The sequence below is a fragment of the Eupeodes corollae genome, chromosome 1 (assembly GCF_945859685.1).
Source record: "Eupeodes corollae chromosome 1, idEupCoro1.1, whole genome shotgun sequence".
Lineage (NCBI taxonomy): Eukaryota > Metazoa > Arthropoda > Insecta > Diptera > Syrphidae > Eupeodes > Eupeodes corollae.
The window spans coordinates 56,503,090-56,647,268 of NC_079147.1; the positions used below are offsets into that span (position 1 = coordinate 56,503,090).

Genomic DNA, 144,179 nt, shown 5'->3' on the forward strand with positions numbered 1-144,179 from the left:
ATATGATATTTTGCCATGCCGAAATATTGGAAAAAATAACCCAATTCCTTAAAAAACTTAATTTGGTAAACCTGTTTCTAACTATGCATGTCAGGAAAGGTTTAATTATTTTGATAATATTTAAGTAAGTTACTCAGTTATTTTTGTTTTTTTTTTTTTGCTATTTTTGAAATAATGTTGTTCTGAGAAATCAGTTGAGCATAGAGTTGACATTTTTTGTGACTGGCGTGAAAATGTATATAAAAACTTTGAAGTTTCTGACTGTGTTGGTTCCAAAAGAGAGATAAATGTTTATTTTTTTTAAATTTATTTTATAAAAATTGAAGAATTTAATTCAAGATTTTCAGCTAATGGAGTACACTTTATTAAGTTTTAAGGAATTTTACAAAATATTAAGAACGCCATCCCTCCTAATACAACATTTTTTTAAAATTAATTTCATTATTTATTTGTAAAATTTATAAAATATAAAATTTATAAAATATAAAATATCTATTTGTTGATTTTATTAAAATTCGTATTAATTCCGAAACAGTAGAGTGTTAGAACAAAATTTAATTTGAGTCAATAGCTTGTATTCACTAGGTATTTGATACCAACCAAGGTGTTTTCATGACTGCTTTTGAAAGTAGTTTCTGATTTTAATATTATTATCTGTAAGACAAAATTTATTTGAAGTCGATGTCTCTAGCGGTTTTTGAAAACTTTCTACGAAGCTTAAAGTTGGTGGAGGGATACATTTAAAAATCTTTAAAGTTGGAAAGTGTCCAACAACTTAAAGTGAAACAAGATTCAAATAACTGGAAAAGTATTGTGTTTTTGAAAAAAAAAAAAAAAATAGTTTAAATACAAAATCATACTACTGAAAATTTGGAAAAAATATCTGATGTTATTAAATAGTAAAAATATATAAATTTGTTGGCGAAACAGTCCGTTGAGAACTAGGTCCTAAGTGACTTAGAACTCTCAACCATTTCTGTGTGCGAGTACTGTTGTCAGGGGTAGAGGGAACCTGTAGTTTTAAGGATTTGTCAGTTCCGTGACAAAACTTTAGATTGCGTAGAAAAGGATTGAACCCAAGATTTCTGGCATGACAATCCAACGCATTTTTTTTTCAATTTCATTTTTATTACTAAACCTATCTTAAAGCAAGACAAAAGTTCATAAAACTAGCCTAATTAGCATAACTTACAACTAACTAACTAACAACTAATACTAATGCCTTTCGGCCTTAAGATCTATTTACCTTCAATTCATTTTTATATATTTTTGTGTATTAGGAAATTTAAAACAAAAGAATTTCAATATCTTTTTTTATTTTTACTTAAAAACCAATTAAAAATAGGTACTTAAATAAATCTTAAAACTAGCCTAAACTATCTACTCAACCTATAAACTACTTAAAACTTGAACAACCACAGAAGCAAAACTAACTATTTAAAATTTGTTGTTTTTCTTTTTTTTCTTATTCCAAGTTTTTTTTAATTTTATTTTTCTTTTAATTTTTTTTGTAATTCTTTTTTTTCTGCCACCCTGCCTATTCTACTTAAAAATAAACCTTAAAACTATAAAACAAGTATGTAAGCTGGCCAAGGCTTAAAACCCCATCCCGACTACCCACTATCAAGTGCTGACTGAAGCCACCAAAACTGGTTCTCCACCTTCACCCTATCAGTTCGGACACCGCCCCTTCTAAACCGAAGGAGCTCTGCTCCGCCTTGTGCATTGACGTCCCGATTGTACAGGAGTCGCCTATCCACGGTTCGTCGTCTGACGTGGTAGATTAGCGGAACTGCCAATCTATCCTGTATCAGACCGCATTTATCTAAAAAGAGGAATGCCTCTGCTGGAATTAAGCCGCTCAAACGTGCACTTTCAAAATACTCGTCGTTCGGATAGAACGCCCCGGAAATTAAATTGTTGGTCGAAGACATAGCCCTTGCAATGTGACCTCGACCGAGTAAAAAAAACGTTTCGTCAGAGCGAAGGCTCCTCCTCTGCATTTATATGTCTGTCGAAATATAAATACTGATGTAACCAGATACCGAGGTACTTCACTATACTTTTGCTCGTTAATGGCTGCCCGTAAAGATCAACGATGACCATCTTGCGCCAATTCTTGCACGTATCCCTCATAGCCCTAGCCAACGAAGTCCGGAACAGAATTATCTCCGACTTCTGAACATTTATTTTCAGTTTCCAGTCGTCGCAATATCGCTGAATCTTGTCGAAATCACGCTGCAAAAGAATTCTAATAACCTCAATCTTTCGGGCCGTTCTGTACGCAATTAGATCGTCGGCGCAATTGCCTTTGTAAAACTACCTATTAGATCGCTGGTGTAAATGCTGAAGGGAATTGGCGAATTCACTCCCTGTTGGAAACCATTTTTAATTAAGAATGTTGTGGTAGAAGTTACATTGGCACTTTTGACAACAAACTTTCTACCGTTAAGCATATCATAAAGTATATACAACAAAAGCTTGCTTATGCCAAGCCTGCTCAGTTTTAGTTAAAGACCATCTAACCATCTGGAATAGGTGTTAAAGGCCTACTCTAGATCAATCTGAACAGCACCTGTGCATTGTTGTTTTGATTTATTATTAAGATCTAAAAATATGTTACGAGAACTTCAAAAAACACTATCTTAAATAATTAAAGAAAGCAATTCTTCAAGTACTTATTTTGACGAAAAAATTAACTTGATGCTGCTTCAACTTTACTGCGAATCAAAGAATGGGATACGTATGAGTATGTAAATATTTAATGTTGTTGATAGTAAAAATTAAATAAACAATTTTTAATTCTCATTATAAGAGTGAAGACTGGGTAAAAATTTACTAAACTGATATTTATTTGCTTCCCATAGGAAGTTATTGTAATTGGTCCGATTTGTGGAAATACAAATTTTGACATTTCTCAACAATTTAAGGTCCATGGAATCTATATACAACATTTTTAGAAAGATGTCTATGTTTACGAGTGTGAGTGTGTACGTTCGTTCGTTCGTTCGGTAAGCTTTTTTCCGCGCCCATATTTCAAAATATAATCTGTGTTTTTTTTGCATAAGAAATGAAAAGTTTCAAGAAATGCTACTAAAATTGGTTTTCGACTAAAAGTCTAAGTAACAAAAAAAGATATTGAACCCAAACTTCTTAATGCAATGCAAAATATTGTTGGTATTTTTTGTTTGTTAATTTTGTAAAAAAATTAACTTTTTTAACGAAACACGAAAACCTAAAAAAAAACTGATAATAAATGGTTTTCGACTTAAGTATTAGGAGAACAAAGAAAGATATTGACTTCAAACTATGTATAATTTTACAAAAAGTATTGAGATGTACATATATTCTTTTTAATTTTCAAGCGAGAAAAATCGAAGAACAGGATAGGAAGTTATTAGTGTGGGATTTCATCCAAGCTGATCAAAAGCGGTATTATTCGTTGCATACAATTATTTTGGAGGCAATGCAATTTCCAGTTCTTAAAATCAATTTACCTTTTCATGTTTGTTTGATAACTTAAACTTTATAATTCGGTAGATGTACTTTCAACCACAACAAAAGATCTATTGTAAAGCATTGTTTTTAATTATCAAAACTGCTATTGATCTTTTTGTTAATACTTTATATTAAAATAAATGCCTTACACTACAAAGGTAACAAAAATACAAAATTTCAGAAGCCCAAAGTCTTGCATTTTGACTACCATATGGGATTAACGAATCTTCATAAAACTTGCACAAAACTATTTTATAAACTTGTGAAATAGATATTTGAACTATGAAGTCGTGATTCAGTAAAGGTTCCAGTACTCATAATTAATTATACTGGTTTTTGGTTCAAAAGAAATTTCATTATTTTCAAATTAAACACCTTTTTAATTTGCCCAAAAGCATGTACCTTCGTTTGAGGTGTAAATATTTGTGTACTGAAATCTAACTTGCTATAGTATATTAATTTTAAGATGACAGATAAGAAGAATGCAGCATACAGGCATTCCAAATTTAGCCACCAACTAAAGTTTTGTAGACAAATTTACACATTAACCTCAATAATTGACATAAGGTAACAAAATAATATTTACTTGCCTTGCTCATAACACTCTTTTGATGTAAAAGGCCTTGGAAATAATGGAATTTGTGGAATAGCCTATGTATGTTTAGATATTGTGCGTGTACTTTGGTTATTAAGGCAAAATTCAATACGTAATCACTACACTCTAGATCATTTGATTGGCATAGATTTCTATCCAATCTGAACTGAAAACGTTTTACAAGTCTATTTAAAAATACTGATAATCTTTCAAATTTGGAACCTCGATAGTTCCCAAATTTGTGCTATTATAACGGGTTATCCATTTTGCGGCTTCAAACGTTTAGGGCTGGAATTCGACAACTGTTAAATAAACCAATTTTTGTCTTACGTCACATTATGGATCTACACCTAAATCCATATAAAGTCGAACTCACACAACAACTGAAGCCACCTGACCATTCAGAACGCCTTAGATACGTCGAATAGGGGCTTGAACAACAGGCGGAGGACGACGATTATTCGAACAAAATTTTCTTCTGCGACGAAGCACATTTCTCACTCGTAGGGTATATTAATAAACAAAATTGGGTTCTGAGAATCCTAAGTAATTGAAGAGAGACCATTACATCTACAAAAAGTCACTGTTTTGTAGGCTATTTGGTCCGGAGGTGTGATTGGACCATGATTATCGAAAAAAACGTTGGAAAGACTGTCACCATAATTCGGAGCGTTATGGTCATTTGATAACCGATTTTTTTTTCTGCTATTAAAGAATACGACTTATTCTCAAAGTTGGTTTCAACAAGTCGTCCGGCGGCACCACATTCCACACAACGCCAGCGAATATGGATTTATTGCAAGAGAAATTTCTTGGCCACATTATTTCTCGTCGTAGGTATACTAACTAGCCACCAATATTATGCGATTGGACACCGCTGTTCTTTTTTGTGTGGCTACGGGAAAGGCCGTTTTTATGCAGATAAACCTTTAATTCTTGAGCACTTAAAAAACAACATTCCTCAAATTATAGCTGAGATAAATCCCGATTTGTGCCAAAAAGTGGTAGAAAATTAAATCAAAAGAATCGAAATGATGTAGTGTTTCAGACATGATGTCAAAGTTCTAACTTAATAATAAGAAATAAATATCACGTTTACTTTTGAAACTGCAAAATGGATAACCCTGTACATTTACTTATAGCGTATTTATGTGAAAGGAATTTCTTTAAAATTACCTGTAAGGTTTCTGTGGTGTTTGTGGAACATATTAACATGTTTAATATTTTTGTTTAAGAAATAGATGATAAGAAGAAACAAAGTTGGGCAAAACATTCCACATTCTCGATGTGCGGTTAAAAAACGAATCTCTATACTTGACAGTACGAAAGTGAGCTCAAGGTTAAATTGATACTATTTTGAATTGATAATATTTGATAATATTTTAAAAATATTGAAACAATATGTACAACCAAATGATGTGGAGTGTTTAATTGTTTATGATGAGCACGGAAATGGGAAAACAATAATAAAATTGCGAGTTTTCTTTTAATCATATATGTGATGTTTTCTCTGATTTACAATACAAAAACAGTAATGAATGAAACATCATAATGTACCTACGTAATATTCGTATTTTCTTTTGGTAAAGGAAGAATTAGTTTTTATGCTTGTCCAGTGTTTTATTATAGTAAACATTTTACGAGGTATCGTTTTTGTTTTCTGTAAACTCTTCCATAGTTCAGGGGTTATAAAAGAATACAACACAACATTATGATTTCTGGAGAAAGTAAGCCATCAATTATAAATTAGTATATTTTTCATATAACATTTGTCTAATTACAAGTCATTGTTAGCAATACACGTTAAATACTTCTGATCCAAACTAGTTCAAAAAGTATCAGAATCAAAAATCATATTCCAAGAAGAGGCTGCGACTTATACTGATAATATTCGTAAGAATATTTTGTGTGAGATAAATGATTTGAAGTCAATATCTTTCTTTGTTCATATGATACTTGAATCGAAAACTATTTCTAATCAGTTTTTTGTTACTTCTGTTGCTTCTGTAGGTTTATGTGTTTTTGTTAAAAAAGTTGTCATTTCTAAAAAATGATTTAAGAGTTAGCAATAATATTTTGCATGTGATAAAATAAGTTCGATTTTAGTATTTATTTGTGTTCACGACATTTTTAGTCGATGTATTATGCTAAAATTGATAAATAATATCAATAAAAACATTAAAAATGTAAAAGGACTTGTATTTAATAAAATACCTTGAAATAAATAACAGGATGCCGTGTCACCTAGGGTAGGAAATGTCAAAATATGGGAAAGGTTCTAGGGCTGGACAAATATAGATTAGATTTGTGTAAGAAAATTTACGAAAATCATTAATTTTTGAGGTATCGAGAGTCGAGCATACATTTTTACCAATTTTGTGTAAATTTAAATAAATAATGGAAAAACTGCCTGCTGTATTTTTATAAAAATTTCACTAAATGTCAAAAACAACATTTTCTGTTATCCTTCCTTGCATTGAATCATTTTGGAGATCAATTCAATTTTTGTTCGTAAGGTATACGTGGTAACAATTATTTTTTTTCAGTTGTTTGATTATAAAAAAAATTAGGATGGGATGCGACCAAACCTGATAATTTCCCGTCTTTCGATTTGTCTTTGTTTTTTTTTTTTTAAATTACCAAGAATATTTTGTATATTATGAAATAGTTTGATTTCAAAATCTATATTTGATTCTAAAAAGTTTTTATTTCCTATATAAACAAATAAAAATTGGATGAATGAAATTATTTTGAAGTCAATATCTTCTATTTTTCATGAGGTATCGGGAACCGAACATCAATTTTCACCAAAATTGCGTACTTGTTTTGTTCTAAATTTAATTGTTTTTAATGAAAAAACGGACTGTTGGATTTTTATACAACTTAATGTCGAAAACAACATTTTTTTTATATTAAGCACACACTCAAGGGGATATTACTACCCTTATTATGCAGACACAGTGTGAGCACTAGAAAAAGGAGCAATGATTGAGAAAGACAGAGTGTGGTAAGGCATTCCTCATTCGCGTAGTACGGTTAAAGAACAAGTATCTGTATTTGACAGTACGGCCGAAGTTGGGCTCGAGGGTGTAATGATGGGGATTCCTAGAAGCGTGAGTATTACGGTTAAACTTTTTAAGGGGAGGAATGTAGCTGGCTTTTTTACTAAAGCATAAACCGTTAAAATAACGGCGGTAAAAAGGGTCAGACAAGAAACCTTACGACGATGTTCAAGCGAAGTAAATGAACTTATAATGATATTATCATCTAACAATTTAAAAGCTCTACGTTCAATACTATCCAGGAGGCTCAAGTAAGTTGCAACGCCTAAGGAAACCCAAACATCTTGCTGCAATTTTGGCAATATCAGTCGCGTCGTTCCCCAAGATGTGGTTGGTGACAAACATACCGGGAATATCGAGATATTCAGTCTCCTCGATGCAGAACAGCGTTGGGTTTTCGAAGCCTTAAATTCCACGTGGTTTCTTATTCCCCATTGTACAACGCTGTTTAGGTCAGAATTTAATGAGCTTATTATATTTTGTCGTTGCAGTTCCACATCCGAAGTAGAGGGATGTGAGCCTGAAAACGAATATGGAAAACTAAGAGTACTATCGTTCATTCGATCATTAATAAAATAAGAAAGAGTGTTGGAGATAGAACAGAGCCCTGGGGCACACCAGTATTTACTTTATGGACTTCAGACTTAAATCCCTCCAATTTTACTTGTATTGAATGATCCGAAAGGTAATTACTAATCCGATGAAGGAGTGATTCATGAAAACCGAAAACACCCATTTTCGATACGAGAGCCTGATGCCAAACCCTATCAAATGCTTTTGAAATATCAAGTGCAATAATCTTACTGTCTCCAAAACTATGTAAAGATTTGTTCCACTGTTCGGTGAGATGAACCATGAGATCACCAGTGGACCTATTACTACGAAAGCCGTTTTGTCGGTCAGTAAGAAGCTTTTGATCTTCGAGATATTTCTTGAGCTGATAATTAATCAGCGTTTCCATGACCTTGGAAAGGAGGGACGTAAGTGCAATCGGTCGGTAATTAGAGGGTGAGGAAGATTCGCCTTTCTTGGGAATAGGCTGGGCAAATGCAGTTTTCCATCCGCTCGGAACGAGACCTAGGAGTAGGACAGATGAAAAAGCTTACGCAGTGTTTTTGCCAGCGTTAAGGAACACCTCTTCAGACCAGCGCATTTATTCGTATGTGTGTTTAGATCACTTAGGTCTCTTTCCATAATACGAGTGCGAAAAAAGATTTTTCCTATGGAATCTCTAACTCGCTCAAGTACAGGCGGAGTCATAACACTCACTGGCAATGTAGAATTGGCGGTAAACTGCCTAGCAAAGAGATTAGATCTGTGAGATAAAATTAGTTTGAAGACAATATTTTTAATTTTTGAAAAGGTATTTGCTTCGAAAATCAAGTTTTAATACCTTTTAGTAATATTTTGTTTAGGTTTTTATTTTTTGAAAAGAAAAAACTGTCAAATCGATTTTTCTCAAAATTTTACCAAATTTAAAAAAACCTTTTTCTTTGTTGCAATTATTTTGGAAATAAAATCATTTTTTGTTCGTAAAATATTCTAGGTGCCAAGTATTATACATGTAATTGTTTGGTGTTGCGTTACAATATACTCGTATGATATAAAATTTAATTATCGGTAGCGTTATTGCCACATGATATATTTGGGATGAACCAAAATTTTCAATTTTTTGTTAAATTTCTATGGTAAAAAACTCAATTTTTAGAGTCCTTTCTGCATTATTATCTGTATAGCAACATTTTTTTGAAGTCCATATCTCCACTATTTCTTTTCTTGTGATATCGGCTACGAATGTACGTACACAAACAGACATCTCTATAAAAACCTTTGATTCTAAGGCCTTGAAATTTCGAGAACTGTCCACATTTTTAATTCGACAGATCAGGCCGATTACAGTAACTTCACAAGTCAAAAATACATATGTACATAATAACCTCCTAAAGAGACTACTTAAAATTTAGTAATATGTTGAGAGGTAAAGACAATGACTTGATATTTTTTTTAATATTATACAAAATATTTTTTTTTTTTAACTTTTAGTGCAATGAAGGAAATAATTTTTAACATTTATTTTTACAAAAAATCTTACCAAAAATTTGAAACAAAATTGTTTTTGAGCATCGGGTGTGTCGGCAAAAACAGCTTAAACTTAAATTATTGATTTCAATATTTAAGTCATCCTTTATGTGTCAATCATTTATCATTTTGAAGGCCATTAATGGAAAGTCATTAAATCCTCTTTTTTTTTATATTTAAGGAAGGAGAAAGTTGAACTTAATTGTTTCTATTTCATTTAAAAGCCTGTTTTCAGAAGTCATATTTAGTTAGAACTCTTATGTGTACATAATTTTTTAATTCTTAATAATCTCGGAAATAAATCAATTCTTCAATGAAAATAACAAAATTCATCTGACCTTATCCAATTTTTACGTAGAATGGTATTTCAAAACCTTCATTTCCTTCATACAAAAAAATAATTTATTCTTTGGATCAGATTTCATGATTCAGATTTACTCAAAACGGTTTGCCTTTATTATTAACTTCCCATAGGAAGTTATTGTAATGGGTCCGATTTGTCAAATTGAAAATTTTGACATTTCTCGACGTTTCAAGGTCCCTAGAGTCGAAATAATAAATTTTTAGAAAGATGTCTGTGTGTGCGTGTGTACGTACGTTTGTACGTCCGTACGTCCGTACGTTCGCGACGTTTTTTTCGTCGTCCATAGCTCAAGAACCAGAAGAGATATCGACTTCAAATAAATTTTGTTATACAGATAATAAGGCATCTTTCTGCCTTATTATCTGCAGAAAGGGCTCTCAAGTAAATTGCGTGGGTGGTTTTTTTACCATAGCAAATTGAAAAAAAGGTGAAAATTTTGGTTAACCCTAAATATCTTACGAACCAAAAACGCTAGAGACTTGAATTAAATTTTATATAATGTATTGTAAAGTGATACCAAACATTTAAATTTTTTGAAAAAAATCAATATGTATAATGGTTTTTTTTTTAAATCAATAAAACTGAAAAAAAAAAATTGTCACCTCCAAAATTTTACGACTGAAATATGATTTCATCTCTAAAACAATTTTGTGCAACGAAAAACAATGTTTTCGACATCTGATAAAATTTTGAAAAAAATCGAATTGACAGTTTTTTTACAAATAATAAAAACCTAAAAAAAAAATGTATAAAAGTTGGTAAAAATTGATTTTCGACTCAAATATCTTTTCAAAACTTTGAGATATTGGCTTTAATTTACTTTTATCTTTCAAAAAATCTTGTTGCCAACATGCGGTTAAAGTTTGAAAAAAATCGAATTGACAGTTTTTTTTACAAAAAATAAAAACCTAAAAAAAAAAATTATAAAATTTGGTAAAAATTGATTTTTGACTCAAATATCTTTTCAAAACTTTGAGATATTGGCTTTAATTTACTTTTATCTTTCAAAAAATCTTGTTGTCAACATTCAGTTAAAGTTTGAAAAAATTCGAATTGACAGTTTTTTTACAAAAAATAAAAACCTAAAAATATGTATAAAAGTTGGTAAAATTTAATTTTCGACTCAAATAACTTTTCAAAACTTTGAGATATTGGCTTTACTTTACTTTCATCTTTCAAAACACTTTGTTGTCAACATTTAGTAAAATTTAAAAAAAATTCGAATTGATAGTTTTTGTAAAAAAAAAATAAAAATACTGGCTAAAAAATATAAAATATAAAAATAAAATATATATAAATAATAAAATATTGTTTTCGATATTCAGTGATTTTTATATAAAAATCCAACAGTCCGTTTTTTCATAAAAAACAAAATCTACAAAAAATAGTACCTACGCAAATTTGGTAAAATTGATACGAGTACATATAAACAAACTTTGAAGCAAGACAAATCGACATACGGGATGGGAAGTTATCAGTGTGGGTCGCATCCCAGCCTCTTTTTTTTGTTTTGTTTTGAAAACTTCTTTCTATTCGAATGTGCTCACAAACGCAAAATCGAATTGATCACTTAACGTTTTGAATCCACGAACTTAAACTCGAACTACTGATGTTTTCTGTAAATATCGATTTTTTCACATGCATGTTAAGGGCTCACATTGTTCACATGCATGTTAAGGGCTCTAATTAAAAGTGATCTGGGGTAGGTCGCATCTCAGGCTTTTTAATTTAATCAGAATTGTCATCAATCATCACCTGATTCTTTTATAAGAAAGTGCTGATTAGATTAACGTGGAAATCTGTTTATTCAATTTTTCCATATCCAAACACTGAGACTACGAAAAAATCGTGCAGCTGGAATTAACCCTTGGTCAATAACAATGCAAAAATAATGGAAATACAATGTAAAACTTTTCTATTTATTTGTTGTATCTTTTATCTAAGCCGACTGAACAAAACAACAAAACTCTTACAACGATCAAAAGTTTCAATACGACACAATTTACGTCTGTCTGAACAACACATTGAATCGCTTACGTTTTCCTATTGTCGTATTTTTCGCTTATTGTAATTTTCGTATTATGTTAAAATTAGCAATTGAAGTTTGTTTACGAAAACGAAAAGTGATGAGCACTTTGGTTTTTCCGCTTATCCGGTGTTAATATTTGCTACTTACTTATAGCATAGATAATAGAGAAAAACTAAAAAGAAAACAATTAAACATTATGACAAGTATTTGTATAATCCTAACTGACGACTGACGACTTGGAATTGAGGAAATTTGTAAAGCTTTCTGAAAATCTTCTTAAGTAGGTACAAAGGTAATATTGACAAACATCAATTTAAAAGTAAAAGATGACCTAATGAGGTAATCCTTTTTTAGTAAGTGTAAGCAAGTTCTATAACATTAACATTTACGCAGTTTTTGTCAATGAATTAAATAATATTCTGAACTGTATTTTAAAAAAAGAAAATATCTTAAATGAAGTAATCAACAGTTTTCGGCAACCATATCTACTTTAGAAGAACATTTTCAGAGATACTTTTTAAACAGTGTCATGTATCAACAGTCTTTGAAAGAACATTTCGTGCTTGAACTTTTTGTGTTAAGTTAAAAAAGGTGGTTTATTTTTAAATGTTAAATGCTTTTTAACTTCACGAAAGAAGAGATAAATAAGAAAGCTTATTTAAAAACCATTTGCATCTCTTATTCCGTCAATTAGATCGATGAAGCTCTCATAAATCTTAGACAATTAACTGACCAAGTTACATGCATGTAAGAACCATATGAACTTTATCGAGTTCTTTTTTTTTAAGTTAAAGAACACGCCTATGAAGTATGGCCGTATTTTGAAATAAAGATCTTTAACATCCCTACGTACGCAGTATTATGAGAAAAAATGTTTTGGTTATGCAGAATTTTCATTGATAGCATTCTTAATTTACAGAATTTTAAAATACAGTAATTTTAAAAGTATAGTAAAACACAGAATTATAAAATAACAGTATTTCGAAAAAGTGATGGTTGTTTCAAACTCCTAGGAATAAGAACTTTTATCCACGAGAGGGTTAAATACATAAGACCTAAAAATAACACATAATTCGATACGAGCTGTAAAGAAATTATAAGGGCCATGAAGTAAGTTTCCGCTGATATAAAACCAACCCTACTAAGGAAAGCCGGACAGAATTCAAGATATAATATTGGATTCGCAATAATGATAATTAACGATACAACACAGCATTAAATTCCAAATAGTTTTGTATTCCCCATGAAAAATGCTCTTAAAGTCGGAATTTAATGAGCTTATCATATTTTGTGGTAGCAGTTCTACATCCGAAGAAGAAGGATGGGAGTCTGAAAACAAATATAAAATGCTAAGAGTACTATCTTCAGCGAAATAATGTATTGGTTTAGAAATTGCAGACAGGAAATCATCAATAAAAATGAGAAAGAGTGTTGGAGATAGAACAGGGCCCTGGGGCACAAGAGCATTTATTTTTTGATTTTCAGACGAGAAACCTTCCAGTACTATTTGAATTCAACGATGCGAAAGGTAATTACAAAACCAATGATGGGAGGTTTAATGAAAATCAAAAGCACGCATTTTCGATAAGAAAGCCTGATACCAAACCTTATCAAATTCTTTTGAAATATCAAGTGCAATAATTTCACTTTCTTTAAAACGATGTAAAGATTGATCCACTGTTCGGTGAGATGAACCATGAGATCAACAGTGAACCTTATACTGTAAAAGGCGTCATTAAAAAACTTTCAAACTTCGAGAAATTACTTGAACTAAAAATTTATCAGCGAACGAGTGTCTGAAAAGATTGGTGACACACAATTATTAGCGCGGTCAATTACAGGCAAAGTCATAACACTCACTAGCAGCAATTTCCACATTTTGTTTACAATTGACCAAATATTTGCATTGCTTTAGAACATTGTAGTATTTTTTGCAGTCATTTTTGGTCATGTATACATTTGGTAAGTCGAATATGACCCCACTTGCCATTATCCACGGATGGCACTTGCATCTATGAGACTGAACATATCAAAATTCTCAGTATGTGCATCACCAACGCCCTCTGTGAAACAATCACATGTGGTGTTTAGGTTTCCTCAGGTGATGTAAGAAGAATTTCTACGTTCTGATCTGGTTGTAATCTACAAGATCATTTCTTAAGCCTCTTGGGCAGTATTGAACCCTGAGCTTTTATTACACTAAATGTTTCGATTATATTATCAAAATCCTTATGTTTTGTGTGCTCCTTTTAGATTGAAAGTAAAGGCAGATTAGTCAACCTATTTTGTCCCATTGTTGATCTTTGATAACTCTTAATCAACTTTAATTTTGAAAAGTTTTATTCGCACGATGCCACTGAGGCACAAATGGTTAAATTAATTCTCATCGCCAATGATAGGCTCTGGAATGAGTCTAAAAAGCAACACTCAACAATGAAGCATAAAAATTTGAAGGCTGTCCGTCCAAAATTCTGTTTTTTTTTAAATCTATTTTTTGCAGCTCCCATGTGACGCCGTATTCGCCAAATTTCCAATATGACACTGTTATCTGTTTGTTCTATAATTATTGAGGTAAGCATTTGGACAACACCACGCAGTTCTTGTTCCGTTCCATATAACAATATTTTCGATTGAAGAGAAGGGAAAACTGATGCAATGTCTTTCATGGCATAAGACCGACGAATAAGTTCAGTGTACAATTTATCCAGACATTCTAGGATGGATCTTTGTGTTTCAACTTCCAACGTCAAACCACCATCTTGAGACCTTTCGTCAGGCATAATTTTATTCTGTTTTTTTTTTCTTCCCCGCCTTTCAATTGAAATTTCCAACTCAGTGCATTGTTATTTTGTGTAAATTATGGCCTTCTTCACGGTTTCATCACTATTTTCTTAAAGGAAATTTGCAAGTGCGCAAGTTTTCTAGAGTGAGCCCAGATTTTTGCAAACATTTCTGTGCTGTATCAAATTCTTCCAAAATATCGCACCAGAAGGAAAGATAATATAAATACATAAAGTCGCATACAGCACATAAGAGTATGATTACCACACCCCTGATATCCAAACTTTCCTTTGAGGAGCACAAAGGAGTTCAAGATTTGAAACTATTTTCACGTAATTTTCCTTCAATGGCTTAACGGCCTCGCGATGGGAGTGCTCATCTAGAGTGTCTAGTGTCTATAAGTCTCTGACACGCCAACATTTTTAATGAGAATATTCCAACGATTCGGAGACGCTGAGAAAATTGTGTAAACTCTTTCCACTGTCCCAAAAAACGCTGTCAAGTACAAGGAGTGCTTTCAAAAGAGTGTACACCACAAAGGTTTAAAGAATGGTTTCCACATGGCGTAAGCAAAGCCTTTGGATTCATTTGTAGAATTAGTTTTTGAACATCTCCATTAATGTCGGCCATAGTCGCAGCATTATTATATCCCTGAGTCCTGCAAAGGACAATGTCAAGACCAGCTTTATTGAGCTGCTTCAAGATATCTTGAGTAAGTTCTACGACAGTCTTTTCAGATGTAGAAAAAAACCTTAGAAAGGATCCCCTTAACTCAACATAACTGTCCTGGATGTGAACGTATCTATAATGGCCTCTCTCATTTGGTCAATGTGTGATCCATCAGGTGTGCCAAAATACTTCCACTAATGGATGTCTTCCACAATTTTTGTCTTCACTTCTTTTCCCAAAATGCTTATGAATTAATTTTAATATTATTTGACAAATGTGAGCTGACTCGTGCCTTATCAAGTTATCACCTATTGATAGTTACCTTCTCAACAAATGTTCCTTCTATTTTTTATTTCTGTGGGATTGTGTCTAATGTGCAAAATAGTTATTTTGCTTTTACTGATGTCTGCCACCCGGTGGTATATTAAGTATAGTAATATCCACTTAAGTATGCGCTTATTGTAACAACACAAAATAATTAACGCCTTCAGAGCTTCTTTGAATATACTCAGATCTACCTAACCGTCTCCGGCCTATCAAAAATGTCTGCTAATGCTATCTTAATTATCTATTATTCTTCTTTTAAAAATCGTATAGTGCTAACTTAAGGTGGCTCTACAGTCCTCTCTGAACTAGACCCTAAAGTACTGGGTAGGTATAAATTATGTTATTAAATTATTATTATTTAATTTAATGTTTATTAAATAGCAATTATTTATAATCATGTGCAATTAACAAAAATTATATGAATACAAAATTAAAAGTATGTTAATTGCAAAGTAATTACCATCATCACTTATGTCTCTTCTTCAAATCAACAAATTGTATATTGTAGCTTCGTTAAAGGATTGTCAATTACACTTTTAAACATATATTTTTTTTTAAACAAACAAACAATTCGAAGTTGACTCAATTACTTCACATCAGAAATTAGAATTAAAAGACGAATTAGTTTAGCGTTGATATTTAAACTTATCATACGCTTTTTACACCTTATTTTGTACACGATTAAAAATAAGAACGTCATTATTAGAAAATGAAACAACTAACATTTTGTTTTTAAGTTTATGTAATGAAATTTATAAAGTAGGGATTTTTCAATCATAGTTTCCAATCTGTAAATATTATGAGTTAAAAAATGCCATTTACCTCTGTGCAAGTTTAGAGAATTATGATTTTCATTAATTCTGATTGCCTTGAAACGTCATTTTCCACAGTATAAAATTATTTTCAAGTCAATACCATTTTAATTTTGTAGTTTTTAAAATAAGATTGGTTTTGCGAGTATGTTAACTTTCTGAAAACTCTGTTGAATCAAGAAGTCGTTATCATATATAACACAAACAAGAGGTAGATATGTGTTGAAGGACCTCGTCTTCATGTGTGTTGATTTTTCGGATTTAAGATTTCAATTCTTCTCAAAAAATACCGTCACATAATACCATTTCATATATCTTACAAAAAAAGTTTATATTTTGTTATTTAAATAGAATTAAATAATTTTGTAAATCCCATATTTTCCCAACACCTTCTAATTTGTTCGCATACACATATTTTGAATGATTTGAATGAGTTCAGCGGACAAAATGAAAAGATCCCGGCCGACACGACGATAAAAGATGTGAGACGTTGCTCTAAACCTTGAAGTTTTAATAAGTCTGCAAACAATGAGTTAAAAGCAAATGTAAGTAACAACGGATATGATAAATGTATGTACATATTTTTTACCACTTCAGGTATAATTGTCTACGGTTTGTTACCACAAATAGGCTTCGAGTGAGTGAGGTGAGGGGAGTAAAATGCAGACAAAATATATTTGTTGTTTTAAGGTTGGGGTGCTTATTTGTTAAACTGACAAAACAAAAATCTTTAAAAATAAATGAAAATTGTTTATGCGTACGCCGTACATAATATATTTATGTACATACTCGAATATTTTGTGCATATATAGGTACCTATATATATTTTTTGTCAAGAGTGATAAAAATAAAGTCTCAGCCTTGATTAATAAGTTTTGACCAAGTCCAACCGATGTACATATGTATGTGTGTTTAGGTATATGAGCGTATTTATTTAAGCAACAATTCATAACTGAGTCATTAAGTCGAAATGAATTATATTTTTATAATATCTTTGTAGGGTCATTTTCCGCAGCCCAAGTACGACTACGAACGACCGACAATTCAGCAAATTTAACTTATTTTTTAGTAAATGTTTGTAATTTTATATTCCATCATCATTCAATCTAAAGTGCAACGTTGGTTAAAATGACACATACGTATGTCTAGTTTGTCCTTAACTTTTGTAAATTTTGTTGTTAATTAAAAAGAGCAGCGCTTTTGTTTCCAAACGAATAAATGAGTTAATTGTTAAATTATTAAATATTTACTTCATATTTTTGTTGCATGAAAAAACAAAACAAAATAATTCTTTTTCAAGTTTACTTTTGAGGGTTTCTTAAAAGGTTAAGTCCATATCAAAAATATGTGAATTCCTGTTTTTAATGACACTATCACGTTAGGAGCACCAATTTCGCTTCCTGTTTAAGCTTATTTTTTTCAATTGGAAGCAGCTAAAAATCATATTTGCTTTTCTGGCCTCAATTAAGTGGTTTTCGAAATGATGTAGGTTAGTCACTAATTTACTGTAAAAAAGTATTAGAAAAGTCCAAAAATAGGGATAACTTCAAAGAAGGTTTTTTTCAACCTCATTATCTGGACAACTGGGTAAACAATGAAATGAATATTTGAACAATGTAATACAAGTCACGTAAACTTTATTTGAATAATATCTAAAACTAAAATTTCGATAAAAATATGATTGTTAGCCTCCTTTTTGTCTTTTGAATTTTGGGGTCGTATCTGGCAATACTGATCATCATTTGAGATGTCTTGACATAACCTACAACGACGCTATGCATAGTAAGTTTGGCTATTGCGTTCAACAGTAAGTGCGTTTTTTTAGTATTCCATACATAGTACAGTGAGAAATTGCCAACAAAACGATCCGAAGTACCCAGTTTTTTGTATCTAAAAATCGGTACAACTGAAAGGAGATCTGTCAGAATGATAATCAAATAGAAGAAAATTTTGTGAAAATCAAATGTTAAAATTAACTTAGCAAAAAAACTTACTAAAACTAATAAAATGGAAAATTTTCAAGAAGAAATGGTATGAAAACATCTGGAAATTGAGATTCTATAAAAAAAGTTCATTTAACAATTGCAGCTTTGACATAAAATAAAAAACTTCAAGAAGGGGGTTTGTTCGTAGACTACTACATTAACATGTGGTATAGAAGCGAGCTTAAAGTTCGTCTCAATTCTTTGTATACCTGAATCAAATTGAAATGAGCTTGATTTACTCGGAAATTTGTAAAGAAAAACCTGTGTGGAGGAGTTGGTTTTACAGATAATGCATAATGGTCTGTTTATTTGCAAAAAATATAGTTTTGTTTTAATCAAATTAAAAAAAATTCACATGGAGTAGCTAGCGTATTCTAATATGTTGCTGAACTATTCAGTTCTTCATTGTTTAGCATGAATCAAAATATCTCACCTGGACTTCATAAGAATCATTTAAACACCATTTGCATTTTAGAAAGTGCTGTCAAATTTTTTTAAACACCATGAAGTTTTATTTAATCGTAACCGAGATAAATCTTTAGTGGAAACATAACAAAACTTAATTTTCTTTTCTATTTTTGCAAAATAAGCCCAGTTAGTCCATTTTCATTACCAAAACTTAATAATATCAACAGTAACCGATTTTTTTCGCTAATGGAAAACAGATGGTTCCAAATGCACAACTTCTCAACGAACAAAGCTATCGAGATAAAAATGCAATATCAATCGTACCAACAAAAGAGGATGAAATCACATAAGATCCATTCGAGACTCGTATAAATGTCAAAAACCCATTCCTAGTAAAATTCTACGCTAACTTTTATCGCTAGTATTCATACTATGGATATTGTTTTTATTATTCGTGTAAAATGGATCGCATACGACAATATTAAGCGAAAACGGTTTAAGTCAAAGGCCGGCGAATCGTCCCAAACATTGACGGCTAGGAAGGTTTTGTTGTGTTCTTAGTGGGATTGGAAGGGAATCATCTAATATGAACTGCTACATATGGCCAGACGCTTATTTCTACAATCTACTGCGAACAACTGGACCGCTTGAAGTAGGCTTCTACAAGACGAGTATTATGAACTTGCAGTCTAGATGGAAACAGATTATCGAACAAAACGGCGCATAATTGAACTAAATCCGATCACTGTAACAGCTTTTATAAAAAATTGAATAAAGAGTAAAAAAACGGAAGGCAGATATTTTCTAACCATTATATGGATTTTTGTGAAACAAATCTAAAAAGTCACTTTTGAGTTTAGAACAAAGCATAACAAATGATATTTCACCTTGACTTCTGAGTCTATCGTCGATAATATAGAAGTTTTTAAATTGTCTTTCAATTCTGAACAAAATGAGACTAAAATCAACTCGAACCAGAGTTAACTTGTCTTTATTTTAATACTATTCTTAGGCCAAATTTTTAAAGCTGTGTTAATTCCGAGTTAATCCCAGAGCTAGTTAATGCTAAATTTAGAGTTAATTCACGAACATGATTTTCAATGGGCGTTTAATTTTAACCTCATGAATGGTATTAGACAATGTAAAGTTATTGATCCAGTTTTCAAAAAACTATTGAAGTCGATAGATTTGGACTATTTGGTTGGCAGCCACCAGCCTTTGATTTTATCAACTTTTTGTTTTGTTTTGTTAACTATACAAAATGAATGAACAAAATTCAAACCTTTTCCCCAAATAAATAAAAATAATTTGGTCGCTATCTGATAAGTCTTTTTATTCCAATATGATCTTGCTATGAAAAACTCAGCCTTGGTCTATTCATGAAGTCTTGAAAATAGAATATATTTGAATGCCTTTTTTCCCGGAACTTTTCTTTAAGGTATCTCTTCTCTATACTTAATAGAAAAATTCCTTGCAACACTCTTTTATAAGATTTTTTCATGTTAAAATAATGAAGTTGTTATAGGTTCAAATGAGTATAACTTTTTATTTCGTTTTTTTTTCATACAGTAGGCAAACAATTTTATTTATATAAGTCCAAACAATTAATCTTACTACTTTTGTTTCGTTTACCCTAAAGATTGAAGTGCATAATTGGGTTTGATTTAAATCTCAACGTATTTATAAATTTTTAGCAAAATGCTAAAAATGATCATAAGCTAAACAAAGTTTGGTTTTGTGACTATTTAGATTTCACAAAATCAATTTGTTTTAAGATTTGTTGAACTGCAGACTCAGTTCAACCCCTGGAATTGCTATATTTTTCGGTGGACGAAGGGGTCAATGATATCATCTGCAAAATTTTCTGTAAATCAACGATATTTATCAAAAAAGCGGTTTTACAGTAAAAACAACTTAAAATTTACAACCATCGTAAAGGTATTAAAAAAATTTAATTAAAAAAAAAAATTAAGGAATACTTTAAATTATTTTAATAAGTTAAGAAAGAGCAAATATACAGATTAAAGATTCTTAGGAAAAAACCTTAAATATGAGAACATTAATTTAATTGTATGTTCTGAGAAATAAGGATTTTTTTTTGTTACAACAAATTAACGCTTAAAATAGTTCGTATTCAATGTATTATATATTAACTACATTAACTTTTATGATCTTAATAAATTTAAATCTACTTTTTGAGGTGAATTTGCTTTCGAATCTTTAGAGCTGAAATTAAAATATGAATTTCAATAATATAAATATTTTAAAACAGAAAAAAAGACGTTTTCGTTAAACTAATGGCTTTAAATGAGAAAAATCTATTAATTTAACATAAAAGCTTTGAATTTCTCAAGAATTCGTGTGAAAAAAGATTCTGCAACTTTAGTTTTCTCATAAAGTCTTACCTTAGTTTATTGTTTTCAATTTTTAGAGAAATTATTTACCCACATTCACCTATTTCGTTAAATTTTAGAAACAAATATTTTTTTCTTTTCAATTTGTAAATTTTGTTAACTTCTTTTTCTTCAAAATATTTTCAAAATGTTCAACCAAAACAGTAATTTTTAAGAGTTTGTCTTCTAGCATCGGCTCCAATCTACGAGTAAGCCGACTCAAAATGATAGTAAAAAGAGGCTGGGAACATAACATCACATCCCGTCTGCCGATTTGTCTTACTTGAAAGGTTTGTAGGTTTTCGTATTTTGTTAAAAAAAAGTTATCAGTTCAATTATTCTATAAAGTTTAAAGTAACCAACAATATTTTGTATAATGAAGAAATAGTTTGATTTCAAAACCTTTTTTTGTTAACGAGAATTTTAGTGGTTAAACAATTTTTACCCATTTTAGTAGCATTTCTTAAAGGTTTTTATTTCTGGTGTAGACAAATAAATAAATTGGATGTATGAAGTTCACAAGATATCGAAAACCGAACATCAATTTTTACCAATTTTGCGTACTATTTTTTGTAGATTTCATTTTTTTATGAAAAAACTGACGGTTGGATTTTTATAAAAAAGTTAATTAATGTTGAAAAAAATATTTTTTTATGCAATAAAATTAATTTGAAGCCCATACCTCAAATGTTTGTTTTGATATTTGAGTCGAAAATCAATTTTTACGAACTTCTACTAATGCTTTTTTTAAGTATTTATTTTTTGTTAATATAACTGTCAATTCGATGTTTCTAAAAATTTTACTAAATGTTTTGTTTTCAACATTCGGTAAGGTATTTTTCATAAGATAAAATAAGCTGGAAGCTATAATTCCAAAATTTTTAAAAGATATTTAAGTCGAAAATAAATGTTTACCAACTGTGAGTAATGTTGTTTTAGGTTTTTATTTGTTTATAAAAAAAAAACATCAATTCGATTTTTCTTAAAATTTTACCTGATTTCAAAACCGTTATTCTTTGTTGCACTAAATTATTTTGGAGGGAAAACCATTTTTTATTCGTAAAAATTTCGAGGTGTCAAATATTTTTTTTTTAATTTAAAAAAAAAAAACGTTAATTGGATTTTTTTCCAAAAATATATTTGTTTGGTATCACGTTACAATACATAATATAAAATTTAATTGAAGTCTCTAGCGGTATTCGTTCGTGCGATAATAAGTGTTAACTAAAATGTGCACCTTTTTGTAAACTGCTATGGTACAAAAATCAACCACGCAATTTTCTTGAGAGCCCTCTCTGCATTATTATATTGTGTAACAAAATTTATTTGAAGTCGATATCAATTCTGGTTCTTAAGCTATGGACGACGTACGCACACACACACGCAATTACATATTTCTAAAAATCTTATATTTCGAATCTAGGGACCTTGAAACTTCGAGAAATGTAAAAATGTTCAATTTGGCAATTCGAACCCATTATACAATAACTTCCTATGGGAAGTTAAAAATATGTCTGAGAGTTGTTAGGATGTTGTACAGACGCGGTATTTAATTCTGTTTGGTCAATGGTCATGGCCTGGCTTTTCAAGATATTTCATTTGGCCCATACATTATGGAAAGCCCTGTACAATCTTGTTAATAAAATATTTTAGTTTTGCTTTTCTCAATAGTTTTGACATTCCATTCCATAAAAGTGATTTAAACATTATTATTTAAAAGTCTGAAAAATGTTAATATCTTGAAAAAAAAGGTTGTGATGCTATCCACTCTGATATTTTCCTATCCGTATCATTTTCTCTTAAACATTAACAAAATATTAATACCAATATTTGGTGTGAGATACAAAATTAAAAGCCAATATATTTAGTTTGTTCTTATAATACTGATTGGAAAACCTTTCTTATCAGTTTTTTGTTGTTTTTGTAGATTTTTGTGTTAAAAAAAGCTGTCAGTTGATTTTTTCTAAAAGATTACTTTAAAATTATAACCAATATTTGGCATTTAATGAACTAGTTTGATTACAAAATCGGACCGATTACAATAACTTCCAATGGAAAGTTAAGAAGTTATCATACACATCCGTTAATTTGCATCAAACCTGCCATAACTCAAAAAGACGCTGATTTATTCGTTCAATAAACGTTAACTTATACAAATTAATATCACATAGGCCTTTCTTGCTTAAAAGGCCTTATTTCAATAATAGAACTTGGCGATTTGCTTATATGTAGATGGATATAAGTTTATAACAAAATATATACTAGTTCATTATTCAATTAGTTTATAGGAGTTCTTTTATTTTTCTGAGTGAAACCTTTCTCAATGAAAATTTGAGATCATCATTCTATTGAGTACATTAAGATTAAAACGGGTACCAAATGATTGTAAAAATGCACCAGATAATATTCTGGAAACTAAATATTTTCAAATTGAAATAGAATAATGCCCTAAAACGATTTTTTTCAGCTCACAGCAACTGATCGATCAGAATCTCTTTTTACGATAAAAAAATCTCGCTGTTTTGTAGTGCCTACTTCAATCTTTAAGATCGGTGGATAAGTAAATATTTCGAACTTTAACTTCAGGGTACTAGAGCCCTATTTTACGTGTTTAGATGTGGGTTACTAAATAATAGGACTTTTAGTAATTCTGCAGTACATGCATCCAATTCTTCGAAAATACTTCACTGAATTAAAATTAGAGACTTACAATTCTCAATCATTTCTGTCTGCAAGTAATGTAATGAATGGAGGAGACCTACATTTGTATGTCAAATCCGAGAAAGCTTATTACGGAAAGCACTATTCTTGACAAAAATTACTCTTGGAGGATTTGTCAATTTATTGCAAAAGGCAGTATCAGTGAACTTTAAGTGATATAGGCAGGGATTGAACAAAAGGCCCCTCAATTGAAACTACGAGTAGTGCTTAGCTGGTACTTTGAATATTTTCCAGACCATTGATTAATATGTATAATATACGTTCTTCTAAGGTACTTGGAACTATAAGTCTAAAGTCCTTATTTACTTTTATGTTAAAGTGCCCTCGATTGGTTCTTACTATCAAGTAGTTGAAACATAATGTTGATTGGAATTTTAAAGAACTGATTTTAGATTCTTGGAGTAGAAAATAATTCGCGGTACTTAAATTTTAAATTTATCAGTTTTCAACTATTGCATTACTACTACATTTCAAGATGGATCCAGATCTTATACTTTTCACTATTTCGAAAAGAGTTTAGGTTTTTAAATGTAAACATTTTATATTTACGAGGTGTAAATAAAACTTATTTTGTTTTAAAGAAGAACTTGTTTATCTCCTCTCGCAATGCTTTTCAAATTATTTTTTGCAATTTGTCATTTTTATTTACCTTTTTTTCACTACCAAAACACTTTTTTTTGTTCTCACTATTTTCCTTAATAATAGTCCATAAAAATAGTCTTTATTATTCAAGACTCGTTGAAAAAACAAAAACTAACACTTTGCACAAAAATAACCGTGTTGTCGATTTGCTATCCGGTTTAAGAAGCGCCTTTTAAGTTGCACCTATCCGTGGTGGGCTTAATATAAAAACAAAATAGCGTATTGACACGTTGGACCTTAGGGTCTTGAGTCTTGACTAAAAAGAAATACAACACAACAAATGACAATAACCATCACGAAAACTTAATAATGGATTTTCCACAATTCAGCAAATTGTTTTTTCTTTTCCCTTTTTGATTTGTATGTATCTGACTTTTTCTTTTTATTTTATTAATATGAAAAATTTTGTTGGATTTGTGAATGTCATTAGAAGAAGCAGCAGAAAAGGTAAATAAATCAGACATAAATTTGAAGACTCATCAAATTTCTTGAACTCGAAAGTGTTGCATTTTTTTTAAAGAAAAAACCATGACAGTTTCAATAAGTACAACTTTCGTTACATAATGTTCGTCTAGGTGTTATGTACCTGGTATCGAAGGTAAATATTGTGAGCCTACTTACTGACTTTTGGGGGCTTAATTGCGCTTTGGACAAACTAGATGATGATGTTAGATCATCTCATCTAGAGTTTGTTTACATTTTTTGAGTACCTGTTTTTCGTTTATACATAAGAGTGTCATCATCATCATGAGGGCGGTACAACGTTCTATTCAGTGACCTGGAAGTCATACACTCTTCCTAATGAGCTATCCATATTATGAATCATAACAAAACAGTACGTGTTCCAATTTATTACTTTGCAAAATTCTTTACAATTACTCGTAACTTACCTAACATAACATAGTTAGGGAATTGAATTGAGAAATAGAAATGGGTTCAAGGTATTGTTTTTGTTCCCTAATTTGGTAAATTTTTGAAGATATTATTATTTGTCCAATTATTAGGTATATGTCTCTCATTTCACATAAAAAAAAAACATTTGAAAACAAAAGTACGCCAGTATATTTTATACTCAAGTTCTAGTTTACAAAATAAATCACAAGTCTTATTTATGAAGAGCTTACAATCTGTGGCTGGATGGTATCTTTCCTTGGTGACACAAAAGAGCTCAGATCTGTTTAACCTACACCTATTGATATATATGCAATAAGTGCTTTAGATGCGGATATGTCCGTAGGTTGTGGCTGAAATTCAGAGTAGTTTTCATACCTAAAGCTGGTAAACTATAGAGAGACTTCTATAGATGTTGCTATCCGCTGTAACCTCGGGCCTGAAGTTTTATCTAGAACTATAATAATCTGTTATAAACTGGATCATGTGAATGCTTAAGCACGGACATGGACCTAGAGAACTAGGTGGTACAGAGATCAAAGTATCAACATCCGGAGGAAAACCTCAGGGAGGTGTTCTCTTCCCTCTTTTCTGGATTCGGGTCATGAACGAAATCCTTGCCAAACAGTGGCAGTGGAAAAAAACTGTGGCTTGATGATTAACCCCATCAAAATAGATTAAGTACTCTTTGCAAATAGGTGGAAAAAACCAGATTATAAAACTCCTAGTATAGGAATCTCAGAACGCATTTAACTCAAGCAATAGGATGTTCAGTAGAAACTGGGGACCAAATTCTAAAATCATACTATGGATGTTCACAGCATTCTTCAGACCAGTACTCACTTCTTGTTATGGAGCGTTAGAGAAAGCAATCTCTCCAACACTTTCACATTCCCTGATCAAAGCTGAACCTTCCAAGCTGAGGTATTGACATTGAAAAACGCTGCAAAAGAGGGAAGATACAACCTACTTTTTATACATTAGAAATAATGTTAAAGAACTGGCGTAAAAAAACTTAAAAATGCCTAGAACAAAAGAATTCGTAGACATCATAGGTTTTTATATTGTATTTATAGGGAAGTTTAATACTTCGGGATATCACAACGGATCTAAGTGTATCGATAACGTCATCCATCGCCAGCCCATTTACCTAACCTAACTTAAGGGTGGACATACACTGCGTTTCACATGAATAGGGAAAAGCTTTTTTCATTTATTATATGACGTTATTTTGCAAGCCCTTAGGTTTTTTTTTTGGAAAAATCCAGAGACGGAATGAATGGGGTTAGTATTAAGTTTATATTGCAAACAAAATTATCTGGATTAAGAAGATAAATACAATTTTATGGCGTTTTTTCCGAAGAAGGCCATAAAAAGTACCTGTTTTTTTGTGTCACATGCATAGGGACAAGGACTAAATTTACCTATTAGGGTGTTTAAATCAGATATAAGGATACTCTGATTGTTTGGAGTTTAGTATGGATATTGATTTGATAGAATTAAGAAGTTAGGTAGAGGTAATGATCTAACCAAGACCAAAAAGTCCAAATTCAATCTTAACCAGATCTCGGCAAAACCATCCGTTTTATAGCAGGCAAAATTAAAAGAAGTTCAAATGTTGTGTACAGCGAACTTAAGGAAGAAGAGATGAAAAAACCCACAAAAGAAGCGTCAAGAAAGCCACATCATTTCAGGATATTGAGAGCTGCTTCAAAGCTTTCCATTCGTGAAATCAAGGCAGAAGCTGGGTTAAATGCTAAATGCTAGTATATGGACGGTTGTGATAGAGAAGCCAGATCATATACAACATCAAAAAATGAAGAAAAAACCACCATTAAATGCTGCACGCAAGAGCCAAAGCACTTTATTTTGCAACAAATCACATCAGGTGGAATCGCGCTTAGCATACCATAGTCTCTTTCGATGAAAAAACAAATTAATTTGGACGTACTTGATAGATAAGGCTACTATTTTCATATGCGGAGCAATCGCATATTACAGGACCGTAGAGCTGCAATTTCAAAGCTTTAAAATGACATCAATCACTTAAAAATCGTTTCTGGAACGAGTCTTTTCGCAGTTTTCGGAACTATTTAGTGGACAACGATAGGCTTCCGAACAAGATAATGCACCGATACATAACGCACGGGTATCTGAAGCATGGATTCAAGGAAAAAATGTAAACCTATTACCACGGCCCCCATATTTGCCTGGCTTTTTTTAGTAAAGTCTATGAAATAGGACGGTAATATCAAAAAACCAAAGAGATTACTGACGCCACAACGCAGTCCTGGGCTCAAATTTTGTTCAATTATCTGACAGCACTCTATGAATCCAAGAATTAAAGAAATCAGGACCCAGCCCACATTGCTTAAAAACAATATTTTAATCTATTCAATAAAACCAGTATTGGACTATTAGATTTGTTGATATTTTCTTTACTTTAAAGAGTTTCGGAGTTACATTTTTCTAAAGTAAGCCACTCCGTACATTTAAATCGGTCTGATTACCGATGTGTAAACCAATGCGTAATATAGTCGTGGCTAAACATTCTCCTGAACAGAACCTTCAACCTGGTGATAGGGCGTTGTGAATAAAAAATAATTAAATGAAACATATATAACGAATAAAAAGTAAGTAATCGCTTTCTTGTTTAACAAGAGAATCATATTTATTAACACAAATCAGTTTTATTATCATTATAGTGCTTTGTGATATACGATGTTTTTTGTTTGATTACTTGGCGCATAAACAAACAAATCTGATGGTTTTCCAACAGGGGAACAGGCAACATACAATTGACCATGTGTGACACATGGGTTTTCAAGATTAATACTATATTGAGATTATACAGTTTTTCTCGATGCAACTCTTGGTTAAAATTGGACGATTGGGCGCGGTCAGGCCTAATTGAATTAATAGTTTGTTTAACATCATCCATTGTCCTCAATTGAAATCAATGGTTTATTGTGCATTTCTTCACTGATTTATATAATTGGATTTCCCATTCTATTCATTCCGAATTTAATGCAAAATATCATCACACCTATAATCTTTGTGCTTGATCCACAAATCAATTGGATTTAATGGGAAGCATACAGATATAATTATAGAAAACAATGTTCGTATTTGATGAGCATGTGATGATATTACAGCATCATTGAGAGTTTTATCACAATTAGCGTCATTTTCTAGCAATTGCAAACGTTGACAGGCTGCTCTGTAGGATCATAATAATTCAACATCAACAGTTCGTAAATGTTGGAATAGAATTGGAAAAGAAAATATTCGCCAAACTGCTTCATTACTACTAATATGGCGGCCCATTTGATATTGGATATCTTCATCATTCGGATTCTCTGCACCAATTCCAATCACAGCAATATCACTCCCTTTTGTTACATATTTGCAAATTTATTTATTAGATTTCACTGAATGGCAAGATTCAACGTTGATGTTTGCTTTGAATGTCTTTGATAATATGGAATATGGATTAATCCAATGATTATCTATTTCAATATCTTGTTGATTTAATTTGACAATTGTTGATTTTCCATTATCTGATGTCGATCGGCGACGATACAATGGATAACCGCCAATACCAGTAATTGTTTTCGATATTATTGTCCGTGGATATCGGTTTAAACATTTACCATCCATCAAACATGATGATCCTAAAAATTATATATTTAGTTATAACTAATATCTATCATGAACATCTTAACTTAGGTGATAGAAAACTTTGTTCGCTAAAATAATTATGAATAACTGCTATAATACGTATATTGAAAGTTGGCATGAAATTTTCCCGAACTATATTTGTTGCCTCAAATGAAATCATTTGAAAGCAATTGTTTGTGTAGTGAATGGAATGTGTTCCTATTCCTTAAACCAATAAGTACAATGGCTCTGGTCATGGATCAAATGGTATCAATTTTACTTTACCATTTGCGCAACACAGTCCATTAGCTTCGTGTTAGTATTTAATGCCTTACAGTGTGAGCAAACTGAGAATTCTGTCAGTTTCAATTTGGTCTTCACGTTCTTGTGCTGTACGATTAGTTCGGTAATTAGATTGTTTTGTAGCAGTTCGGGTTCTTCTATCTAAATTGCTTCGTCTCATAGGAAGCATATCAAATTTAAATTATTTTGTCACTAAACATTAACACTAACACTCTGCACAAAACACGATATACGGATTTGTTTCAACCGTTTGTCAGTTGACAAAAGCAAACTAGATAAGGTATCAGAAACTCCAAGAAAAACAACAGCAAATCGACATCAACACTTTTTCTTATTTTTTTAATTTGATATGACTTGAAGTCAAATTCTTTTAGCCGACTACGTTTTTGTAAGAAAACATTTGTATTGGAAAAAGAAAAGAGCTGTTTTTATGGTTTTTCCGGCAATTATTGGAATTTTTCTAGCCGTAAAAACCATCCTTGAACTTTAACGAATATTTTAAAAGAATTTGCCAAATTGGTCCAGGCGTTGTTGAGTTATGCGGTAACCAACACATTTTGCAATTCATTTTTATATATAAGAAGAGATAAGAAAGGAAAACTACAGTAGCTTTTTTGATTCTTTTTTGCATTGTTATACAGGGTGCGCCAGAGAAACTTACTTAATTGAAAAAATTCCCGCGCGGTGAGTTGGGCGGTTAGAGTGGCAAGATTGGGCGCATCTGGAGCGGGAAGTTCCCAAGTTTGTTTCTCCCTCCAGTCAGTTGCCATCATGCTCTGGTCTAGAGAGCAGTTGAGAGCTTCTTTTCTAACGGTCGCTCACTTGTTGCTATGCTCGTGCCTTCCGCGCTCGCTTTGAAATTTCTCCTCATAGACTTGTTCCTGGCCGTAATTCGATTCTGTAGTGGGTTAACTCATTTCAGGAGTGTGGAAGTGTCGACCATCAGAACTCCGGAAAATATCGAAAGAGTGAGGCAGTCAGTTGTGCGTTCTCCCTGGCGTTCGGTTCGCAAACACGCACCTGCTATGGGAATTTCTGACACCACTGTTCGACGAATTCTCCATGAAGACCTTTAATTTCATCCCTATAAATTAGCTGAGCTTCACCAGAAGCCACTTAATTGTGAGCGAGTTACCGTCTGGGGTGCGATGTCGGAAATGGGAAAAATTGGTCCTTATATTTTTAAATAAAACGAACGCGCAGCTACCGTGAATGGAGCTCGTTACAGGAACATGATCGAAGAATTTTTTCTTCCAACACTCGAAGAAATGAACGTTAGGAACGTGTGGTTTCAGCAAGATGGAGCCACAGCACGCACAGCATGAGACTCAATGAATTTGTTGCGATAAGACCCAAATACTAAGCCTCGTCTGAGAACCATATGGAGTTTATTATTTCCTCGAAAATAGGACTAAATTGGTTTTGTGTGCGATGTGTCCCTCTACTAACGAATCTTCTAGCAGAAGAGTTGCCTAGTTTTAAGTTGATTATTCTGCTTATCAGCATGATTAGCACGATTTGCCTTTATGGTAGGCATATTAAGAAGTAGACTTTAAAAAACTCCACATCCTGAAAACATCATTTTATTTTGAAAAAAGATTCTGGGATGCGAACCACGCTGATAACTTCTCATTCCATCTGCCGATTTGACTTGCTTAAAAGGTTTGTAGGTTTAAGTGTTTTGTTAAAAAAGTTGTCAGTTGAATTATTCCAAAAAATTTTAAAATTACCAACAATTGTTGGCATATGCAGATGAAATAGAAATAGATTAAAAAATCAATTTTTGTTAACCAGATTTTTTTTGCCGAAAACCAATTTAGTATAGCATTTCTTAAAAGTTTTCATTCCTTATATAAACAAATACAAATTGGATAAAACAACTGACGGTTGCATTTATATACAAAATTTACTGAATGTCGAAAACAATATTTTCTGTGAGATAAAATAAGATTAATGCCAATATTTTCAATTTTTGAACAGATATTTGAGTCGAAAGTAAATATGTATTTACAAAGTTTTAGTAGTTTTTTTTTTTTAAGTTTTTATTTTTTTTTGTAAACAAAATGTCAATTCGATTTTTTTTTTTTCAAAATTTTACCAGATGTCAAAAAGGTTAATCTTCGTTGCATTTAATTATTTTGGAGATAAAATCAATATTGTTCTGAAAATATTCGATGTGACAATAATTTTTTGTCAGTTTTTTTGATTTATGAAAAAAACGTTAATTGTATTCTTTTTTTCAAAAATATACTTCTTCCACGTTATAATATATAATTTAAAATATAATTCAAGTCACTAGCGATTCATGAGACAATTTTGGTTAGCCAAAATTATTACCTTTTTTTAAATCATCAATTTCTCAACTTTTTTGGGAGTCCTTTTTGCATCTTTCTGCATTATTATCTGTATGACAAAATTTATTTAAAGTCAATGTCTTTACTGGTTCTTGAGGTATTGGCGACGAAAAAAACTTAACCAACTTACGGACATAGGAACGTACTTACACACTCAGGCACAAATATCTCTCTAAAAATCTCTCATTTCGACTCTAGGTTCGGGCCTTGAAACGTCGAGAAACGTTAAAATTCAATAACTTCCTATGGGAAGTTAAAAAAATGTTTTACAGTTTAAAAATTTTACTTACTTTTCTCGAAGTTATAAGGGTCGAAAAAGGGTGTTCTGTTCATAAAAAAGTGCAAACGGAACCGTTAACATTAAAGTATTTCAAGATTTCCAATAAGACAAAATCGAACGAACCAAAATCATCAATATGGAAAATTATGGAAAATAAAATTAATGATTGTTCCTCTGACAATAAATTAGAATAATATTGTTTTTCATCGATGCTGAAAGGTTAATAGAAAAATCTAAAATTGTGTTTCGACTAACATATACGCTTACTCACTCCCCAAATCAGTAAAGTTTAGAATCTCGAATTGAAACAAACATTAAATTTGAAACAGCAAAAAGCCAAAATATTCAAGCATTAATAAAATCGTATAAATCAATGGTACACAAAGATTTTGTTGTTAATTTATTTTATGTTCCATAATTTTGAAAATATAGCCTCAGTCTCTCTCTCAAGATCTCTAGTCATATTTCCTTCTCTCAAATTTCCCATCGAAAGAACTTCCAGCTGCTTGCTTTAAATATTCCCTATAAATTTAGGTACATGAAAAATTTTGTTTGTAAATTTATGTAAAAATAAAAACTAAATTTTAAAATTTATTATTTTAAATTTGTTTGCCAATTGGATTAAGTTATGTGTATACGAATAAATGATTATTGTTTCATTACAAAAATTTGCTCTTATCCAGATAATGGTCCTCTGGGAGTTTTGCTTGCTCAACCACAGCTGCTTCCTTAATGCAGTCTACAATTGATTTACCACTTTCGACCGCTGTCGTCAGTCCCTTCCTCACAGCTTCGGTGGTAATGGTCTGCAGTTGAGTTGCCATTCCTAAGGCAGCAAATACTCGAACGAAAGCTGTGGTACAGCCTTCAGCTGAAATAAGAAAGAAAAGAATCTATAGTCTTGAGTTAGACTATTAAATATATCTTCTTCTTACCATAGTCTCCGAATTCCCCAGTTTGATAATCACAGGGCAGAAGGTAGTGATAGTGTGGCCAATAGCTCTTGGTGATGATAAATATCATATTCGAATCTGAAGGCTTGAAGTTCTTATTCAATCCCCACACGAAGTGTGCTGAATTTATCAGCCAACAAACATTCAAAACAATCAAGTAGCGCAGAGAGAATGTGACGAATATGGCAGCTGGAATGGTGTCACCCCAGTATTCCAAGGGGGCATTGATTGGCAACAAGACGTGCAAGAAGAAGTACAAAACCCAATAGAACCTTCAGAAAAGATTCAAAGAATTTCAAAAGGAACAAATGAATGAAGGAACTTACTTCTTTTGGAACATCACTACTTTATCAGCCTCCAAGTCTGACATATCAACTGTGGCTAAAAGCTTCTCTTGCTCAGGGGTCAAGCTCTCAATTTGGGCTCGTACCTGAGCCGAGAAGAAATCCGTCGAACTGTAGTAAGGGTCATCGGCTGTACGGAACTTTTGATGATGTAGACGATGAGCACGCACCCAGTTGTAGATTGGACCCTTGGAGAAGAGAAAGTTATTTTTTTATTACAAATATTTAAGGAAAGTCAAGTGAAACTTCTTTGTTAAATTACTATTTTGTTCATAAAATTCGAATCTTAGAAATAATTTGTGTTCATACTGTAGTTTGTAATTTACAACCGATTTAAAGCAGTTTTGAAAAAATATTTTGTACAGTTGATATACTTTAAAGTATTTTGTAGCTTATGGTTTATGCCTAGGATAAACTTAACGATGAATATTTGAGCTGCGTTTACACAGTTCTGTTTGCATTTTTGGTTTGTGTCTAAGATAATCCGTGTGACGGTTATTTTTTAAATTATTTTAACTAATAAATATTTGAAATGAATTGAATTTTAGTTCCAAGTAAATGTAGGAAATTTTAACTCGATCCGACAGAACATGACCAACAAAAATACACACCACTCGAATTCTTTATATTAAAACAAAGTCAAAATTATATTAAATCATTTGGAATATTGTTGGGGAAAAACTTAACGAATTTTTGAATTAATGTAAATCTAGTGAGATTTAAATGGTTTGCGTATTGAATTCAACGTACAGTAGAACTGTTGGCGGTTATATCTGATTTTAATAATTTGTATTATATTTTAAACATTATTTGTTTTATAAAGAGAGAACTTGTTTTTGTTTTTACTGTTAGCCAATATATTTAAATAGAATAGAATATTCGAAAACTAATTTTTACCAACTTTACAAAAACAAAAAAAATACAAATTGGATGAAAAAAATTAATTTGAAGCCAATGTTTTTTATAATTCACGAGATATCGACAACCGAATATCAATTGTTACCAATTTTGCGTACTATTTTTTGAAGATATTAATTTTTTATGAAAAAACTGACAGTTAGATTTTTATAAAAAATTACTGAATATTGGATGGAAAGATATTTGAGTCAAAAATACATTTTTATGAACTTTTATTATTTTTTTTAGGTATTTTTTTGTTCAAAACTGACAATTCGATTTTTCTCAAAATTTAATCGAATGTTTCAACAATATTTCTTATAAGATAAAATTAGTATAAAGCTAATTTTTATAATTTTGGAAAAGATAATTGAGTCGAAAATCTTTTTTTACCAACTCTTATAATTTTTTTTAGGTTTTCATATTTTGTAAAAAAAACTGTCAATTCAGACACCTTTCCAAAAATCTTTTATTTCAACTCTAAGGACCTTAAAATGTCGAAAAATTTCAACATTTTTAATTCGACATATCGTACCCATTGCAATAACTTCCTGTAAATAAATCAAGAGAAATTTTAATTGCAGCCATATTTCAATTTTTTAGTCTTCGATAAATATCATTATTTTTTGAGTATAGGGTTGTTCAATAAGAGGTTTTATTTTGATATTATTTTATTATTATTACTTTGATTATTTCATCATTGTAAAGTGGAATTCTAAGTAAAATGAGGCTGGGATGCGAGTGGCACAGAGCTCTTGGCATCCTTGCACTTCTGTCTATTTATTTATGTTCACGAGATTTTTAGTCGCAAACCAATGTTTGGAAATTTGAGTAGCATTTCTTAAAAGTTTTTACTTTAAATATTTATAAATACATATGGTTTTTTCTAAGAAAATTTAGCACAGAATGAAATCATTTTGAAGTCAATACTTTTTTTTAGCACGAGATATTCGTTCATTCATAAATTTAGTGACCACGTAGTAAAAATTTAACTAGCTTTATGGATTAAAAATTGCACTTAAAAGCTAACTGACAAATGCAAATATATAAAATAAGAAACTTTTTAAATAATCCTTGTGTTTTTTAATTCAATAAAATCAAATTTAATACATAACTTCAGTGATTTATATTTGTATTTGAATACTGAACGATTTATTGCATTTTGAATTCTTGTGTTTTTATGGAACAGGTGATTCTGAAATGTGAATATCGTTCTCCTTTTAATTTGTAGCCGAAATTCTTACACTACTTCGGAGGGGAATATTAACTCATTTTGTAGTTGCAAGTAGCCAATCAGAATGACTTCACTACGTAATGATTACATTATTGAATGCGCCAATTGAGAATCAAATGTTAATTTTAACATATTGGGTACTATTTTTTAAATGTAATGCAAATTTAACTGAATATCGAAAACAATATTTTCTATACGTCGAAATTAGTTTAAAGCCAATGTTTTTTATTTTAAAAAGAAGTAATTTAAGTCGAAAAACAATTTTTTACCAACTTTTAGTTATGTTTTTATTTTTTGGGTTAGGTTAGGTTATAGTGGCTGTCCAAGATGGAAACGGACGCACTTGGGCCAGTTTAATGGCCTATTGTGATACCACATGAATCTTGAGGCTTCCTCCTAAGCTCAATGGAACCAGCTTGAGTCCCATACGAAACGTGAGAGGCTGATTATACCGATATGATTTAGATCGTTTAGATCGTTAAAGAGGAATTCTCCTATTTAATTCTTGCGTTTCGAGCTAGAGCAGGGCATGTGCAGAGAAGATGAAGAACCGTTTCTTCCTCTTTCTCGTCCATACAGCTTCTGCAAAAGTCATTTGAGAATACGCCTAGTCTCGTGGCGTGCTTTACTAAAAGAAAGTGTCGGGTTATGACACCTATTATGGAGCTGATATGCGATCTGCTTAGAGATAGCAAGCACCTTGAACGGTTTAAATCCAGAGTTGGCCAGATGTTTTTTATGACTTGACACGTGGTGATGCTGTTCCACCTGGTGCCTGCACTCCTCACAGCGTCTTGCATTAGCAGCAGTTTACAAGTAGCGATTGGTATGCCAGTACTTGCCAAACGTGGTAGGATGGGCTGTACTGTACCGTTCCTGGCGAGTTCATCTGCCTTACAGTTCCCTGGAATGTCGGCACCCAGCAAAGGTGAATATTAAACTGTTAAACTGCCATCTCCATTAGAGATGCAGATGATCGACAGTTATGGACTGTTATAGAGTCAGAGAGACAGAGTCCAGAAATTTGAAAGCGGCCGGGCTATCAGAGAAAATTCGGATATTATCGTCAAAAGTTCCGACTGGAACATGCTACAATGATTGGGAAGGCGGAATGAGAGACATAATTTCAGTCGTTCAGAGTACACCCCTCCACCAACCCCTTCTTTTGTTTTTGATCCATCGAATTTGTTGATCTGCATCTTTCTATGTTATTATCTTTGAAACAACATATATTTGAAGTCGATATCTGAAATACTGGTTTTTGAAACATAGAAGACGAAAAATGGTATCCCGATCGTACATACACACGAACACACAGACAAATTATTGATTTAGATTGTATGGCTCTTGAAACGTCTAGAAATGTTAACATTTTTAATTTGGCTAATCGGACCGATTACAATAATTTTCTGTGGGTGATTATTAAGTGAATTTTAACAAGTTTTATTAAAATAAATGGAAAGTTTACGAATTCTTTGAACTAATTATTTAACATTCGACTTTTGAAATTCTTAACTCGGTTACTTCATTAAATAAATCTTTTACATTTTGAACCAATGATGTATCATCGGCTCGAAGCCATGAAGACCAGGCCAGACCAAACCCGATTGTGTGCTAAGATTTTCGCTAAAATAAACCACCTAATTCAGCTGGTGAACGAGTCTACTCGAATATCGGACGAAAAAACACTCTTGACTTGTTTCTTACCTCAGAACCTGATAAGTACACTATTAGTGTTCTATCTCTTCTAGGCACATCTGATCATTGTTTGTTGTGTCAAAACTCTCCAGTGAAAAAAAGAGCTCGTAAGAGAACCGCTTGGCAATACGAGAAAGCCAACAGGATCTTTATAATTACAAAGTTTTATACTTCTGAGAATGAGAACTTTAATCCCGAACTGTGTTAATATTATCAGACTTGGGGAAAACGCATGTTACTGGAGATGTTAAGACGTAATTAAAGCTAAAAAAGTAAGTTTCCGTTGCTAAAAGCCGGAAAAAGTGCAAGTAAGCCAAAAAAGGGGCGACAGTTCCCATATTCGACGGACCAAATTAATGCATGAACAAAAATTACGACGAAAAAATACTGCAATGTCCCAAAGAAAGTCAAAATGTTTCGTCATTTGTAAAAAAATGAAGAGTTCTTCCTCTTCCTCGATTGTTCAATCTGGAACACAAAAAAAACGCGTTGAATTTAATGCTTCGAAGATCCAATGCTGTCTTGTATCTTCTATCTTTAAAGCCATTGTCCATAAATGGCACTTGCATCAATTAGACTGAACATATCGATATTCTCGGTCACCAATCACCTTTTGTCCATAACGCGATGTCGCTAAAGATTTCGCATAGTGTTTTCGTTTCTTAAGGCGATGCAAGTAATTTGTCTCTTCTTCGGAACTGGCTGTTAGCTAATAGACTTATATACGTCAAAAGCTTGAGTATTTACTTTTGTTCCTGCAATTTACTTAAGCCTCTTGGACAGTATTGAACAATAAACATCGTCGTAAAGTTTATTTTTTCATTGTTTTTACCGATTCTTTAACGGTTTATGCTCTTGAGAAATAGCCAGCTTCGTCCTTCCCTTAAACAATTCAACCATACAACTCGATCTCATAGTAATGCTCTGCTCCAACTTTGGCCGTACTGTTTAATACAGAGATTCGTTCTTCAGCCGTACTACGAGAATGTGGAATGCCTTACCACAATCTTTTAAAACCGTCTCTCCCTTTCCTGCTCTCCTGCATAATAAGGGTAGTATTCCCTTGACTGTACGGTTATTATAAAAAAACGTGGACCCAAAAAGAAAAACATCTAATGGTGTTAAATCTAAAGGCCTTGGTTCCAATTGACAATTAGAAAACTTTTGTAACAAAAATTCGATAATGCGATCGTATAATCGTTAATAAATGTATTTATTAAATGATCAATGTGCTATTTTATGTAAAAAAATATTGTATCTAACAAATAAATAGCTTTTGTAAATCTCACTGAATTTGATATTAAAGGAACCAATAACTTTCTAAATAGGTAACTTTAACATAAATATTTATTTTTATTTTTTCGATTGGTTGAAGAGTGTATCCCTATTTTTGTAAATAAAGCGGCCAAAAGAACTACAAATTAAATTCTTGGAAGGAATAAAAGGAGCTGCTTACAAGAAAGCCAGATCCTTTTGAAAAAAATTAACTGCTTTCTACATGAATTAATTTAAAGCACATTTAACTTTTAAAACATGAACATGGGTTCTCAAGAAAGTAGAACCTTTACTTCATGCTTCAGCAACTTAAGGAAATGCTAATTTAACATTAAGATTCTAAATATTTGAAATTTTTCTTAAAAATTTATTCAAAGAAAAATAAAGGTATTACTCTAAAAACTGAGATTTGAGTGCAGGTACTATTTTTCTTCATACTTAAATAATAAATAAAGAAATTTGATTAGTACAAATTCTTAAAACTCACCTGTCCAGCTAACGTTTGGCAGATCATAAGAAAAACTTTCAATGAAAATGTCGCTTCATATGTCTTATGGGCCCATAATCTATGTGCTCCAGCTGTTACACCCAAAATTCCCATCAAACTTAATACCAAAGCTGTTTAAAAATTATAAGTAATAATTAAATTTTGTACAATTTTTGTTTTATTACTTATTTATGTATACTTACTAAACAAAATTGTCAAAATCGATGTATTTGTTAAAAGGACGAAAATACCATAAAGGCCAAGAATATTTAAATGAATATAAAATAAAACTGAAGGCCAGCTTGCTTCTCTTTTGACCTTTCCAGAATCTGAATTTGAGGTATTTTGTTCATTTTCCTTTGGCGAAGATGATGATGTTGATGTTTCAACATTTAAGGATTTTTTACCCAAATCTGTGGTTTCCATTTTTGTCTTCGTTGAGTATATTTTCAACTTTTCGAAAACTCTTCACACAAACCTCTCCCTGTATAAAATAAAATCAGGGAAAATAAATTTAATTTTGAAGGTAAGAAAACATTTAAATGAATAATTTATAAAACCTTCACAAAAGACAATGTTCACGTTCAACTAAAAAAATTTAACAGGTCATCGGAAGAGGTTAAGTTTTACATACAAAACAATTGAATCCATTAGAATATTGTACTGGAAAGCATAGGTAATAAATTCAAGAACTTAAAACTGCTTAATTGTACCTAACACGTGTGGCTGGGCTGGCTGGATTGGGCTTCCTATTGGCAATGTAAAATCAAGTATTTTATACTTTTAAAAAATAAATATCTAAGAATGATGCGCATTAAATAAAATGAGCATATTCAAAAATTTATTTCAAGAAATAATGGAATATGATCAATCCAAAATAATTCAAAATGCAATATTATACAATTGCTTTTAAAATCCGTGTTATTAAATTGCTGATTTCACATAGTTCTAAGCCTTTTCTGTTAACACATGCGAGTACATCCTTTGATTGGTTTTACCAATCAATTATGACCCATTAGAGAAGATGGGATCTTGAACAGCTGCGTTGGATTGTCCAATTGTGTGTTAAATTAATGAAGCCCACGTTCGCTTAGCACGAGGCAGCAAACCGAAATAGATGCAGAGATCTTTTGATCCTATAGGAGTAGTCGAAGTGTCAATGCATAAACCTCCTTCCAACAATAAAAAACCTCTTAATGTTACACTTCTTCTCTTCCAATTTTGGGTATTAATAGTCACTCTCTTAAGTTAACTGTTATTTGTTTTGATATTTCATTATGCATTTTTGTCTTTTAAACTATAAAATTGGAAGGAGATCCTATTACAACACCTCAAATCTAGGCGTCTACAAATAGTCTATTGGAAAAAACGTGTTTGTTGTCCAATGACGTTTCCTTTCAAAAGCTTCCGTCAGAAAATTAAAGTTTAACTCTGACTCTCGAAATACGCAAACAAAAATATTTGTTTGGCAATAAAACTATACTTAAGGCACTAATTTAGATTAGTTAAATGATTGCAATTTGATTCACCAGTATGGAATGACGTTAAATCTGTGATATAGTACGTCATTCATTGTTTTTTCAAAAATTTTAAAGGTAATAATAGCAATTTTATGAAAGCTTCATCTGTCAAATAATGAAATGCCATCTATTGTTTCATTATGATATGGATAAAAAGATATCATTGCGACCGTTGGTACACATCGTAGACAAATATATCAACAATGTGAATAAGTTTGAGTATAGGTGCCGTGAAAAAAATCAAGTGAAATAAGGACAACTGTCAAGAATTACTGGCATTATAGGTTTTGGTGGCCTTAATTTAAATCCGACTACAATATGAATGTATCACGTCAGGGTTTTGAGATATCACTTAAAATTTGAAAAAAAAACGTTTATAAGGCTTTTTGAGACTATCTATTTTGACACTAAGCAATCCGATTATATCAAGTTTTTGAGATATAAAATAGACAATAAAAAGTTCAAATTAGTGTTTGGATTCGAAATAAGCACCAAAAATAAAGTGCAAAACGTATTTTCCAAATGTATTAAAGTGTCGAAGTCAAGTTTTTCTTCAAGCTTCATACAAATGCAAATGAAGATTCATAACTAATGAGAATTTCCAGAAACTAAGTAAGTCACTAAAGTTCTTTAAATTGTATCTAAAAGAAAAAGATTTATGCTTCCAAGTCATCGTACAACTTATTCTTAAGACATATTTTGAGTTTAAACTTAGACTTGATACCCCCGTTTTTGGTTGTTTTTAGCACTTTAAAAGGGACATATTTCAAAAACCTCATGTGATAGAAAAATTTAAGGGCAAGATTCGAATTTAAGACGTCTTAATCCTTTAAGAAAGTATTCTTTTGTTTGTAACACCAACAAAAAAAAACATTAATTCCGTGTGACCAATTATGCAATGTGAATTTCATTGGAAAATGACAACAAGTTGTTTCCACAGGGTCGCGCTATGTGCCCTCAATTAATTTATAAAATAGTTCATCTTTCTAAGATGTTTAGCTTACTTGGGGACGATGCAAATAGGCAGCGCCGGATTTAAAGGAGGGCAAACGGGGGGCCCCAAAATAGAGAGTTTGGAAAATGTTTGTTTCAAATTGCAACTAATAAACACTAGTAAACATCTTTTCCTTTGATATGTAATTTTTTTGCTCTTTTACCTTTACCTACAGCCTACAGTACTTGGTACATGCATGATTATTTAATTATATTAATCCCTTCAATCAGGCAATTAGTGAAATATCAAAATGGCACTGATAAGAAGCAGTTCTGATTCACTACCCATATTTAGGGAGTACCCATATCGGTTAATGGCTCAGTTGGGTGGTACTTGCCCGCAGCCTTAGAGGTTGGGTATTCGATTCCGTGTCTGGAATTTTTTTTTCGTATATACATATAAATTAATAGCTGTATATGAAGAATCGGTGTTCTTCAATTCGTGGAAAAATCAATTATTATTGAATAATTGGTAATTTGTCCATCGGCTGTTCAATTGTTTGATTTCGTGCAGAATTTATACACGTTTTTCACAGCCAGTATAGAGCAGCACAGAGATATGATTGAGAAAGGAGAAGAAAAGCGGTCAGTTTTTAGTTGTGAAAAAGCTCATCAACACTCTTTTTGAGCTGAAGCTACGAAATCCATAGTCAACGGGTATTAGGAAATCGAAGAAGCTCTAACCAGCATTTCTTTCAATAAAGAGCAAAAAGACATCGTGACGAATGACGCAACGCACCTTCTACAGAAGATGAGTGGTCTTGAAACCGCTTTGTTTGCATTATTTTGGAACGATATCTTGGAGTGATTCAACGTTATAAACAAGATGTTGCAAGACCCGAAAATGATTGCTGAATCGGTAATGCGTGCACTAGAATCATTGAAATCATTCGTGGAACCCAAACGAAATGATTTTGATAAATACGAGCAATCAGCCAAAAAAAATACTCATTAATGAATATGTATAATCAAGCACCCGCACCAGAACGAGAAATGTCAGGTGAAATTCGCTTGATTACGGGAAGACAGAAGACGCAAATCTGTCACCCAAGGAAATATACAAAGTATATGCCTTCATCCTAGTGATTGACCAGCTATCCCTTTCTCTTACTGAAAGATTGCATGACAATGAAGCTGTGCGTTCGAGATTTGGATTCCTGAATCACATCGAAAAGATGGATGCTGCAACAGAGGTATTGGTGAAAGTTTATCCGGATAATTTAGAGCCTAGTCGTGGTAATAAGTTGGTTCAATTCGTGTCTTTGATTGACTCATACAAAAAGGAAAAGGACTATGGAACAGATCAATCGCCGGAACTATTTTATTACCAAATTCTCGAAAATCAAAATTTCAGAGCTGCATTCCCAAACCTCGAAATTGCATTGAGAATGTATTTGGTTTAGATGGTAACAAATTGCACTGCAAAGTGCTCATTTTCAAAAATTAAAATTATAAAAAATAGACTTCGAACCACGATAGGACAAAACCGTCTATCGATGCTTTCTCTCTTGAGCATTGAAAACAATGTATTTCGATAACTGGATTTAAACGAAATCATCAACGATTTTTCGGCGAAAAAAGTTCGCAAAATTTAATTTTAGGACAATTCTTTTTTCTTCAATACTAAAGGAATCAACTTGGTTTTACAATAAATTATTTATTGAAAAATTCGAGTGAAAAAAATGGTTTACTTTATTTTGAAAATAATTTGGGGTGCAGCGGCCTCCGCTTCTTTTTTGCCCCGAGGCCTCAGAACCTCTAAATGCGGCCCTGCAAATAGTCCTTCCAAAACCATATGATTTGACCCCGTAAGCATTGTTTCATAATAGTCACTTATTCAGAATCATATTTACTCATCATTAGACCACAATTACTAACCTTGATAGCCGACAAAATCAATATCATTGATAAAATTCAGGGTGAATTTAATAATTATGGAAAAAAGAATTATGAAACTTGTGGGTACCCAACCGATTAGGTGCCCAATTGAAGCTTGTAGACCCATTTTTTTTTTTAAATTTCAATGTAATAATGAAAAAGTAGGAAATTGTTTCAGTGATTTCGGAGTGCCATATATCCATTATTTCAAACATTTCTCAGGGATAAACCCTATTTTTAGTCAATAGACACAACAAATTAAATTGATACCAATACGATCGTTTTTATTTGAATGCACATTGTTTTTCTATTAAATAAAGCATTTGATAGCTTATATACGAAGCAATTACGTAGATTTAAGTCGATTGAACTTTAAACTTAGTTAACACTTTGTGCAAAAACTCAAAGTGCAGTTAAGTAAATAAATAACCATGAGTTGAGCTTTTCCAATATTTGTGAACTCTCTAAAAATGTTAATATTATGCAAATAGATACAAAATTGTAAGGTACTGTAATTGTTTTCATTTACACTTTTCAAAACACCAATGTTATAGCTTCTTGAACAAAGACTCAATAATTGATTTATGGAAAAACTGAGTGTCTGAAGAATACTCGTAATTCAAATGTACGTGATTTTTCGTTGCGTCATTTATATGTATAAACAGTGAACTGCAAATAAACATATTTCCACGACAAGGCATAAAATCAACACTGATTTCGAAAATATAAAAAAATGCCATAAACATATCTCAAATTACTAACTCAAATATTCGTAACTACAGACAACATAATATCCAAAGTCTAGTTTTAAGTTTAAAGCTTCCATCATAATCCATTAAAATTAAATTAGCTGTAACAACATTACAATTTCTAAATCACCACACATTTTGTTTAGTTTTAATTTTTACCTTTTTTGGTTTGCACAATAATCAAGAAGAAAAAGTAAATCAATTTTATGAAAAAAAAAAAACAAAAATGTATATCACAGCACTTTTTGTTGTTGTAGGTTTTCCTTAATGTTGATGTCTTGACTAAATTTTTGAATGGAATCCCTTTCGAGTGCGATCGCGTTGACTTACCGGACGAAAGTGAATTACAAGCTACGATCAGCAAACGACGGAGCTGAGTTTCCATATTTTTTATTTTATTTCTTACCTGGTGTAATTAAAGTCGTAAGGTAGCTCAAAGGTGCACCATAAAATTTTCAAGCAAAGAAAAATAACAAATAAATACAAAATAAAAATACTTTTCCATGTTAATAATGTGGTGAATGGTCACTGGTCAGTTTGATTAAAGTGCGAAACGGGAGGGAATCCTACTTAAAATAGACGCACAACTTTTTAATTATTTTTTTTTCTTTTAATTAAAGGTTTCATTATTTAGTTGTTTTAAAATTTAAAAAATGTAAAACAAAATAATTATACTCGTCTAGGGAAATGTGTTTGATTTGATCCTTCTTGAACTTGAACTTTGGGTATTTAAATATATCTACTTTGAAGTTCTTAATCATATGTGAAAAAGGTACATTGCCATATTCATGAATGAAATATTCATTCTCTCCGTTCTTTGTGAAAATAGTTCCTACGAAACTAACATTTTTGAAGCCTGGTAGATTAACATTTAAGCACATTTTTTTTAAATAATAAATAAACATGTTTAATATTTCCAACTTACAAAACAGATTTGGATTGCAACAACTTCTAAAAATGATAAGTTTTGTACCTATTTTAATGCTACAGAGCTTTGATTATTGTTATTATTGCTATTGCAATCATATTTTAATAAGAGGCATCACAATTAACTATCTTAAGGTAAGAACAACATCAAGAAAGATTGATTAATAAAAGGTCAAGTAATATTAAACAACTAAAAATGTAAATAATAATCAATGACATGACGTTTAATTGAAAAGATTGAAAGATATTTGCAATATTATGCACAAAAAAATGATTTCAGTTTCTTTTAGATACACAAAAATCACCGCACATTTCGAAGAAGCTTCGAAATCTGGAACGCGTAGGTATGGAGTAATTCGAGAGAAATTAACTGCAATTAAAGTTATGCTTTGCGTAAACTTGCTTTTCTAGTACCCACTTATCCATTACCACACCAACTATCAAAGATTAATTGTTTAAGTTGTTGTCAACAATAATAAACAGAAATTTAATACAAAAAATATTTTTCTTATTCATAACTATTGTTTGTTACTTTTGTTTGCCGCCACCGCCGCCGCGCCGTAAGTTGTACGTTGTAAATTATAAAATTATAATTATAAAATTAGTATACTTTTAATTAAGCGTTTGTGGAGTTAAACATTAAACACAATAACATGTAAAAGATTTCATTATGCCAAAAAGAGATAATTCTTTAATCGCAATCATAGGCTTTCTTTTATATTGTGCGCGCACTAAAGGGGTTATGAATACCCTTATAATTATTAAACACAGTGCGAGTAACTGCAAATGATGATAGGATTCGAAAGGAGAAAACGATGCACAGTGGTTTTGAATGTCTACACAATGTAATGAGTGGGAAATATTGAGTCAGGTAAAGCATTCCCCATTCGGGTACTGCGGCTAAAAAAAGAATCTCTGTTCTTAACAGTACATCCGAATTAGGTCTCAAGGGTAAACTATTGGACTTTCCTAGAATTACGGGTATTACGGTTGAATTGTTAAAGGGAAGGAATGCAACTGGCTATTTCCCTAGAACATCATACTAATATTATAAATGCGAATGTAAGTTTGTTTGTTACGCTTTCACGCAAAAACTACTTAACCGATCATCATGAAACTTTGCACATACACTCTTGAAGGTATTAGAAGTAACATAGGATACTTTTTATTAAAAAAAAATTATGAAAAATAAGAAAATTGTTTGTCAAAATACAGTCAAATTTAGCTACTTCAACGCCATCTAGCATCATAGTAATGAAGTTTTAACCCTGAATACTGTAATACCAACCCACTGTATTACCGACGGTGACGACAATATCTAATTCAATTGAATATAGTTTCAACTGTTTCTAATTTGTCTATATTTACCGTACATGTTGTTGCATCATGTTAGAGGTCCAATTAGCTTTACACAACTTAAAATTGTCAATGGTCAGGAATGTCAAACCTACCGAGAAGTATGTGAAGCTCGGCAACTGTTAGAAAATGTCAATCATTGGGATGAAACTATGGAGGAAGCTGTACAATGCCGATCGCCAGATAAAATCAGGGAACTTTACGCTACGTCTTTATCTACTTGCGGTCTTTCTAACCCTCAAACTCTTTGGAATAAGTACAAAGAATACATGGCTGAAAATATTTCACATCAACTGCAGCAAATACAGACGGACATTACTTTCAATGAACATGTCTACAATAAAACGCTAATTATAATCGAGAACAATCAATTACTTCCAGAGCAAAATCATGTTTTCCATCAAGTTTAACGTAAAATAGACTCCGGCAGTGGTGGACTCTTCTTTCTTTAGAATTCAGAATTATTTATTTTTGTTACGGTGAAATATATTTTAACATTTGTTGTTGCATTTCAATAAGCATATATTAAGGTGTTGAAACTTCATTGTCTGTAGTAATTTTTGAAAATTGTTGAAAAGCAATAAAATTTAGTTATTATATTGACTCATTTCTATTATTATACACTCACCCTTTATCTCTCATACTTATTTAATTTCTCCACTGCGGGCGAAGTCACGGGTAAAAAGCTACTATTAAATAAAAATAAAATAAAATTATAAGCAACATAGATTTGTTTTCAGGAGAAAACGAATAATACAGACAAAAAGTAAGAATGCTTCAACTGCGCAAAGAATATTCAAGACAACTTTAATTTCTTGGAACTCCCTTCCCAAATAATCTGTAAGTAGAACTTCCAGTAGTACCATGGAAGTTTTTTACCTCAAATATATTTCTTAAGTTTTAGATCATATTTTCGACTGAATAAGGAAGCGTTTGTCTTCGTATTAAACAAGTTGGAAGGCCAACTTAAAAATGTAAGCACCTCCTTAATCCCTGCTATACTAAAATTAACTTCTGCCCTTAGATTTTTTACTAGTGGGAGTTAGAAGAGCAGCGTAGAAAAATATTTTGACTTAGGTCTGTCACAATCCTCGGTTTATTAAAAGAAGTTGTGTGTGCAATTGAAGACAAATTATGTCCAACCTGGATCAGTCTCAACATGTTATCCGATGAGAATCAAAAAGCACGAAACTACTTTTTTTTAAGGGCCAATAATCTTAAGTCAGTTTTCAAACGTAGTACCAAAGAGGGGAACGTTGAATGTTTCTTGGTAGTATTTATATTTTTTTTTCGTAGTTCGATAATTTTTCTTTACCTGTAGCTTGGGAAAGTTAATACTTTCTTTCAATACTCGATCACCTTTGCCCTCTATTAATCATTTGTTTCTCTAAAAGAGATATCACGATAGATCAGATGGCTCTTATAAGAACTTTCGTAGACCAAACTTATCACCAATTCAAATGAACTCTTAAGACAAATCAATTTGACATTATATCGATGAATTATAACATTGATGTAGCCTTAAAAAGATTTCACTCTCTACTTTCTTAAAGCATTTCTATGTCATCATTTATTATCGCTTCTCTGGATTAAATATACTACTTTATAACTATTACGTCAGTAAAGTTGAAAACAATATCTTGTACGATCCAAAATATTTTTTAAATAATTGGATGTCAATCTTACAATATGATTCTTTTATTCAAAACCCACATTTTCTGACAACACGAAAATATCCAACTTATTTGCTTTCTTCAAACTTCGTTCGGTTTCAGTAAAAAACCAAGGATTTAATTATTGAAAAATAAATAAACTCAAAGATAATTTTAGTCCCGGCCCTGATGGTGTCTTATCTATTCATCTAAAGAAATGTGTACATGTCTTATCCAAACCTCTCCCTGCTCTTTTCCTTTTATTCCTTTCGCGGTACCTACGTGTTTCAGGATAACTGGAAAGATTCCTTTATTTTCCCAATTCATTAAAAAATATTTTAAAAATGTATTCCAAGACTCTGTTCTTATGAATGCCTCAATCTACTTCGACAATCAATCAATCAATATTTCCACCTGTTTAACATGAGTTTTTTAAAGGTTAGTTAATGACTACAAAGCTCATAAAATTTGTTGCCCAAACTTTTATGACTCTTGAGAATGGACATGAAATTGAGAGGAGGTCTATTTCGTTTCTCCGTTTCAAAACTCGTCTTTGCCACAACTGGGGAACCCCAAGGAAGTCATCTGAGGCATCTAATCTTTGTCCTGGCAGTAAATAAAGTAGGTTAGGTTAGGTTAGGTTAACGTGGCTTCGGATTTAGAATCCACACACTTAGGCCAAGAGAAAGGCCCATTGTGATACCACATGAATCTAGTAAATAAAGTTAGTCCTTAAACATTTTTAAAAAAAGAGAAAGAACGTTTGAACAGATCTGAATGTCAATTACATTGGTCTTTATATTTTTTTAAAAGTTGCAAATTCATATAATACACTTTATTTTAAATTAAATGTTCTTTACTTTTTTAGTTTATTTTTTGTATATAAAAGCACCAAAAGCACACTTAAAACATTAAAGAAATACTTTTTTATTTATAACATAATACGTAAAAGCCTCATTTTTAGTTATAGTTAATATATATATAGTTTTGTGTATGTGTTTGTTAGTAGCTGATTATTCTACTACCAAAAAAGTCTTCTTTTAGTCAATCATAGTTGCCAATTCTGCAGCATCCTCTTTCAAGACATCTTTATCCCCATAACCCCAAACTTGGTCCTTATGAGCAAAAGCATCGTTTAAAAAATGTGAGCCATCACCACATTTGGCAGCCCGTCGAGCAATCATATCCGGAGATACTGATTTGCCTAATAAATTAAAGTGTGTTTAAGTTAAAGTTCATATATAAAAGTAAAAGAAGACATACGTCCAGTTACCCAGCCTAACTTGGCGCAGAAATCGAGGAAACCAGTAGTAACATTGAGAGTGTAACTGCCTAATTCACTGGTCTTATAATCCCAGGGGAAAACATGATGGTAGTTATGCCAACCCTCACCCATGGCAATAAAAGACACGAATGGACTTTCCACTGGGCTTATGTTCCTGACAAATAAAACGAAATAAAAGGTTATCAATCTTTTGAAACAGTAGTCATTACTATACGACTAACTTATCATAAGGCTTCCGGCCCCACATATGTGCCACACTATTCACAAAGAAGGCAATGTTCAGTGTTGCACAGAATCTCATATTGAAATTAATCCAGAAGGACATCCAAAGATCTTCATTCCAGAAATAGCATGGCACCAGAACTGGAATTCCAATGGAAATCAAGGCAAACAGTGGAATGTACCACTTTCGCTGGAACATCACCACGCCATCGTTCTCCAAGTCTGACATATCGATCACTTTGCGTTTCTCCTCAACCTTCGGATGAGGTGTCAAGAATAACCATCCGACATGAGCGAAGAAGAATCCACGCCTGGCATCATGAGGATCGGCGTCCGTTTCTGAGAATTTATGATGTATCCTATGATCTAGCGCCCAAGTGTATGCATCACGCTACAGAGAAAATAATATGTCAAAAATTAAGCTTATTATAACATCGCAGTCTTACCTGTCCAGAGACGGTAAAGAGAAATATAAGAAGCAATCGCAAAGGCAGTGCTGCCGTATAGGACTTGTGCGACCACAGACGATGTACTCCAGCGGTGATTCCCACTCCAGAACACCAAATTGTCAAAAGTGCTAGAATGAAAAGTAAAAGCTATTTATGAGAAAGTAATATACAAGTCGTCATAGTCATAGAAAACAAATCATTTTAGAAATTATTCTCAATGAAACAGTTGATTAAGATCAATAGAAAAGTTCAAAGATCGAAATGCAAAATGAATCAAAAACAACAAAAATATTGTTTCGATGTTGTTTGTGGTGGCTTTGATGAGTCAAGGCCGCCATAATGACTTAGCGTAGTTTTCAAGTTAACGAAAACGAACTTGATAAGTGACACAATTTGTTACAATGAATGCGCCGCACCATGAATTGTGATTTTTCTATTTTTTATTTAGCTTTTGATTGAGACTTTATAAATAGAAAAAAAGAAAAGTTATTCATTTTATAAACAATTTTAATAGAATATCAATTAGGGCTCGTAGTAATGAATAACTAAAGCAAATAAAGGAGTAAGCATTACTCTAGCTAAAAGCTCTTAAATTCAAAGCACTTTTTAAATATTTCTAGAAAAATGGATTTTTGTCACATAATTCTTGGAGTAGTTTCAAATTGGGTCATGAGCTGTCTCAAAATTTCAAAAAATCTGTTTTAAACAATGTGAACCACATGATGATTAATTTTTGGAATCATAGGATATTTTGACAAATAAAGCTGTTTCTGATATGCAAATCGCCATCGATCTCAACAGGTCAACCTTTTACGCCTAGGATACATTTTTGCATGTTAACCATCTTGTTTGTACTAAAGGGTTTTTCAATTGGCGCGGGAACATTTTGGCACCCCGTGGCGGCCATTTCGTTTTGGTGACATCTGTCAAATCATTTGTTTATTATTCAATTGTCTAAGCCAAATCATCGTGGCACGTTACACGATTAAACAGCACCTTCAAATGATACAACTTTATTATAAAAATGAGTGTTGAGGGTGAGCGACTCTTCAACGTTTGGTGGCCAAATTTGTTCAGCAAACAAAGATCAGCCGAGAACATCGTCGCGGTCCGTCAAAGTGAAAGTGTGCAGCAGAACCTGAGGCAATCTATTCCTCGCCGTGGAAAAAGATTGTTTTTTCCAGTCTTCAATGCAAATTTTGAATCGGGACTTGGGCCTACACCCGTACAAGATTCAACTAACCCAGAAGCTCAAAATTCGAGGTGTTTCCACTAAGGCTAAAAGACTGCGATATATACTACGGCGACTGCTACCGAGAACAAAGACAGCGTCTATTTGGTTGTGGATTTGTTGTTGGAACTAGACTCAAGCAAAAAGTCTTGAGTTTCAACAGTGTGAGCGAGCGCATCACGACAATCCGCATCAAGGCTAAATTCGCCAACATAAGCCTCATATGCGCGTATATCCCAACAGAGGAGAAAGATTAAGACACCAAAGACATATTCTTCGAGTTATTGGACAAGACATATGAGCAGTGCAATGGCAATGACATTGAAATTGTCTTAGGAGATTTTAATGCCAAGCTAGGAAGAGAAGACATCTTTGGCGACAAAATCGGAAGATACAGTTTGCACGACACCACCTCCGTCAACGGATTCAGGCTGATCGATTTCACTGCGGGGCGAGACGTTGTGGTAGCTAGTACGAAGGTGACACATCTCAATATCCACAAGAAGACATGGAAATCTCCTGATCTCGAATGCCGGCATGCACACGCAACGAAGCAATAGGCATACAAAAGGGCACTGCACACAAGAACCAGAACTGCTCGAGCTATACGAGCAGAAGAGGAGAGAGGAACACCGGCATCTTAGATGGAAAAAAGAGAGCATGAGAAACGCGCGATCGAAGAGAAAGAGGGATGTCACAACAGGAATGAATGTCGTAAATTTTACCAAAAGGTAAAAAAAAACTCCCAAGCGTACCAGCTACGAACCTTAGTATAACCGCAGTCGATGTTGAAAGACCACTTCTTCAAATTATATAACGGAGATGACGAACCGAATTCCACTGTAAGAGAGATAGAACCACTCAACCTCGGCGATGCAGATCAACAATTTCGCCTACCCGACCTTGACGAAGTGAAGATAGCTATATCTGAATTTAAGTCAAACAAAGCTACTGGAGCTGACGGCATTGCTGCCGAACTATTCAAAGCAGCAGGTGATGACTTGGTACGGAGCATGCACCAACTCATCTGCAAAATATGGTCGGAAGAAAGCATGTCCGATGAGTGGAATCTCAGCATAGTTTGCCCGATACATAAAAAGGAGACCCTCTTAATTGCGCTTACTACAGATTCATCAGTCTCCTTAACGTAACGGCATATAAGATCCTCTCTGCCGTATTATGTGAACGTCTGAAGCCGTTCCTCAACAACCTGATAGGTCCTTGCAGTGTGGCTTCAGAGCAGGAAAGTCGACTATTGACTAAATTTTCACACTACAGCAAATGTTGGAAAAAACCCAGGAGCTTCAAATCGATACTCACCAACTATTTATCGATTTTAAAGCCGCGTATAACAGCATCAATGGGGAAAAGCTCCACAGAGCAATTTCTAGTTTTGGCATCCCTGTCAAACTTATTAGTTAGTGCAGAATGACGATGGAGAAGGAACGCTGCTCTATCAAGGTCGGAAAAGATCTCACCGATGCATTTGATGTCAAAAAAAGTTTTAGACAAGTCGATGTACTGCCATGTGACTTCTTCAACATCTTTCTGGAAAGAATTGTTCAAAATTCATTTGTCAACACTAGAAGCACAATCTTCCAAAGGTTCATCCAATTACTCGGATACACAGATGATATTGACATAATTGGAAGATCAAAGCGTGATGTCAGTGGAGCGTTTTTGAGCATTGCGACGGAAGCGAAGAAGATGGGTTTAGTGGTCAATGAGGGCAAGACCAAGTGTATGCTGTCATCAAAAAAGGACACTGAACGACGTCGTATTGGACAAAACGTCATCATGGACAGTTATAACTTTGAGATAGTTAAGGACTTTGTCTACCTAGGCACCGCTATTAACACAGACAACGACACCAGCGCTGAAATCAAACGAAGAATAACTCTTGTAAATCGCTGCTTCTTTGGACTTAGAAGGCAATTGAGAAGTAAAGCCCTCTCACGAGTATCTAAAATCACCATCTATAAGACACTCATCATCCCGGTTCTCATTTATGGTGCTGAGGCACCATAAAGAAAGAGAAAGACTGCGACTCAGGTGGGAGAGGACCTCAACCAACTTGGCGTGCGAATCTGGAGACAGATAACTATGGACCGAGCTGGCTGGAGACGCATGTTGGTTGAGACCCAGGTCCACTCCGGACTGTAGCACCCCTTAAGTAAGTAAGTAAAGCTATGTTGACAAGCAAAGAACGGTTGCGAGATTCCAGATTTTTAGCCTGGAACTAACTGAATTTCAAAACTATGTTATTAACTACTAGACCATCTCGGGACTGCGATTTGACCCATTTGGACTCATACAGGGTTTCCCGTAAAGAATGGTCCAAACTTAATATGTTCTTTCAGAATTTCGTAACACGTTAGTCTTGAATTATAATGGTTTTCGACCAATGGCAGTTTTAGTTAAATTTGTTTAAGTGTCTTTCACTCCCCACTCCCGAAGAGTGGAAATAGGGATTGATTGACTAGCTCGCAAAAAAGGAAGAAAACTGGAGAGGTATTTGTATTTTTCCAGTAGTTTCCAAAATATATATAATCCGTCGAATAAGTATTTTTTTTCGATTGCAGCCCCTGTAAAATGACAGCAACGATTACTAGCAAACTACAGAACTTCCTTAATAAACGTTTACTAAGAACATCTTACGTGTTTATTGGCCAATTATAATTCCAATGAGGAACTATATAGTAAAGGGTGTCCCGAAATTAACCCAAGATTTGAATTTGCCGCCATTTGTGCAGTGAAGTGTTGGCGACCCTGAAAAAAAGCAATTTGACAGCTAACAGTATAGGGCTATTAAAAATGGAGCGTTACACGATAGAACAACGTGTCTTCATTATTAAAGAATATTTCAAAAAAAGTAAAAGCTTGGCGGCTGCAGTTCGAAAATTTCATACAAAATATGGTCGGAATAGTGTTTTAACTTCGTCAACTGTGAAGAGATTAATAGAAAAATTCATGGAGTCTGGATCCGTTGGAGACGCCAAACACACTGGTCATCCAAAAACAAGCCGTTCAAATGTGAATGTCGAAGCAGTGCGTGAGAGTGTTGCTGACAATCCAGGAACCTCAATTCGACGTCTTGGACAAGAATTGCAATTTTCAAGACCTCTCTACAGCGTATACTCACCAAAGATCTGTGTCTTCATGCTTACAAAATTCAATTAACACAACAATTGAAGCCTAATGACCATGGACAGAGAAGAGAGTTCGTTGAATGGATTATTGAACATCAACAAATGGACCCTGATTTTTCGAGCAAAATCATTCTAAGCGATGAAGCACATTTTCATCTTGATGGCCTTGTCAATCACCAAAATTGCCGCATGTGATTGTCGAAAAACAAATGCATCCACAACGCGTGACTGTATGGTGTGCATTTTGGGCTGGAGGCATAATTGGGCCATATTTTTTAAAAATGATGCTGGTCAAGCAGTGACTGTTACTTGTGCTCGATATCGCGACATGATTACACAGTTCTTTCCGCCAAAATTGGATGATATTGATGTGTCCAATATGTGGTTTCAACAAGACGGTGCCACATGTCATACAACCCGTGAAACAATTCAATTACTGCATGAGACATTTCCAGGTCGTGTACTCTCTCGTTTCGGTGATCAAAATTGGCCTCCTAGATCATGTGATTTAACACCATTAAACTCCTTTTTATGGGGTTATTTGAAATCACAAGTGTATGTCAACAAGCCCACAACCACCCGTGCATTAAAGGAGGAGATTCAACGCTGCATCATCGAAATTCAGCCACATTTATGCAGAATGGTCATGGAAAAGTTCAACAAAAGAGTGTTATTCCATACATAACCGTATCCTATGTACTTTACGAGTCAATAAAAATATAACTATCAAAAGACTAAAAACGGCGTTTTCTATTTAATTCAAATCTTGTGTTAATTTTGGGACACCCTTTATAAGGTATCAGGAACCCATTGGAACACATAGGGGAATCGTTTATATTGGGGAAGAACTACAGAGAGCTCATACACATCGCCGAAACTTACACGATGGCACGTAAGAGTAATTGAAAGTAGGGAACAGCCACCGCTTTCATAGGTCTGCGACCCTATGTAAGTAAGTACAATATTTGTTTTGCAAAATTGCGATGTATTTATTAATTTATTAAACGAGACGACAGGAAAATATTGTTGCTTTTTAATTTGTTTGCTTAAAAGATTTTCGGGGGACAGTTTTAATAATTATTTAATATATAAATATTAATCAAATTCTGCGTGTTTTGCAAAATGTTTGACTAAGTTGTCGCCGCTAGCACCAGAGAATTCATCGATTTTAGCTGAATTCTTGATAAACACAAATGTAGGCAAGCTACAAATGTCGTAATATACGGCGATATCTTCACATTCATCCACATCAACCTTAAGGACTACAACTTTGTCAGCGTATTGGGTAGACAATTCTTCAAGTCTTGGGGCGATCATCATGCATGGACCACACCAGGTGGCAAAGAAGTCAACCACAACTAATTTGCTTCCTGCAGCTCGGAGTTGGCCTTTGAAATCGAAACTGTCCTCTACTTGGTACACCATTTTGTATAAATTAGCGAACTAAGAACAACTTTACTGAGCAAAGTTAAGTTAAGGACTGGCACGCAATATCCAACGTTTTATTTGAAATAAACGTAAACAATTATCACGTAACAGCAGCTTTTTTCAAAAATTATATAAAAGCTTCGTTCAATACAAAAATTGAGGCCTTTAATATAGTTTGTAATATTCGAACTCTCATTTTACGACCTAAATTTGATAACAAGTTTTTAGAAATGTTGTTATCATACTTGTTAGGAAATTTATTGTCTATAATAATAATTATTTGATTTGCTTCAGTTCTCTTACCCGTCCCCATAAAGTCTAATAAATTTATATGGATAAAAGCTATGAAGCTATATGAATGAGATTTATATGACATAGACATTATGAATCACGTATTCTCAAGAAATACCTATCTTTATCTATACTTAGTACATAATTTCAAAATACATACAAAAATAAAGATAAGGTTGTTTAATAACTCAGGTATATAAATCTTATCAATTCAATTACAGAGCTTGTTGACTGTAAATTGTAAGTTACATTGTTTGTTAAGTTTATTTTTATCTCAAAACAAAACCTTCACAAGTTAAAATTCACCCTTTTTCATGAAATGATAAAATTTCAAAGTTTTTGACCAAGCTTTGAATTTTACGTATTTTTCTCACAATTTATTAAAAATAAGGAACAATTTCGACTGTCTAAAAGCTTGACTTTGAACCTTAAATATTTTAAGTGTATTGCAACAGACTTCAACTAGGTATGGACATTTAAAATGTAAAGAATGTAAACATAAGCATCTTCAAAAATAAACTCACCCCAAACAAGTGTTAAAAATTTAGCATAACATAGCAGGTACAGTCCATACAAGGCTCCAATATGTAAGAAAACTTGTGCTGTCAAATCTGGCCACCTCAATCGTGGCCTATAAACTACACTAGCGTCATCATTCGGTTTGATTGCCGTTTTCTCAGCACGTTCTTTGTAGGCTTCATTCTTTTCATCTTCACTTAAATCTAAATCACTTTGGTTTATTTTATCAGCATCTCGAGCATCTTGAGCTTCTAAGGCTTTATTATTGTTGTTGTTGTTCGTAATTTGAAGACTCCCTGTTCCTGACGATGAGTGTTTTCTATGTCGAAGATTATCACATGAGTTACGAGGACTATTGGTACATTTGTTCGATGAAGTTTCGACTAAATTGTTGCATGTGGCTGGTGAAGAAGATGATGGTGACGATGATGATGTTTGACTTGGGCAAACAGTTGGGGTAGTAGATTCTGAAGGCGTTGAAAGGCACATGTCGTTGTTGTTTGTTATAGTTTGTGGACGGACTACTTTGGTTAAGTTAAGAGGGTCAGTTTCTACTGATGAAGTTGGTGGCATCGCATAGTTTCAATCTGAAAATAAAATAAAATTATTGAACTTAGATCACAAAAAATTTTAAAAGAAACCACTTTAAGGACAAATCTTAAATAACTGAATTAAAAATACTTAAAAATTCCGTTTTACGAGAAAAAAACATTCGTTTTTAATAATCGGAATCTACAAAAGTAACTTGTGGCCTTTGCTACATTTTTCTTTCGACAGAGTTTATTTTTCGTTTGGAAAACATTCCTTGTGCTTTGCATGTATAAATCAAAAGGACACATAATGAAAAATATCGAATTTATGTTATCCTTGTACACATTTATGAATTAGCACACAGTTTGAATGGTGCCTAGCCAAGTAAACTAAAATAGTTACAATTTGTTTAAACCTTTAACAATTAATGAACCCAACAGCTTACATATAGTTTGAGATGTAGGGTTGCAAGCAGGAGAATAAGTAGATGGGAAATGATAAAAGTGATTTATTAGAGATATTCATTTGAAACAAGGTTTTCTTTTGAGCGGTTTCTTTCTGATGTTAAAAAACGAACAAAATTAAAATGTCAATATCTGTACCATAGCTGCGACTGACATATTCTTTTAATGACCAAATTGCTCATTTGATGCTATATTTTCAAGCTTTATAAAACTGCCTTCTTTTTCACGTGGCCTAAGAAAAGACTAAAAGTCATAAATCACAAGACCTAGGTGACCAAATAATACCGTCAGACAAATTTGTCGTTGCTTGTGTGGCACCTCTTGTTAAAAATACACTTCATTCACGTCAATATCATTCGATTCGGCCCTTCAAATTAAAAAAAAAATCTAGTCCCTCAGTACCCCGAGCTTCTCAAAGCAGTTGGAGATAATTTGGTTAGGAGCATGCATTAACTTATCTGTAAGAATTAGTTGAAACAAAAAAGAATGTCTTATGAATCATACCTCAATATCGTCTGCCCTATATTGAAAAAGTAGAGTCTCTAAACTCCACCAACTATAGAGGTCTCAGTCTCGTTACAAAGTTTTCTCTGCCTTAATATTTGATCGTCTAAGCCCCATCGTCAACAACCTGATAGGTCTTTATGAGTGTGGTTTTAGACCAGGAGAGTCCACAGTCGCTCAAATATTCACTGTGTGACAGACCCTGGAAAAAACTCAAGAACATCAAATCGTCACCCACCATCTCTTTATCAATTTCAAGGATGGCAGAATCTGCAGGGACGAGCTGTACAGAGCCACGTCTAGTTTTGACATCCCTGCCAATCTCGTCCGTTTGTGCAGGATAACCATGGGGAATTTGGGCTGATCCATAAAACTTTTTAACAACTTAACCGAACCTTTGGATGTCAAAACTTTAGACAAGGCATAGACAAGAATAGTGCAGCGTTTCCACGTCAACACTAAAGATGCACTATCTTTCAAAAGTCTGTCCAATTGCTGTCTTATGCTGAAGACATTGACGGAACAATTCAGCGTGATGCTAAAGGGACTTTGAGTATTAAAACAGAGCTGTTGTTTAGGCAAAACAAAAGTAAATACTGTCATTAAGGAAGGACCTACAACACCAACGCAACGTCTCGGTCAAAACGTCACGATTGACAGACGCAACTTTGATGTAGTTAAGGAATTTGACTACAAAGCCTCCATTATGAATACAGAAAATAACACCAGTGCTGAGATCAATCCAAGAATTACTCTTTCTAACCGCTATTTCCTTGGGCTAAGACAGCAATTGAATAGTAAAGCCTTCTCTCAAACAACCAAAGTGTCGCTATATAAGACCCTCAACATCCGTCCTTCTATGCGGTGCCGAAGCATAAACTATGACAAAAGCGAATGAAAACACCTTCGGTCGTTTCGAGAGCAAAGTTCTTCACGAGATCTACGGTCTCATATGCATAGAAGGTGAGTGAAGGAGAAGATAGAACTACGAGCTGTACGGGCTGCTTAGTGACATAGACTTAGCCAGATGGTTAAAAGTCCAACGACTTAGATGGATTAGTCGCGTAGAGCAAACCAATGCTCCAGCCCGGAAAGTCTTTGAATCCATACCCACAAGACAGCACAGTAGAGGAAGACCGTGGATCAGGTGGCACGCACAGATAGAAAGTGACCCAACTTGGAATCCGCAACTAAAGACATCTAGCTAAAGACCGAACTAAATGTTGAGGCTCTAGTTCACACAGGACTGTAGCGCCACCTTAAGTAAGTAAATAAGATCAATCCATTTCAACTTTTTTTTGTACTAACTTCTTATCTCTTAAGACTTCTTACACAGACAAGAGAAACTTGTATGATCATGCCGAATGCAAGAAATAGTATGACTAGCCTAATTTACAAATAAAAAGAGAATTAAAGTCTATGGGGACCATGTCGTACATTTGTATATTTCTCTTGTCTGTGTTTCTTATCTCTTTCGATTTTCGTAGTTTTCAAATTCTTTCAGAATCCTGTTAAGATTTGTTGTTGTTTCCTACTCAAAAACTTTCTGCGAATTAAAAATTTGATGATGTTATTTTGACAATCGTACAATAATTGGAGTATTTGTACTATTTGAACAGATTTCAAGAATTCCAATAAAGATTAACTGCCAATTCTACTTTTATCACTTTTTACAGATTAAATTATGTGTTTATTTGGTTTATAGAAAATTGTTTAAGATGTTTTGCGAATAATCTGCCAATACTGGAAGGTCTTTTAATAGTGTATACGCCACTTAAGTACCTATGAAAAGTGCGGTGTAAAGTCGTTCTAGAACGTCTTATTAAAAAGATCAATGAGAAATCGACAAATCTGTGTTATCGTCAAAACTGCAGCAAAAATGTTCTCAGTTGTTTTTGAACGACTCTCAAGGTTTTGATTTTTCAAACTACTATCTTTTAACAGCTGTTGAAATTGTAAGACTAGTTTCACTATTTCCGAGGAGGAGAATAATTGTTTTTCGGTGGTTTATATTTATATTAAATATATTTACGTTTAAATTTATATTAATACTTATACATGATACAATTTATAGTAATTTATTTAAATATGCTTACAAACAAAATTGTTGTATGGTGACAATGTAAATTTAAGTAACGTTTTGTAACTTTACATTCCCAACTACGTTTTGACAAAAGAAAAATTACCTTAATAGTCTTTTTGTGGCCGCAATGTCCTAGTTTTTTACTTATGTAGAAAGGGACACGCAAGTTCATAATTAAACACCAACCGGATGTCCATGGGTTGCCCAGTGCAATGATTTTTGTTTGTTTTTTATTATTATTCAGGGTTAATTTATGCTTATTGGGTTTTGATGGTTTTGTGTTATGAAATTTCATTGAATCAAATGACCAAGAAGGTCGGACGAACTTACTCTTATTGTAACTCAAATCAGTGATATATAAGATATAAGAAGAAAAATTACATATCAAGCAAAAATAAATTCAACATGCAATTCTTTTTCTTTTAATTTAACATTACTTTGGCAAACTGTATTGTTAAGTTTTTACAGATTCAATAATTTTTTTTTAAATCCAATACTTTCTCTTTGTAATATAAACAAAAAGTTGAACGACTTATATTTCCCAAATTGATAATTTTCACAATTATTGTAGCAAATATTTCGTTACACAAAACACGCAAAAACTTTATCTGCTTGTTTTAAAATTACAATTCACGCTTTTTGTTTATGGAAATAAACCCCATTGTTTAATATAAATAACTTCACGTGAGTAGGTACAGATTACCGATAAGCATAAGTCGGTAATTTGATTTTATTTTCGGTAGGGTAAATAGTCATTTCTTTTGAACGGACTTGTGAGTTTAATTTGTTTGTTTTTGAAACGTCAAACTCAAATGGATTTTTATACCCTTGTTATGCTAAAAACTCAGTGCGCATTAGAAAAAGGAGGAAGGTTTGTATATTAAGGACTTTTTGGTGTTCCGGTCAGTCACACGCATTTCAATACTTAAGTATCTCAGATAGCATAGCGGATAGTCAACCGAACGCGAGCAATGACAGAGAAAGAGAGTTTGGTAAAGCATTTTACATGCGTGTTGTAAGGCTAATGAAGAAATCCCTTTTCTTGAAAATCGATCTGTCAAGGGTATAGTAAAAAAGGAGAATTCCTGGAGGCACTAGTATTAGGGTTGAATTAAAGAAGGAATTTAACTTGCATTTTACTGTAGAATAATCCGTTGAAATAACTGTAAGAAACATTTGAAGTCGACTATGTTTGAGCATCATAAATTAAACACCGATTATGTCAGCAACTTTAGAGGAATCAGTCTAGTTTACATCGCTTACAAAATATTCTCTGCCGAAATATGTGAACGTAGAAAGATCATCATCAACCACTTTGTACTGCTATGACCTTATCAGTATGGTTTAAGACCATTCAAGTTCACAGTCGATCAAATATTCAATGCCGCTTATGATGGCATCTACAGAAAAGAACTGTATAGAGCCATATCTAGTTTGGCATTCTTGCCATTAAAAATTCGCGATGCTGCATAAAGGTTGGAAACAACTTAACATAACATTTCGATGTCAAAAGGCTTGGTGATGCGCTCTCATACGATTTGTTTAAAATCATCCTTGAATGAATAGTGTAGAGCTCCCACATCAACACTAGGTGCACTATATTTCTAAAGTCTGTACAATTACTGGGATATGCCGATGATCTTGACAAAATCGGAAGAACTCAACGTGATGTCAATGCGGCTTTGGTGAGTATTGAAGAAGAGTAAGTAAAAGTGGGCCAAGAAAAGACCTACGAAGTCGTAACTCTGAGGAAGTTAAAGACTTTCGATACCTAGGCTCCGCTATTAACGCAGAAAACAATATTAGCGGTGAGATGAAACGAAGAACTACTCTTGATGCTTACCGCTGCTTCTATGGGCTAAGAAAGCAATTGAGTAATAAAACTCCTTCTTAAGAAATCAAAGTGTCTCTAAAAAATACTCTCGTCATCCCCGTCTTGCCTTACGTTGACAAAAGCGGATGAAAAAATTAAGTTTTTCGTGCGAGTGGAAGAGAAGATGGGACGATGGTCAATGGCTTTACCGACTGTACAGCGACGTAGAATTAGAATTAGACTGAGATGGCTGGATTATTTAGAGCGCATGGAAACCAATGATATCGCCCGGAAAGTCTTCAAATCAATACCCACAGAATAGAGCAGTAGAGGAAGGCCGTGTACCAGGTGGAAACTGATCTTACCAACTTGGGTGTGCAACTGGAGACATCTAGCTATGTTACCGAGCTAGATGGCAAAGTTTGTTGGGTGAGACCCTAGTTCCATAGTAAGATTATGTTATTAATAAATATGTAAGTACAAACTTTTTTTATTGTAATACTATTCAACAGACTTAGGTAAGTTGATGAAGGACCCGTCCAGAGATTGACTCAAGCTATGGACGTGCATTTAATAGATTTATACATTACCAGAGATAGAATCAATAAAAAAGTCGATATCAATACAAAATTAAATAAATAAGGTTGCGCAACAGTCCGTTGAGAACTAGAGCCTAATGACTTACAAATCTTAACCATTCCTGTGTGCGAATAATACTTTCAGGGAATCCAAATGGGTTATTTGAGAAAGCACTTTTCATGACAAGAATTATTCTGGGAGAATTAAATTCCTCGCAAGAGGTAAAAAATTTAAGATTACATAGGCAGTTCGGTCCCATTCGAACACAGCCCTACTGAACCGAAGGAGCTCTTCTTCGCCCTATGCCATGACGTCCCGATTGTACAGGAGTCACCTATCCACGGTTCGTCGTCTGACGTGGTAGATTAGCGGAACTGCCAATCTATCCTGTATCAGACCGCATCTGTTTAAAAAGAGGAATGCCTATGGGGGAATGAAGGCGCTTAAGCGTGAACCGTAAACACTTCCGCCGTACCGTCTTCATCTGGGAAGGGGACACGTTGAACCACAGGACAATCATAACCGATCATCGGCCGTATAAGGCCCATGTAGCAAATTACCTTCACTCTGGGGTCAAGCCGACTGCTGTAAAACAGCCGTTTCGTCAGAGCGATTGCTACTCTGGTCAGAAAGGCATTTATATGTCTGTCGAAATATTAATACTTATCTAACCAGATACCGAGTTACTTCACCTCACTTTTGCTCGCTAATCGCTGCCCGTAAAGATCAACGATGACCATCTTGCGCCAATTCTTGCACTTATCGCTTATGGCTCTAGCCAACGGAATCCGGAACAGAATAGTTTCCGACTTCTGGACATTTATTTTCAGTTTCCAGTCGTCACAATATCACTGAATCTTGTCGAAATCACGCTGGAAGAGAATTCTAATAACCTCAACCTTTCGGGCCGTTCTGTAAGCAATTAGACCGTCGGCGCAATTGCCTTTGTAAGACTACCTATCAGATAGCTGGTGTAAATGCTGAAGAGAATCGGCGAATTCACCGCTCCCTATTAAAGACCATTTTTAATTAAGAATGTTGTGGTAGAAGTTACATTGCCACTTTTGACAACAAACTTTCTACCGTTAAGCATATCATAAAGTATATACACCAATGGCTTGTTTATGCCAAGCCTGCTCAGTTTTAGGTATAGGCCCTCTAACCATACGGTGTCAAAGCCTTTTCCAAATCAACCAGAACAGCACCCGTGCATTGTTGTTTTGATTTATTCCATTGGATATCAGAAACTAGTTTAGACGCAGCATGCATTGTATCAAGACTTTGCTGATGATCGGAAGAAAATTTATCGACGGAAGATTTGACGGGTTGGAGTGGTGCTTTCCCTTTTTCAGGAGAGGATGAACCACAGCGGTCATCCTCTCCCGAAATAGAAAACCTTATCAAATGCCTTTGAAGTGGTAGTAAAAGTTTTGTTAAGTTGCTTGGTAGCTAACAAATTTTTTTCCTTTCAACATTTTCTCAAAAGTCTTATTTTATATTACCAAAACTTTTACTTGATTTTGAGCAAAGTATTTTAAGTACAAAACGTAAATTCTTATGATTTGGGACTACTTTGATCACAAGGTTATCAATTTTTTCCTCTGTTAAAATCATCAAAAATTCATGTTATTTGTGTTCATTATATTCTGAATACGTAATTCCAACACCTATCTAACTTACCTTCCCACTCCTACCTCCTCTGAGGTAGAAGTCGTACAAATGTAGATAACGACTCAGCACATTCAAATTACTATCATATACGACAAAAAAGTATCTAATATTTGTACATTTAAGGGGAGTTTCAGTTACTACCCATTGTAATTAATTATAGTCGAATATGCGTATTTACTATTTTTGATATTGTACTCGTATCTTTTACATTTCGCTCAAAATGTATCTCACTCAAATACGAGCATGAGTATTTGAGCTTTCACTCTATGCTCAATTTTACAGAGAAGCTCGCTGCTTGTGTGGAGTTACTTTTTCATTCATTTAAAAGTGAAGAGGCATTGTTTTCGTGGGATGATGATAAGGCTAAGATGTCAACATTTTCCGAGAACAGTAAAAAGCTACATACCCAGAGGGTATAGTTTTTCTCGAAACCTTTCCGTAGATACTCTAATTCAGGCGGTGACGGTATTTTAGTGTTTACTTTAAATTTTATAACAACTTGTAGAATATTTTAATGTGCATTTTTAATAGACTAAACAAATGTAATAAATTTATAGTTACGTTACATAAAATGTGGAATTTAAATTCCATGATGTCACGACGCTAGATCAGCTGTTTCTGTTGGTCTAGCATAATGTTGTTTTGAATCAAGGGCTATAGATATTTATTGTTTTTATGTAAACAAAAAACATAAGCTGACCTTCATAAATAATTTATAGTGAAAAAGATAACATTCTGTGTGTGTTTTTTTATAGTTTTTGTATGGATTTTTCTTTTAAATTTAAGATGCGGATATTCGTGCTTAGGCTCATTATTTGTTTGAAATTAAAAGCGATTAGACTTTATTTTTGAATTGATTGAAAAATAACCAGTGGAAAGATAATGAAAATGGGGGACAAACAAAACAAAAGGGTTATTATGATGAAAATGTTTATATTTTTTTAATTATTACCTGCTGAAGATTGCGATAAGAAAGAAAATATAGAGCACAGTAATAACATGGGCTTCACAACGTCCGTGTAGTTAAAAGAGTAATGTTAGAAATATTAACTCATCAGTTTTTCAATAGAAAAACGTGAAAATTAGAAGATTAGTAAAAATGGACGATTCAGAAGCCACGATGCGACTCACACTGATAACTTCCCATCTGTGCCTATCGGTCGATCTTTTTTAAGAAGTTTTAATATCAATAATTTGTAAACCTTTTTTTTCTCATAATACTTGAGATTATTGTTCTAGAAAACAATTCACACGGCTATTTGTATGAAGGTAACTTCGTTAGATACGGTACAGTCATTTGAACAGACAATCAAGCGTTCCGCCGAGCTATCTATTTGAAAGATCCAATATGTCTTTCAAAACTCAAATCTCAAACCGTTGACGGATAATATTTTCCACCTCATTCGTAATTCAAAATCCTAAACTATTGATGTGAAAACGAAATTCTTATGTTTCGTAATCAAATTTTAAATATGGCAAGCCAATAGAGAACCCAAGTATAGTTATAGAGCTTTTAGCTTACTAAGCACATTAAGTTAAATTTTCGAAAAAGTCTTAAGGTATCGCCTTTTAATCCCTGTTGGGGAAACTTATGTATGCCCTATTGAGCAATTCGCAGGTCACTTCACTAATCATCAAATGCATAAAATAAAGCAACATTTTTAAAAGAGCCTTAATGCAAGACAGTTTTTTTTTCTAGACATTGAAAAAGCCTTTGCTACAATATGGCATGACGGACTCACATATTTACAAAGTATATAGTTCAGTTTGACTTCCATGACTTTATCAAAATTGTTTAGAATTTTTTAATTAACAGACATTTTTTTGTTCACACTCTAGTTGTGAAGTATTAAATACATGATATTTGTTACAAAGTTCCACAAGGTTCTATTATTGGACCCATTTTCTTCAATATTTTGATGTCAGATCTACCTCATTTCGAATATAATACCGAATTAGCCATGTTTGCAGATAACACTGCTAACTTGGCTTCATGATGCAGCTAATGTCAGTCCACTTAAATTTGTTCTTTTCAAGCTACAAGACAAGATTTTTGAAAGACGTTGCGATTTTCGTATGCTTGGGTTTCTGTGCAGTTTTAGTTTGTAAGTATTACATAAGGGTTTTTACTTGTAGTTTTTGCCCTCCAATATCATGTCTTCTATTACTTTGTTAAAATGGTCTTTAATTTATTTAATATAGGTATGAGAGATAATATTATATAACTCCAACATTATGTATTCAATTAAAAAGAAAGATGTTAACTTTAATATGCAAATAAATGAAATTTCAAACAAACAAAAATTAAACTTGAGTCGTAAACCAATTTTTGTGGATTTCGTAAGTTTTCGTGTTTTGTTGAAAAAATCAACATTTGAATTTTTCAAATTTTAAAGACTGATCCTTCATATATTTTTGAAGTATTTGAATTACTCATCAGTTTTTATTGACTGACTTAATCATGGCTATCCTAAGATTTCGTACAGCTACAGTTCTAAGATCGAACAGAACAACACAACCCCCAAATTCATCATCGCCAGACTAAAGGATCCCACGAAAGAAAGATACGAGCTGGAGTCCTTGTATCGCATGAACAAGAGAGAGGTTAACCGCAGTGTGCGCCGCGACAAGCATTGGTGCAAGAAACAGTAGATGCTGCAAACAGGTGCTACAGCTGGACCGTTTACAGAATAATAATAAGCAACACCTGGTGAAAGAAGTAGACGGTACCAAATGTGATAATTTTGGTGGATGAGCAAGTCAGAAAGTGGAAAGAACACTTTACATCGGCTTTAAACCGAATGTTTGCATCATCAAGTGAACTGCGTGAAAAGAAACCTAGACCACCGAAAGCTTCCCCCATGAGTGGAAGAAGGGAATTACTGTCCCAAAAAAGGAGATTTTACAACGTGCGAAAACTGGAGAGGATTTTGCGTTCTAAAAGCCGTTGCCAAAATAGTAGCATAAGTTATACTGGACCGCACCAGAGAACATCTTGTTGCCACACTCGATACCAAACAAGCAGGATTCCGCGCTGGATCCTCCTGTATTGATCATATTAACACTCTGCCGACCATTATTGAACAGTGTGGAGAGAGAAGCAGAAGTTGTGAGGCTGAAAATGCATTCCGGTAAAACAAAAAAGATCAGCCTCAGAACCCGACCATCCTCTCAAATCAATATTTTCTCGCAACCGGTGGAAAATGTCGAGAGCTTTCAATACCTTGGAAGTTTTGTCTCCATCAAAGGGGGAACCGAACAAGACGTCATCTGCCACATCGGCAAAGCAAAAGTGGCATTTGGTATGTTGTCAAAAATTTGGAGGAATGACTCTATCAGCTTAAGAACAAAGCTACGGCTGTTTCACACTAATGTCGAATCTGTGCTTCTTTATGGGTGCAGCACTTGAAAGGTTACTTCAGCCATAACATGAAAGCTACAAACCTTAGTAAATAGATGTCTTCGTAACATCCTAAGGATTTTCTGGCGAAACCGTATTTCAAATAAGGGTCATCAAAAAAATTCAGGTCAGGAACCTATAGAATGAATAATACGAAGACGTGGCAATATATTGGACATACGCTTCGAAAAGGTAACGAATGCATTGCAGGCCAAGCAATATTTTAATTCTAGGATCGTTGAAACGTCGAGAAATGACCATTTCAAATAGACAAATCAAACCGCGTACAATAGCTTCATATGGGAAATTAATAAATTCTAAATTATTAAGTAAAATGTCATTACTGAAGATTTTATTGGACAATTCCGATCAAAAGTATGCAGTCTTGTTGTGAGTTTCGGCTAACAATTGATAGTTGAAAAATGTTGCTAGTTGACCTTGACATCATGAATTTAAAAATTAACAAACTTTGTACACGTATTTAAAAAACGTTTTCGTTATTTTCAAAGGCCCAATTATTCACAATAAATAAAACATTTACTTAATTGCTTATATTAAATGTTGAATTTTAGTCTTTGACGTTTGACAATAAGGTTGATACAGAGTTAAATTTTTCAAGACAGGAATACTTATGGAAGTCAATGTTTTAATGTTTGACCCCTGTTGAAAAATCTGAGAACTGCTAGGGAAGAAGCAAAGAAACTACCTTGTCAGTGAAGATCAATTTCTAACATCCGTTTATTATCTAAAACCTTCAAGTTTTCCTTAATGTGTTTTCTAGAGTTTGGCAAAACTTATGGGAATCTTTCGTTAATTGCGAAGCATGAAACAATACTGAGTAGAATAAAACCACTTACTTTTGCTTTCAAATTATAAATCACTGCACTCCACTTCTAATAACTTTTACTCGTTAAGTGTTGAGATTGTGAGCTTGCAATCTAAGTACCTAATGAGTTACTTTGTTAAATGTGCAATCGGTCACTGCACCACACGTGCCAATATGGTACTTCGAATTGAACTTATTTTAAGTGGTTCTACAAACTCGTACACGATGTAGATTGTATGTAGTTTTAAATAATTGTATTTTTATTTAATCAATTTGAAACTATAATCTTTTGCTTTCCGGTTTTCTATTCATAACTTGTTTAATGCTAATCAAAACATTGTATCTTCTATTTTATTTTGTTTAAATTAATAACAATATTTCTATTTCGAATGATAAATTAGATAAAAGTAATGCTTACATAACATTTTATCGTTTTTGTAAACGCAAATACTTTGAAAATATGGCTGTTCCGTGATTCTACTACAGTTTAACTTTTAAAAGTAGTTATAATAATAAATTGTGTTATCTAACACCTAAGTCATGCAAATATTATGTTATGTATATCACCTTTACGCTTTAGAAACAATATAAGTTTGCTTTTAAAATGTTTATGAGAATATTTCCATATAGCAAATCGCACGTAAATCACTTCAAATATAAATACGCTAGGCACGCTTCCAGGCATAATGGATGTCCTAACTTTCCGAAATGCTAACATTGACTCGAATCACTTTATCCTTAAAGCCACGGAAGGTCTCAGTTTCCAAATCTATGGCAAAACAGAAGTGCTGGGAGAAGATACAACGTGGAAGGCCTTCAATTGCAAGAGATCACCAAATCCTTCTCCGACCGAGTCGGAAGTAACCTCTTTCGAAGTTCTCTGTCGCCAACTCTATGTATCGGGAACCCTTGACAACATTGCCAAGAGCATTCAGAGAAGCCGCCAGTAACGTGCTGGGTTTCAAACAGCCACCAACAAGAATCCCCTATTTTGATAAGGAAAAACGTCAGGCAATTGCCGCCGGCAAACAGGCATGCGAACCTGTGAGCAGAAAAGGAGAGAGGAACACCGACTTCTTAGAGGGAAAAAGAAAAACTATGAGAAGCGTGCGGTCGAAGATGTTGAGAGGTTAAAAATCCAAAGTTTAATGAGCAGGTGAAGCGAAATTCAAAAGAAAGCTTGAACCGAAAGCTGCAAAGACGACATGGCAGAATCACAGTCAGTGCTGAGGATATAAAAGGACCACTTATGCAGACTGCATAGTGGCGATGACGAACCGAATTCCGCTGTCAGGCGATGAAAACCAACAATTCCGTCTTCCAGACTCCGTAAAGCCATATCTTATTTAAAGTCTAACAAAGCCTCTGTTACAGATGGCATGAATGAAGAGCTCTTCTTAGAAGCTAGAGATAATTTGGTTAGGAGCAAGCTCCATCTTATCTGTAAGATATTGGCGGAAGAAAGCATGCCCGATAATTGGAAAATTCGATCCTCCAAACTGCACCAACTATGTATATGTAAACGTCTAAAGCCTATCGTCGACAACCTGATAGGTAGTTATCAATGTGGTTTTAGATTAGAAAGTCCACAGTCAATCTAATATTCTATCTATATCTATTCCTGGAAAAAACCCAACAACATCAAATCGACACCCACCATCTCTTCATCGCTTTTAAGGCCGCATATGAGAGCGTCAACAGAGATGAACTGTAAAGAGCCATGTCTAGTTTTGGCATCCCTGCCATACTCGTCCATAAGTGCATAATGACCATGGATAGTTCTTGCTGTTCCATTAATGTTTAAAACAACTTAACTGAGCCTTTCGGTACCAATAATCCAAGGCTCCCTTCGTCAACACTTCTTCCTTTCAAAAGACTGTCCAATTACTAGCATATGCAGATGGCACTGACATAATCAGGCGAACTCAGCGTTATATCAGTAGGAATTTTGTGAGTATTGAGGCAGAGGCTGCAAAACAAAAGTTTACGATTAATGAGGGCAAAACGAAGTACATGCTGTCATCAAGCAAGGCTCTTAAACACCTACGCATCATTGACAGACATAACTTTAGGTTCGAAAATGCTCCGCTGTTTTTTGGGCTAAGGAAACAATTGAGTAGTAAAGCTATATAAGAGCCCCATCACTCCCAACTTACTATACGGCGCAGAAGCATGGACTAGGACAAAAAAGGGTCGTTTCATTGCCACGATCAAAGTGACCAAAAAAGCCGAAGGAAAACCTAATTTTTCCTATACACATAAGTATATATTCATTGGTCAATACATTATCTTTTAGTTTCGAGAGAAAAGTTCTTTTCTTGATCTACGCTTCCGTATGCATAGAAAGCGAATGGATTAGAAGATGGAACGATGAGCTGTACAGCTACGAATAGTAAAAGTATAGGGACTGAGAAAGACTGGGTCACTTAGAACGCATTAAACCAAAATGAACTCACCTAGCTTGGAGTACGTAACTGGAGGCATCTAGCTAATGACTGAGCTAGATGCAGAGGTTTGTTGGGCTGTAGTTCACTCTGCGCTTTAGCGCCACCTTAAGTAAGTAAGTAAGCTAACAACGCTTGCAAATTATTGAATTTTATTATCAAAATGCGGGTACGTAAATAAGCAGAGTTGTCAATTGTCCAATGCATCCGGAAATAGTCAGAGCTTGCTGCGGTTTATTGGCTGGTGGCATGGCATGACCGTACTTCTTCAAAGATCCAACTTTTTTTTGCCCAAAATGCAAGAGCTTGACTTGCATGACATATGGTTTCAACAAGACGGTGAAATATGCCACACAGCACGCGCCATATTGGCTTTATTGAGAGACGAGTTCTTTGAACATTTTTTTTCACGTTCGTGACCGGTCAATCGCCTAGATCATGCGAGTTAACAAATTTAGACTATTTTTTATGCGGCTATGCTAAAGCCCGCTTCAATTGACGCATTGAAAGATAGCATCGAATGAAGCATTTATTCGTGAGAAACTGGCCGAAATGTTGGAAAAAGTAGGACAGAATTGGACTAAGCGGATTTACCATTTGAGGCGCAGTCAAGGTCAACATTTGCACGAAATAGTCTTCAAACATTAAATTATATGGATCGGACTATCGATTCAAATCAAGATTTCATGCATTTTTGGAATTGTATGTATTTTTCCTTTTGAAAAACTTTCCTATAGCTTTTATAAAATCAACATTTAAAACAAGTAAGTAACGAAATGCAAAACTTAGTATGACAAGCTAAACTCAACAATTATTTAAATCATTCAATTTTTATGGTTCCAAAGGCTTTAATTTAGCTGCTTCTTTTTAATTTAATCTTCAAATTCTAGAATTGATACTTTCTTTCATTTCTTTGGCTTCTACTCATAAAAAGATAAGTTTATCTTCAAAGCAAAATAATTATCTGTCAAATTACTGTCCATCTTATACAATTGAACACAAAACAATTATACACAATGTTCATAGCCTTCAACTCAAAGACCATGCCATGATCTAACATTAAAGGAGACTTCAGCATTGATTATTATGATTATGGATGATGATGCTGATGGAGATGATGATGGCATATTCCACACTGATGGTAGCCATAGTTTTCATTTTTCACACTCTCGCCATCAGCAGAATGATGCCATGACAACAGATTCATTAAGGCACAAATCAAGAGTCATAAAAATGTACATCATTCACACCTCATACTCATAGTTTTTAAATGGATGACATAATGCTTCGTCGTCGTCGTCAAGTTTCCATCATCAGATAGCTAGAGTGGCAGCTGCAGCTAGACGATTCAATTTATTTTTTGACTTTCTCTTTAGGTCAAGTAATAGTTCAGATAGTCCAACAAAAATATACATAGCTAAACTTCTCTTTTACACATCTAAACACATCATACCAAAACACGAAAAATCTCAAAATCTTTGGAAACTGTGGTTAAACATTTTTGGAACAATAGACTCGCACCTAGTTTTTTTAATTCAACTTGAAACACCCCTCTTTTTATGTATAACAGCAAAACTAACCATTTACGAATTCAAATTTAAAGCAAAAATAAAATGAAAGGGAAACAATCCATTGTTAAATTTTGTATATGTTTTTGAGTTAAGTGAAAATGAAATTTAGGAAAAACTTAGAAATATCGATTTGAGGTCTGTATTTCGAGTGACGCTTAAGCTCTTTAATGCATCCGTCTCATCAATTATTTTCTTATCATTAATTTTAACGTTCATGCATAAAATGATCAATATACTTTGTTACTAAACAATTTTTCATAACAAAATTTAACGAAGTATGTAGTTTGATTGAAATCTAAAATTCTGTTTTGTTTTTGTTTTATAAAAAAAGCTTACCTATGTATACTAACGCCTAAGTTATCTAATATGTATGTTACTATACTCATACACATCACAAATAAATGTACAGAAAATACCCTTTTCAACAATATAGGAAGTTAGATTAACATCAAAATTGAATTATTATTCATGTGTCACCGGCTAAACATTTTGATTAAATTTTTAGATATCAAAACAAAAATAAAATAGTATCATTATCATTGATGGAGCTTAATTTGAATTCAGTGTTCTACTAAAGGGCAATACAAAAACAACCTAATGATCACTCGTAAACACATTTTTAGTCATATTATTCTGATTAATGTTACAAAGTTTCTTTTTTTAACGACTGTCCGACTTTAACAAAATGTACATTCATACTCGTGTAGAAGGTGGAAAAGTAGATATCGGGGTTATTCTATTGGAAATTTAACAACTGCGATTATTAAGAGAAAATTCATAGAAATTTAATAAAACTATGATAAATAAATGAAAGAAAAACAACTTGTGGAGATTTTAAAATTGTGTAAACAAATATGTATGTTTCTGTTTTCGTCAAAATTGGCAGGCATCAATATTTTGACAAAGAAAAAATAGCCCATTTAGTGTCGAAAGCGCAACCATTAATCAATTTGAACAATATAATAATTATTGTTTACAGCAGCTTTCAACAACCTACTCTTAATCACAAGATTAGGTTTTAATTTTTAAAATTTTAATTAATATCTTGTGTTGATTTTTCGAATTAAAAACTTTGGATATTTTTTTGATGTTTCGATTTTTAGCAGATGTCAGGATTCCTATTTTCTTCTTTTACATCTGAAGATCTATTTGGTTTTGCGGGAAATAGCATCAAAATGTGTAGAAGAACATTTTAAAAGAATCTGCGGTGTGTGAAAGTTTATGTTGATTTTAAATGTTTATGTTGATTTTGAATGAATCTTGTTATCGTTAATTAAATTGTAATTTTCATTTTTTTACAAACCAAACAATATTTGTTCCAAAGAAATCTGGTGTCCTCAATTGGTAACTTAATTTACCTAATAAGTCACGTTTTTAAAATATACCTTTCTTTAAGCCTAGGATAAAACGAGACGCTCAATGAAATATTCAACGAGGATTTTGCAAAATACCAGATCTTTATTTTTTAAATACAGTTTGAATTATTTTTTAGTATCTCACTTAGTTTTCATAGATTCTCGTAAGTTAAGAGATAGCTTCTATGCGTTTTCATTTGACTTATTGTTTTGAAAAACCTTATATGCAATATTTTTTGCGCTGCGGATCGGAAATACCCATTTTGGACAGTATTTTTATATTCCATCCGATTTATCCCTTCAGTCGAAATAAAAGATTTTAGAAAGATATCTGTGCCTGCGTGTGTTCGTACATTCGTAAAAAAACTGAACACAAAATTTGTCACCTCGAAAAAAAAATGGTTCCAAAATTATTTAATCTCACAGAAAATATTATATAAAATCCAACAGTCCTTTTTTTTAAATAATAAAATCTACAGAAAATAGTACGCAAGTTTAGTAAAAAATGTATGTTCGGTTCTCGATGTCTCGGGCACAATAGAAGATATTGAATTGATTTCATTCATCCAATTTGTATTTGTTTTTATAAGAAATAAAAACTTTTAAGAAATGGAACTAAAATTATTAAAAATTAGGTCTCAACTAAAAATCTCGTTATCAAAAATAGATTTTGAAATGAAACAATTTCATCATATGTAAAATATTGTTATTCATTTTTAAATTTTTTGGAATAATTTTATTGACAACTTTTATTACAAAATACGAAAACCTACAAACTTTTAAGCAAGACAAATCGATAGACAGGTTGGGATGTTATCAGTGTGGGTCGCATCGTTGGGATGCGACTTTTTTAAATATACGAAAGTTGATGTTATAAGCTTACGGTTTCGTATTGAGAAAAGATAACTACCCAATCTGTCGATTTGTTTGCTTACAACTTTAACAAAATATTTATAACAATAATTTGTGTGAGATAAATAATTTGAATTCAATATCTTTCTTTGTTCTCCTAATATTTGAGTTAAAAACCACTGTTCATCAGTTGTTTGTAATTTGATTAGGTTTTTTGTTGAAAAAGTTGTCAGTTGAATTTTTATAAAAAACAAAATAACTAAAATTACCAACAATGTTTTGCATATAATGAAACAGTTTAAAATTAATTTTTGTAAACGAGAAATTTATTCAAAAACTAATTTTTATCAATTTTAATTGCATTTCTTGAAAATTTAGCACGGATTTGTTGTAGACGTTAACATTCATGAAAAAAAATTACTGTTTGATGTTCATACTAATTTTACTGAATGTTGAAAACTAAAGCTTTTATAAAATGAAATAAGTTTGAATCCAATATCTAAAATTTTTTATTTAGCGGTTTCAAAAGTATAAAGCTGGAATTCGAAATTTGTCCAAACCAATTTTTTGTTTTAGTTAAAAGTCTGACTTTTAAGAAAACGGATCGCCTTACTGTCGCACATCGCATACAAGTTGTTAAAACCCACTACAAAAATATTGATTCTGCCACAGCCACATATCGTGCCTTAAGAGGAGCTTATAGTTTACATAATCGTCTGACTACGGAAGCAATTGCCAAATTGTGAAGAAATTTGAAGAAACTGTAAGGCTTGTGCAAAATCGTTTTACTAGTACCACTAGAAATATGATTGCTGTAAGTGAAAGCGTTGCCGAAGACCCGAATGTGCCGATTCTTCGTTGTTCTCAGGAATAAGAATTGTCTTACTTCACATTATGGCGTATTTTACATCCATATAAAGTCCAGTTCACACAACAACTGAAGCCAGCGTAGATTTGTACGTCGAATGGGTGCATGAACAATAGGCAGTAGACGGCGATTTTTCGAACAAAACTTTCTTCAGCAATGAAGCACATTTTACTCGACGGGAAGGTTAACAAACAAAATTGTCTTATTTGGGGTTCAGAGAAGAGATTAAAGGTCTTACTTCTTCGAAAACGATGAAACGACTGTCACCTTCAATTGGGAGTGTAATGGTCATATTGTTATATAACAGACTTCTTTTTGTCTGCTATTGAAGAATACAACATGGAGAAGATGTGGTTTCAACAAGACGGTGCCACATATAGGAGACATTTCTTCATTTCTTGTCGTGACGATATCAACTGGCCAACAAGGTCATGTGATTTGACACCAAAGAACTTTATTTGTGGGGCTACGCGAAAGACAGTGTTTATGCAGATAAACCTTTAAATCTTGTGCACTTAAAAACCAACATTCATCAATTTATGGCTGAGATACCTACCAATATGTGTCAAAATGTGGTCGAAAATTACCTCTATTTTTAAAAACTTTAGCACTATTATTTTTTTTAGCTCTTTTTTGTAAAAAAAAAACGTTCGGTTTTATTTTTCTCAAAATTATATTTGATATCATAAACGTTATTTATTTTCTTCTAGGAAACAATTATTAACTTTCCATAGGAAGTTATTGTTATGGGTCCGATTTGTCAAATTGAAAATTTTGACATTTATCGACGTTTCAAGGTCCCTAGAGTCGAAATAAAAGATTTTTAGAAAGATCCGTCCGTACGTCCGTATGTTCGTACGTCTGTACGTTCGCGACATTTTTTTCGTCGTCCATAGCTCAAGAACCAGAAGAGATATTGACTGCAAATAAATTTTGTCATACAGACAATAAGAAAAAAAGATGTAGAAAGGGCTCTCACGAAAATTGATTGGGTAGTTTTTTTTACCATAGCAGTTTAAAAAAAGGTGAACATTTTGTTAACTCTAAATATCTCATGAACCAAAAACGCTAGAGACTTGAGTTGGATTTTATATAATTTATTGTAACGTGATACAAAACAAGTGTATGTTTTGAAAAAATCCAATTATCGGATTTTTTTATAGATCAAAAAAACTAAAAAAAAATGTCTCACCTCCAAAATTATACGAATAAGAAATGATTTTATCTCAAAAACAATTGTTTGCATCAAAAAATAACGTTTTTAACATCTGGTAAGATTTTGAGAAAAATCAAATAGATAGTTTTTTTTATAAAAATAAAAACCTGAAAAAACATTACTCAAAGTTGGTAAAAATTGAATTTCGACTCAAATATCTTTTCAAAAATTTGAGATTATGGCTTGCAGCTAGTTTTAACTTACAAGAAATATTGTTTTTAACATTCGAAAAAATTTGAGAAAAATCGAATTGACAGGTTTTTGACAAAAAACAAAAACCTAAACAAACAAATTAATAAAAGTTGTTAAAATTGATTTTCGACTAAAATATCTTTTCAAAACTTTGAGATATTGGCTTTAAACTACTTTTATCTTTTAAAAAATAATGTTGTCAACTCTTAGTCAGATTTTGAGGAAAATCTAATTAAGAGTTCTCTGAAATTAATTTAATTTATCCATTTGGTAAAAATTAAAGAAATGATACTAAAATTGGTAACATTTTTTTTTCGACAAAAATCTGTTTAACAAAACTATATTTTCAAACTAAACTATTTCCTTATATGAAAAATATTGTTGGTTATTTTTAAATTTGTAAGAATAATTAACTAACAACTTTTTTAACCCAACACGAAAACCTACAAACTTTTAAGCAGGACAAATAAAGATACGGGATGGGAAGTTATCAGTGTGGGTCGCATCCCACCCTCTTTATTCTTAGGAATTCAGTTTAGTTTACCCTTATCCCAACAAACGAAGTACAAAGATTCGTTCATTAGCTGTACTGCACGAACGTGGCATGACTTCTCATGGTTTGTCTTTTGCTGTCAGTAAAATGTTCAAAAATTCAAAACCAATTACAAAAATGACATCTTCTTTTTAGCATCTACTGTTTTTGATATGTTTTTGTTTAATAATGTTTAAAAATAATATTTAAACTTTTCAACCAAAAAATTAACTTTTATCTACTACTTAAAAATGTTTCATCTTAATGCAACAAATTGTAATTTGAATAGAAAATCAATATTAATTTTCGAATTTTAATAAAATTTCAACAAAGATTTATGTAAATTAATTAAAAAATTAAGTTTTAATTGCTTAGTAGTTTTTAATAAAAATATTGCTTGAAGAAATTAAAAAAAAAATATTTATATACAACTATGTTTATTATTACACGTTTTTGTTAAAAATTAATTTAATTAATTCGTTAAAATGTTTATACAGAGAACCAATTTTGCATTAGAATAATTAAACAAAAAGACAGAAACCTTTTCTCCTTTAGGTAATAAAAATATGAACCTTTTTCTAAATTGTCATAGAAAACCCTCAAGTGGAATAGACCAATAAGGTATCAACAAAACCAGAAATCACTTTTTAACTTGGAAGTTTTGCTTTCGTAAAAAAATTCGAAGTCGAGATTATAATCCGACCGCGCGTCTGTATGTCCAGAAGCATTGGATCAATTGACTTCAAATTTGAAAATTAAGGTTTTGAGACTATTCGCTTTTTTTTTGTAAAACCATACAAGTTTTTTGATCAAAAATCCAAAACTTTAATTTTCTCAAAAACAAAATGAAAGTATATTTAACAAAGTTAAATGTGAAACGTATATCAATAAGCTTTAAATAACTGCGTCCAAAAAATATTTTTAAACTAACGATTTTAAAATAGAAAATTTGAAAAATTAAGTTTTTTTATGTGAAATCAAATGACATTTAAATTTTTGGAAACAAACCTTTCGTTCGGATACATTTTTAAATTTTGGAACATATTTTTAAACATATGTATAACATGAGCAGGTTCATGCGATTCAGTTGGGCGTTTAATTAATATTTCATATTTTTGCATTAATCCTTTAAAGTTATTTTTTGTCGCAGATAAGACACTAAAATCCGACACCTCCGATAGCTTAAACACTCTGAAATATTCCTGTGTATCAAAGCTTAGAAGTAGGAGTTTCTTCCTTTTTCTAAAATCTCAATGACAAGAATGATAATTATTATTTGTCACGTTTTTCTAGAGTTTAAACATATTAAATAGGAGCGAGCACAGAAAAACCCATTTTCTAACCCAACATTCAAAATAAAGTTTAGTGTTTTAATAAAACAAAACATTTCAAAACTAACCTCGGTATTCAGCTTTGATACTTTTTAAACATTATTATCAATGCATTTTTAAACTTTAATATTTACATACAAATTCTCTGTTTTAAACACATTTTTGAACCGATTCCCTACTTCAACGTTCATTGACTTAAAATAAAAATTTCAACAAAGTTATTTTATCATCAAAATAAAAATATAAATATCTCAAATCACTTAACACAGAGAGTAAGCTACACCATAAAAAACTAATAACAATAATTAGTGCACATTTTTTTGTTATAAAGCAAAGAAAGCGTGTGCTTTTTAAATCAACAAAAAGTTCTGAGAAATAATTCCCTTTCCACCTTCTAACTTGTGGTGGTTTTCATTTTCCAGTGACATCATAGAGATACAAAAATATTACACAGCTCAGATACATTTTTATAGTATTTTTCCCTGTGAGTTTATCGCTGTTACAAAATTGGATGTCAGCCAAAAGGGAATAATTAATTAAAGACGAACCAACATCACACACTCCCGTTGGACTCAATTTTTATTGTTTGTTTTATGTAAATTTATAAACAATAATAAAACAAATGCACAACAAAGTATGCCGACCACAACAAAAAATGTAAGGCCCAAATTAAATAAAATTCCTATCCAAACAACAGATGGCATTGAAAACACTTAAATTACCCTAATTTTGTTGAACACAAAAATAATGCATTTTTGGGGGAAAACAACTTACACAAATTTTGAAGGAAATTCTCGTTTTCGAAAAATGTTATCCTCGAGTCTTTCTAATTTAATTTAATTAAATTTTTTCTTAACACTTTTATTTTAACAATTTTCCATAATATTTAAATAATTCTTAAATTTAATTATAAATTTAAGAAAATCAACAATTTTAATATATTTCACAATATTAATTTTTTCTATAAATTTAAAACACTTTTAGAATTTGGAGATAGTTTTAACAACGCGACCAATCCAACGTGACTCTTTGAAACGACTGAGTTGAAAACTTTGTTTTTAAGTTTGTATAGAAAACAAATTCCTAGAACTGTGGGGCGGCTGTTGGAGTCATCATCATCGTCAGGCACTTTAGTTTGGTTTAGTTTTTATTTTTGTCAAGAGGCTTCTCTGGATATGGATAGTTCGTCATCGGTTTGGACTATGACATGGGTTTTGACTGCTGGCAATCGCAAGCTGTACAGCTGCCTGGAAAAGCTCATATTGAGTGGGAATAAATTAGAAATAAAAACAATGAGTGGTTTTGGTCATAGTTTTGACAAATCTTTTTTGTGTAGAGTTGAGCTCAATGAAATCATTTTGATTCGTATTGTAGATACAATAAAAGCGTTGATTTTCCTATATTCGACATAGGCAGATACATGTATGTACGTGGAAATGAAAGCGCTTAGATACATAGTTAGGTTATAGATATTTTATAAAAGATACAAAACAATGTTTGCCGGTTTTGTTGTGGTTTTGTTTTTCCTGAGCATGCGAGTTTTTGTATTTCGTTTATATTTTTCTTCATTCTTTTGATGTTTATATTTTGATAAGAATCAATTATTTGTTTATTTAACTTTGTTGGCGTTGGCGTTTTCAATGGTGGCATTGGTAATTTGGAAATATAGTTTATTATTTATGGGTTAAGGTTTGGAATAGGATAGTAGTTTGGTTGGAAAGATATTAAGCAGTTTGAGAAGGCTAATATCTAGACCTAGATACTTCTACTGGTGTTGTGTAGAGGTATTTAGGTTTCATATTTAATTGAGTACGAAATGGGGGAGGATCGCTGTGTTAGCATTATTTTGATGAAGTAAATATTAAATAACATGAATAGACAGTGAAGATATTATACTTTTTTTAAGAATTGAATGAACTATGTTTGTAGTGGGGTTATTTTATTGATATTTTTATTTTTAAGCTTTTAATATTTAGTTTAATTTTGAAGTGTTATTAATAGTTGTGTTATTGGTATTAACAGTGTTTCTTTTCTCATTCACTTTCTATTGATCACATTCAAACACAAAAATCGTCTTTTGTTAAAGAAAATAATTTGACTTATTAAACTAACCTGTCGAAAAGCCAGTTTAAAGTTATAATTGAAGTTGAATTGAGATAAAAATTAATTTTGAAGGCAAAGATCAACTCCTACATTTTGCAATTCCTTGGTTTTAAATATGATGGTGCAAAATTATTGATTATCCAAACATATTTTGAAAGGGACATGAAAATAAACAAAATAAAAAAAACGCTTTAACGGACTTATTTATTCGAATTTCCAATTGTTGGCAGGACCATTCCACCCATTAATAATATAATAATTATAATAATAATAATTGTAAAAATGTCATATGGATTTAGCAAATTGCTAAAAGTTAAAGTAGCCATTCCGTGATTTTAGCTTTAGCAAATTGTTAAGAGTAGTGAAATGTTAAAATCGTTAAAAATTACCAAAATCAAAAACAAGCTGTGTATTAACAAAACTTCATTTTAATTAATTTAATTGAAAGGTGCATGTATGACATAAAGTATGGAATATGACATCGTTCAAATGCCTACCTCGCTTCTTACGTTAGTGGTACAATTTTCAATGACTCTTCCACATAGATCCGACTGAATTCGAGCGATGGTATGTGTTATGATCACCTTTAGTCATCGATCGATTGTGGTTTATTTGCATAGACCTGCACCTTCAAGAAACCCCACAGCAAAAAGTTTTTTGGCCAATTCACATCACCCCTGTTTGAGATAACCTTATTCGCAAATCGTTCATGCAAAATATCAATCTTAGTGTTTGCTGTGCGGCACGTAACGCCGTTCTGTTGGAATCACATGTCGTCATGTCGTTCAATTTGGGCCATAAGAAATTAGTTATCATATTTATGTAGCGCTCGCTATTGAAGGTGAGCGCCTCCTAACGTCGTTTTCAAAAAATTGAGGACTGCTGGCCCAAAATCCAACAAACAGTACTTTTTTGAGAATGCATTATGACCTGGTGAACCTCCCGTGGGTAGGTGTCGTCCCATTTACTGTAATTTTGCTTGTTAACGCAGTCTTACTTACTTACTTACTTAAGGTGGCACTTCAATCCTGTGTGAACTAGGGCCTCACCCAAAAAGCTTCTCCATCTAGCTCGGTCCCTTGCTAGATGTCTCCAGTTTCGAGCTCCAAGTTGTATGAGGTCAGTTTCCACTTGTGCGCGCCACCTAAACCGCGGTCTTCTTCTACTGCGCTGTCCTGTGAGTGTGGATTTGAAGACTTTCCGGGCCGGAGCATTGGTTTCCATGCGCTCTACGTGACCTTTCCATCTTAGTCGTTGGACTTTTACCCTTCTGGCTAAGTTTACGTTATTGTACAGCCCGTACAGCTCGTCGTTCCATCTTCTCCTCCACTCACCTTTGATGCATATGGGACCGTCGATCACACGAAGAACTTTTCTCCCGAATTGCTTTCATTTGCTTTTGTCATAGTCCATGCTTTTGCACCGTATAGCAGGACGGACTTAACCACTCAATTGTTTTCTTAGTCCAAAGAAACAGCGGCTAGCAAGAGTTATTCTGCGTTTGATTTTAGCGGTGGTGCTGTTTTGTGCGATTACAGCGGAGCATAGGTAGACCAAATCCTTGACTACCTTAAATTTACGTCTGTCAATGGTGACGTTTTGACCAAGACGTCAGTTTTTTATGTCCTTTCTTGATGAAAGCATGTACTTTGTTTTGCCTTCATTAACCGTTAAACCCATTTTTGCCGACTCTGCCTCAATACTCACAAAAGCCCCATTGACGTCACTGTGAGTTCTTACGATTATGTCAATGTCATAAGCATATGCATATGTAATTGGACAGATTTTTGAAAGATAGTGCCTCTAGTGTTGACATTTGAGCTCTGCACTATTCTTTCAAGCATGATGTTAAATAATCACATGACAGCGCATCGCCATGTCTAAAACCTTTTTTGACATCGAAAGGTTCTGTTAAGGTGTTTCCAACCTTTATGGAGCAGCGTGAATTCTCCATGGTCATTCTGTACAAACGGACGAGTTTGGCAGGGATGCCAAAACTAGACGTGGCTCTATACAGCTCGTCCATGTAGATGCTGTCATATGATGCCTTGAAATGAAAGATGCTGAGTGTCGATTTGATGTTGTTGGGTTTATTCCAGGATCTGCAGTATTGTGAATATTTGATCGACTTTGGACTTTCTTGGACTAAAACCACGCTAATAAGGACCTATCAGATCTTTGACGATGGGATTTAGGCGTTCACGTTACGGCAGAGAAGATTTTATAGGCGATGTTGAGTAGACTGATACTTCTTTAGTTGGTGCAGTTTAGAGGGTCTCCTTTTTTCAGGATCGGGCAAATAATACTGAGGTTCCATTCATCGGGCATGCTTTCTTCGGACCATATCTTAAAGATTAGTTAGTGCATGCTCCTAACCAACTTATTTTCAGCTGCTTTAAAGAGCTCAGCTGCTTTAAAGCCCAGCGGCTTCATTAGACTTCAGCTTAGATATGTCAATCTTTACTTCTGTTCCTCTCGCCTCTTCTGCTCATAGAGCTCATGAGCAGTACTCGTCCTTTTATGCAGCGCCGCTTTGCGTGACTGTTGTTTGGCTGCATTTGCCTGCCGACATTCCTTATCGAACCCGGGGTTCCTTGTTGGTGGCTGCTTGAAACTCAGCACATCAGAGGCGGCTTCTCTGATTGCATGTTGTCAATGTTGCCACTGGTTTTCGATACATTGTGTTGGCGGCAGAGGACTTCGAGAGAGGTTACTGTAACTCGGTTGGAAAAGGATTTAGAGATCTATTGCGATTGTAGCCGTTCGGCGTTGTACCTTCTTCCAGCACCTCCCTGTTTTGCCTTGGGTCTGGAAACCCGAAGTGCTACCTTGGGTACAACGAGGTAGTGGTCCGAGTCGATGTTAGCTTCTCGGAAAGTTCGTACATCCATGATGCTGGAAGCGAGTCTGGCGTCGATCGCAATATGGTCAATCTGGTTGACGGTAAATTGATCTGGAGAAGTCCAAGTTCCTTTGTGGATGTTGATGTTTCGCAAAATCTATGAGGCTGAATCCGTTGTCGGAAGTGTTGTCGTGCAGGCTGTTCTTACCGATTATTGCACCAAAGATGTCTTTCCTTCCTTGCTTAGCATTAAAATCGCGCAGGAAAATTTTAGTATCGTAGCTAGGACACTGCTCATATGTTTTGTCCAAGAGCTCGAAGAACATATCTTTGGTGTTTTCGTCTTTCTCTTGTGTGGGGGCGTGCGCTCATATTATGCTAATGTTGCCGAATTTAGCATTGATGCGTATGGTCATGAGGTGCTCAATGATACACATATAGCTCAAAACTTCTTGCCTGAGTCTGACTCCAATGACAAAGCCGCATCCAAATAAGCGCTGTTGGTTTTCGTGGTAGCAGTCACCATAGTAAATATCACAGTTTTTCATCCTCTTTTTGCCGGGCCCATCCCATCGTATTTCATGGATGGCAGAGATGTCTGCTTTATAGCGGTCTAGGGCCTCCGCTTATTCTTCGGCCGCACGTGGTCTGTTAAGGGACGTAACATTCCACGTTCATATCCGAAGTTCGTTGTCCTTAATTCATTTGCGTTGGTTGTCAACAGTGAATCCGTCCGTATCCGAGGCTTGTTGGTGCTTCGCAACTTTGAAGCTTTTACGTGGCGAGGAAGTCACCCTGACTTCACAACCCCCAACGTGGAGGGCCAGATCTTAATTATAACTCCAAGGATGGGGAGCCGGATAAAACCGCTCCTTATAGGCTTGGCTCCGAATAAGTCGTAGAAGCCTATAAGGTGTTCACTAAGTAATTCTACCTTACTGGAACTGTAGGCGATACCGTTCATTCCCTTTTGGGAATTCCTTTGCTGCCGTCTGGATATGGAGAGGTACCTTAGTGGAAACACCACTCTCCTTCTCTCTCGTTTACTGCCCCCAACAACTTTCCACTTTAAAAAACTTAAATTTAAAACGTAAAATGAAACTGACATCTTAAGAACTTACATTTTTGTAAAAACGCTTATTTATTTTTAGCTTCAAAGATATCTAGAAGAACAAAAGCTTAGAAATAGGTCCACAGGTGATCTCAAGGTTCATATAATCGAACAGTTTAACAAATCCTTACAACATTTTGAAGAAAGTAAGATGATTGCACTAGATACATATCTCCAAGACATTTGTTTATTTGAAATCTACAATATAAATGATGGTCTCCCTCAGGGCTCCATTTTTACTCCGACCCTTTTTCTCATTTTAAAAATGATTGCTTGTCTGCAACTTCTAATCCAATATATTTTGGTTTTTCATAATCATTAAATTCCGACCTACACAGCATTGTAAAATGGGGAGTTAGAAACCGCGTGTAATTCAATGCTTTGAAAACTGCTGTCTTGTATCGTTAAAGCGAGATAAAACCTCCTGGGCAGTATATATTTATCAGTGGCACTTAAATCAAAAAACATAAAACTAATTATCCTCCGTATGTGCTTCAGCAACTATTTCTTGTAAAACGATCACATACACAATGTCTCTAAAAATCCCGCAAGATGTTTGGGTTCTCTGAGACGATGCAAGACATTTTTATCACCTTCCGATCCGGCTACAATCTGCAAAACTTATATACATCTAAGACTTATAAATCCCATCTCTGAGCTGGTTCTCCTGTAACTTAGTTAAGGTTTTTGGACGGTATACAAAGAAGAGCTCTTAAAATGATTGGTGATAATATTATTAATTCAATTACGTCTCTCAAGTATTAACTTATAGGTTCTTGCCTCACCTTTTTTCAAGAATTCAAAATCAATGTACATCGACATCTCCTTTCCAACCCCTCTTAATGCTCACACTGTGTCTTTGGCATATTAAAAATACTAATTATGTGCTGACTAAAATGTGTATACAATTTTACCAAGTTACCAACTATCGATTTAGATTCTGGGATCCTTAAAGCGTCATTGTCGTAAAATGTCAACATCTTTTTGTCGACTTTTCGGACCATTTACAATAACCTCCGATAGTGAGTAAAATAATTGTATCAAATATTTTACTAAATAAAAAATGACAGTCATCAGAACAGTTTTATTCTATGTAAACAAAAAGACTTTTTGACAACATTTTAAACTTCAATTATTAGAGTATAATTTTTTCAAATAACAGTTAAAATACCATTTTTAAAAGCACCGATAGAAATTTATTAGTGTAGTACACGTCACGGCTTTCTTAAATGATCTACATAATGTTACACTCTGTCAACCACTTATATCCTTTCTGTGTTTAATTTTTAGAAACAAATATTTAATTGTGTTATGTATAAATGTTAATACCAAAGTCGGTAATACTTTAAGGCAACAATTTTAATAGTTGTGCAACTAATAAAGAGATTATATCCTTAATATCTTTATAATTTACTAGATGACCAAATAGACAATTCCGTCCATTTTAACATCAAAGTCAACATAAATCTGATTTATGTATAGTTTCCATTTTTAATTTATCAATTTAAAATATATGAGAGGGCTCGCACTCCCACAGCCACTACCAAACCATAGAACCCTGGATTTCTGACGTCTCCTTTCAGAAGCTGGCTCAAACTTTTCGGATTCTTTGTTAACTTCCCACAGGAAGTTATTGTAATCGCTCCGATGTGTTGAATTGGAAATTTTGACATTTCTTGACGTCCCTAGTATCTTAATCAAAGATTTTAGAGCGATTTTTTAAAATAAATTTTATGTAAGGTTCATCAATTTTTTTTATTTGAGCTTAATATGTATATTTTTATAATACACATTTTACATTTGAAAAAAGGGACTTACACTTCTAGAGCAACAAACTTAAGAGAAAATTTAATCCAAATCTTTTATTCTGTTTTGAGAAAAATCGAACTTTATATGGAATGGAAATATTGTTCCTAATGCTTTGTAATGTCTATATTTAGAGACAGTGTTTTTCTTATACAAATATACTGGTTAAACACCTCGAACACATTTCCACATAAGACAGCTTAAACTTAAAGGTTAGACTGCATATTTTTTCATTTAATTTCTTAATTTTTAGCGGATACCACTGGCAAGATATCAGTGCGGGTCACATCCCTTTTTCTTTTCTTGAACATGTCAATGTAATTAAATACGTTTTTAACACGAACTTATTTATTTTTCTTGAACAATAACTTTTTTTGTATAAAATTGTAATATTTATTTTTATTTTTATTATAATTGTGTTCAGAAAACCGTGTAAGAAAATAATTGGTTTTGACAACAGAATTTAAATGTTCAAACAAATGTGTAAAACAACATTTTTAACAAAAGCTACTTTGTCAAACTGCCACTTACAGAATATAAAGTTTGTTTGCCTGAATATAACGATCCCCTGGAGGAAGACTACTACCACCGTTAAAAAGTTGACAAACAAAATTGACAAATATCTAAATTTAAACAAAAACAAGGTCAGCATAATCGAAAAGAATACATTCTGAAATAAATTATCAATACAAAAAAACACAGATAGTTAATCATTTGTGTACCTAAACTACTCGAACCTTGGGGTATTGTGCTTTACTTATCTAAATATTACATGCACAAAGCTTTTACAGACAGAAAAGGTTCAATGAGCGTTGTAATTAAAACACTTTTACTTAGAAAAAACAAACAGTTAATTAACACAAGTTAGTGTTATTCTTTTTTGCATATTGTTAATTCATGAAAGGTTTATTAGTTTTATACTTTGCTCTGATCAGTAAATATCTGTTAAGCATTTGCTAATTGATTTAAATTTAGTGTTAACTCTCAATGCTTAAGAAATTAGTTAATCATATATTTTCCTTGTATCGTTTGTTCCATCCAAATCTATTGTAAGAATACGATAGATTTTTAAAATATTCTCTCAATAAAATAATTCGGTTGGAAAGGAAAACTTTATAATAGAGTAAGAGTGGCAATTTTGCCCACGACAAATTTAACTCGAATTCATATTTATATTTTTTTAATATTACGAATTATTTTTAGTTCAGTCTTTACAAGTTTAAAACATAAATAGTAAGTTAAAAAAAAAGATGTTGAGAAAAAATTCAACTTCATTTCGCAATTTTTTAAAAAAGGCTAATTGCTGCAAAATTTACATATCAAATATTTATTTTCATTGCCCGAGCAGTCTTCATGGGCCCACACTGTGCATACGACGCATTGCACCCATTCCCCTCCTCCCTTATCATCCGAAAACAAACTACAACAGTAAATGCATTTGGCATCTTTCTCGTTGCTTCTATCAGGACTTGCATCTGATGATGCGTCTGGATAGAAATCTTCCTCACTTTCTGATGAAGACGATAATTCTTTACGATTAATTTTTCTTTCACGAATTGATATTTTCTTAGTCCGGATGGGAATTGGAGAAATTTCATAGGAAGTTATGAAAGAAGAATTTTCCGTAAAGTGAAGTTCTGTTTCTACTGTTTTAGAATTGGATTTCAAAACTTCAGCAATTGATCATATTCCCGTAGAAATGGAAGGTTCATCTGGATCTGGTTCCGTCTGCTTAATCTCGTGAGGACTAGTAGGTACATTCAACTGACCACGATTTTCTAAGTTGGTTCCATCAACCTCTTCTTCGGGCAAAAAATAGTGGTCCTTGAAGATATGCTTATCAAATGGACATATGTATGCTAGTCGAAGCAAACCCATTCACCGCGATGTCTTCTGCTTGAGTTTTTAAGTAGGCCCGCCCGAATAACTCAATTATATCGAAATGCATCAAAACCCTTACGTTGTTGATTACCCAACGTCTAATTTCTTCTGTTAAATATTTTTTAGGGGCCCCATAAATGTCTTGTCTAACTGTTGAATTTTGTGATTTGAGTGCAGAGGGATATTAAGAATGTGGACGTGATTATTCCTAGCCATGTCCGTCCAATATTAGAAGCACAGGTGAAGATGCCGATGGTTTCATTTTATCCAAAAAATAATTAAACCATTTCGTGAATAAATTCGTTTGAACCCATCCGGTTGGATGATTAGCGTAATTGGAACCTGGCGGTGCACCTTTCATGAGAATTGCATTGTCCCTTTTCCTAGGGAAAATAAACATTGGTGGTACAAACGATCACAAAATTGCGGTTATCAACTAGCCTCTTTCACCTGATGTTAGTGCTCCTATCTATCTTCGACCTTTGAGTGCCAACACTTTTGGCATTTTGGGTGAAACAACTGAACAACTGTTTCATCCACGTTAAATATTTTGTCAGGAGGGAAACGGTACGTCACCATTAGTTTTTTAAATTGGTTGAAAAAAATGTCAACATTTTCTTTTGAAAATTCACTAGCTCGAGCAAAAGACGTCCCAGTCGGCTGCCGGAACGACAACAACGGATAACGCTTAAGGAGTAAACGCAACCAGGACCTACCTGCAACTTCGGTTATCAATTAAAACGGGTTTGGTATATTGTTTTTTAGTGCCATTTGAAATGCTAATGATTTTATGCCATGCGAGTAAGTCCAAAGAGTTTTCCTTCCATGTGTAGAGTATAATCAACCAATCACTTTTCGAGTTCCAGCGGAAAGATGGGGTTTCTTTCTTGTTTTGCACTCACCACTTTATCTAAAGGTTTATTATCCTCTGCTACCAAACGCCGTAAAGTTGTTTTAGGCACGTTGAATTCCTTTGACGCTTTTAAGAAACCCATTTATTTGTCTTTATATGCAGAGATTGCTTTAATCATATCTTCTTTCAGCCAAGTTTGTCGTTGTTTTGTGGGTTTCTTAGAACTTGAAGCCATGATTCTTTAAAACAAAACAAAAACATTTAGGCTCAGTTAGAATCGAATCAGTTATACCTGAGTAGCGAGTCCAAACATGGAAGCAATACCGAAATTGTAAATAAAATAAACCTTAATTCCGATAATCGCTTAATTGGTTCCCATTTGATCTACGTGACCCAGACATCTCAGTGGTTGGACTTGTATCCTTCTGGCTAAGTCTACGTCGCTGTACAGCCCATTACAGCTATCGCCCGTCGTTCCGTCTTCTCCTCCACTCACCTTCTAAGCATACGGGATCGTAGATACCGCGAAAAACTGTTCTCTCGAAGCGATCCAAGGTGCTTTCATCCGCTTTTGTCTTAGTCCATGCTTCATCCGCTTTTGTCAGAGTCCATGCTTCTACACCGTATATAGCAGGACAGGGATGATAAAGGTCTTATATAGCAACAGTTTGGTCCCTTGAGAGAGGACTTTACCACTCAATTGCTTTCTTGGTCCGAATAAAAAGCGGTTTGCAAGAATAATTCTTCGTTTTATCTCAGTCCTGGTGTTGTTTTCTGCTTTAACAGCGGAGCTTAGGTAGACGAAGCATTTAACTAATTCAAAGTTACGTCTGTCGATGGTGACGTTTTAATGTGTATTAACTGCTTAACCATTTTTGCCACCTTTCCCTTAACACTAACAAAAGCACCAACTGATATCACTCTGAGTTCTTCCGTCAATGCCATCAGCATATTCCAGTAATTCAAGAGACTTTTGAAAGATAGTGTCTCTATAGTTGACGTTTGAGCTCTGCACTATTCTTTAAATGACGATATTAAAGAAATATCATGAAAGCGCATCCCTTTGTTTAAAGCTGAAAGGTGGAAAACGCGTTCTAGCTACCATGATGTTTCGCCCCGCAACAAAATCGATAAGCCTAAATCCGTTATCGGAAATATTGTCGTGCTGGATGTTTTTCCCAATTATTCAATTCCTAGCTTGGCATTAAAATCGCCCAGAACAATTTTAATATCGTAGCTATAGGACACTGCTCAAATGTTTTGTCCAAGAGCTCGAAGAACATATCCTTGGTCTTGTCATCCTTCTCTTTTGTGAAAGTGTGTGCGCATATTAGGCTAATGTGGCCAATTAAAGGGCAACATGAGGCACTCTTTGATCCACCTATACTAAGTCTGGCCCCAAAGCAAATTCGCATCTAAATTAGCGTTGTTGTTTTTCTCGGTAGCAGTTAAAAGCTTTCACTGGCAAAAGAGGAAACTTCCTAAATAACTGAATTTTCAAAATGTAACCACCAAACATACATTTTGTTAATGTTTTTGAAAGCGAAATGATCCGTTTTTAAATTTTATACTGCATCAAATCAGGTTTGAGTTTCTAAATTAAATGGCTGCGGTGCAATGACAGTGTAATATTGGCCCATTTTGTCATTATTTAATAGTTTATAAACTGTTTATACGAGCATCCCTTTAAATTCAAATATCCCGCTGCGGAGAAGTTTTGTAGATTTTATTAAATGTTGCTGAGAAGCGTCTCCAGTGTTCAGCTAGTTTTTCTAGTTTACTATCAAGTTTTTACACGATTTAATTATAATTCCTGTCTTTTTAATACCACTAAAAGGATATTATTTGTAGTTCCATTTAAAAAAAATGAAAACAACATAAATTAAAGTAAAATGTTTCAACTTTTTAACACGAAAGGACATCGACAGTTTCACTTTATCTAATCCATCGATATACGCCCACGAATTGTGTATAAATTCAAGGTATTTCCCTGCACAGTTAATGTCAATTCTACCCTCATCAAAATGTAGAGTAAAACTATAAAAAAAGGACATTCAACCTCACACTTATCCTTCCTGCTTTATACTAAGGGTTTTCCCAGAATTATTGTGCATAACTTTGTGGAGCTGTTTGTTGCTTTTCTTTTAAAAGTGAGCACAATTTATAGTTTTGTTTGTATACATACGTAAAATGAATGACAGTAATTTCCTCTTAATAGAAAAACTTAATTAAAGCAACATAACTAGGTATCTGATTAACATAGTGAAATAGGTGGGGAGTTTATATAAAAGAGCTGACCCCAGGAGGACCAGGGTTCCTGGTGGCGATTACATCATATCGATTTATTTTACCACACATCAAGGGAATGTCTAGAATTTCAGACAAATTTCATTATTGATTAATTTGAGCACGTGTGAGAATAAAAATTGATATTGGTGGAAGGTAATAAATTGATTAATGAGGAATAAAATTTAGTAAGAAATTAATGGTCATGAGCACGAGACATTATCCGATGCATACACAAATTTATACTTTTAAATTCAATTATTGAAATAAAAGGTTTAGGTTTTTAAAAATTGTGTTTCAAAACTTGTAATAAGTTAATTTCTTTATGAAATTCCCATAGGAATTAATTGTAAACGGTTCCATTTGTCGAATTTAAAAATGTTGTCAAGAATGTAAAAAGTTTTGCTAAAAGCCTAAAAAGGCTAAATTATAATACTTTAGATGACATGAGGACTATAAGTTCTTAATTGGTGTAGAAATATTATTATAGCTTTAAAACATAATTTAAAAACCTATCAATACAAATTTTCAACTTTAAATTGTTAATAGTTAATAAAGTTCAAATAATCATTCAATCAATCAATATCAAAACATACCTTCGATAGCTTCTATCAAAATCTTTTTCAATTTCTTTTGAGTGGGTTATTAAAATTAAAGTTGTGCTATGCGATGTGATGGTGATATTGTTGTAAAGACCTACAGTCCAGTAAGTAACTTTTGGGTTAGTTTTGAAGAATGGTCTAAATGTACCTATGCGTGACTAATATAATTGAAAATGGTTATAATAGAGAAGGTTTATTACTTTCGGTGCTGGGATTGATGAACAATCAATAATAATATGTTGTTATCTATTCAGTTTAGAGCTAATCAATGAATTTTAATTGAGTAACACAAAAACTGAAAATTAAATATTACAAATTTGTAGAAGTATGTCATTTGAAGTAATACTCATAGACTTACCCCAATTTATACTTTGGTGAGTCAAAGTGACTGACTATGGAAGGAAATACGATGAGTTTTACGTTGACGAACTTACAATAGTTATTATCTTTGATGGATAACAGTGAGTTAGAATCAACTCATCTACTCATGTTTCATTAATTGGCTTTAAATGTTTTTACGCAGTATTAATAAGAACATTTTGTAGAATTAAAGGTTTAAGAACATGAGCATGAGCAATTCAAATTTTTTTGATGCGTTTAAAAAATAAAATATACGACCAAGTCACACAAAATTGCTCATATATCCAATGATTCTGTTTACAAATATTTTCTCTATTTTATGGTTCCTGCAAAAAAGATTGTGTTCCAATATTTTTGTATACCATTTGATTTAAAAAAAAAAGAGGCTGTGATGCGATCCAGCATGATAACTTCCCATCCTGTCGGTCGATTTGTCTTGCTTAAAAGTTCGTAGGTTTTCGTGTTGGGTTAAAAAAGTTGTCAGTTGAATTATTATTAAAAAATTAAAATCACCAACAGTACGAGTATTTTTCGTTAAAGAAATAGTTTGGTTTGTAAATCTAGTTTTGTTAAATAGATTTTTAGTTCAAAACAAATTTTGAGCAATTTAGTAGCATTTCTTAAATTTTTACAAATTGGATAAATGAAATTAATTTGAGAGATATCAAGAACCGAACATCAATTTTTACCACATCTGCGTACTATTTTGTGTATATTTTTGTTTTGTTTATGAAAAAACGGACAAAATTACGTAGTTGGAACCCTGCCTCTGCATTGATGATGGTGACTTGTTTATAAATTCGTTCGACTTCTTCTTCATTTGGAAAGCTACATACAAAATCATCGACATAATGCTTACCAATGACTGTGGCAGACGCTTCGGAATACGTGTCTTCAATTTGTTTGACATTGATGTTCTTTATCCATTCGGCACAACACGGTGAACAACCTGCTCAAAAATCATTGACACCATTGCCTCTTGTTAGACTGGCTTATTCTGGTCACCATCCCTCCACAGAAAACGCTGTGCATGTTGACCCTCAGGAATGGCGCGAACTTGGGAGAACATTTTCCTTATATCAGCTGCGGCTCCGATGACATCTTTACGAAACTGGAATAATATGCCGATAAGTGGTTTTGCCTGTTCGGGTCCCTTAGACAAAACAGAGTTGAGTGAAATGCCATGAGAAGTGGCAGTGGCGTCAAACACTATTCGCACTCTATTTGGCTTATGTGGACTTTGAACGGCAAAATGCGGCAAATACTATACTGCAAGTCTTGTGTTGCTTATCTCGTCTTCGAATAGGTTCCTAGCATATCCACTGTCAACATATTTCCTTATACCTTCACGATACCTGTCGGCAAACTCAGGTTCTCGGCTCATCTTTTTTTCTTTGCTGATAAGGCGTTTCAGTGCCATCGAGAAGCTGTTAGGGAGTGTAGGCGCAAACTCCCTCCAAAGCAACCCGATCTCAAACCGTTTGCCGATTTTTCTGGTTGTATTTTTCATTATTTCTTTGGCCTTAATGTTTTGCGTTGACTCAGGAATTAGACAAGATTCATTTGCAAAAACAATTTTCTGTTGCAATAAAGTCTGTCACGATTTGATTTAAGTTGGTGTCCCTTTGGCGGATGTGAAGGAACATAGGATTTGGAGTTGTTGTTATTGGTCCGTTAGCAACAAAGCCAAGCTTAGTTCTTGCGGCGATCGGTGTTGTTTGGCCAGATTCTACAGCTGTTGATGAAGCACTTAGATGAACATAGTCTAATCCTAGCAATATAACTGGTCTGGTCTCGGTGTACTCCTGAAGTGGTAAGAACTTGAGGTAGTTGTAATCAGACTTCTTAAATGACTGGACAGAAAGGTTGAGGTTTTTAATAGTTCGTACAATTTGGATGTTGAAATGCTGGTTTTCTTCTAGACCTTCGATTTCCAGACTAACTTTTCGAGATTCTTCCGTAGTTACCTTTTGTCCATACCTGTGTAATTTTAAAGGCTTATGTTGACCTTACAGTCTAAGCCTCACGGTTGTATCTTCTTTCATAAGGGATATAGCTGAGCCTTCATCGAACATTACGTAGGTATCTATTTTGCCTGTATGAACATACAATGTAACCGGCAAAATCTTAAACAGCTGACCATTGTTATCTGGTGTGTCACAATTCAAGATTGACTGTACGTCTCGGCACTTCACTTGGATAAATAAGCATTGCTACTACCACGCTTCCCTTGCTGCACCAACTAATCATTTTTGAAGGCGCATTAAATTTTGCCTGTTGCTGTATTTGACGACATCAGTGGTATTCTCAGAACTAGCAAAAAATAATGGCCATTCCTCTGCATTTCCAAAGAAGGTTGGCAGATCGTAAATTCGTGTGCTCGTCAAATCACCTGCTGGAATAAGAAGATTATTACCTACCCGTGGCGTTGAGAAATGGTCAGCAGACGTGTCCAAGGAGTCTCTGTTTCGAATGGGGAGTGCTTCTACTTGGATGCTGAGATCTTTGATGGCGGTTTGGCTCTCGGCAGTATCTTTCCTAAGTTCTTCCAAGGCGGCTTTTAAAGCATTTATGCTGGATACTAATCCTGTCCTTATGGTGACGTCCATTGGCGGTGTTTCCTGATCTTTACTCAGCATTTTATTTTAATAAATTTAAGTAAATTGAATTTAAAATGTTCAGAGACGCGAATGAGAAAAGAATCTAGCTTTACTCGTTAAGTAATTGGGGGCTGGGTGGGCAAATGAGACTCACGTTCGTCTCTTTTACTCCCTCTGTGTTGGCGGTTACAGAGAAGTGTAAATTTGAAGAAGTAACTTTGGCATCGGGTTGGTGAGCAACGTTTGTGCATACAAGAGTATCCTCTCGTATATAGCAGTGGCAGCGAAGACGAAACGAAATTTGAGATAAAATAGCGCGAATAAATTAATTAAAACTGTAAGATACGTCGACAAAACTCAATGTTAATTTTAACAAAAGTTGTTTATTCAATAAAGATACATTTGTATATTATAAAGTTACATTGATTTCTCGTTTTTTATTGTTTATTTAGGTTTTATTCTTGTACTATGATCGTTTAATTATGGTGAATATTCGTGGCGTCCGATTTCGTCGGCTTCAATTTGATGACTGACTTTTATTTCTCTATTTCACTATTGCAAAATCCATTTATACCTACTTTTTTAATTTTTTGTAAAAATAAATGTCAATTCGATTTTTCAAAAAATTAAACCTGATATCAAAAACGTTATTCTTAGTTACACAAAATTGTTTTGGAGATAGGTATAACCTTTTTATATTCGTAAAATTTACGAGATTACAATTTCTTTTTTTCAGTTTTTTTAGTTTATAAACAAATTGTTAATTAAATTTTTTTTCTAAAAATATATTTGTTATCACATTACAATATAAATATAAAATTTAATTCATGTTTCTAGCATTATTGGTTCGTGAGATATTTTGGGTTAACCAAAATTTGCACCTTTTTTAAACTAAGAAAACCACCAACGCAGTTTTCTTGGGAGCCCTTTCTATATCTTTGATTGTCTGTAGAACAAAATTTATTTGAAGTCGATATCTCTTCTGGTTCTTGAGCTATCGACGACGAAAAAAACGTAGCGAACGTACGGACGCATAGACATCTTTTACTCTAGGAGGGACCTTGAAACGTCAAAAATTGCAAAATTATGAATTCGACAAATATGACTATTACAATAACTTCCTATGGGAAGTTAATAACAGTTCTATGAAGGACAACCTTCTAGAGTAATACAAAAATGAAAGAAGCCAAATAAAGAAAACAAATTTTAGAAAACAATTTTTAAAAAATGTATCGGTTGGTTTTTGAGAAAATTCAAATTTCCGATTTTGACCAACAAATTTTAATAGAGTCTATTTTTAGTTTTAAAACCTTAATTTTCAAGTTTGAACTCAATCATTACAATGGTTTCGGCTGTAGGAGAAGGGAGAAACTGACAGACAGACCGAAAACACACCTTTTTCGACTTATCTATCGTCGTAATGTCATGTTTGATACAAACCATATAGTTCCTATATGTCGCAAGTAAAAATGTGTTTACTTGAATACTAAACAAATATTCTTAAAAATGAATCTCAGTGAAGTATACTTTAAAATAAAAAATAATAAGAGTGCCCTCAAAATGCCAGTGAGTCACTTGAAGTTACAGATAAAAAGGCTATTTTTTATGAATTTGTGTCCCTTTTTAAGGAAGGCAGAAAAATGTTTTGAATTAATTTTCAACTTCCCATAGGAAGTTATAGTAATCGATCCGATTTATCGAATTGAAATTATTGACATTTCTCTACGTATCAAGATCCCTAGAGTCTAATAGAAAGATGTAGAGAAGAGAGATGTCAGTACGTTCGGGGATATAATACAGATATAATTTTGAAAAAAAAAATCAATATTATTTTCGGCATTCACTACATTTTTTTTTTAATATAACACTCGTTTTTTTTATAAAAATAAGAAATTAACGGCTAGGTAAAATAGTACGCAAAATTGATATTCGATTCTCAATATCTCATAAATAAATGAAGGTATTGACTTCAAAATTATCTCATTCTGTTTTAAATTAAAAAAAAATCCAATATCCATTTTATCATATGCAAAATATTATTGGTAATTTTTGGTTGACCTTTAGGAAAATTCAACTGACAAGTTTTTCAACACAACACGAAAACAATACAAATTGTATGAGGACTACTGTTATTTTTATTGTAAAAAAAAGAAATTGAACAACTTTTTCCCATATCAATCGGAGAAAAAATGCATTTCTTAGGTTGGTAACTCGGATAATCGGACAACGCAAAGAGTCTTGAAGGATTTGTTCGCAGAGTTGCAACGTACTTTAAGTGCGTTCTGTTATTTGAGTTTATTTTGAATTAATATTGGAACGTAAAATCAAGGAACTAGTCACACATAGTTGCTCTACGGTGCTTAATATTTGTCTCTTGTAATTTCGTTTTCTATTAGCGAGATGTAAGGCCATATGTATTTTGCAAAAAGTGGAAAATTTACAGAAGTAAATATTTTTTTTCTTTGTAGCACCATTTGAATTTAAAAAACTACAAAATTTGTTTTTGACATCAAAAAATAAGCTTTCTGCATTATTACTTTTAATTTTGGGGCTGAAAAACTGTCACAAACTGATTATGAAAATTTTCATTTTTTGACTTTCTGACAGCTAGAAAAGTCTACCAATTTAAAAATAAAATAAAACAGCTGCGGATGGGCGACTGCCAATACGTTTTTTGGGAAATCGAATTTGGCTGAAGATAGCAATGAAAAAATAAACACAAGTATTGAAATAAAGATTCATTGATCCATCTTAACAAATAGTCGTTTCTTATTGGAAAACCATATAATTGTTGTTTTTTTTACTTATGTAGGTGACTTTTAATTGAAAAAGCTCATACGATATTTTCATGAGTGGCAACCCTTTTTTATCTTTAATATAAATTTGTCTTCTTCTGTAAAAAAATTTGTTGGTAATACAGATTTGGAAAGCGGAAAATAGTGCAACAACATTTTAAATGCTTAGATGAAATGTTAGGACCATTAATCTTACCTTCTTCGATGGATGTTATGGATTCATTTTTCATTTGGATAATAATTATATATGTATCTTTGGGATTACAAAATCAAGTTAGACAAAAAAAAACAGCATAATTATGACCGAAAAGCTTTTAATTTGTAATAAATAATATAAAAATAAAGGCAGATTAAATGAACTATGGTTACAAAATGTGAACGACATTATTAAAATTATAGAAACTTGACAAAAACATTAACATTATCCCTGTCTAGCTGTTGCGGCTACATTAGCTGCAGCTTGCGCCAGTTGAAGTCCCTGGAATGTTGCATCTCGAGTGCGTTGGCCAGCTCCTTCCTGAAAATAACAAACAATTTTTAACAACTCATTTTTTCAATACAACATTTTTTAAATACAACTTACAATACTCTTTCCAAGTTTTTTCCAAAAATCTGCTTCTGATTTTCCTGTGAAGACAACGAGCACAATAGCAAAAATGACCACAAAATACTTGGCAAAATTCATATTGAATGTACAAATTTCTTTAAGATTCAAATCAAAGAACAACTGAAGAAATAAACTGGTGGTACAACGCTCGATGCCACAGCTTTTATATACATACGACCAGGTTTGAGCATGCCGAAGAATTATTATCACTCAGTGTCTAGGGGACTCCCTCATAAGGGGATGCTTCATTGTTGTCATAACTTTTTTATTTTAATTGTAATTCTTCTTAATTTTGTAATAATTCAAAAAAAGTTCTTTCTTTTATGAATTACTGTCACAATATTACACAAACTGATGGTTTTATTGCTTCTTTATTTTTGGAATAAGTGTATACTTACTTTTAATGTTTTCGTTTCCGTATTTCTTGACCTATGGGATTCAATACAAAAATACGTATTTCAATTGTTTTATTGATAAAAGCAGCTCAGCTTAATATGTAAATCACCATTGCGGTATCGCATCGTCTTGTAAGGGATTCCCCCGTATTTTATCGATTTTCCTAGGTCTATATAAAAGCAGACACATATCAATTATTCACTTACTATCCCTTTACTAAGACTGAACATAAATAAATCTTCATCCAAGATGAATTTCGCTAAATACTTTATAGTAATTGTTGCTATTGTCCTTGTTGTCTTCACAGGAAAATCGGAAGCTGATTTTTGGAAAAAACTTGGCAAGAGTATTGTAAGTTGTATTAAAAAAAATGTATTGAAAAAATGATTTGATAAAAATTGTTTGTTATTTTCAGGAAGGAGCTGGCCAACGAACACGAGATGCAACATTCCAAGGACTTCAATTGGCACAAGCCGCAGCTAATGTAGCTGCAACAGCCAAACAAGGATAATGTATTTTTAGGTTTCAATTATTTTCGTAATGTCATTTTTATCTTTGCCTCGATCAATTATGTTTTATTCTATTTTGAAAAAGTTACTTCTAATTTTGTATTAAATGTAAAACAATTTTGCCACCTAAATTTGTGTTTTATTTTAAATTGTTTGAAGAACAAAATTTGTCAAACAATCAATTAAGCGGAGCATGAATTTGAAGTAGTGCAATCTTTCGAACACCTTGGTTCAATGGTAGCAGCCAAAAACAAGATAGAAGAAGAAATTCACGGGCGGTTGCTCAAAGCCAACAGATCCTAGTTCAGTCTATCAAAGCTTTGCAAATCCAGAAAGCTCATCATCACCTGGAAAGGCAATCCAACCTCTTAGGAGCGTTCGAGAGGAAGGGTTTATTGGCCCCTTATGTAAGGAATCACGATTTCGCAGATGCTACAATCAAGAACTTTATTTAACTCTACTTTGAAGCTTGTGATAAAAAATAAGTTTGGTAGACTCCGGTGGTTGGATACAGGGAGAAGCAAAGTTCTTTGTAGTACATTTTATGGTTGACGACAGCGTGTACCATGCTTACGCTGGCTGGAGAGAAGGAGAGACCAGGACTCCCGAAGCCTTGGGGTGTGCAACTAGATGGTTTCAGCTCGCGATTGAAATAAGTAAAGAGACTTATTGTATGAGGTTGGGACCAGATCCTGGTTGTCAAGCCGATGGTGATTATAATAATTTTAATATCAAAGCGAGAGGAGAATCAAATAAACCAATACAAGATGTTACGTCAAATAGATAACAAAACTTAGAAGTTGCATCTTAAGGTTGGTTTGTCTAAGTTAAATAATAAAAATAAAATAAAGTATGAGAGTCTTTTTTAGTTTTTTACTATTAAATTAATGCCTAAGGAACACAATTTCAAACAACTTATCGGGGTTAGTAGTTTTATAAATATTTAGCAATTTACTAGTTTTTCAAAAATAATGAATTAAATTAAAAAAAAAATACTAAATTAAAAAAAGAAAAAATTAATATTATGAAAACGTTTCAATACAAAAAATTTACAAAACTATCTTTTAAATGTTGCCATTAATATTTTACATAAGTGTTTATATTTTTATACATAAATCCTAAAACTGAACAAAATTATTTATCAACTCGAACCTTTTCCTATTCACTTACATCCTCAACCCGAATTATTAACTTCCCATAGGAAGTTATTGTAATCGGTCCGATTTGTCGAATTAAAAATTTTGACATGTCTCGACGTTTCAAGGTCCCTAAATCGAAATAAAAGATTGAGAGATGTCTGTGCGTGCGTGTGTACGTACATTAGTACGTCCGTACGTTCGTCGTTCATAGCTCAAGAACTAGCAGGTATAGACTTTAAATAAATTTTGTTATACAGATAATAATGCAGAAAGATACAGAAATGACTCAAACAAATTGTATTGGCGGTTTTTACCGTAGCAATTTAAAAAACTGTCTCACGAACGGTAGTGACTTGAATTAAATTTGATATTGTATGTTAAAACGTGATATTTTTGTAAAAAATTATAACTAACCGTTTTTTTATAAATAATAAATGATTTTATCTCCAAAATAATTTAATATAACGAAGAAAAACGTTTTTGACATGTGGTACCATTTTTAGAAAAATCGAATTGATAGTTTTTTTTTTTTTATAAAAAATAAGAACCAAAATAAATTTTACTTAAAGTTGCTTAAAATTAGTTTCGACTTAAATATCTTTTCAAACATTTAAGGTTTTGCCTTCAAACTAATTTTGTCTTATAAGAAATATGATTTCCGACATTCAGTAAAATTTTGAAAAAAAAGTGAATTGGGGGTAAACGGTAAAAATAATTACTAAACGTTGTTAAAAATTGATTTGGGCTCAAATATCTTTTAAGAAAACTGAGATATTGGCTTTAAATTAATTTGATTTTATAAAAAATATTGTTTTGAACATTCAGTAAAATCTTGAAAAATATAATTGGCAGTTTTTTAAAACAAAAACTAAAAAAAAATAATAAAAGTTGGTCAAATATAAATAAATATCTTTCCAAAACTTTGAGATATTGGCATTAAACTAATTATTTCTTTTTAAATATATTGTTGTCAACATTCAAAAAATTTTAAGAAAAATCGAGTTGAAAGTTTTTTTACAAAAAATTAAAAACCGAAAAAAAATTAACAAAAGTTGGTAAAAAATGATTTTCGACTCAAATATCTTTTCAAAAATTGTGGATATTGGCTTTAAACTACTTTTATCTGTCAAGAAATATTGTTGTCAACATTCAGTAAAATTCTGAAAAAAATCGAATTGACAGTTTTTGTACAAAAAATTAATAACCTAAAAAAAAAATTAATAAAAGTCGGTAAAAATTGATTTTCGACTTAAATATCTTTTCCAAACTTTAAGATATTGGCTATAATTTACTTTTATCTTTAAAAAATTGTTGTTTGTTGTTCAGTAAAATTTTGAAAATAATTGAATAGATAGTTTTTTTACAAAAAATTAAAAACCGAAAAAAAAAATTAACAAAAGTTGGTAAAAAATGATTTTCGACTCAAATATCGTTTCAAAAATTGTGGATATTGGCTTTAAACTACTTTTATCTTTCAAGAAATATTGTTGTCAACATTCAGTAAAATATTGAAAAAAATCGAATCGACAGTTTTTGTACAAAAAATTAATAACCTAAAAAAAATTAACAAAAGTTGGTAAAAATTGATTATCGACTCAAATATCTTTTCAAAACTTTGGGATATTGGCTTTAATTTACTTTTAGCTTTCAAAAAATATTGTTGTCAACATTCAGTAAAATATTGAAAAATATCGAATTGACAGTTTTCTTCCAAAAACAAAAACCGGACAAAAATTAACAAAAGTTGGTAAGAAATGATTTTCGACTCAAATATCTTTTCAAAAATTTAAGATAATAGCTTCTAACTAATTTTACTTACAAGAAATATTGTTTTCAACATTATGACAAATGTTGAGAAAAATCGAATTGACAATTTTTTTTTTACAAAAAATACAGTTTTTTTTACTAAAAATTCAGTTTTTTTACAAATAACTAAAAACCTAAAAAAATTAAACAAAAGTTGGTAAAAAATTTACTTTCGACTCAAATAGCTTTTCAAAATTTAAAAATATTGACTTCAAACTTATTTTATTTCACAGAAAATATTGTTTTCGATATTCAGTAATTTGTATATAAAAATCGAACAGTCCGGTTTTTCATAAAAAATAAAATCTACAAAAATGTACGCGCAATAGACAAACTTTTAAGCAAGAGAAATTGACAGACGAGATGGGAAGTTATCAGTGTGGGTCGCATCCCAGCCTCTTTTTTACATTTGCATTCGGGTTTAAGTTTTTATAACATCGTGTCAATAAAAAGTAGTATCCGGATGAATCTAAACATTGCTATTTTTCTCATTGTTCAATAATACACAATCTCTGTTCTTTGATCAAACGCTATACGCAACTAACAATGATTGTTTAATCAATTCACATAAGAGCCAGTTATTGGTGAAGTTAAGGGCAAATGCATTTTTCCCAAATAAATAAGAAAGAGCAACATTAACGCTATGTTCAGAGTTTAAAAACATCGAACTTTCTGATCTGTTTAAAATTCGACTGACTGAGGTTGTCTAAGCACCCAGAAATTTTCTTTTAACTGTCCGGACCTTTTCAAACATTAATCTTTCTTGTAAATATATGATTACATTTAAAAAAAAGAAGCGTTTTCAAAATTATTTTCATATTTTGTAATACATTTCAGAAACTGGATTCATTACGAAAAATAAAAATTAATTTCAAATAATTTTGGCTCTTCTGTTGTATAATAAAAAGTTTAGCGTTTTCTTAACATTTAAATTTTAAGACTATTGAAATCTAACAACATAAGAAGATGGTTAACATAATGGTCCAACTACGCAAGAAATTTTCAAAATTGTGAAGAAATTTAAAGAGATTGGATTGGTTACAGATTTTGTAAGATTTTGAAATATCGCTGCTGTAAGTGAAAGTGTTGCAAAAACGTGTCGATTCCTCTTTGTTCTCAGGAATTCGGACTGTCTTACGGCACATTATGGAGTATTTTGCATTTGGATCTACATATAAAGTCCAGCTCACACAAAAACTAAAGCCAGCTGACCATTCACAACGTCGGCGTAGATACGTCTACGTGAGAAATGTCTTCAGCGATGAAACACATTTCTCACTGTTTGGGTATGTTAATAAACAAAATTTAGAATCCTTTAGTAATTGAAGAGAGTCCAGTACATCCGCAAAAAGTCAGTGTTAGGTGCGCTATTTGGTCCTGAGGTGTGATTGGACTTCTTCGAAAACGGCGATGAGACGACTGTCACCGTAAATTCGGAGCCTTATGGTCATATGATAACCAACTTCTTTTTGCTGCCATTGAAGAATACGATTTGGTGAAAATATCGTTTCAACAAGACGGTACCACATGCCACACACATCCAGCGAATATGGGTTTATGTATGAGACATTTCCCGGCCTTACTTTATCGTCGTGGCAATATCAACTTGCCAACAAGATTATGTGATTTTAAACTGTTGGACTTTTTTTGGTGGGGCTACGCGGAAGAAAGTGTTTATGCAGATAAACCTTTATTTCTTGAGCACTTAAAAAATAACATTCGTCAAGTTATGGCTGAGATATCACCCAATGTATGTGTTCGAAAATTACCTCAAAAGAATCGAAGCTTGCAACGATTGCGTGGTGACGATGACGTAGTGTTTCACACATAATGTCAACTTTCAAACTTTATAATAAAAAAGAAATATCATGAAAAAAAAAATATTTTATTTACATTTGAAACCGCAAGATGGATTGCCCTGTACAAGTATTTAACTGATAAAAGGAAAGCAGGTAACATTATCTAAGTCCACTATTAATCTCAAAAACAAAATTTGTACGGCCTTGTGTTAAACAAAAAAAAAACTTCACGCTTATTCTATGAGCAAAAGTTTGCAAATTTTTGTTGTTGCAGGCAACACCCAAAAAACAAATGTATTCGCAATGAGGTTTCCAATTTTTTTATTAATGTAAAGATAGAAGATTGATTTTATCAAGTACTTTGTTGTTTGAATATCAATCAATCAGCTCAACAACCCTCTAAGAGAGATAAGCACATACAAATAAATCTTCCACTTTCATTCTCTTTTCCGATCGATTCTTATCTCATTTCCGATAATGGAAGTAGCTGATGTTATTATTGTTTACTATGTTCCGTCAACTTTTAACTATTAACTTAAATATTTCTAAGATTATATGAACACCTGCGGCAGTGACACATTTTCAGGTGTTCATTATGATTTTGGGTCAGAAAGTCACCTCTTTTTTGTGAGAAATTTATTTGTTTACTACAAAATTTTTTGTTTTATCTTTTCGATGGAAAAATTGGTAATAATAAAATTTTAAATTGATTAATATTACGTAGACAAGAGTATTTTAATTTTTTTCTTCATAAATTGAGTCTTATGTTTCTGACATCACATCAGAAATATATTTTTATTTTGTTTTTATATCAAAAGAGAGACATGATGTCTATTGTGTATAATGTCAATTTTTATAGATTAAATATTCAACTACGCACTTTATGCGATACCAAGAACTTTTGCCAAGACTAAGAACAAGTTTTTATTGGCAAAGCGCACTATTGTGCCACAGAAGGATGTTTTTCTCGCCGCATTTAATGAGTTCTGATGGTTGTTGTCCACTGTTTGACAGTTAAGAAGGTCAAGGCTTCATCATAAATTGTCTTACACAGAACAACGCATTCTAATTGTAGAAATGTAGGCTGCTAAAGGTTCAAGAATTGCTACTGGATGATAATGGTGATTCGTTAATAGACTTTTTTCACTCAAATTCAAGAATTTTGTGTATACGAGTAGATGAAGCTAGTCAAACAATATTGAGCTTAATTACTGAACACTTCAAGATGGTAGAAGTGCTCTATGAACTCCGCGAACAGTGAAGGGCCAAGTATAATTATCAGGAACACTTTAGCAAGTGTTGAAGTGGAAGCTCTGCACTATTCTTCCGAAAACGATGTTAAAGAAATAGCATCACAATGCATCACCTTGTCTAAAGCCTTTTTTGACATTGAAAGGTTCGATTAAGTTGTTGCCAACCTTTATTTAGCAGCGCGCATTCTACTTGGTCAACCTGCACAAAGGGACGACTTTGGCAGGGAAGCCAAAAAAAGACATAGGCATACAGCTCGTCCATATAGATGCTGTCATATGCGGTCTTGAAATCGATGAAGAGATGGTGGGTTGATTTAATGTGCTTGGGTGCTTGGGACCTGCCTTAGTGTGAATATCTGATAGACTTTGGACTTTCCTGGTGTAAAACTACACTAAGAAGTACATACGTACCAGGTTGTTGAAGATGGACTTTATACGTTCACATATTACGGCAGAGAAGATTTTGTAAGCGATTTTAAGTAAATTGATTCCTCTCTACTTGGTGCATTTCAGACAGTCTTCTTTTTTTGGTATCGGGCAAACAATACTAAAGTTTAATTCATTCGGCATTCTTTCTTCCGATCATTTTTTGTAGATCATATAGTGCATGCTCTTAACAAAATTATCGCCAGGTGCATTCAAGCTATCTGCTACGGTGACTTTGTTAGACTTCAGCTTGGATATGGAAATCTTACTTCGTTTAAGTCGGGAAAACGGGATTGTTGGCTTTCGTCCTCTTTATTAATTGGGTCATCCTGTCTGACAGCGAAATTCGGTTCGTCGTCGCCGTCGTACAGTCTGTATTAGTGTTCTTTCCATATCTTCAGTATTGAATGCGGTTATACTATGATGTTTCCAGGTCCGTCTTTTTAGCATTTGTTTCATAAAACTTTTAAATTTCATTTCTGCTTTCAAACCTCTTAAAATCTTAGACCGCATTCGGTGTTCCTCTTTTTCTCATCTGCTCATAGAGCTCTTGTTTGGCTGAATTTTTCAACCAAAATTTTTCATCGAACCAAGAGTTTCTTGTTGCGGTGGGTGCTTAAAACCCAGCACGTCAGAGGCGGCTTCTCTGATTGCATCTTGGTGATGTTGGCACTGGTTCTCGGTACATTGTGTTGGCGGCAGAGAACTTCGAAAGAGGTTAATTGTGACCCGTTCGGAGAAGGATTTGCCGATCCTTTGCGATTGTAGCCGTTTGACGTTGTATATTCTTGGGTGTGGAAACCCGAAGTGCTACCTTGGCTAATACGATGTAGTGTTCCCAGTTGGTGTAACTTTCTCGGAAAGTTTTGACATCCATGATGCTGGAAGCGTGTCTAGCGTCGATTGCAATATGGTCAACCTGTTAGATGTAGATTGGTCTGGAGAGCTCCAAGTTCCTTTGTGGATGCTGAGGTGTGGAAAACGCGTACTGGCTACTATATCGTTTCGGCCCGCAGCAAAATCTATGAGCTTGAATTCGTTGTCGGAAGTGTTGTCGTTCCAGATGTTCTTATCGATTATTCCTCCAATTCTTAAAATAAAATCGGGCAGGAAAATTTGTAAGTAGTATAGCTGCTTATATGTGCTTTGTCCAAGAGCTCGAAGAACAACTCCTTGATGTTGTCATCTTTTTCTTCTGTAAGGGCTGTGCGCAAGGGCAAGAACTGGCCTAACCGCTCTTTACAAGCCTGGGCTCCAAATGTGTCGTAGTTGCCCTTTAAGGTGTTCACTAAGCACTTGAACCTAACTGAAACCTAAGACCCCACCCTTGATCCCATCTTGGGAATTCCTCCACTGCCATCTGCATGATAAAAGAGGTGCCTTAGTGAAAATTCCTCTCCCCCTCTCTTCTTTGAGACCTCTAACAACTTTCCACTATTGTTGAAACACGATCTCCAGTTAAGGTACTATGCACCATATGATCACAGCGGATAGGTGAGAATAGGAGTAAGTATTCCAGATTATGACAACATAAAATTCCAACAGTATTTAATCCTTTCGACACTGTAGGGCCACATATGTATCTAAGATTATTGGTCTAAAAATGTCTCGCTTGGAAATGAAGCAATACAAAATGCCATTGCATAAGATCAGTTTGTTATGCTTATTTCCAAAATGTAGGAAAAACATTATTACATTGATGATATAATAGAATGCTTGAAGCATCGGTTCTTGAGAGCAAGACAAGACAGCTCCTTCCAGAGCATTGACGAGTCTATGACCAAGATCAAAGGCCGTTCATCGCTGAAGCAGTACATGAAACTGAAGCCTACTAAACTATGATGCTTTGAGTGGCTATACGCATGACTTCAATATTTACAGCGGCCGTAAAAACCAGTATTAAGAAGAACCTTAGGTTAACGTGTTGTAAATACTCTGTCAGAGACAGTCAAGGAGAAAGATGTTACACTTTCGATCGATTTTTAACAAGGATACAGGCTCTAAGTCAATAAAAAGCAAAAGAATGGAGAACAAATAACCATACCATGTCCTGAACTTATCAAATTCTATAGAGAGATAATGAGTGGCAAAGATTTATTGGTCATCCAGATCTGTATTCATATCCATAAAGGGAAAAGGGATGTCTGCAGTCCATCTTCCCGTGGAGGGACCTACGTTGCACTAATTGTAGTACCAACAAATGAGAGAGGGCACTTAAACTACTCGTACATGCAAAGAGTGCCAAATTCCACTCTGTAAATATTGCTTCGCCAGCTATCATAAGTGAAAAGATTAAGAGTTTTTAATTTATTTTACATGAATTCATATTTATTTGTTCTTCCTTTTTTCCATTTAAAAACAAAATAAACTAATAGAAAACATTACTTAGAAGATAATTTTTCTGAATCTGGGTTTATAATAGCCTAATGGAACAAATATGTCCCACAGCCCACACAAAAAGATGTGTATGTCATTTGTGTACCAGCCCACCCAGTGCCGCCTTTGGATATTTTTGGAACTATTTTGTTGGAAATGTACTAAGATCACATCATTTGATCAGTTAAACAAAAAATATTTGTTTTATTAACAGCATTCCAGGTTGAAATGGTTGAGTTTTGTATTATTATTTAAAGGCAGTACCCGTGATGGTTAGTGCGCTGGACTGTCATCCCAGAGGTCTTGGTCATGAAAAGTGGTTTCTCAAATTACCCGTTCGGATTTGGCATGAAAACTGTAGGTCTCCCTTATCCCTGAAATGACTCCCCCATAGAAATGTTTCAGAATTGTAAGTCACGGACTGTGGATCCAACTAATTAATTTATTTATTTTGTTATTATTTAAAGTTCTGAAAAAAGCACCCAATACATAAAGTTGGCGAAAATGTGGACAATTTGTCTTATTAAGTTAATCAAAATAATACCCTGCTTTCTCCCTTACTATCTGAAGAGAAATACAAATCTCTATAGGGTATTCGAAATAATCCCTCCTAAGTTGGAGCTTTCCACTACGTTTTCGTTTTTCCAAATGTAAATTTTATAGAACAAATAATGACGTAGGGTTTGGTATTAAGGAAGGAATAACTGAAGTTACACTACGAGTAATTCCTCTGGGTTTACCAACAAAGAGGGTGTAGTGTGGATGGGTGATGTCTGTGAATATTTTATGTGGCGGATTTTTGTCGCTACTACTTTTATACACATAATAATATAAGACATCATCATGTGCGTAGCGTATAAAACAGTATTAAAACTTATAGCTTAGCTATACTGAACTTCGTCGGCATTAAATTAAGAAGTCTTGGAAGTAGGGCAATTTATATACTGTTATATAATATGAAGGGAAGATGTGGGTAAATAGTCAACAGTTGGATTTGGATTTGGGTTGATTCGATTGATGGTTTGCATTCATTATATTAAATATAAATTTAAAATGTTACTTTTCTTTCTTAAATGGTGGAAAGTGTGCAAGACATTTTATTTTTGTTTCCACAATTTATGCAAAATGTATTTGATTGAAGTTAAAGGTTACTTACTTACTTAAGGTGGCGCTGAAGTCCTGTGTGAACTAGGGCCTCACTTAACAAACTTCTCAATCTAGCTCGTATCCTAGGTAGATGTCTCCAGTTTCCCGCTCCAAGTTGGGTGAGGTCACTTTCCACTTGTGCGCGCCCTGATCCGCGGTCGTCCTCTACTGCGCTGCCTTGTGGGTGTGGATTCGAAGACTTTCCGGGCCGGATCATTGGTTTCCATGCGCTCTACGTGACCCAGCCATCTTAGTCGTTGGACTTTTACCCTTCTGGCTAAGTTTACGTCACTGTACAGCCCGTACAGCCCGTCGTTCCGTCTTCTCCTCCACTCCCCTTAGATGCATAAGGAAGCGTAGATCACACGAAGAACTTTTCTCTCTAACCCACCCAAGGTGCTATCATCCGCTTTTGTCATAGTCTATGCTTTTGTATAGCAACACTTTGGTTCCTCGACAGAGGACTTTATCTCTTGCTTTCTTAGTCCAAAGAAACAGCGGTTAGCAAGAGTTATGTTTGGTTTGATATCAGCGCTGGTGTTGTTTTCTGCGTTTACAGCGGAGCCTAGGTAGACGAAGTCCTTGACTACCTTAAAGTTCCATCTGTTGATGGTGATATTTTGACCAAGACGTCGGTGTTGTAGGTCCTATCTTCACAACAGCATGTACCTCGCAAGAGCCCCAATGACATTACGCTGAGCTCTTCCGATTATGTCAATGTCATTAGCATATGGTAGAATTGGACAGACTTTTGAAAGATAGCGGCTCTATTGTTGACGTGTGAGCTCTGCACTTTTCTTTCTAGCACGATGTTAAAAAAACCACATGACAGCGCATCACCTTGTCTAAAACCTTTTTTGACATCGAAAGGTTCTGTTAAGTTGTTTCCAACCTTTATGTAGGAGTGTGAATTGTCCATGGTCATCCTGCACAAACGGACGAGTTTGGCAGGGATGCTAAAACTAGACATGGCTCTATACAGCTCGTCCCTGTAGATGCTTTCATATGCGGGCTTGAAATCGATGAAAAGATGGTGGGTGACGCTTTGATGTTCTTGGGTTTTTACAAGGATCTGCCGTAATGTGAATATTTGATCGACCGTAGACTTTCCTGGTCTGAAACCAAACTGATAAGGACCTATCAGGTTGTTGACGATGGGCTTTAGACGTTCACATATTAAGGCAGATAAAAATTTGTGGGCGATGTTAAGCAGACTGATTCCTCTATAGTTGGTGCAGTTTAGAGGGTCTTCTTTTTTCAGGATCGCGCAAACAGTACTGAGGTTCCATTCATCGAGCATGCTTTCTTCCGACCATGTCTTACAGATAAGTTGGTGCATGCTCCTAAGCAACTTATCTCCAGCTGCTTTAAAGAGCTCGGCATTCAAGTTATCCGCTCGAGCGCGCGGCTTTATTAGACTTCAGCTTAGATCTGGCAATCTTTACTTCGTCTAAGTCGGGAGGACGGGATTGTTAGCTTTCGTCGTCTGTGTTGAATGGATCATCCTGCCAGACAGCGGAATTCGATTCGTCGTCGCCGCTATACAGTCTGCAGAAGTGGTCCTTCCATATCCTCAACATTGACTGCGGTTCCAATATGATGTTTTCACTTTCGTCTTTGCAGCCATGATCTGATCCGTATTATTTAAAGTTTGGTAGCAGTGTCAAATTTATTCTTTCAAAAGTGACATTTTAAAATTAAGCAAAACAAAAAACAATCAAAACCCGTAAAATTTGGTTTCTTTGGTTTCTTCTGCACTGATTCTACTTGGCCTAAAAATCAAATCAAATTTGATGAATGCAATACGAGATATGTACATAGTTATGTTTAATTTACAAATTACTTACAATTTATTTGTGTTTTCCATTTTGTGTGGTTGCAGTTTTGGGAATTCTTTGACGTTTAAACAGAGTTGACCAAAGAACACTTTATTTCATGAATATTTTGTTGTTGTTCTTTTTAGGGAAAAATGATATCCATTAAGCGGTCCCTAGACTATCAATATTATTGTGCAATTTTTGATATTATACAATATTATTGAGAGTCTAGGGCTCATATTGAAGGGTTGTGCAATATATTGTACGAAATCAAAATCCTTTTGATATTTATTGTGCAACCAAATTTATTGTATAGTCTGTGGATGTGTTTGCGCAATATTTTGTCATTTGTTTTGAATTTTCGTAGTGAAAACATCTCCCTGAATTAAATGTCTAAAATCATTGGGTTCGCTCAAAGCCAGCTCATTTAATAAATTTTGATGAGTAAACACGTTTCGTTTTTTGTACCAGTCCTTCATCCATCTGCGTTTGTTTTTTTCTTTTTTTTTTTTAATGTAATAGCAAGAGCAATTGCCACACAACAATAATCCGTATCATCGAGCATGATGTTGAAGCACAAATAAAGAACTCTCAAATGATTTATTGTGCGAAATATTGTTTAGTGTGGGGTACCAGTCAATAATATTATGCAATATATTGTTCAATAATATTGATAGTCTAGGGGCCGCTTTAATTAGGCTAAATATACACTTTTTGGATACATTAATTTTAAGGTCACTAATTTATGCATTATTTTGTCAAAGGTGTTTGTTTTGTGTGTTTGATATAAAAAGTAAATAAAAATGAAATTGCTTACTTTATATGTATTTAAAATATTTTTTTTCAGTCGAATGGAAATGTAACTATGGCAATATGGATAATATTTTAAATAGTTAGTAGTGATGCCAACATTTACATGTTTTTTTTTTTTAAATTGTTTACTTATGTTCCCTTAAAGTAACAATTTGTATCTTAGTTAAATAAACTTAAAAACTATTGCATAATTTTTTATTTTCTTTACATGTTATATAACTAATTGCATCCCTCTCTGTGCGAAATAAAGAAATACATTTTGGATTTCAAATTAAGATGCAAACATAAAGCATGTTGTTGTAATGCATACCAAACCCTTAGAAAATATTCACAGTTTTTAAAAAGTGCTTCAAACTTAAAGTACTTAAATAAATATTTTGAGTCCGTCTTTTAATATTCTATTGGCGTGTGTCCTTACTTATTTAAGGCAAGTACCCATTTTCGTCTTCATTGTGAATTAGTACTAAATTTGAAACTAAGCAAATGCACAAACCTTCACAAGATTTACAAAAACTTACACCCAGCTGGCAGCACACTACCTGAGATTTGAGTAAACACACAAGAAAATTATTAAATTAAAGAACACACTTGTTTCAATTTAAAATTATATTTTTGTTGGTCTGATAAGTGATTACTCCTCTGTCGAGTAGGACTAATATTTCTCTTTTTCCTGCCTTGGCTTTTTCATCAGCTAGTTTTCGTTACTTCTCAGCAAAGGATGGCCTTGGTAACGATACAATGGGATCAGTATTAAGCGTCTTTCATTTTGTTTTATGGCTTCTACTTCAACATATGGCAAAAGGGAATTGATAGTTGATACGCTATGAATTGTGGTTTTAAATAAAATATGCCTCTGTTTTAACAATCTTTGTTTTGGCACCAATAAGACGTTGGATCTTTAAGTCCTAATTAACTGTTATAATTTTAGATCCGTCTTGATTTAAGTTTGATTTGCAGCAAAAAGTTTTGAAGTCACTTACATCCAAAGCCAAAGGCTTCTGGGCATAGAATTTTGAAATGATATAGGAACTGCTGATCAGGAGTTAAAGAGATATTGTTAAGTTGTCAAATATATTTAAACGGCTTTCTTTGATTTGGATTGAGATGGTTTTAGAATCAATATTCATGTTGTTGTCGTCAATTGATTATATTGGCTGGCTAATGCCAAGCATGCTCAGTTTTAGGTAAAGACCCTCTAACCATACGGAGTCAAAGGCATTTTCCAAATCAACCAGAACAGCACCTCTGCATTGTTGTTTTGATTTATTCCATTGGATATCAGAAACGAGTTTAGACGCAGCATGAATTCTGTCATGACCCGCCTTGAACCCGAACTGTTTATCCGGAATTATTTTGTTGTCCGCAGCCCACTTAGTCAGAGCCCTATTAATGATCTTTTCGAAGACTTTGCTGATGCTAGGAAGAAGACCTATCGACCGAAGAAGAATGTGGTAGAAATGTCAATTGCCTCCATCGGTAAATGTCTTAGTACAACGTTGGATATACCTGTTGACACCTGTTGACTTTTTGTAGTCCAACCCACCTACACCACCTACATGCATTTTTTTAATTTCTTCTTTTTTCGGCTCAGGTTAGATGGATGCAACTCGTAAACTTCTAGATAAATTATGATTTATCGTTAAACTATTAATTTGGGCGTCACCAAGTTTGTGGTTGATTTTAATTATGAGTCAACACACAAGAACATTATTAAATTAAATATAACTCTTGTTTCAATTTTAAATTATATTGGTTTAGCTTAAATAAATGTTGTTTGTTTGAGTTTAAGAATAATAATAATTAATTTAATAGATAATAAAAAAATAATATTGTTACCATGAACTAAGTAAATTAAAAGTGATTATACAATTCTTTTCTTCTGGTTCTCTTAATAGACCTTAGGATTTTAATAAATTAAGTAAGTAAGTATTGGACATCGAACTTACCTCCAATTGGAGTTGTTTTAAAAATTAATTAATATAACTCATGTACTCTTACATTAAAAACAATGCATTGCCATCTCCCACATACATTTTTGTTAAAATAACGAATTTAACCTGCGTTTGTCTTGAGTAATTCTTAAGTTTTAATCAATTAAGGGAGAGCTCAAATAAGGCAACGACAGATTTTAACATTTTAAATAGGTAGGTATAGGCTTTACTGGCATTTGCATGGCTAAGTCCTTAACACGTACAAAATATCTACGAAAATGTATTTCTTAAGTCTGAGGGCTATAAGTGATTTCACTTTCCATTTTTTTTTCTTTTGATATTTTTACTCTACCTGAGCGTCGAACTTGTCGAGTTGTAGAAGCTGAGTAAGGTCAATGATTCTCGGGAATTATTTCTCCAGAAGAGCCTTGAAACTAAAGGTCGCTCGCCCCTCCCCTTCCCAATCCTTACCACCTCCTACGTCGGCTTTGTGCTACTATGCTAGCTGATGGCTCCTTATTCCCTGAGTGTATAGTGCATCACTGTCTGTCAATACCCTATTTCCTTCCAGGGACGCTTATGGCTTAATTGCTGTTCGTCTGTCCTTTTTCCAATACATATCCCTCCCTTCAACTTCCCAATTGGGCTGGATCTAAGGTGTTATACGACCCGTGCCGATGATCAGCCAGGCTGAGGGCCCAATTTCTAAAAATAGCTCAGTCGTTAACGGAGTATCCGGATACCAGGCGACCTCCAGATTAGCTAGCCCTATCTGTGTAAGCGAATCTCTGCACAGATGGACCCCCCCTATTACTTCGCCTACTCGTGGGAATCCAAATGTACAAACAAAAACAAAAACTAAACCCGAAGCAAAAACGTCAAACCGGTACCGGTACTCCAGCTACACCTGTGCCAAACATCTGAGAAGGGATTGTGCCAAGTCACTGCCCTTCTTCGTGTGCGGTACAGGTTCTATCTACACCGGGCGGCAGTTCGGCGGCAACGTCGGCTGTCATTACTCCTGTGCCAAACACCGGAGAAGGGCTTGTGCCAAGTCACTGCCCATTTTCCGGTATGGTAAAGGATGTATCACTGACGAAAACGCTTTCTCAGGTCGCTAGTGGAAAGTTCGTGAATAATGATCTCTCCACTACCAAAGAGAGTAAACCTGCTCCTAGGAGCTCCTATAAACAACGGCGCTATGCGATGAGGATTCTAAAATCCTCTGGTTCAACATTGGGGGATGGAAGTAATCCCATCCTTAGCAAAGGACGAATTACTGGGATTAGCAAAAGAGTAGTCCCCCAGATGAAGTTTGCGTCTGAGTGAAAGAGCAGGGCAAGTGCATCTGCATAGGACATGAGAGATTGTTTCCTCTTCTTCTTCGTCCATACAGCTCCTACAGAAGTCATTGAGGCTACGCCAAGTCGTATTGCGTGTCTGCCTATAAGACAGTGTCCCGTAAGGACACCTATTAGGGAGCTAATATGAAGTCTGCTTTGAGATAACAAGTCTTTAGAGCGCTTTAGGTCCAGTGAAGGCCATATGAGTTTTGTGGCTGCGCATGTTGGTAAGTTGTGTCACCTAGAATTTGCTATCGCAAAAGCTGTTTCTTTTAGCATAAGTTTACATGTAGCTATCGGTATACCGATCTTCTCCCTTTGAGGTGAAATAGGTATGAAGGTTCCATTTTTAGCGAGTTCATCGGCTCTACAATTACCTGTGATGTCTCTGTGGCCCGGCACCCAACAGAGGTGAATGTTAAATTGCTGCGTCATCTCCATAAGAGACGATCGACAATCGGGGGCCGTTAAAGATTTGGTCGAGACACCGTTAAGGGATTTGATAGCAGATTGACTGTTAGAGAAGATGCGGATATCAGAAGTTGATATCACGTTTTCTCTTAGCCAGGAGAGAACCTCTTTGATCGTTAAATTGATATCAATCAATTTTTCTAAAGTCTTAAGAAGGAATGAGGATATACTTTTACGTCGTAGATCTAACGGGTTGACTTGCGAGCAAACCTAGGTATCAAGAAAAAAAAATAAATTCCCTCTTTTTATGTCTGCGTTATCAAACACCTCAAGCGAGCTTTCTTTCGTGAAGAGTAGGTACAAATCTTTTTTGAACAAGAGAAAAAATCTAAAATCAAACAAAATATTCAAATTGATTATGACAACGTTGTCACATTCCTTTAAAGAAATAGGTATATAGAGATAGGTACTTAAAAGAAAAACTTTTCTTTGATGATAAAAACATAACAACGTCTTCAAAAGTCAAGCTCATCCCTACAATTTCTCTTTTATAATAGTTGCCCTAAGCCACGTCATCTTTTTTACTTTATATCTTTTCAAACAAACAAAACTTTGAAAAATTATGTATAATCTAGAATCAGTACAACGGAAACGAACAAACCCAACAACAACAACTTCAAACATGACTATGTAGGTATATTAACAAATGGCCTTCCTGGTCTTCCGCCATCACTGCCGCACCAAGCCGCCAAGCCACCATACCACCGAGGTCATAAAGTTGTACATTTTATCACATCCTATAGATTCAACTTTTCCTTGCATCCTTCTGGTTTAACAACACCCATCGACTCCCTCTCCTTTCTCCTCATTCCTCTGTCGAACTCAAAAACTGCACTAATGAAAGAGTAAACGAGTCGAGTTGTAGGTATACTACATTTCGAGTAAAGCCCTCTTTTCAAAGCCCATAAAACCCAAACCACAAACCGACCAAAAATGCTTATAGTTGCTGCAAGTGCATCACGTTGCCATATTGGGACTCCACAGCCGCCGCGCCTCTATAGCTGCTCCTGCCACACACAATGCAAGTGTGCTGCTTCCTTCTCTGACTTCTTGCTTTGGTTTTACTTTCATTCAAGGACTATTCACTGCCATCGTTGGCGTAGTACTATCATAGTACGGTGCACTACGTAGCGTCGTCGTCGTGTTGTCGGTTCGGTAGTAGCTCGACGATATGATGTGTAAGTATACGGACGAACGTGCCAGACGGCTGTGGCAAGGACCGAGTACCGAGGGGATATTTTATGGATCACAACCTGGGAGACGCTGTTGACGATACTCTACTGCTAAAGCTATACTACTACTACTAGTGCTTGTTTGGGTGTCTGGGCAAGCCAATGCCAGTATGAAGTGTGCTTCTACTTGGCACTGCCGAAGAGCAAGGGTAAGCGAAAGTATATTTTAACCATAAAATGTCTGATACTTCCGTTCTAATGGAAAGCAATAGGCAGCAAGAGCAAGGCAGGCAGGCGGGCTGTAAGGTAGGGCGAAGTGAAATGTTCAGAGAGCCTCCGCTCCGCGTCCGCATGCTTATCAGATTGAAGCCAAACAAGCACCTAGACACCACCTCCTCTCCTCACAAAATTTATCGAAGTTATAGGGAATGCCAGTGAAAGGTGGATTTCTCAAGCTATGCATATTTCATAGACGACCCTCTTTTCAGAAGTTGCGAGTTTGACAAAATGTTGTTTGTACCTTTAGTACAAATGACAATACCAATAACAGACCTCTAACTTGAGTACTTAAGCCCTACACCAGGTACTAGACGAATACAAAATCTGCCTTTGGATGAAATACAAAAGAAATTCCTTCCATAAGACTTAAAATATTGCTCAAGTACTTGAGAGTACTCAAGTATCGGATACTTGGTGAAGCACCATTTAGGTAACAACAAAATACTTGGAATTGACTTTTTTTTAAGCACAAGTACCGCATTATTTAAGCTAAAGTACTATGCTTTGTATTTGTAATTGAAAGTCCAAAGTTCTTGAAATACTTGAGTACTTTAGAGGTCTGGTTGAAACTCGAGTTACCGACTATGAAGTTCGATTAATGACCAAAGTTAGAGGAAGGAAAGTGATGTTGTTCATGGTGAAATTACTCTGGAATGTTCGTAGGAGAGCTTCGGGATGCTTTTCCTCTTCTATAGATTCACAGTGGACTTAAACTGGGAAAATATTGATTGTATTGCGGAGAGTGTAGAGCATACTCAGGAATTGGCTTCAAGCCAGTCTTGTACTCGTATTTTGTATATATATGCTTGATGATGATGATGATGATGATGGCGTGTTTTTACTTTTTTTAAAAGTTTTTTCGATATGACAGTGATTTCCCAGTGAAGCTGATTGAAGTGACAGCATAAAGGAAGGCCAGAAAGCTTTTGTTGTTTTATTTTTGGGTATGTGATTTTATTTTGCATTTTTTTATGGATGAAGGATATTTTTATGCCTCGATTTTTTAATCTCGTGGGTTTTTAAGAGGGTTTGTGCATAGGAATAATATTCAAAGAGTTTTGATGGTGAAGCTGTGACTCTGTGTATACAGAGTTGAGTGGAAATGTCTGACTAACAATTTCCGTGCTTATAAATATATTTTTTCAACTTCTTTATTTTTAATCACAGACCATAATGATGTCGGGGATAGTAATTATTACTATTTTCTTTTTTTTCGGTCGCGAAGCATCAATGACTGAGACTGAGGCTGAGGCTGAGGCTGAGGCTGAGCCTGCTGCTGATGATGATGAAGATGGGAAGACTACTTTTTCTTTTTTATTTGTTTTGATTTTATTTTTATGATTTTGAAAAAGGAGAAAAAAGTATCTATAGCTAGCTTATTGTTGGAATATAGTAATTGTGAATTCAGTGACAATTAATTTGAAAACATTTTAAATATCATTTTATAGGCGAGACAGAAAAATATAAAAAAAATCTATTCAAATACTTTTTTATTTAAAGATGGAGGCAAAAAAACATGTCTTTTGTTATAATGACAGCCTTAAAATGAACAGTATTTAAATTATATGAATTTTTTTAAGAATCTTAAAGCAATCACTGTTTTGTTTTTAAATGCTTGGTAGGTACGTTTTGGATAATAATGATGTGATATAAGAATAGGTAAACTGTAATTATTTTTAGAGTAGGGATTGTAGCTATGGTTATGTTTACGATTTATAATTATTTATAATATTGTTCATAGTATTTCTTTTTTATTATAAAATTTGAACGATGACATTATGTGTGCAACTTTACATCATTTAAATGGCCGCCACGCGAATTGTTGGAAGCATCAATTCTTTTGAGGTAATTTTCGACCACATTTTGACACATATTGGGAGGTATCTCAGATATAACATGACGAACGTTGGTTTTTAAGTGCTCAAGAGTTAAGGGTTTATGTGCATAATCTCGGTCTTTCACGTAGCCAAACAAAAAAAGTCCACCGGTGTCAAATTACATGCTCTTGGTCGAGAAATTACGCGACCAGGAAATGTCTCTTACAATGAAGCCATATTCGCTTGAGTTGTGTGGTATTTGGCACCGTCTTGTTGAAACCACATATTCTCCAAGTTATATTCTTCAATAGCAGGGGAAAGGAAGTCGGTTATACTAAGATAATAGCGCTCCGAATTGACGTTGACAGTGGTTTCATCGTCGTTTTTGAAGAAGTAAGGTCCAACAATACCTCCGCACCAAAGAGCGGACCAAACAGTGACTTTTTGTGGATCTAATGGTCTCGCTTGAATTGCTTGCCATATCCATCGAGTGGGAAATGTGCTTCGTCGCTGAAGAAAATTTTGATCGAAATTATGCCGTCCACAGCCTGTTGTTCAAGCACCCATTGGACGTATCTACGCTGGCTACAGTTTTTGTGTAAGCTGGGCTTCATATGGATGGTGTTGTAGATCCATATGCTAAATACGCCATAATATGCCGTATAAGACATTCCTAATTCCTGAGAACAACGAGGAATCGACACATTGAGGTCTTCTGCAAGGCTTTCACTTGATGATGCCTTACAATATTCGTAACCAATTCAGTCTCTTTAAATTTCTTCACATTTTTGCCAATTGCTTAAATAGTTTGACGTTTATGTAAACCATAATCTCCTCTTAAAGCACGATATGTGGCTGTCGCAGAATCACCATTTTTGTAGTAGGTTTTAACAATTTGCATGAGTTGTGCGATAGCGATCCAATTTCGTAAATGTCAGGCTTTCAACTGAAAAAAAAAATTGTTTAACGACTTAGTTTGACAGGTGTCGAATTCCCTATATTTTTGAAACCACAATATCGATAACCCGTATATTTATATATATTACTCTCGAAAAGATCCAACAAATATCGTTGCTTCCACAATTTGTGTCCTATTGTAATAAATGATGATGTTCAAATAGTAGACATGTGCATTCTAGCGCTCTAAAGGCCACCAACGTCCTCAAGCTTTTTTTTCTCTCAAAAACCCACGTCTGTCTACTATCTCCTACTCTCATCTCCCCGCTTAGTTCTTGAATTGGATATTGGAATGTTTGGTCCTATAATAGATCACGTGCAGAATTAGTGGAGGCCCTAGACTGCAGTAAGGCATATCACCGCTATTCAGGCAATGCAATGGGATGGGCCGGGCAAAGGAGGATACAAAATTGTGATATTTACTATGGCCTCATGACCATCAGCTCCAATTCTTAATTCTGCAACATTAGCCTAATATGCCCACACGCTCAACAGTAAGGAAGAGATGACAATATCAAGGATGTGTTCTTCGAGCTCTTCCGCAAAGCATACGATATTAAAACTGTCCTTGGCGATTAAAATGCAAGGACGGACAGGGAAGCTATCTATGGTAGAATAATCGATAAAAACAGCCTGCACGACAAAATCAAATCAAATGGGGTGGCGCAACAGTCCGTTGTGAACCAGGGCCTAGTGACTTACAACTCTCAACCATTCCTGTGTGCGAGTACTGTTGTCAGGAATGGAAGGGACCTACAATTTAAGGCCGAATCCGAACGGCTAGTTTGAGAAAGCACTTTTTCATGACAAGAATTACTCTTGAAGGATTTGTCAATTCCTCGCAAGAGGCAGTACCCGCGAAATTATTTTTTTTTTAAATTAAGCTGGCACAGGCAGGGATTGAACCCAAGACCCCTTGCATGACAGTCCAACGCACTAACCATCATGCCTGCACGACAACTTTTCTGAAAAAGGATTCAGGCTCATTGATTTTGCTGCTGGGTAAAACGTCATGGCAGCCAGTTCTCGTTTTCCATACTTCAACATCCATTAAGGAACTAAGAGTTCTCGAGACCAAAATACCGACAACCAGACTATTCGGGTTTCCAGACCCAAGGCAAAACAGGGAAATGTTGGGAGAAGATAAAAGGTCGAACGGCTACAATTGCAAGAGATCGCCAAATACTTTCCCGATCAAGTCACACGTAACCTCTTCGGAAGTTCTCTGCCGCCAACACAATGTACGAGGTTCAAAAGCAGAAGTAAAGTTAGGAAGTTCTATAAGCAGGTGAAACGAAAATCCCAAGTACATAAACCCTGAACCGAAGGCTGAAAAGACTAAAGTGGAAACATCAAACTGGAACCGCAAATTCTGAGGATATGGAAGGACCTCTTCTGCAGACTGTATAACGACGAGGTCGAACCGAATTCTGTTGTCATTCATGATTAGCCATTCAATATAGAAGACCAAAGCTAACATTCCCTTCCGCGGGAATATACAAAGTAATAATTTCAATATCTAAGATGAAGTCCAACAAATCCTCTGAAACAGATGGGTTGAATGCCGAGCTCTTCAAAGAAGCTACAAATAATTTGGTTAGGTGTATGCATAAACTTATCTAGAAAATATGGTCAGTAGAAATCATACCCGATGAATGGAACGTCAGTATTGCCCAATACTGGAAAAGGGGGACCCTCCTAACTACACCAACTATAAAGAAATCAGTCTACTTAATATCGCTTATAAAATCTTTTCCGTCATAGTATGTGAACATTTAGGGCCCCTCATCAACAACCTTATAGGTCCTTATCGTTGTGGTTTTAGATCAGTTCGATCAAATATTCACATTACGGCAGATCCTGGAAAAAAACTAAAGAACATGAAATCGACAACCACCATCTGTTCATCGATTTCAATGCCACATGTGAGCGATATCTAGTTTTGGCATTCCTGTGAGAATGACCGTGGAGAATTCGCGCTGCTCTATAAGGCTTAGAAAGAACAGAGCAGAACCGAATTTTTCGATGTTAAAAAAGGCTTTAGACAAGTTGATGCGCTGTCATGTGGTTTCTTTAAAATCGTCCATCCAATTATAGTGCAGAGGCACACATTCCCTACCTACTTTGTACGGAAATGCCAAGAGTATTAAAGATAAAAGATCCCATCGGAAAACTACAATTCAAAATTTGCTCAATTTATGTTGTTCAGGAATGGATAAATTATTCAAGGTTTCGAAATGCCTCTCGACGAAATAAAACAAAATCCTATTTTGACTTCCGGCAGTATGCGACTGTTCGCACCAAATGAAAGATTTCAGCAAAATTTTCCAAAGCGTAATTTAAAATTTGTAATGAAAAACCACACACTTTGGAAACCTTGGGCTTTTTAAAATTTAAAAGCTGAATATGGAAATAACTATATGATAGCCATAAAATAACACAACTCTTTCTTCACAGAACCATACCGCATTTTTGGGAATGAAAATAAATTTCTTCTGCATGTGTTACACGTGTTGATGCATCCTCGAGGGAACCCTTAAGATACAAAACTGCGCGTACAACCAACAAAATGTTCTCATCCACTTACAATTACGCATATATGTAAAATCAATTTATTTTATATACCCACAAAAGCAATAACACATCAAGCGGGTGTGTTTGATGTACTTTATACCCGCTCTTGATGGTATAACTGCTTCGCACCCAGTTTATACGCGCCATAATGGGTCATAATTAATCAGTCAAAGAGAAAGTTAATCCTTTTATGAAACATGTAATCATCATCATCGTTCCACACATGAATACGAGTATAATAAAAATGAACAACCCGCAAGACAGACCCGATGCTCAAAGGACGACGACGACGTTCAAACAGCAAACAAGGACCGAATTGAAAAACCTATTTTCAAGCGAAAAATTATTGCACTGTCAGAATAAACGAGGAAAAATGAACCCCAACTCCTGAAAGCACTGAACTTTGATGGGGTTGGTTAAATGCGTTTGTTCGAAGTAAAACGCCTGTCAACCATACACCGGGTAATCACATATGCAGATTACGTTTACACACATCTGACATAACCGAATATCAACTCTTTCCAACTCCTTCGTCGTCATCATCATCCACCTCCGAAAGCAAAGTAACTATAAACCCTTTATGCAAACGAACGTTTTTCCTCTTCGGTGGTTTCACACAATAAACTTCTTACACATTTTTAATGCCATAGTCTTGAACGAGTATAGATGAAAAAGTTTAAACAATTTCGACTTCTTTTATCATTTCAGGTGAATCCGATAAATTCGACTTTATAATGAGGCTATATGAGTATTCCTCAGCTTATAGCTATAAAGACACCTCCTGTTCAAATATGTTGTATCTTTTTTGAAAAAGACATTTTAATTAATCAAAAGTCTCTACCGCATCCACATATTCTTATACCACGCATAAGGACGTCTTATCCTTTTAATGTAGGTATATCGAATTAACACGAGGATTTTTGACAAAACCGAAAAACCTTATTCGATACGGGATCATAGGTTTTATTTCTGTTAATTCTGGAAAGGGGTTGAATTTCTAAAAGTAAGCACTACAAGGACGACCCCTTCCACGCATACCTCTCATACTCCTATCCTGATATACTGTTAAAGGATACGGTTCACATATGAACTAAATAAATATAATATACCCAACCCAAAGGCACACATACGCTTAGTAAATTCCCTAAAGGATTCGAATCGAAATCGAAAATTATACTTAAAAGAAACCTGCGAGGCTGATAGACAGCTCGTCTCGCGAGGGTATTAATTATTTTTCGGTTTTAATTAGATTGGGATCGAGCTGAGGTGAATTTTTGAAGATTCGGTTCAATGCGGAGTTGATAAATGGGATAAGTTATGTGATGTGATGTGTAAGTCTACAAGTAAAAGGGGATTTAAACAAACATACCTTTAAGACACGTAAGAAATCGAACAGAGACATGAATAATATGTAGTTTGAAAACTGATGATGATAAATCTGTTGCTGGAATTACTGAAGGCAGATAGTTATACAAGAAGGCTGTGGATTAATAAAGAATCCTTACAAGACTTTATTAATTGCTCTTTAACGGAATGGCGCGGCGTTGTCGCCGTTACGATCTAAGGAGAAAGTATAACTTATGCATTTTTGTTCCATTAGAGAAAGTTTAATCAAAAATCATCTTAATCTTACGACAAAATGTTCAATTTTAAGAAGGATATACAATTGACTACTTAATTCTTCAAGACTTAAGGTACGATGTATTTAGGCAGCATTAATGTAGGGTGAAAAATCGTCGAAAAATTTATACCTACATACATTTGGATATTTTAGTTTGAGCTCTAATAACTACCAATTTAAAAAATTTCTACTAAAACACAGATTTCTGCTAAGTGTCTTCCCGATGAATCTGTTTAAATGTGGTAGAAGTCCAATCCATGTTATCTAAATCTGGCTGAAATAAAAATTGCTTTCTGTTGACAGTGGGAACCTGACTTGCGTCATTCTTACAAAAGTATACACCAATATTTTAAAAGAATAGTCTTCAAGGAATACAATCTTTTTTAATGAATTTTATTCAAAATTATTTATCATTTGACTTTAAAAATATTTCAGTGATTTGTTCTTCAATCATTTGATTGCAGTCATTTTAGACTTCATTTTAAGTTTTTTCATTCTGTTTTAATCTTACCAACCCCAAATTTACATTAAGCAGTGACTATCTCTTTCTCAAATGAAATAGAAGGTCACAATGGTACTTAATCAAGTTCTTATTAGTCATACGCCCAACAGACTTTATAAAAGAACATACTCAGTCCATTTTCGAACCCCTTTAAAATATTAGAGAAAATCGAAAAAAGGAAAGTAAAAGGTTTGTAGGTTTTTGTGTTTTGTAAAAAGATATCAGATAAATTATTATAAAAAAATGTAAAAACAACCAGCAATATTTTGCATATGATAAAAGTCTTTGATTTCAAAACCTATTTTGGTTAACGAAATTTTTACCAACCAATTTTTACCAATTTTAGTAGCATTTCTTAAAAGTTTTTATTTCTTATACATATATGATATGTAAACAAACACAAATTGTGTGAATGAAATTAATATCAAGTCAATGTTTTCTATTATTCACGCGAACCGAACATCAGTTTGTACCAAATTTGCGTACTATTTTTTGTAGATTTAATTTTTTATGAAAAAATAACTGTTGTATTTTTATTAAAAAATTACTGAATTTAGAAAACAATATTTTCTTGAAAAAAAAAGTTTAAAGCTATAATTTTTAATTTGTAAAAAGATATTTGAGTCGAAGGTAAATTTGTACGAACTTTTAGTATTGTTTTTTGCTTTTGTGGTTTTTATTTCTTGTAAAAAAGCTGTCGATTCGATTTTTAATTAAATTGTGACAATAATATTTCTTAAAAGATAAAATTAAATGGAAGCCATAATCTCAAATCTTTGAAAAGATATTTAAGTCAAAAATTAATTTTTACCCACTTTTGTTAATTTTGTCGGGTTCTTAATTTTTTTTTTAAAACCCTGTCAATTCGATGTTGCTAATGTTGACAACAATATTTCAAAAAAAAGTGTTTAAAGCCAATGTCTCAAAGTTGTTTTTGAGTCGAAAATCAATTTTTAACATTTTTTTTTTTTTTTTTTAGGTTTTTATTTTTTGTAAGAAAACTGACGATTCGATTTTTGAAAACAAATTACCAGATGTTGAAAACGTTATTTTTCGTTGAAAAAAATTGTTTTGGAGATAAAATCATTTTATTCCTACAATTTTCGGGAATTTGATTTTTTTTCAAAAATACATTTGTTCGCTATCACGTTACAATATATAATATGGCTAGGAAGACACCTTTAGTGAAATAAGCGGGAAAAAGAGCCTGTACGGCAACACTTCCCATAACGGATATAGGCTCATCGATTTTGCTGTGGGGCGAAAAGTCATGGTAGCCAGTACGCAATTTCCACATGCCAACATCTATAGAGGAAGTTTGAGTTCTCCAGATCAATCTACCGTCAACTAGATTGACCATATTGCGTTCAAAAACGCTCGACACTCTACCAGCATCATGGATGTAAGAACTTTCCGGCTCGGACTCGGACGACAACCTAGTTGCAGCCAATGTGGCACTTTGGGTTTCCAAGCCAAAACAAAGCGGATCAGTGGCTTCTCAAAAAGGATAAAGAGAGAGCATGAGAAGCACACGGTCGATGATGTCAAGAGGTATAAAAGCAGAAATTAAGTTCGAAATTTGTATAAGTAGGTAAAACGGCATTCACAAGTGCATAAACCTCGAACCATAGAACCGCATGTCAATGCTGAGGATATGGAATGACCAATTCTACAGATTGTAAAATGGCAACGACAAACCTAATTCTGTTGTCAGGTAGGATGAACCATTCCATGCAGACGACGAAAGCCAACAATCCCATCTTCTCGACTTGGACGAAGTAAAGATTGATTGAAAATTCGTTGGAACCAATTCAACAAAAACCTATCGATGTGAAAATAAAGACTTCAGACAAGGTTATGGGCTGTAATGCGATTTCTTTGATATCGTTCTATGCAGAGCTCCAATGTCAACACTAGAAGTACGGCCCAATTACAGCATATTCTGAATGACATAATCGGGAGAACTCAGCGTGATGTCAATGTGGCTTTTGTCAGTATTGAAGCAGGGGACAAAAATGGGTTTATCGGTTAGACGGTGGACAGACGTTACTTTATAATAGTTAAGGAATTTAACTAATTAGGCTCCGCTATGAACACAGAAAACAACATCAGTGTTGAGACCAAACGAAGAAAGTATAATTGAGTAGTAAAGCCCTCTCTCGAACAACCAAAGTGTCGATGAGACCTTCATCATACCCATCGAGCTATACGGTGCTGAAGCACATAGACTATGACAAAAGCGGATTAAAGTACTTTGGGTAGTTTGAGAAAAAAGTTCTTCGCTGTGTAGGCTGTAGAGAGAAGTAGACGTAGCCGAAGGGATAAAAGTCTAAGATAGCTGGGTTAAGTAGAGCTCATGGATACCCGGCTTGGAATGTCTTCGAATCCACGCCCACTAGAAAACGCAGTGAAATAAGACCGCGCATATTAAGTGGCACACACAAGTGAAAAGTGACCTCACCCAACTTGGAATGCAACTGGAGGCATCGTACCGACCTAAGTGGAGAAGTTTGTTAGATGAGGCCCTAGTTCACACAGGACTAAAGTGCCACCTTAAGTAAGTAAGTTAGTCGTTATTATTTACAAGCAACTCCTCTGATTTTTGATATTGATAAAATTTGTCACAATAAAAGGGGTAGATGTGTACCATTAACAAAGAAAAATCGAAAATCTGAGTTTTTAAATTCCTTTGATTTAATTCGGGAGAGCGGTGAGGCTTAAAGTACAAATACAGACAAACTTCGATAGCTTCGCATGTTCAATTCCAGAGATGTATTTAATTAAAATCAAAACAACAATAAATATGTATAAATGGAGAAGATTCCGCTCTATACCTTAAAGAAACATGAGTATCTATTTATATTTATATTTATATTTATATTTATATTTATATTTATATTTATATTTATATTTATATTTATATTTATATTTATATTTATATTTATATTTATATTTATATTTATATTTATATTTATATTTATATTTATATTTATATTTATATTTATATTAATATTTATATTTATATTTATATTTATATTTATATTTATATTTATATTTATATTTATATTTATATTTATATTTATATTTATATTTATATTTATATTTATATTTATATTTATATTTATATTTATATTTAAAAACTATTCGTCGTATCAAAAAATAATCTTATACAAAATTAAAGCTTATTAAATTATTTGTTATTTGATATTGATATTAATTTGTTTGCACTTGTTTTAGTCATACGGTTTTGGCTTTAGCATTTCTTGGGAAGACGCATTTTAATTCTCAAAAACTAAATTTTTTAATCCGCCATCTATTTACTGAAATGTTTCCAAAGGAAGTACTCCAACTTATCGAGTTGATTTAGTACAAGTTAGTTTTTCCAGCTTTTGCCTTCGTGTGTGCTTTTCTTTTTCTATCGAAGTAGATGCAGCAATGCATCTTATTCCGTATTTAGACCATCTTACGTTCTGATAATAAACACAAATTGGTTAAATGAACCACTGGAATCTGGTCGCGTGTGGCAAATAGCTGATATCTCCATAAGGCAAGGCGGCTTAGTATTAAAGACATGAATGGTCTATACAACTGATATAATGCTAAGCCCTATTGCGATGCACTTCCTTTTTCTTTTTTCAATGGTCATTTCCTTTATTATAAGAGTTTCCAGAAACGTTTTCAGGGTTTTAGGTACGCAATCGTCATCAACGTGTTCGACAAAATCATCACATGTATTTCTTTATTGCCTATAGAGTTATTTTACAAACTACGAGTAATACAAGTACAAACATATTAATATTTTATTTCTTTAGATTTAGAGTTATTTTATAAACTGTAACATATACAAACAAAATTACAAGAGTTTTTTTTTATAAAATTTAATGAGCTTTAATTTTGTGGAACCAAATTTTTTGAAACGACAAATAGTTTTCGATATAAAAGTGAAAAACTGAAACAATCTCCGTGTTTCTCTTAACTGCCGCTAGAGCTCAAATCGGATTCTTGTGGACTTTTTTTGGTACATCACCAGGCATCCCTTAGTAAGTGTGCCAAGTCTCAATACTGTTGGATTTTTTTTGAGGTGAAGGCAATTTTTTTCGTTCATTGACTAGAGTATTAACTTTGAATCAGTAGTAAACTTAAAAAAAAACAGACACTTTCCAAAAAAAAACCTCCTTTCATCTCTGCTTAAAACTTGGAAAACTTTCTATTCTATTCTATGCAAGAAGACTCGGCCTAAATAAACTTTTTATCTTTTTCATAAAATACTGATACCGATAAGTTAATCGATTTGTATCCTTTGTCTAGACAATGTTAAGGCTATGTTAATAAAAAGAACTTTCATGCGATACACGTGAGATACTTTTTGTATGCACCTTTTTCACTGAAATATTTTATGGGCAAGACCTATGTTCATGTTGTATTAAATTTCCCACGAAAGCAAAAGGTAATGTAATGCTATTTTAAAGATAGCTATAATGCATCACACATGACTCTCGTTAAGGACTCAATTTGATCCAAAAGTTCATACTCTTTTATTTGTTTTAAATGAATATTTCTGTTATTTCTAGAGACTTTCAAATGAACTCATAAAATATGTTTTCGAAACAAAAGTTTTTGATGTATGTAGTTCAAGACATAAAAGCTATCTTGCTTTACGAGTACCTACTAAACTTATGATGCATTACGTTTGTAAGTTTTATTTATCTTAATTGAAATGTTACAATAATTTTTCATATCACTCAACTTTGGTCACATCTTGTATTCATCATCATCATCCGAAAACCGAAAAAACAAACAAACTAGTGGTAAAAAGGACCAAGACACAGGACTGACCTCGAGACACTATAAAATATTTCGCTTACATTCATGGAAGTCCTTACTTTGGGGGTGGTAAATAAAAAAAACATCACCCCAAAATAAAGCTTGACCCTTGTGCAAAGTATTCATAATATGTGCAATGTACCTATAAACGTTTAGTTTATGTGTTATGTTCTCTTAAGGAATATAATCTCTGGACTTCATACCACCATCAATATGTTCCTTTGTTATGTCAAAAAGAATCAACAACAAAAGGTATATAGTCCTTCGTTGTATAACCCTGAGTCCTTGGAATGTTTTTACTGCTTTCAAAAGGAAGGGGCTGCATCTACTTGTATCCATAAAATCCATATGTTACTTCATGGAATGTTTTTGTTTTGTGCATTTATGTCAAAGGCAAATAATATTGGCTGATAGCTGAATGTATGCAAATTTTGAAAATATGTAATAAAATTTCAGTATATTCGCTGATTATGTCTTAATAAACATTTTTGATATTTTCACATAAGATTATATTGGAGCTGGATTTGCTGATATGATGGTTAAACTGGGGTCTGGAACTGAAGAACATGAAAGTGCTGACATTTGAAATTCATACTATTGTTTTTTTTTCCTGTATGCTTATTGGTGTTGAACGTAGACACATTTAAAAAAGTATAGGAAAAGACCCATTGAGGAAATAAGGGGATGTTTCTATTATTGAAATTTCGAGTTCCGAAAATCAATTTGAGCTAAGAATTATATTAAAATCAAAATACCAACAAAGTTGTTCACATTTCAGTAATAGACTAATAGTAACAGCGTTAAAGAAATTGTGAGTCATAACTAATTCCGAAAATCATAAGCCCAGAAATATAAGAATCCGGGAAGCCAAAAATCAAAAAATACAAAATTATAAAAACCTAGCATGTTCCAGTAAAACAAAATGTTAACAACTATTTTTTTAGAAAATGACGCTGTGTGGTTCCAAAAAATTTTCCAATAAGAATTTGATTTACAATTTGCAGTAGTCAATTTAGAAGCTCCCATTTTTTGACTCTCAAATTAGCCGTTTGGATTCGGCTTAAAACTGTATCTCTTCTCCATTCCTGACAATATTACACACACTCAGGAATGATGAAGACTGTTGGGCCACCTAGTTTTTTTTAGGATTAATATAAACTTAAAACCTTCTCGGCTGGTAATAGTGAAACTACTGGAATTATTTGAGACTTTAGGACAAGTTAGTGACGTGAATAATCGAACTTGTATGCGTCTTTTAAGAATATAGTTTTAACGAAACCCTGCATAGGTTTGTCGGTTCCTCGTTGACCTTTGGAATTCGATTTTTGGCAAACGCCTATACAATTTATATTGCATTCAAATTTTATAATTGTTTTAAATTTTCCGCAAAGTGCGATCGTTCTTAAGTGTGATTTTAAAAATGTACACAATTCTTCGTTGCTGCGCTGTTCTGGTCAGACAACACCCGAAGGAAGGTATTTCACGATTTTTGCTGAGGTAAACCGCTGACGAAGTTAGTTGACGAGCCAACGTAGATTCCTGTCGTTGAAGGTCAATCCGCCAAAAATCTAGACAAAAATCTGATCCCAATAAATATGCTGTCAGTGTATTATCGCTTCTAGACACATCAGACCTTTGTGTTATAACTGTGCATTTCTCATGCTTAAAATTCCAGTTAAAGTTTAAATCCCTATGAGAACCGTTTGGCATTATGAGAAAGCCAACTGGTCAATGACTTCGTCACGAACTTTGGCTGGTCACTATACTTCCTCGAAAGTGATGCAAATTCAGGTGCAGATTTGATTACAAACTTAATTATTTTTGGAACGAGAAATTATATCCCGAATTTGGTAAAATCTATCGAACCCAAAGAAAGCTCATAGTTTGATTCGAGTTGTTAAGAGGTTAGTAGGATCAAAGACGTTAGTTTCCGGATATACAAAGCCAACCCCACTGCTGCAAACCGAAATAAGATTAAACAGGCTTCATTCAATTTGTTCATGACCAGAAATTAGGGTTAAAGAAACTATAATGTTCCGAAAGTAGTGCACATTTCTGGTAATTTGCAAGAAATTTCCGAAACACTAAACCATCGTCGTCGGTTCTAAAGCTTGTGTCCGTTGACACTCGATTGATAAAACAAATTTGCTTGACTCCTTCTGTACTGGAAAGAATAACGATTCTATAAGACGAATCTTCTGTGTAAGATTTTCCATCTGTCCTATTCTACAGGTCCCTTTCCAAGTGAATGGAAAACAGCATTTGTCCAGCCTCTCCCAAAAAAAGTAGAATCCTCCTAACCCTCTACCTATCGTCCAATTTCAATTACGTCCCTTCTTTCCAAGTTCATGGAAACGCTGATCTATTTTAGCTTACGAAATAACTTGATGAACGAAACCTTTTCAATGACTGGCAGTATGGCTTTAGTTGCATCGTTTTGGAAAAACTAAGATTATTGCAATTGATATATCAAAGGCATTTGAGTTTGCTATCAAGCTCTATTATCGTAAATACGTGCATTTCGTATTGATGAATCCCTTCTTAGAAATTACCTTTCTGACCGTTCAATTCAATTAGTATTGGACGGGTTAAAATCTGAAACTCATAAAATAAATGATGGTGTTCCACAGGGCTCCGGTTAGTCTCCCACACTCTTCTTTATTTTTATGAATAATCTTTTGCGTGTAACTTCTAACCCACTAAATTGTTTCGCTGATGACAGTACCCTAGGCTTTTGGATTCTAATACTTGATCTTGGGATGTGGACAAAAAACGTCAGCGTATGGTAAGCTCATTTAGTTCTGATCTTGAAAGAATTGTCCAACGATAATTAATAACTGTGTAGAATTTAATTCTTCTGAAACTCAATGCTGTCTACTGACTAATCAGTTTTCAGTTCTGTGGATTCATCACTCATACTAAGTCGACAAAAACACTGCTAAGTGTTTATAGGTAGGTTTTCTCCACAGATGAAAGAAGTCTTTTAATCCATCTGAGCTGTCTATAAATTGTAAAGCACATATTCGTCCAAACTTTAGTACAACTCCCATATCTGGGAAGATGTTCCAATAACCCTTTAGAATTAGAATTCAAAAGAGAGTCTTAAAATTGATAGGTGACTATTGTGTTACTGAAACTTTTGTATCTCTTGAGTACCGTGTGTCGCAAATTTTCTTATCTATCATTAATTTATAGCTTTTCACAAACAATGCCTTTATGAAATAGCTAGCTGCATTGTTACCCTTGAGTCCAATTTCTAACGTACTATGGAGTACAGAGATTCAGTTTTAAGTCGCACTACACGGATGTGGAATACTTTTCAAGACTTAATATTTCCCAGTCATTACCATGTGCAGATATTTAAAGTCAATATATATCTCCTTTCAAATCCTAGACTACTTTCCTAAGATAGCATAAGAAAGGAGATTTAAGGAGCCCTTTTTTTAAATCTGTCGAAAAAACTTAAGGAAGTTATTTATGAACCAGCCGAAATATGAAAATTATACTCTATTCTCAGACAAATAAAACCCTTGTAAAGTTAAAAAGTAGTACAAAACTTCTTTTATCGTCAAAAAAGCTTTAAACACTTGGCAGAATTTTTTGACGATGCCAAATATGTGATCACTCCACAAGAGATAGTTTGTGATGCACATGCTTCGAACTGAAAGCTGCTCAGTCTCTGCTATGCAAGCAAATGTACCCATTAATGGCGCATTTGGGGAGGGTTACACTTATGCCACAGTAGAGACATCATTGAGTTTTGGAAGCATTAAAACCTATACTGTCATCTATACTGTTTTTGATTCCCCATTGTACAGCGCTGTCAAGATCACAATTTAATAACCTTATAATGCTGCCTCTGGAATTATCTGAAAAACAAGGATGAGAATCTAAAAACTAATATGAAAAGCTGATTTTACTTTCATCAACGAAACAATTTCGGATCTAGTCTTTTTAATACCTGTCACTTGATTTAAGCTCACTTTGATTTGACATTACATAATTATAAACTTATAGGCATTTCACACCAAGCCCAAAACCTGGCTTTTGAGAAATTATCGGTTTTCGCCGAAAACCTACATCGAAAACTCAAGTTTTCCCATACATAAACTTAGTAATTCAAAGTTGAACTAAACAAACAAACCTTTCGAAACATTTAGAGCTTAAATTAATGTAAAAAAGCAGCTGATGGCTGCTGTCAAAACAATTATTTCATTTTGAAATATATTTGGTAGTGATAAGTAATATTATTTATACGATTTCCTTGCAAAATAAGAATTATTTTTTTTTGTTTTTTATTTACAGAATATGGAAGACAAAAAAAAACAAGGAAATTTTGGGGTTGCTGCGTGGCGACAGAAAAAATTGGGGGAAAATTTCCCTAGGTGACTATTTGTGGCGGAAGAACCTGTGGCATGATGATTAGTACGTTGGACTGTCATGTCAGAGCTCTTGGGTTCCATCCCTGACTATGCCATCTAAAGTCTTTTCACGGGGAATTGACAAATTCTCCAAAAGTAACTCTTGTCATGAAAAAGTGCTTTCTCAAATTAGCCGTTCGGATTCGGCATATAAACTGTAAGTCCCCTCCATTCCTGACAACATTACTCGCACACAGGAATGGTTGAGAGTTGTAAGTCACTAGGCCCTAGTTCTTAACGGACTGTTGCGCCATCCAATTTATTACTGAAGTGAAGACTGGGAAGACTTGCTCATAGTTCGTAATGACGTTTCAAGGGATGCGTCTTCGAATGTTCGACGCTTTCGCTCACTACCTGGTAACTCCCTTCAATCACAAGAATTTGGGAGATATGAGAAAGGCGATAAGTTCATTTGTGGAGGAGAATAAGTATGAAAGAAAATTTCTGGTGGAGGCTAAGTAGCAGCGGGCTAAGAAAATATGCGCCAAAATATTCCACAATGTGGGCGTCGTTGTATCAGTGAATAAAACCACAACAGCGGGCTATCGCAACTTGATGAATAGCCTGCCAACATCAAGAAGATCCTCATCGTATTGGACAAACCAGGCGAGTCCTCAAAGGAAGAAGCCAAAGAGATAGTCATGGAGAAATTGCAACCCATCTTAACAGCTTCTGAGATCGTTTTGGATGAGTGTGGTTTTGGTACGAATCTGGAACTAGGAATTGACGTTTTCTGCTCCGTCCATAAGGACCTACACGAAATCGTTCAGAATTTTCTCAACCCCGCCTATAAGTTGGTCGGACGGCCACAATATATGGCGATTCTGAAGGCATATTTTGCCAACAGAAGCAAAAGTCATAAGCTCAATATTTTGGATTGAATTTTTCGTGGATTGAATATTTTAAATAAAATTAATTTATATTGTAACAGTATTGTTTGTTGTTGATTCTATAATATATTTTCTACGCAATTAGCTTCTCATTATTGGTTTTGGGTTTGGTGTGAAAAGGCTATTAGTCTTGAACGAAAACATTAATGCTCACATTGTATGTCTCACATGATAAATTGGCTAGTTATTGCTGACATACAGCCCGATTGCTGTAAAAAGTTGTTAAAAATTGGACATTTTGGCTAGAATTTAAGTTAAGGTGGCCACTTACTCGAAATCGTTTTTAACATATTTGCAAACCCTTATCTTTATAATAAGGCTTGATTCTTGGCCATAACATTAAATTTATATGCGTCTAATTTATTTTTAAAAACCACAATCCTTTATATCTTATTCTGCGTTTAACCTCTCTTTTTAGCTTCCGATTATTTTACTTAAATGTTACTTTTTGTTTCAAAAAATGCATTTAAAAAATTGCATTTGAAATTTAAGTAACAAAAATTTATCAAAATGCAAGAAAACAAGAAGACGCCACAATATATTACATTTTGATCTTTTATGTCACCCTATCCTGAAAATAAACACATTAAATTCAAGACTTCTTTAAAATACCAACACCAAAAATCTGTATATCTTTCAACAATATATTGATACCTTGAAGAACGTTCTTCTAAAACACAACACATTCAAAAAATCCATTATCGTAATAAACCGATTAAAATTCCACCCAAGAAACTAGGACACCATTCAGCATTGAAACTAAAAGCATTTCTAGCTCAAAGGTTGAAAGAATATCCATTAAAATATCCCTTCTCTTGAACCCACAAAGGCTCACGCTGCTGGCTGGCTGGCTGGCTGTTTTTGTTGTTGTATGTTTCGCGTCGCCATCGAATCAGTTATTTTATGCACTCAACTTCAAACATACTCTTTTATTTGGGTTAGCAGTGATTTTCAAGACCATCGTAACGACACAACGAGATTGGATTACAATATTTTGTGAAACAATTTATCATTCTAATACGCGATTTATGAACAATTTAAAGCGAAATCAGGCGCCATTAAAATTATTTATTATTAAAATACACGCCCAGCAGACGAGTGCCATGTCGCACGAGCCTTGAGTATATCACTCGACTCGACTCTGCGGTGGGAACGTCATGTGGGTTGGGGTGACTCCGCGAATAAAATAGACACAAATTTAACTTTCCTCTTTAAACAACTGTGTAGCAACTTCCTGCGGTGGCGAGGTGATGATGGCTAAAGGAAATGCGTTATTGGAGTTTTCAACATTTTACAGGGAGGTGGAATTTAAAAAACAAAATCAAAAATATTATTATTTTTTGCAAATTTGAATTTTTGTGTTTTTGCGAGTTTGAAGTGCCTCCCCCTGGTTTCAAGTGTCACACTCATAAATATGTAAAATTTGTATAAGACTGCCAGACGACATATACCGCTAAGCTATATGTAGGCTTAGGAGTCGTTTAGAAAATTACTTTTATACACAGGGTTCATAATTTCTTTTTAAGAGTTTTGCCTGCGTTTAATTTATTTTATATGAGCAACGGTAGTGTGAGATTTTTTGTTTAGTTTGCGGGCTTGGGTCCTCCATCACATTTACGAATCAGGGACTTTTACTTTTTAATGAATACAATGAGATTTACGAAATTTTAGATTTTAAAACGTTTTGTGGTTTAGGATGCTTTTGTCAGGTAAACTTAAAGCCTAAAGTTAAGAAAATAAGGATAAGTACAATAATTAATCAAAATTGGATTTTAAGCAGCACCTGAAGAACTCTTCTATTCCACTTTTTTTAAAAATGAGTTATGTATGAAAAAGTGTTCTTTCATAGACCTTCGTCTATGTATTTAGCTAAATAGTAGTATAAATATCGGACTTGAGGAATAAAATGCTCCTCCCTAGTGTAAAAAATGTGCTCCGAGCATCAAAATTGCTCCTAAAGGAGGACAGCTATGACACTGGCTCGTTGGTGTAGTATCATGGGCAGTATGCATTGAGTGTCATGTGTGTGCTTGTGTGTGGAAAAAAAAGGTGGATGAAATTTGTGGGGATTGAAAATGTGATAGGAAATTTCGAATTGATAATGAATGAAAATGTAAGGAAAATGTAAGGAAAAAAAAAAAAAAAAAAAAAAAAAAAAAAAAAAAAAAAAAAGTGTTGGTAGAAAACTATTGTTGGGACTGTAAGAATATACTTTTTGGGCATGGGAATAGGGATGGGAAAATTTCATGCATGTTAATTACAACAACTATACAGTAGTATAAATATCGGACTTGAGGAATAGAGCATTTGGGTAAAATGTATTTTGTTGTTGTAAATTGTGAATTTTGGTGTGAATTTAGTTTTCGTGACTGTGAATTGCGGTTAGTGATGTACCTACAAAATTTTTTTATGTTTTTAGCTTGAATATTGACGTGGAGGATGCGGTGTATGTACACTGTACAGTAGGATGCTAGAAAAAAGGGATTCTTGTATGGTTTGTAGGTAGATTTCATTAGAGTATGGGTATATGAGTTTTGTATGGTAATGAGATCATATTACATCAGTGGGAGTTCATTGACTTTAAGATGCATTGGTTGTTTGAAGGTTGATAGTAATTTATGAAAAACAATTTAAGAAATAATAGAAAGGAAACAAATATTTTATGTCGTTTATAATAATTGTGATTTATTAATCCATGAATTGTTAGTCGGTGGGAAGCCGAGCCATTTAACATATACATTGTCTCCATTACTTTTAAGTACTTTTTCCACGAGATAAATATGAGGGTATTTAGTCTTTTGTAATTCTTTTTCGTAAAAACATCCACTAATAGGTTGACCATTAAAATCTTCAAGGAGATATGTTGGCGGGTTGGTTAGGTTTACTTTTCTTATCATAAAAATTTCCGTTGTCCAATTTGGTGTGTAGCCTTTCTCGAAAAGGTGTTTGAACTTGCTTATTCTAACATTGTCGCCAACTCTATATTTACCCTGTGGAGCGATTTTAATTCTATTATAAGCTGTAGATAAGATTTTTTTAGAGTTTTCCTGATTCACATCGATTGGGCGCATTTTTATAGTTCTATGCAGAGAGTGATTGTATTCTTTCAACAAATCATTAATAATGCACGTCCATTTGTAATTACCATTAAGACTGAATTCCTTCCACATTTTCTCCTTAAGTGTGCGATTAAAACGTTCAACAATTGATGCCTTAAGGGAGCTGTATGTAGAGTAATGATTTATGTTGTATAATTTCATTAAATCGTGAAACATCTTATTAAAAAATTCTTTTCCATCATCAGTTTGAAGGTTCTTAGGCTGTCGTGATGATCTGATGAAAATTGATTTCATCGCTTCTGCAACAGATAAAGCGGTCTTATTTTTTAAAGCAACTGCCCATGCATATTTCGAGAATGTGTCAATGACCGTCATTAGGTATTTATAGCCATTATTTTCCTTGTGGTAAGATATCATTTCAACCAAATCAGCTTGCCACAGGTCATCAAATCCTTTGATAACAACCCTACGTCGATTGAAATTCTTTCTTGCTGACCTGTGAAGCTCTTCAACAACTTGTCGTTTACTCATTTTTTTAAAGAATGCAAGAAAAAAACATTTATGTATGGTTTTATAATAACATTTATTTTAATCTTTTATATAGTAACATTAGTTTTTTTAATCTTATCAAACGATGCTCAATCATAAAACATCCACACGTATCTGGTCCCTCTTTACATGTATTTGAAGACCACGAACAGTTTGTAAAATGACATCCATGTTTAGAATTAACTTTACTAACGTTTTTATAGTTACTAAAATATGAAATATTACTTATAATCTCATCATGATGTTCTTCAAGTAAATCATATTTATAAGCCCTTAAAAAACTCATAATTTCATTTAAAATTAAAGATATGTTTATATTCGACATGATGTGCTATCGTTTTGATTTACAAATAAACTGAATCCAAGATCGGTTAGCTATGATTTCTTATATGAAAATATTTGGTTCACCTTCTTGATTCTCTTTCAGTTTTCCTATATGAAGAAGAAAATACTTTCGAAGATCATCCAACAAGCGAATTGTATTCAAATTTTGTATGTCAATGTAATCTCTTAAGATTTTTTCTTTATTTTCTAATTTATCATCTATGTATGCTTTGTTTACTGCTTCATCGGGCGTTGTAGGACTTTTTATGTTGCGAAGACGTTTTCCTTCAATATCAAAGTCACCATTCTCAGTTCGCTTAAAACCATTACCAGGAGGTCCTGCAGGACCAACAATTACTCTTTGAAATTTATTAGTGCTTCTTCCGAACTTGTCAACACTCATTTTGCTAATAAATTAAATTTTGCTCACGCAACTCTTCCACAATTGAATTTATTTCATTTTTATGGTTGTTATGCCCTGATTTTTCAGAAGCAATTAAAAGTCTCAACCTATCCACAAGCTCATTTGGATCATCCCAATACACAAAATCAATAGGGTTGGTTGAGTAGATCATTGCAGGTGCATTAATTGTGTATGCTTTTCCAATTTTCTTTTGTGTATTTTGTGTCATACCCTGGACCAAAGGTTTAATGATTTTCTTATACTTTTGTCCTCTATTACCTTTAACCTGTGAATTCATATCATGATTTTTCATGTGTGCACATGTTTTTTGTAGTATTGTCTGATACTGCTTTAAATCTTCACTAGTATAAATACTCTTTCGTGGATTTTTATGTAGAACAAGTTCGAGAAGACCATCAGTTCCACGGAAAATTTCTTTATCAATTACAATATTGTTTTCATCATTAATTCGAAAATTTGATCTCCCTAACTTGTTTGAATTTGATTCAACGTCAAAGTATGGACCATAGATTTTATCATGATCTGAATTTGAAAGTATGGCTTCATTAATCGGAGTACTTTCATTGAAGCTATTTGAAGGTGTTTTAAATCGGCTAACATTGAATTCGTTAATGATAAATTTAAATCTCTCTCTAGAGAAATTTTTTCATCTTCTTCTTCTATAGGACTTTTAAATTGAAGACGACGTTTTACAGTAGGTGGTTTTATTTCTTTAAATTCATCATTTATGTTTTCATTATTTTTCACATTTTTCGCGATTTTCTGTAAGGGTTCAACAATTGTTTTGAACGTGTTTTCAATTTCAGTATCTTTAATCAATTTTCCAGTCTTGAGGAGCATATACTTTTTCTTTAAAGCTTTCTGTGTATTTATAAGATTTTTAAGCGTATTCATATTCGTATCCATAGCTATTTAGAGTGTTAGATTACTTCTAATAGGATCTGAAGAATGGGTAGTCCAATACAGGACGGTTCAATACAGGACGGTTCAATACAGGTCGGTTCAATACAGGGCTATTCAATACAGGGCTGTTCAATACAGGGCTGTTCAATACAGGGCTGTTCAATACAGGGGCTGTTCAATACAAGGCAGTATAATACAGGTAATATTAAGATAGGTGTATTAATATGAAAAGCAGTTTCACGACTGTATCAATTTATAAAATAACTGTTTCTTTAAAAGATTTTTTATACCGTCCATTTTTAACGCAACTATCTTTATCAATAACTAAAAACCCATACAATTCTTTCCAGCATTCTGAACACAACTCTTTAAACTGTTTGAACGTCATATCTGAATTAATATGATCATTAAAAATATGTTTCAAATTAAGATCATCTTGCTTGAAAAGAATTATATAGTTAGCGTTATCTCGAATCAAATGTTTTGGAATGTGTGTATATGATTGGCATAAGTAGAAGCTATCTACACCGCTATGTCGACCCATACAAAAGTAGTCTCTTATGGTATTTTGTTTTTCACAAGCTACATCGTCAAATATGAAAACTGAATTGGGTTTAGCCTTAGAAGGCAGCATAACTTCACAATTATTTGAAAATTCATAATAATGCATTTCTTTTATTGATTTTATAACCTTTTTTAGATATGCATATTTTGGTTGATGCAATGATTTTGAATAAAGGTATATATTTTCAAACTTTAAACCATTGACATCTAAAAGAATGCTTAACATAACGTTTGTTTTCCCACAATTAGATGGGCCTACAATTATTCCTCGAATACTATTTGGAAATAATGTTCCATGCTTCTTTTTTTGTTTTACATTTCCATCAAAGTTTTGTACAGAAATAGCTTCTTGCTGTCTTACAAACTTCATTTTGTAGAATGAGGCTTTTACACATAAATCCCCGTGTTTTATAAACATTATTTCATAATCGCTCCATGCGTCTAAGAAAACAGTTATATAATGATTGATTTTAAGACCCACTCTGTTAGTTTGAATAATTCAGTTCAGGGAAACGGATTGGTTAATTCAATAATAAACAAACTTCCTTTTGAGTTACATCTACCATCTTATAATTTTTGTGGACCTGGAACTAAACTTAAAGAGCGTCTTGCTAGAGGAGACCGTGGAATCAACCAATTGGATGAAGCTTGTCGAGAACACGATATTGCATACAGTAAAAGCAATAATTTGAATTATAGACATACAGCCGATAAAATTTTGGGTGAGAAATCCTGGCAGAGGTTTAGAGCTAAGGATTCAACACTACCAGAAAAAATAAATAGTCTTTTAGTTACGAGCATGATGAAGGCTAAATCTACTCTTGGAATGGGTATATCATCAAAAACAAAAACAAAGAAAGTCCGTCAGTGCCCTAGGATTAAGAAAACAAATCTATTCAAAAATGCGGTAAAAGAAGCCAGAGCGGCAATAAAAAATCTGAACACTGAAGACTCAAATAAATTAGCAACAACGGCTTTACATGCAGCCAGACAAATAATAAAGAAAAAACGTAGGAGTATAACACTTCCTAGAGTAATACCAATTCCCAAAGTTGGAGGACTTTTACCATTGCTACCTATCTTAGCAGGGTTATCAGCTGTAGGTTCTCTTACCGGTGGTGTTGCAGGAATGGCGAAAGCTATAAACGATTCAAAGATCGGAAGACAACAATTGGAAGAAAATAGACGTCACAATAAAGCTATGGAAACAATAAAACTTAAACAAGGAAAGGGCCTTTATCTGAAGCCATATAAAACTGGTTTGGGGTTATTTTTAAGTCCGCAAGAATCAAAAAACTATTAAAAATGCTACCCAACCGCCCTCTCACTAACATAGATATATCGCATTTTGGCAAAAACTATATCCCAAATTTCCGAGGCGTTTTTATGAGGGATGAATTGCCAAACAAACCATTTAAAAGAGAGAGTGGAGTCGTAAATTTAGATGATAATAGTGGGATCGGTACCCATTGGGTAGCATATAACAAAAATAAAAATAATGTACAATATTTTGATAGCTTTGGTAATTTAAGACCTCCCCAGGAAATAGTAAGATACTTGCATGGAAATAATATTTATTACAATCATAAATGTTTACAGCGTTTTAATACATTTAATTGTGGACATTTATGTTTGAAGTTTCTTGTTGATCAGAATAAATAAGCTATACATTATAAAATTCGTTTCATTTCTTTTCCACTGATAATGTCGATAACACTTACACTGAGCGGGAACAAGTCTACTCTCACAACAGAGTACTTTCCACCAATAGTATTAGACTCGAATTATGTTTGTGGATTAGTGGATTTCCAAACATACAACTCCATACCTAACGTTGATGTAATGAATAATTTATTTCATTTAGGTAATGATGTAATTAAACTTCCTATTGGCTCTTACGAAATTGAAGATATAAATAATTTTATTCAAGAAGGGCTTTTAAAAAAAAATAATACGGCAAGCGTAAAGATCAGAGCAAATAACAACACTTTAAAATGTGAAATATACTGTAGTGAAGACATAGATTTTTCACATCCTAATTCCATTGGTTCACTACTGGGGTTCAGTAACAGAAAACTGGTTGCAAAACAAATGCATGAGTCAGATCTTTACGTTGATATCAATCGTGTAAATACGGTGAGAGTTGAGTGTAACTTAATTGACGGAACATTTATAAATAACCAATCTGCGCATATACTTCATCAATTTTCGATCAAAGTCAGTCCAGGGTATAAAATAATTGAGGTTCCTAAAAATGTTATTTATTTACCAGTGAACGTGAAGAAGATAAGTTCAATAACAATAAATTTGTTAGATCAAGACGGAAACCTTATTAACTTTCGAGGTGAATTAATAACGATACGATTACACCTCAATCACCAAAAATGATAATTTATAATACTATATCTGATGCTAATATTTCCTATAAAAGACAGGGTTCACCGGGCTCTATAATCAATGCTTCATCAACTCCTAAAGCAACAGTACAAACGCTAACAGAAGCAAACCAATTGTTTTTATTATCATTAGGATTCACATTGAAGAAAAGAAAATAATAAATTCAATTTAACAAAGTAAGATATGCTGAATATTTTTCAAGAACCAACATTTGATGATAGTATTTCAAAATACGAATATCATTCCTATTCCCCGTATTTAAACAACTTCGGTAAAAATGACATCATCCACATCTGTGTGCAACATCAAAATCTCAATATATTACCTTCGGAAAGTTACATTTATGTTGAGGGGACTGTATCGAAAAATGATGGATCGGAAGTCAAAAAGACACAACTTGTAAACAATTGTATAGCATTTCTCTTTGATGAGATCCGATATGAACTGAATGGTATTGAAATAGATAGTAATCGTAATGTTGGAATCACAACTTCTATAAAAAATTATATTTCTTTGAATCAAAATGAAAGTGTTATGTTGTATAATGGAGGTTGGTGTCCAAATTCTTCATTAAACTTAGATGGACCATATTTTAATTTTTGTTTGCCGCTAAACAAACTTTTGGGTTTTGCAGAGGATTTCAAAAAAATAATTCCTAATGCTCGACATGACTTAATTCTAACCCGTTCTCGTACTGATGAAAATTCACTAATAGCTGATGCAGATGAACAAGCGAAGATAACATTACTCAAAGTTCAATGGAAAGTTCCGCATGTTCACCTTACTGATTCTTTGAAATTGAACCTATTCAAGTCTATAAATGATAATGACACTATGAAAATTGCATTTCGTAATTGGGATTTATATGAATATCCTGTCCTACCTACAAGTGACCATCATATTTGGAATGTTAAGACCACTTCACAAGTTGAAAAGCCTAGATACATTATTGTTGCGTTACAAACTAACAAGAGAAATCAACTGAAAGAGAATCCTACCTATTTTGATCATTGTAACGTTACCAACGTAAAGGCATATTTAAATTCTGACGTTTATCCATACGAAGACCAAAATATATCATTTAAAAACAACAACTTTAGTATTATTTATCAGATGTACTGTGAGTTTAGAAAAAATTATTATAATTGTTCAGTTGCAGAGCCATTGCTAACAAGAACTCTCTTTAAATCACAAGCACCGATTTTTGTG

The 144,179-nt window shown here is 33.6% G+C and overlaps 4 protein-coding genes across 5 annotated transcripts; 1 reads left to right on the forward strand and 3 right to left on the reverse strand.

Annotated features, from left to right (window-relative positions):
* Positions 1–32,223: 32,223 nt before the first annotated feature.
* LOC129952843 (acyl-CoA Delta-9 desaturase) lies at positions 32,224–44,211 on the reverse strand. Of its 2 annotated transcripts, XM_056065702.1 has the most exons (7): positions 44,041–44,211; positions 38,945–39,225; positions 38,742–38,872; positions 33,133–33,338; positions 32,789–33,078; positions 32,517–32,724; positions 32,224–32,375 (listed from the first exon to the last, which is right to left on the reverse strand). In XM_056065702.1, the coding sequence occupies exons 2-7, from the start codon at positions 39,165–39,167 to the stop codon at positions 32,309–32,311; spliced, it is 1,125 nt and encodes a 374-aa protein (XP_055921677.1). In that variant the 5' UTR covers positions 39,168–39,225; positions 44,041–44,211; the 3' UTR covers positions 32,224–32,308. The 2 variants fall into 2 exon arrangements, with proteins under 2 accessions (XP_055921677.1, XP_055921685.1); XM_056065710.1 differs by lacking the exon at positions 32,224–32,375 and having other exon boundaries at positions 32,513–32,724.
* A 4,367-nt stretch (positions 44,212–48,578) lies between these two features.
* LOC129940151 (acyl-CoA Delta-9 desaturase) lies at positions 48,579–79,811 on the reverse strand. The gene is made up of 6 exons (XM_056048402.1): positions 79,397–79,811; positions 56,396–56,977; positions 49,770–49,900; positions 49,323–49,714; positions 49,080–49,255; positions 48,579–49,020 (listed from the first exon to the last, which is right to left on the reverse strand). The coding sequence occupies exons 2-6, from the start codon at positions 56,961–56,963 to the stop codon at positions 48,857–48,859; spliced, it is 1,431 nt and encodes a 476-aa protein (XP_055904377.1). The 5' UTR covers positions 56,964–56,977; positions 79,397–79,811; the 3' UTR covers positions 48,579–48,856.
* An 18,347-nt stretch (positions 79,812–98,158) lies between these two features.
* Positions 98,159–98,611, reverse strand: LOC129939741 (cecropin-like). Its single transcript, XM_056047858.1, has 2 exons — positions 98,445–98,611; positions 98,159–98,378 (listed from the first exon to the last, which is right to left on the reverse strand). The coding sequence occupies exons 1-2, from the start codon at positions 98,544–98,546 to the stop codon at positions 98,283–98,285; spliced, it is 198 nt and encodes a 65-aa protein (XP_055903833.1). The 5' UTR covers positions 98,547–98,611; the 3' UTR covers positions 98,159–98,282.
* A 436-nt stretch (positions 98,612–99,047) lies between these two features.
* On the forward strand, positions 99,048–99,504 carry LOC129939742 (cecropin-A2-like). Its single transcript, XM_056047859.1, has 2 exons — positions 99,048–99,215; positions 99,280–99,504. The coding sequence occupies exons 1-2, from the start codon at positions 99,114–99,116 to the stop codon at positions 99,373–99,375; spliced, it is 198 nt and encodes a 65-aa protein (XP_055903834.1). The 5' UTR covers positions 99,048–99,113; the 3' UTR covers positions 99,376–99,504.
* The last annotated feature ends 44,675 nt before the right edge of the window (positions 99,505–144,179 follow it).

What these genes read in the sequence shown, in the direction of transcription:
- LOC129939741 (XM_056047858.1), bottom strand. Translation starts at nt 98,546, where the DNA reads ATGAATTTTGCCAAGTATTTTGTGGTCATTTTTGCTATTGTGCTCGTT. An exon ending in AAAAACTTGGAAAGAGTATT is followed by an intron (nt 98,379 to 98,444) that starts GTAAGTTGTATT and finishes TGTTATTTTCAG; the next exon opens with GAAGGAGCTGGCCAACGCAC.
- LOC129939742 (XM_056047859.1), top strand. Translation starts at nt 99,114, where the DNA reads ATGAATTTCGCTAAATACTTTATAGTAATTGTTGCTATTGTCCTTGTT. An exon ending in AAAAACTTGGCAAGAGTATT is followed by an intron (nt 99,216 to 99,279) that starts GTAAGTTGTATT and finishes TGTTATTTTCAG; the next exon opens with GAAGGAGCTGGCCAACGAAC.
- LOC129940151 (XM_056048402.1), bottom strand. Translation starts at nt 56,963, where the DNA reads ATGCCACCAACTTCATCAGTAGAAACTGACCCTCTTAACTTAACCAAA. An exon ending in ATTTTTAACACTTGTTTGGG is followed by an intron (nt 49,901 to 56,395) that starts GTGAGTTTATTT and finishes TTTTCATTCTAG; the next exon opens with CACTTTTGACAATTTGGTGT. An exon ending in GTTAGGCTGGGTAACTGGAC is followed by an intron (nt 49,021 to 49,079) that starts GTATGTCTTCTT and finishes TTAATTTATTAG; the next exon opens with GCAAATCAGTATCTCCGGAT.
- LOC129952843 (XM_056065702.1), bottom strand. Translation starts at nt 39,167, where the DNA reads ATGGAAACCACAGATTTGGGTAAAAAATCCTTAAATGTTGAAACATCA. An exon ending in GCCAAACGTTAGCTGGACAG is followed by an intron (nt 33,339 to 38,741) that starts GTGAGTTTTAAG and finishes CTCTTCTCCAAG; the next exon opens with GGTCCAATCTACAACTGGGT. An exon ending in CTGGATAAGAGCAAATTTTT is followed by an intron (nt 32,376 to 32,516) that starts GTAATGAAACAA and finishes CTAAATTTATAG; the next exon opens with GGAATATTTAAAGCAAGCAG.